Source organism: Crinia signifera, chromosome 1, assembly GCF_055691185.1.
Source record: "Crinia signifera chromosome 1, ASM5569118v1, whole genome shotgun sequence".
Classification (NCBI taxonomy): domain Eukaryota; kingdom Metazoa; phylum Chordata; class Amphibia; order Anura; family Myobatrachidae; genus Crinia; species Crinia signifera.
The window spans coordinates 188,759,600-188,897,169 of NC_139217.1; the positions used below are offsets into that span (position 1 = coordinate 188,759,600).

The 137,570-nt window shown below is 43.7% G+C and overlaps 2 protein-coding genes and 1 long non-coding RNA gene across 4 annotated transcripts; 2 read left to right on the top strand and 1 right to left on the bottom strand.

The window, feature by feature from the left end:
- The first annotated feature begins 10,788 nt into the window (after nucleotides 1–10,788).
- On the top strand, nucleotides 10,789–20,419 carry LOC146065599 (alcohol dehydrogenase class-3). The gene is made up of 9 exons (XM_083179055.1): nucleotides 10,789–11,021; nucleotides 11,733–11,834; nucleotides 12,263–12,404; nucleotides 15,202–15,289; nucleotides 15,520–15,739; nucleotides 17,189–17,449; nucleotides 18,684–18,819; nucleotides 19,762–19,900; nucleotides 20,211–20,419. Exons 1-9 carry the CDS (start codon nucleotides 11,004–11,006, stop codon nucleotides 20,233–20,235), a joined length of 1,131 nt encoding a protein of 376 aa, XP_083035181.1. The 5' UTR covers nucleotides 10,789–11,003; the 3' UTR covers nucleotides 20,236–20,419.
- Nucleotides 20,420–28,195: 7,776 nt separating this feature from the next.
- METAP1 (methionyl aminopeptidase 1) lies at nucleotides 28,196–65,192 on the bottom strand. Of its 2 annotated transcripts, none has more exons than XM_083179058.1 (11): nucleotides 64,881–65,192; nucleotides 48,138–48,189; nucleotides 44,657–44,766; nucleotides 44,094–44,154; nucleotides 43,865–43,956; nucleotides 42,348–42,431; nucleotides 41,128–41,266; nucleotides 39,714–39,845; nucleotides 36,963–37,106; nucleotides 35,571–35,636; nucleotides 28,196–32,665 (listed from the first exon to the last, which is right to left on the bottom strand). In XM_083179058.1, the coding sequence occupies exons 1-11, from the start codon at nucleotides 64,992–64,994 to the stop codon at nucleotides 32,505–32,507; spliced, it is 1,155 nt and encodes a 384-aa protein (XP_083035184.1). In that variant the 5' UTR covers nucleotides 64,995–65,192; the 3' UTR covers nucleotides 28,196–32,504. The 2 variants fall into 2 exon arrangements, with proteins under 2 accessions (XP_083035184.1, XP_083035182.1); XM_083179056.1 differs by having other exon boundaries at nucleotides 44,657–44,769; nucleotides 64,881–65,190.
- Nucleotides 65,193–65,334: 142 nt separating this feature from the next.
- LOC146065641 (uncharacterized) lies at nucleotides 65,335–85,674 on the top strand. The gene is made up of 3 exons (XR_014472474.1): nucleotides 65,335–65,477; nucleotides 82,631–82,714; nucleotides 85,550–85,674. It is a non-coding gene; the product is annotated as an uncharacterized LOC146065641 (long non-coding RNA).
- The last annotated feature ends 51,896 nt before the right edge of the window (nucleotides 85,675–137,570 follow it).

Here is a 137,570-nt window from a genome sequence, read left to right on the forward strand (position 1 = left end):
TCCAACCAGAATAAGGCCCCATATGAGCCAGATGTAGTGATACAATGGAGAGTGATAAACATCCAGCCAATCAGCTACTACCTGTCAATTTTCAAACCCAGCCTGTAACTTGACAATTAGGAGCTGATTGGCTGGTTGTTTATCACTCTCCATTTTATAACTTTTGAAGCTTGATACATCTGGCCCATCGGCTCAAGATGCCCTGCATGACTGATCCACACCTCCCAACATGATCCTCTCCAGGACAGACACAATGCTCTGTTTGTGGACTTCCCTCTTCCTTTATGACTGCTATCACCTGTGTTGAAACACCTTTCTTATGCTGGCCACACATCAGACCAACTTTTATCCAAACATCCAACTAGTTGGTTGGATGGAATAAAAATATGGTACTGTAAATGGCAAAGAGCAATTTGCTCACAAACCCAGGAAAATGGACAAAAACATTCAGTGAAATTATGTAAATCAAAAAGATACAACTACATTACTTTGAGCGACAGGTTTTGTCTGTTTCCAGATTTTCAGAGCAAATTACTGAGCATTGCTAACCGGCTCCCATTCAAGTCAATGCATAGCGCAACAACACATAATGACACATCTATATTTTCTGGGTGCATATAAATGTCAGGACAGGTTAGTGTTAGTGTTCCAGCAACTAAACTGGGAGGAATAATTGCTAGGCTGGTGTCATTAATTCCTTAAATGTCAGTAAAATTATCTGAATACATACAAATCTCAAGATATGGATCAAGAATTCCAGTCAAACTTCCCTACATTGTACGCTTCCTCTCCAGGAGAAGCTCAGAGGGGAGACATTGCTGGGCACTTCAGGGGGTGGGGCCAAATGGGCTCATGATTAGGCCCTGTCCCCAACATAGGGAAAGCCTCATGATTTGTGGGGCCACAGAGGGGCTTGGAGCTAAATGATACAATCCAGTACCTGTGATTGACTGTGATTAACATACAATCCTGTCAGACTACTATTCTGGATCTGCGGAAGACTATGCCAATAATCGTGAGCCTCCTCCAGCTTCTGGTAGGGTAAGCAAGTATAAGTCCAGTTAACTCAACCATATTTATTTCTCTTAGAGGAATTGTGTAACAACTTGTAGATGGAATTGAGGGCTATTCTAAGGTGTATATAAAGATCTCTCTACTGGATCTCTTGATCCAAAGATAGTGCTGGTACAAATTAGTGCTTTTGATAATGAGTTTACCAGAAGATGGATGGGAGCAGATAAGGACCACTTGGCCCATCTAGTCTGCCCCTTTTTTTAAACATGTTACCTCAAACCATATTTGATCCTTATTTCTTTGTAAGGATATCAATATGCCTTTCCCAAGCATGTTTAAATTGCTCTTCTGTATTTGCCTCTACCACCTCTGATGGGAGGCTATTCCACTTATCTACTACTCTTTCTGTGAAGTAATTATTATATCATGCCCCCCCTTTCCCTTCTCTGCTCTAAACTATACATATTAATATCTTTTAGTCTTTCCAGGTAAGTTTTGTGATGTAGGCCATGCACCATTTTAGTTGCCCTTCTTTGTACAGTCTCTAATGTATTTATATCCTTCGGGAGATATGGCCTCCAGAACTGAACACAGTACTCTAGATGAGGTCGTACCAATGACCTATACAGTGGCATTATTACTTCTTTCTTTCTACTGCTGATACCTCTCCCTATGCAACCAAGCATCTGACTTGCCTTCTTCATTGCTTTTGTTACATTGCCCACCTGCCTTAAAGTCACCTGAAATATAGTTACATAGTTACATAGTAGGTAAGGCTGAAAAAAGACTTGCGTCCATCTAGTTCAACCTAGTTTAGTGACACCTAGATCCCTCTCTTCCTCAGTAGTTTCCATTATCGTGCCATTTTCCATTATTGTGCCATTTATACTATATTTAGCGTTTGTGAGACCCAAGTGCATGATTTTGCATTTTTTGGCATTAAACTGTAGTGGCCATGCTCTTGACTATTCCTCTAATCTCATAAAATTTAGGGGCATTGCTTCATAGGTAAGGGGCATGACCACATATTAGTTCACAATTCACATAACACCACACAGTAGTGTCCGTTATTCAAGTCAAAGTTGAAGTCAAGTTTTTTTGAAAGGGGCAATCACTTACAAGGCAAAACTATGCTTTTTTGCCCCTTTAAAACAAATGTCAGAATTCCTCCAATATCCACACGGCCACCGAAATCAGGCAGCATTACATTCGGGCCCAGTGTCTCTCTCCCTTTTACTCCTTGATACTCTCTCTCTCTCACTCCTTTTCTCTCCCTGTTTCTCCCTGACATTGTCTCTCACTCCATGCCTCTCACTCACACCCTTTGTTTCTCGTGACAATGCTGGGGGTGGGGGCTTTCAAAATTTTGCTATGGGGCCCACAAAGTTCTTGTTACGCCCCTAGCATTAGGGAGGAGATAGAGAGACACAGGGCATTAGGGAGGGGATAGAGCAACACAGGGCATTAGGGAGGGGATAGAGAGACACAGGGCATTAGGGAGGGGATAGTTAGACGCAGGGCATTAGAAAGGGGATAGAGCAGGCATGTCCAAACTACATACCCTCCAACAATTCCAAATACAAAATCGGTACAGGCCAGGGGGTGTGGCCATTTGTAAAGGGGGTGTGGTCCATGAGCCCCGGCTTTTGTGTCCTCCCACCCCCTGGTCCCCGCTCACCTGAATTCCCTTCACTCGGCTCCCAGGTCATGTTAAGCCGGTGCGCGGGGTAAGGGCTCCAATCTGACCGTCCAGCCTGGAGAGGGCATGTAGGTCCTGGCTGCAAGAGGGGAGAGGGCGCTTGGAGGGGGGAGCAGCTCGCACACGCCACCCCTCACAGTGGGGTTTTCCGGCGGTGTCATGGTGGCGCCCGGGTCCTGTGGAGGTGAAATCCTGGGGTGAGTGCGGCAGCCTCTCCCGGACATGGGGAAGGTGCACTCCCGGGTGTCTGTCAACCTGGGTCTCTCCTTAAGCAGGGGGAGGCGGGCCTGCCCGTGTCCCACCGCTGTGCACCCTGGGAGATGTAGTCCTGGCCAGCCACTCCCCCACACTCCCTGGGGAGCAGTGAACTACATCTCCCAGAGTCCTTCAGCGAGGGATTTAAAAAAAATGGTACAATCGGTACAGTTAGATTTAGCCGGTACAGACTGTTAAAAAACGGTACTGTAACGGCTAAATCGGTACAGTTGGAGGGTATGCAAACTATGGCACTCCAGCTGTTGTGAAACTACAAGTCCTATCATGCCTTGCCACAGTTTTGCTATTAGGGAATGCTAAAACTATGGCAAGGCATGCTGGGATGTGTAGTTTCACAATAGCTGGAGGGCCATAGTTTGGACATGTCCGGGATAGAGAGATACAAGGCATTAGGGAAAGGATAGAAAGACGGACGGCATTAGGGAGGGGACAGAGATATGCTGGGCATTAGGGAGGGGATAGAGAAATGCAGAGCAGTAGGGTAGGGAGGTAACAGTGATACACAGGGCAGAAAATAAGGGATAGAGTGACAAAGGGCGGTAGAGAGGGGAAAGAGAGACACAGGGTGGGAACGAGGGGAGAGAGAGAGACGCTAGGTCAGAGCTGGGCAATTGCGGCCCTCCAGATGTTGATGAACTACACATACCATGATGCTTTGCATTAGTTTGCAATGTGGCCATGCTGAAACTGATGCAAGGCATGCTGGGATGTGTAGTTCATCAACATCTGGAGGGCCGCAATTGCCCAGCCCTGCGCTAGGTGGTATGGAGGAGATAGAGAGATGTTACTTGGGACAGGATATAGAGACGCTACATGGTTGGGAAAAGAGACACCAACAATCACCAAATACATATATAAATATGATAAATTATATTAAATTATACATACAAGCAGGGTAAACAGCCATAAATAAAAAAAAAATCCTCACCTCAGAGTGTCTGCAGCTGCTCCTCTGAAACCTTCTGGCTGTCAGGCTGCCACTAAACAGAGAGAGACTCTCTCTGGTCTTGGTGGCTGACCAGGAGGGAGTTACCACCTCAGCCCACCATTGCAGTCACTGCATGTCCTGGGTGGGCCATGGTCATCTTTCCTAAGTGCCCCTTAAGTAGAACTGGCCCTTACTGTAGAAGCTGGTCATCCTGACAACACCCCCACCCCCCGCGCGTCTGCTTTCACACGGACCCCCCACCGGCCAGTGCCCGACCTCTGCGCCGCAGTGACCCAGAAGTTGGGCCAGAGCCTGGAACCCCCCACATCAGTGGCCATGTGGATTCCCGCCGGCCGCTACCCGACATCAGATCAGCGCCGCTGTCGTCCCGGAAACCCCTATTCACAGGCAACTGTCAGTCATGAGCAGACAGCCAGACCCCACTGCTTGTCTACTGACCTGTAACCTGGACCCCTGCCGGCAGCTGCCCCATCCCCCCTGCTAGATATTACTGGTGGGCTGGCACTTCTCTCCCACCGGCCAGGATATAATTATATAAAAAAAAAACAATAAAACATATGAATGGTGCAGGAGGCTAGCTTGCTGGGCCCGTGCCCCCCCCCCCCTGTACCCTTCATAGTTACTGCTGCTGGCCCCATTGCAAGTGCACCCCCTGTACCCTTCATAGTTACGCCACTGACTAACGTCCTGCGTCTCTCTATCCCCTCTGTAACGACCTGCGTCGCTCTATCCCCTCCCTAAAGGTCCCCATACACGCTGCGATAGCAGCGTTCAATGCGACGCGATGTGGGCTCCTGCAGGCATTGCATCACAAGTACAAAAAGTATGTCCTGAACATACTTTTTGAAAGATCCTCGGATCGCATCACATGCAAATCGCATGCAAAACTCTTTTGTGGAGAGATAACGAATCGCATTGCACACTGCTTATCGAAGCGTGTATGGGGACCTTAACACCCTGCGTCTCTATCCCCTCCCTAATGTCCTGCGTCTCTCTATCCCCTCCCTAACGCCCTGCATCTCTCTATCCCCTCCCTAACGCCCTGCATCTCTCTATCCCCTCCCTAACGCCCTGCGTCTCTATCCCCTCCCTAATGCCCTGCATATCACTGTCACCTCCCTACCACCTAGCTTCTCTCTGCCACCTATCAGCATATCTATCTGTAATATCCATACGGTGCATAAGGAACATATACTGTTTTACTGTATATTTCTCTCAGAGAATACTGGATTTTTGTGTTTTTATATATATACTGTTTGATCCCCACAGGGGACATTGTTGGTGTGATTGACATATATTTATTGATATTTAAAGGAGCCTTCACGGAAGGTACCAGAAACTTTCATAGAAAGCTGCAGGGTTGTTAATTAATGTATACCCTGTATTCCTGGAGGGGGATTCTACTGGGCTAACCAGAGACTGCCCGATGGACTAGAAAGGGGCATTTGATGGAAGCTACTGAGCCCGCTGAGCCCACTCAAACATGGGGCTTAATAATTTTTTTCTGCTCAAGAGCAGAGCGGGCTAGGAGAGGGAGGCGTGCTGCTGAAGATAAAAAGGGACAGACGTTTTTCTAAGTGCGCAGTTCCCTTGAGAGAAAACCGGTTCCCGTGACGAGTCCCCCTCGGGCGGCATCGACAAGCAGCAGCTCCGGTGTCCGGCAGTGCGCAGAGTCCGGCAGTCAGTGAAGGAGACGGACGGGCGCCATCGAGGTGACGGAAGGATAAAAGAATAGTGCCTGCGCTGGCTGTTCCAAATAATTGTATCAGACGTTTCTCAAAAAATTAAACAACAATTTATTAAAAACACTCAAATATAAGTAAAAAATCACACTAGGCATACAAATGAATTAAAGTCCATATTAGGGGGTATATTAATCACTGGGATAGCGATTGCGCATAGAATAGCTGAGAATAATAAGGTGCTGTGAGATTATATTACAAACCTGGTCGGTCTGGAAGATGTTCGTTTACCCAGATGTGGGATCACAGTCCTGAATGTGCCCTATTGTGGGCAGGGGCTTGAACACTCCCCTCAGATGATTATGTCCTTTGGAGACTGGGATTTAGGGATCATGCAGATATCCCAATAGCTGGAACTCCAGTTTTTTTCCAGGAAGGACGTCTGTGGATGGTGAGTAGCTGTGTCCCTTGTTTTACGGAGACGGAAGGAGCAGTGTGAGGAAGGAGGCGGGCCGCAGCAGTGGAGAGGTGGCATACGGAGGCGGGAGTCCGTGACGTGCAGCCTGTGACTGACGGGCACGGCCGGGCTTGAGGAGAAAGAGACCTAGGCAGACGGCGACGAGTCATCCAAGAGGGCGGAGAGGAGGCGGAGAGGAGGCGTCTTCAGCCGGGCCCTGCAGCATCGAAGGGGACGGCGAGAGGTGTGGTGAGTGGTGACTCAGCCCTTATTGCAGTACACTCCTCCCATTCCAGTCTTCAAGCCTAGCCCTATACTAGCCCACACACTTGTGTTGAATACAGACTGCATACGGAACAGTCTCACCAGCAGTCGATACTGTGCATGAACTATTAATGAAAATCCCATCTGGGAAGGCAGCCCTATATAATCAGTTACCTTTCAGCAGTACTAGGCAGACAAGTAAAGGCAGAAAAACATTGACAGGGACTGATTAATGCCTAACCTTACCAGGATTACAGTGCGGGATCCCGCACTATTTTCCCATATAACCACACTGTAAGAACTGCTCCGTTATTTCAATAAGTCTCACAACTGAGGATATTAGTTATTTAAGCATTCCGCCGGGCAGGCTCATCAAGAGAGTTTCTGGGCGAGATGTACTAAAGGGAAAATGCGGTAAAACCCCCGTTTTACCGCATTTTCCTATGTATCAATACCCGTCCGCCCCGTTTTCGCAAGGCAGGGTATAGCCACCTTCTGGGTGGCGATACCCTATAGAAGCCTATGGGCTTCTTTCGCCGCCCGCCGTACGCCGTCCGCACGCCCACCCCCTCCCGTCCTCCTTTGATCTCCTCCTCCCCCTGGTGTCACAGCCGGCAGAACATCCAGCTTCAGGGGGAAGGAGGAGATGCAGGGGGACGCTGGCAGCCGCCGGGAGGTGGCCTACATCACAAAACGTACCAGGAAAGACTAAAAGATCTTAATATGTATACTTTAGAGCAGAGAAGGGAAAGGGGGGACATAATAGAAATATATCAAGGGTTTTAACAAGGTACAGGTGGGAGACATTCTTCACAGGAAGAGAAGCAACAGAACATGAGGACATGCACTGAAACTAGAGGGAGGAAGATTCAGGGGAAATGTGAGGAAGAATTTTTTCACAGAAAGAGTAGTAGATAAGTGGAATAGCCTCCCATCAGAGGTGGTAGACGCAAATACAGTAGTACAATTTAAACATGCTTGGGATAAGCATATTGATATCCTTACAAAAAAATAAGGATCAAATTTGGTTTGAGGTAACATGTTTAAAAAAAGGGGCAGACTAGATAGGCCAAATATCTGCCGTCAAATTCTATGTTTCTATGTTGCAGTTGTGCTTGAGAAGTCTTAGCATAGAGACATCAGGGAGCCAGCAGCTAAGAGCCGTATCTATGGCGACAGAAAGAGATTCAGTAGAGTATGGCGAATAGCTTCACAGATCCCAGGGCTTTATCCTCATAGACAGAGTGCACTACTATTAGTCTGAGAACAGTGGAAAAGGATAGCTACACGGACAGCTGTGCCGTAAGGGAACCAGTTATTCAGCATGCTGTAACTATCTGGAAGTACACCACTGGGCTAAACCAGGCTTAGTGGCCAGGGGACGCCCCGCAGGATTTACATAGCCATGCTAGGGTTACTGAAGGAAGATCATCTGGGATTCCTGTGCCAGTGTACCTAGGGTACTCCAAGTTCTACACCACACAGTCAAAGGTAGTCGGTTCATCGAGCCAGAGCACTAAGAAGGGTTGCGTGGAAGCATTACTCATATACTTACCCGAGGCAAAAGACAGAAGGATTCTCTTCTATTGCATGCAGACTATTGCATGCAGACTTGTGGTACTAAGGTTATTGGGTGATCACCTAAAAAGGGTAACAAAAGCGCTTGTTCACTTTAAAGTATAAAGTTTGGTTAAGTAAAGTCATAGATTATTGTGCAATAATAGCAATATATGTTTAAGGGCGAGATGTACTAAAGGGAAAATGCGGTAAAACCCCCGTTTTACCGCATTTTCCTATGTACTATTACCCGACCGCACCGTCACCGCAGTGTAGGGTATCGCCACCTTTGGGTGGCGATACCCTATAGAAGCCTATGGGCTTCTTTTCGCCGCCCGACGCCTCCGCCGAAAAACCCGCCGACCCCCCTCTCCCCCTCCCTCTCTTACCTGGTCCAGGTCCTCCTGGACCCGGAAGGTAACACCTTCCTCCCCCTAGTGACGCAGCCGGACGTCCTTCCGGCTGCAGGGGGAGGAAGAGGCGCCGGGGACAGCTTGCATAGCTGTCACCGGCGTGAGGGATGCAGAAGGGGGCAGAGAGGTGACAGAGACCCCCCGCACACCACATTCCAGGTATCGCGGGGGGCCTCCGTCACCGCATCGCGATGCCAGCCGCATATGTTAGTACATATGCGGCGGCATCGCGGCGGGGGGGCCGCGATGGGCGGTGATGTATTTTAATACATCCCGCCCTAAATAAGAAATAGAGCGACTACTTTAACGCTTAGTAAGGTGATGGTTGCGGATAGTACCTCTGCTGAGTGTCAGTTTGTAAGTAGTCAAATGAATGTAGATTAATCCATTTTACAGTTTGTAGCAGATACGGTAAGGTTATAGTTCTGTGTAACGGAGGAGGCCTTGCGTGAAGGAAGTCTCTGGAGAACAAGTACATGTTCCGGTACAATAAAGAAACCTTTGTTCTTGTATGTCTGTATCTCTAGATCGCATTGTTAGCGTTACCTTTGTATTGGATGACATTGCCTTGAACTTATGTTATAAGAATAATAAAATTGTGTTCAACACACCTGGAGCAACCCGTGATTTCCTGTATCAGTATAAAGAAGAAGAATAAAAAAGGAATACTTACCTAACCTAAAAGAGGAGCTTTACATATCTCCTCCCTATTGCCCTGCATCTTTCTGTCCCTCAAGCAGATGAAAACTTGTGCTGTGGAGGCCGATGTGTTTTTGCAAGATTTTGCTACGGGGATCACAAAACCTTAGGAGGTTATTCTGGTTGGTGCGTAATTTTCCGAATTCTTTCTCAGCGGTCCGCACGCCACGCTGTGCGGACATGGTACGAAGAAACGCCCACCGGTCCTCCGCATTCGGACGGACTCACACTTTAAGAAGAGGGCATGTTTACGGACGACATCCAAACCTTGCGTGTGTGGTGGACACACACATATTCTGCACGGTCTTACAGCGTCTGCACGGTCTTACCGCGTCAGAACGGACGGGAACCTGCCCGTACGCACCGATGTTATTGGTGAATGTAAAAGTGACATGTATATTTATATTAGTGATAGCAAGTTCTGTCCATTGCTTGCAGTGTAAATGTGTGTAACAAATGCAGCCGTGCTTTCAGCATAGATTTGTGTGTTTAGTAATGGTCCATTTAAGCTGCAATGTTTCCAATTGAAGCAATGAAAAGAGTGTAATTAATGAGTAATGAGTAGAGGAGTGGATTGTATTGTGTTCAGGTGACATTGATTCAGGTGCGGGAGTACTAATTGGGCGATCCGAATGCCTAGCGCATGACCGAGTGGTGTCCTCAAAGAAATACTTGCTTATGGACACCGCATATTTCTTGCCTTTTGGTTCGTTTGCAGTCGGTGTTCAGTCCGAATGCACGCCTACCAGAATTAGTGCACTCCCTCGTGTACGCCCATGTTTACGCCCAGTTTAGCCCACTTTGAAACTACGCCCCTGTGTACTTCCGAATGACGCCCATAATACGCCCATATCTCCTGAGTGAATGCGGTGCACATTTCTGTACGGTATTAGGGCCAGATTCTCTAAGCTTCAAAAGTGATACAATGGATAAACAGCCAGCCAATCAGCTTCTGTTTGACATTTAACACATCAAACACATTCTGTGACATGACAGGTAGGAGCTGATTGGCTGGCTGTTTATCACTCTCCATTTTATCACTTTTGAAGCTTAGAGAATCTGGCCCTTAGTGAGAACAAGTACGGAGACCTTGCGTGGCACATGCGCATAGCGTTGCCTACGCATGCGCAGACGGCTAAAAAACGCCATCAGAAAGAATTCGGAAATTTACGCATAGAATAAGGCCCTTAGTTACGCCCCTGCCTGTATTTTATTATATTATTTCAAAATGTTGTAACGCTCTCTGATATCATTTAAATAAACATTTTATATATATATATATATATATCAGGGTTGCCGACTTTGAGATTCTCCTCTCCGGGAGAAGCCCGGAGAGGAGAGATTCAGCAGACACTCAGGGGGCGGGGCTTGCGAGTGACATCACTAAGCCCCGCCCCCATGCTGGTAAAGCAGCTAATTCACTGATCTCCGTGGAGGGGGCGGGGCTAAATGACGCGATTTTGCCGTTTTAGCTCCGCCCCCTCCTCTGAGACCCGAGGATTGCGGCATTTTAATGCCGCGATCCGAGGGTCAGCGGGGGTCCCCCCTGAATCCGGGAGGGTTGCCCACCCTTCCGGGGGGCCGGGAGGGGGACCCGATTTTCGGGAGACTCCCGGAAATTCCGGGAGGGTCGGCAACCCTGATATATATATATATATATATATATATATATATATACACACACACATGACACACAAAAAAAACTTAAATACATATGTAAACTGCACTGCTGCATAGACACATAGACATAGGAGTGACCTATATACAATATTAGTATAATGATTCCTTCCTTCCAAGGAATTGGCAGCGCGGGCTGAGGTCCGTCCGTGCTGCAGGCGGCGCCCATAAATGATAACAGTACACAGTGGCAGCGCTGGGGGTGTGTAGGCGCCTTTAACTACCGGCAGTGGGCGGCGGCGGCAGGCGTGTGCTGTCACTGCTGTGTGCGCGGTGCGTGGCGGACCCTGAACGACTGCATACAGCTGCGAGAAGCATGGACACGGCGGGGAAGGTAAGCTGGCTGCAGTAGGAAAAAGATGTGTTCCAGTGCCGGCCCCGGGTGTTTTATTGTCAGCGGCAGCAGCTGTGTGTGCACCGGCAACTCCTGCACCCATCTGCTCTGCAGGGCAGAGAGCAGACCGTTCAATCAACTTTATATTGCTACTATCTCATGGCAGCCGGGCGAGATTCATCTTAAAACAGCGATATAGTGGAGAGAGATAAAGTTGTACCAGCCAAAGCCAGTTAATGCATTGTAACATAACAGGAGCTGATTGGCTGCTGTTTTATCTTTCCACTTTATCACTATGTGAAGTTTAGTACATCTGGCCCAGATCCTGATTTGTCTACAGCTGTTAATCTAATCTAATATGCAGTTTCTATTTATGCTGCATTATATTTATATCCCCTACCTATGCTTATACTGTACCCCAGCAGACACCTATTGTATATATCACATACCATTACTATAGGAGGAGGAGGAGGAGTTGTCAAAGTGCTTCATAGCACAAAGAAATTTGTTTATAGTAGTCTGCATTGCTAACAATGACCTAATATTGTATATTATTGTATGGTTCATTGGTATTAAAAGTTACTTGACTTACAGTAGATCTGATAGTGAAAGTTGCTAATGTATCCCTATCACTTTTCTGTATATAAATGCTACTTATATTTGGTGTGTGTGTGTGTGTGATCTATGTATCTCATTTCTGTTTTCTTATAGGTCATCAAATGCAAAGCTGCAGTTGCCTGGGATGCAGGGAAGCCTTTGTCAATTGAAGAAGTTGAGGTGTCGCCACCTAAAGCACATGAAGTCCGAATTAAGGTAACTTATCTATTACGTTAATCAAGGTGCCCATACACGTTACCATTATTGTATACAATATTGCATCTCGGTTTTGCGAAGAGATCTAGTACAAAAAGTATGTGCAGCACGATATGATATTGTATACAATAATTGTAACGTGTATGGGCACCTTTACTGTATTTATTGCTGCTGCATTGCAAGCTATGGGTTTCGGATCTTTGTACATAGGGTCAGATCGTAGTCTCCATTAAAAGTAATGGGGACTGCACAGCTATTTAGCCCTTTGTAGGCTATAATTTGAAGTATTTGCCATAAAACATATTGCGGTCCTTATGAACTTGGAGTTAAAGTAAATGGTGTCTGTTGTAACTTTCTTTGATATCATGGTATACTGTATGTCTACAAATGTGAATTTGGTTTTTATTGCTCTTATGCAATCATTGCAGATCCGCTCCACTGCTGTGTGCCATACTGACGCCTACACTTTAAGTGGTGCTGACCCTGAAGGATGTTTCCCAGTGATACTTGGCCATGAAGGAGCTGGTATTGTAGAAAGTGTAGGAGAAGGCGTTACAAGAGTTAAAGCTGGTGAGTATACTTAAAGTACGCCCCCTTCGATGGATGGCGGGGGCTGGCGATTCAATCATAATGGAGCCATCTCTAGGCCATTTTTTTTTTTTTTGCTAATTTCCGTGGATGCAGATTTGTCTCGTCTATATCAGCAGGAAAGGCCATCTGCAAACAGCCGCATTGAAAAGAAATGTCTGGATTTTTCCTCTGCCCGATATGTCCGGATTTTTCTGCTGGCCGAAAAATCCAGACAAGAATGAATACCCCCTCGTATAGACTTTCATATTCACACATTATGCACTGTGCAACTTGACTCTTGCAGTTACTTGGCCAACAAAAATGCACCTTCTAATGAGTATTCCTAATTCTCCTGAAGAAATGCTAAGCTTTGCACATGGCTCTCCATATGAACACAATGATGGGCCATGGACATGAATAAGTTGAAGGTTCCGTGGTTGACCTTGCATTTGTCATGATTTGTTTGTACTGGCAGGAAGTGAGTAATTGGAAGAGGCTATAAAGATGCATTCACATTGTGGTGAACGTTGAAAACGTTTGATGACTGCCCATAATTCCTTTATAAATGTGTTTTGATGTATGTAAGCTCGGTAGGTCTGCTGTGAATTTTAGCACCCTTGACACACAGATATAAAATGATCTTGCATGCCTGTATCATGGTCATGATTTTATAGTTTAAGTATAGTATTGTATCTTAAAGTGTTTACTCAAGGGTGATTATACCTGTTCAGCTTCAATCCCATTACACAAAAACTAAACTTATTTATGTCTGATATTTCCTAAGCTCTGTGGCGTTTTCTTTGTGTATGACCCAGCAACAGATTTGTCCTGTAATCCATGGATTACTGTAATACCAATGTGTATTTGCTAAAGTAAATTATACTGCTATACTATCCGATTATGTATTTATCCCCAATGATACCTAATGAGACATAATAAATATATTTATTTAGGGTGGCCCTTATTTTTCAACTTTCTAAAGGTTTATTAGGGCGGGATGTATTAAAATACATCGGCGCCCTTCGCGGCTCCCCCGACGCGATGCCGCCGCATATGTACTAACATATGCGGCTGGCATTGCGATGCGGTGACGGAGGCCCCCCGCGATACCTGGAATGTGGTGTGCGGGGGGTCACCTCCCAGCCGGCTCCTGCATCCCTCACGCCGGGGACAGCTAAGCAAGCTGTCCCTGGCGCCTCCTCCTCCCCCCTAAAGCCGGAAGGACGTCCGGCTGTGTCACTAGGGGGAGGAGGGTTTTACCTTCCAGGGTCCAGGAGGACCCTTCAGGAAGGTAAGCAAGAGGGGGGTAGGCGGGCGGCGAAATGAAGCCCATAGGCTTCTATAGGGTATCGCCACCCAAAGGTGGCGATACCCTACACTGTGGTATCATTTTTGATACATTGGAAAATGCGGTAAAACCGGGGTTTTACCGCATTTTCCATTTGATACATCTCGCCCTTAGTTGCCCCCCTATCTTGTACCAATTAACAAAAAAACAATATGCAAAATTTTAGTGCATTTGAACAACTGCAAGGCGACCCTCATGGACCTTGAAATATATAGTCTAAAATAATGACATAAAAGTTGCCTTTTAGGGCAAAGAAAATCGCATACACTTCACAATATGGCAATCACTTTGGTGGATTGTCGCCAATCCACCAAAGTGATTGCCATATTGTAATACTATGCATATGTGAAGTGTATGTGATTTTTCGGTACTTGTTTCCTAGCACGGCGCCCATCGCATCGCATACCATAACGCATACGATGGTTTGCGATGTTAGCCGATGTTATACAATTTTAATGGGTGTTTTCAATGTTAAATGTGCCCCCTATAAGATAAATAATTGTATAAGCACCGTAATAGCTGCTTACAATGTTAAAAGCACCCGTACTATCAGCAGCAACCCGAAGCATGGCGAGCCCGCGAGGGGTGGCGGTACGTGTCCTCCGACCTTTTCATACCCCCACTATCCACATGGGGGTGTGGGGGTGCATTTAACATTGTAAGCACCTATTAAGGTGCTTATACAATTAAAAATCGTATAGGTGGCACATTTAACATTGAAAAAACCCATTTGGGTGCTTGTACGATTTAAAATCGCATTGCATTGTATGCCATATACAATGGTATACAATTTTTAATTTAATACAATGCCATACGGCTGAATATCGTGGGCGCCGTGCTAGGAAACAAGTACCGATTTTTCTTTGCCCTAAAAGGCAACTTTTATGTAATTTATTTTAGACTTTATGTATTAAATTTCTTTTGAATACAGTGGTTCAACAATTCCTTAGCGACAGGGCCTCCCCCTCACCTATGTCCGGCCAGCCTCCTGTTATGGTGCCCGGACCAGTGACCACCTCCTCCCTAGCCCTGTACATCCCCTTCTGGGTGCAGGGAGGAGGAGGCGGAGCCCCGCAGCAGCAGATGGGGACAGACGGAGCAGGAAGAGCAGCTGGGGACCCACTCACCCCTGTTGGCTGCTTCGCAAAGGGCAGCTCTTATCGCAAGAGCTGACCTTTGCGATACTAATCGCATATGCAATTTATTATCGGAGGGGGGCGGTCGATGGTAGTGCATCCTGCCCTATATATTTACTTTTTTGAACTACTACTGTGCTGAGGAATTTGCTTTACTATTCAGTTATTAGAAGGCATACAAAGCAGAGCTTTTTGAATATCGCCAGTCTGTCGCCCATTACTTAAATGCGCCAAAAATTCCAACCGTTGAGTATATCACTGAAGCTGTTGAAAATGTAAGCCTCAAATTGTTAAGTGATTTTGTATTTTTCAGGGGACACCGTTATTCCTTTGTATATTCCGCAATGTGGGGAATGTAAATTTTGCTTGAATCCCAAAACCAACCTATGTCAAAAGATCAGGTAGTGTATATATCTTTATAACTAAACTGTTTTTGTTGGCACATTTTCCTTTTTTGCTATATTTGAGTGATCATTTATTTATAGATCTCTAATACAGCAAAGTTTACATTGGTTTCTGTGACAACAAGCTGTGGAGTTAATGTTACAGACTATGCTTTATATACCTGGTGAAGGTTTTCTGTCTTCTATGCAACTATAGAATCACGTTTAATTGCTGTATTATGTAACAGGATTACTCAAGGTCAGGGATTCATGCCTGATGGGACGAGTCGATTTACCTGCAAAGGAAAGCAACTTTTCCACTTCATGGGCACCAGCACCTTCTCTGAATACACAGTTGTTGCTGACATCTCTGTTGCTAAAATAGAGAACACAGCTCCTCTGAATAAAGTCTGCTTGCTAGGCTGTGGTGTTTCAACTGGCTATGGAGCTGCTCTGAACACTGCCAAGGTGAGACGATTTATGCTTTTGTATGTTATTCTTTATATTCCTAACTTGTCTGCCTTTCTCAGATTAAGGTAACAATAATCTAATACATGGGTCTTCAAACTGTGGCCCTCCAGATGTTGTGAAACTACATGTTCCAACATGCATTGCCACATTTTTTCCTATAAGAGCATGCCAAAACTGTCAGGGCATGCTGGGACATGTAGTTCCACAACATCTGGAGGGCCACAGTTTGAAGACCCATGATCTAATACATCGGTGCCTAGAACAGGGTGTGCTTTCCATTTGTGTTTGTGCTTCTTTATCATCTAGCTTTCTTTCTTATCTCTACAAAATCCTCTGCTCTGCATTGAAATGTTTGGGGTGTAGACCAGGACAGGCCAACCTGTGGCTCTCTAGATGTTGTGAAACTACAAATCCCAGCATGCCTTGCCACAGTTCTAACACTCCCTTATAGCAAAACTGTGGTAAGTCATGATGAGATTTGTAGTTTGACAACATCTGGAGAGCCACAGGTTGGCCAGGCCTGGTGTAGACATTTCAAATAGACTAATGCACAGATGTGGTAGGCACTTTGTAAATTAAATCATACTCCACCTACTATTTCACACGCATGACCTGTCACTAAATTATATGCTGTAATCTCATGTTTCAATTTACTCAATGAACACCGGGCTTAGGCTTCTGTTACATTTATACTTAATAATTTGTTAAAGTGTAACAAAGTATTAAGGAGAAATATTTTTGTATTCTAGAAGTTTTGTTCTATTAATGTTCGTTCAAGCACCCTACACCTTTCAAAACCTGTGCATTGCTCTGTTTCCTGCCTGGAGTGTCACTTACTGCTGTGGTGCTTATAGTGTAGTCTTATCTGTATTTCAGCAAAGATTAACAGACCAAACTGTGCTAGAAGCACAAAATCAGAGAGTGGCACTCAAGCAGGAATGAGGAACTGCATGAATTTTAAAAGATGCAGGGTGGTCAAATGAACCATATGCTTTTCTGTGCGTGCTCCCGTTTTCAGCCCCATTGTAATTGCCAGCTGATTACCTCTGCGGCTCCCCCGACAGAGGTTCCCTTTCATCTGCGACCATCTCTGGTCGCTGATGAAAAGGGGAGAATGAGCAATCTCCCCCCGTGTATACGCACCTTTAGTATTCTGACTTGTCAACCATATGTATGCAGAAATGTGGCATGAATTTTTCACAAAATGCTATGTATAGGTAAACAGAATGCAGTGTTCTGGGATCTAAAACAAACCTCTTAAGGATGTAGCTCTACTTTCTACTGAAGACAGAAATAACAAACCATGAATTTTCCTCCAACCATTATTAATCAGAATGCATTATTTGCTAACCAGTTTCTCTTATGCAGGCTTTTTTTTTTCTTTTTTTTTATTAAATCTTCCAGTTTTATAAAGTCTAAAAACTGCATGTGTTCTGTCAATGCCAGGTGGAGCCAGGCTCAACATGTGCAGTGTTCGGCTTGGGAGGGGTTGGTCTGGCGGTTATCATGGGATGTAAAGTGGCTGGAGCTACCCGCATTATTGGAGTTGACCTCAACAAGGAAAAATTTGCAAAGGCCACAGAGTTTGGTGCTACCGAGTGCATCAGCCCTGCAGATTACCAGAAGTCTATTCAGGAAGTTCTGGTTGAATTGACTGATGGAGGAGTGGACTATTCCTTTGAGTGTATCGGAAATGTCGGCGTTATGGTAATAATCACGTGGAAAAATCATCTCCTGCTATTTTATGTGTAACATTTTGTCACTTAACATAAGTAGCTCAGACATTCTATATACTACAAGTTTTATGTATGTATTTGTGTATGTAGAAATATATAAAATTTGTTAAATGGACCAGTGATCCCTTAGAATTTTCCTATTGTTTCCACCTGCAACTGTTTCATGCTAAATTGATTTGTGGCTATTTAGTACATATTCGTGCGCCACCCACTGCTTCTGCTGCCCCACTTTTGGATTAGAAAGGAGGGAAGATGAGCAGTTTAGAACATGTTAAGCGTCAGGTAGCAATGAGACCTCCATCTGTTGGTTACATGGGATGGGAACATTTGGGTAGATTTGGATGTCAAGTAGTGATTGTACTAGAGGTAAATGAGCAAATTACTGAAGATAAGTTATAGTGGGATACCCAACATCATTGGAGTGGAGGAGGATTTGGCAGTATCATTAGCATTTTTGGAGTAAATGCCTGACTGCACAAATACAGGAGGGAGAGAGAAGAGAAAAACTGATGTAGGCAGTGGTAAGAAAGTCACTGAAGTAGGTTAGAGGCCAATTGGAGGAACAAAATATAGCATTAATTAGAAAGATTGGCCGGAATGTTTTTCTCTGGGGTTGCATTTGTTTAGAGTTGCATTTGTTTAGAGTAAGATGGGAATGTGCCAGTAAATGGACAGCTTCGCAGGTGAGCATGCAGTTTATAAGATGAGATTAGTGTGTACATTTTGTTACTGGGGAGAATTGTGTTCTGACTTTGAGAGTATGACATGGGAATTTTGACTTGCTCTCCCTCTGTACATGGCTTGGTCTATCCTCTACATCCGTTATGGGGCACCTTCGGCCCTCCAGCTGTTGTTTAACTACACATCCCAGCATGCCTTACTACAGTTTTGTTTTTTTGGCCTTCTAAAACTGTTGCAGGGCTTGCTGGGATGTATAGTTCAACAGCTGGAGAGCCGAAGGTTCCCCATCCCTGTTCTACATTATGTAGAAGCTGTATCTATGGTTAAAACTGCAACCTTTGGATGCAGTGAGAATTCAGTAGACATTATTCAACAAAGGATTCTATTTGGTTTATTAATGATTTATTTTACATTTTACTGCTTGTAGGTAATTTGTAATTCATGCTAGTTTTATATATGACCCTTTTACAATTAATTGCAAGGTCTGAATTTGTATCATTTTGGCAAAATATTATTGTTTTTAGAGAGCAGCATTGGAAGCCTGCCATAAAGGCTGGGGTGTAAGCGTAATTGTGGGCGTTGCAGCATCTGGACAGGAAATCTCAACTCGACCCTTTCAGCTGGTCACTGGGCGGACTTGGAAAGGAACTGCTTTTGGAGGTAAGATTGGTAGATTTGAAGTACTTACTGATGAAAAGGTTTGTTACCTTAGAATGAAAAAAAATGTGTTTTTATATTCTGTTTATTATGCAAGTTGCAAACTAAAGATACAGTATAGCTTTTTGCAATGTAGATGTTTACAACAGTGCTTTTGTGTCTTCCTTATGCAATATTCCTTTGAGTACTCACACCTGGGTCTCAGGTGTTTGTAAACAAACTACTTCTTTCTTGATTGCTGTTAACTAATTCATAGCCAACCCAGTTTTAGGTTTTGGATGGGATTGTTTTGTCACTTATTTTTTTATTTTTTTTACCGTGTGGATAGATCTGTAAATGCTTATATATATTAAGATGTCTCTATTTATATGGATCCGAAAGCACTAGCCTAGTTATGTATTTGTGACATGACCGATTATGGAGCACTTTGTGTGCCATTTGCAGTGATATGGGTGCCAGAAACAGAATAGTGGAGTTCAAAGACCATTATTAATGTGTAACTACACTATTCGATTTGGTCCCAGCAATGTGTCAGAACTACAAAAGCATTTTGTAAATACATTTTTTTCCAATGTTCCTGACTAGTCTAATCTAGAAAGATTTCAGATTCCTAAGGGTGGTGGTAATGTAGCTTTTATCATCTTCAGAATTGCTAATGGCTAACACGTATAGCATGTTTTTGTCAGTAAACACAGGTCTGACAATTGTGTTCAATCCACATGCACTTACAGTGACTAAATGCATTGCAGTAACTCCAAGTGTCTTGTAAAAGCTGTTAGTGACAAACGCATGTAAAATTTAAAACTTTACATGTGTTTGCTACTACTGTATTTAAAAAAAAACGATGCCAATTAATTGCAATAGTCACTATGCAAAACCTTTTATAAAAATTCATAAAGGTGGCAACAAAACAAACCAAACTTTATTAACTTCCTCATACTGCAGGTTGGAAGAGTGTAGAGAGTGTTCCCAAGTTGGTTTCGGAATACATGGCTAAGAAAATAAAAGTTGATGAATTTGTGACTCACGATTTGCCCTTCGATTCTATTAATGAAGCCTTTGAACTGATGCATGCTGGGAAGAGGTAAGCTCACTTTGAATATGCAGCAATGCATACATTTACAATACTTTAGTAGCAATGCAAAAAAAATCCATGCCTGGCCTGTACCACTCATTACAGCCAATACACAACATGCCAACAGATAAGCAAGCCATTTACATTCAATAACACAATGTATTAAACCACCTTAAAATGTAGCCTTCTGCTTTCCTTTTAGCTTTTTTTTTTTTTTTTTTCTAGAAATTAATTTTATTTTATTTGCACCATAAAATCCTACATATGTCCAAGTTCTTGTTAAACGTAACTTTTTTCCACTGTTATATTTTTTTCACAGCATTCGCAGTGTTCTAAACTTCTAGACGTTTTGGAAGAAAGCCGTGCTCAATTGGTAGTTGGGACGATAGCAGTCTATAGTATGCAAAACAATGTGTTGTTCAGCAGTGGTATCTGGTTTCAATCGTTATCTGATGACTGTTACCTTTTTCCTGACACCAGCTAATTTTGTAATCTAGCTCATTTCTAATAAATGTTTTCTTCTCTTAATTGATTTTTACTTTTTATTTTGTTCAGGTTGTTACTGGGTTACATACGTGTGTGTGTATGTGTGTGTATATATGTATATATATATATATATATATATATATATATATATATATATATATATATATATATATATATATATATATATATATATATAAATATATATATATAAATAGATACGTTTTAGGGGTGCATTTACCTAATGAATTAGAATATAATATTTAATCTATCTAGTGTCTGTTTATGTCACCAAAACACTGCCATTTCTTGGCAGTGAGTGAAGCTACATCTTTCTCTCACACATGCACAAACACAGAGGCTATAACAATGTAGCAGACTAGCTTTCGAAGCATTTGCTTCAAGCGGGCTTACTAGTATGGTTTATATGCTTCACCGATTCTTGAAAGAACAATCTCCGGAAAATGCATAAGATTGTTTCACCCTGAAAAGGAGACATTTTCTGGTCCGGAAAACTGATTTATCTAAATACTGAGAAATGTATAAATGATTAGATATAAGTAGGAGCACAAGGATGGTGCATCACCTGGAAGTGGGACAAATATTAATGTAGGTAACCCACCTGTAAATGTAGCAATACAAAGTGGCATTCAGGTTTCTTTGTACAGCTTTCTGGGCAGAGCACTGGCCTTATTGAATTGTCAACTACTTTCCAGAAGACATGTGCTGCAATGTGTCTTTATGCTGTTGCACCACCATAACCCTTGCCATTAAGTTCCTTATTCGGTTAGTTTATCCTTATGAAACCATTTATTAAACCTTTTAAATCATTACTTTCAAACTGTGGGCAGAAGTATTAAGCCTGGTGAAGAGATAAAGTAGAGGGTGATAACGCACCAGCCAAGCAACTCATGTAATTTTTCAAACAAAGCTGATTGGCTTCTGCATTATCACCTTCGACTTTATCTCTTCACCAGGCTTAATACATCTGCCCCAATGTTCCTACAGATTCAATATGATACGGTTATTTGACATCCATCATTTTTTAAATGTCCTTTTATGGTTCATGGTTGAACAGCCCAAGAGTTTTTCAGCAATTAGTAGAATGATCTAATTTATAATTATTTCACCTCCCTCTTGTTAGCTTTAGTAAAGAATATAGGTCTCTTCCCTGGCTAGTAGGTACAAAATTAAAGTGGAGGTGTAATTATTGCAACAAATCAGGTTCTACTGTAGCTATCCTTTTTTCTATTGCATTATATGATAGATGCACTTTTACTATTGACAAAACAAAACCTGTTATACAATTTTAATGTACAATGCCATTACTAAAAGTTTATTCGGAAATTTACATCCAAAAATAAAAATCTTAACTTTTTTACAGTCTCTACTCAAATTATCAAATCGTATATTCATTTTTCGCACGGAAACTAAAAATGTTTCTTTAGGTCGTAAAAGCTCCCATACACTACTCCTAAGGTATTGCATGCAGTAATGTGGAGGAGGTTCCTTACAACAACAATTTACTATATTTTGTATTTTCTTAAGAGCATAAAGCAGATCCTGGTAAAATGAATGTGCACTTAAATCCTATTTTATGATCAGCTCTGAACACAACGTTGAATAAGCTTGATGGTAGTAGCGGCAGCAAGTGTTCATATATTTCTAGACCCTCTGAGAGCAGGGCTGGGCAATTGTGGCCCTCCAGATGTTGAATAACTACACATCCCAGGATGCTTTGCATTAGTTTTGCAATGTGGCCATGCTGAAACTGATGCGAGGCATGCTGGGATATGTAGTTCCTCAACATCTGGAGGGCCGCAATTGCCCAGCCCTGCTCTGAGGGAGACCGCTTGTTTGCGGTGTCTAAATCTAACCCTACTTTGTGATGATCAGTGCTGTGTATCTTTCACTTTAATACTACTTTTCACCTTTGAGCATCTATGGCAGTGGTTCCCAAACTGTGTGCCGTGGCACCCTGGGGTGCCTTGTGGGACTTGCAGGGGTGCCCTGGGTTGATGGTCCAGGACCAATTCAAATTATTTATGTCCATTATAATAGTCAAATTGGGGATAGACAGTACCAAATCCTGTCCATTACCACATAACTGATCCTAAGGATGAGATATAAGCACAATTTATTGAACTTATATTTGTTTCTGACTTTCTCAATGAGAAAAATTCAGCCTAGGGGTGCCGCGAAAACATTTCTGGCGCTTTGGGGTGCCTTGATTCAAAAACTTTGGGAACCCCTGATCTATGGGAAGACTTGTACTTTTTTCCCTACACTGTGTACATCTTGCTTTGCAAGTTCTTACCAGATTGCCTCTCATACTACACCTGGGGAATAACATGCTGCAGAATGCAGCATGGGTCCTTGTCCTTCACCAAGCCCCATGTCCGTGTTTGTAAAGCATAAGGGCCCTTACTCTAGTTCACTCGCAGAGGCAAATTCCTTCTCAAATGGACAAAACCACCTGAACTGCAGGGGGGGGGCAGATGTAACTTGTGCATAGAGAGTTAGATTTGGGTGAGTTATTTTGTTTCTTTACAGGGAAAATACTGGCTGCTTTATTTTTACACTGCAATATAGATCTCACTTTGTAGTAAAACCCCACCCAAATCTAATTCTCTCTGCACATGTAACATCTGCCCCACCTGCAGTGCACATGGTTTTGTCCATTTGCAAAGGAATTTACCTTTGCGAGTGAACTAGAATAAGGGCAAATGTGCTGTGGCAGGGGTTATTCAGTAAGTTGGTGGGTGATGTGATCAGCCTGCTCTGCCACAGTTTTGCGATTTATGTACATAATGCATTTTTTATTTACTACAAAGCAATGCAATAAAAAAAGTGCTTTCTATCCAGAACTTGATTGACACAAATACATTTATTACAGTGACAAACTTTAAATATATAGCACTTGGCTGATAATTATTTAAAATTAAGGCCTTATAAAATTCTTACAGCTAGCAGACACCGTGGAACTTAATACTCAGAAAAAAATATATAAAATAGCTGATATAGCCATAGCAATCTTTCATTTAGCAATATAAAGCAAAAGCTGTTTTTAATGTAGTTGAGTTCATTCAACAGTGGTTAGCAAATGTACTACAGTAATTAGAACCTTTCATATCTACTAATCTGCAATGAAAACAATATACTAAACATCCACTGGTATTAGTGAAGTGTGTCCACACTTTGGGCCTTATTCTAGTTCTGACAAAAGCCTTCTTAGATGGACAAAACCATGTGCACTGTAGGGGGGCAGATGTAAAATGTGCAGAGAGAATTAGATTTGGGCAAGTTATTTTGTTTCTGTGCAGGGTAAATAGACTGCTTTATTTTTACACTGCAATATAGATCTTTGAAGTAAAACCCCACCTGCAGTGCACATGGTTTTGTCCATCTAAGAAGGATTTTGTCAGAGTGAACTAGAATAAGGCCCTATATACAGCTTAGTGTTCATGGATGTATTGTCCAATACCTGCTTTTTGGGGATTCCACGCTGCTAGTGATGCTTAACAATATGTTACTATGCAGAACTGCTTCCTCAGCAGGATAAAATTACCTTATAAGTCCTCCTATGAAGATCCAGTGCACCCCACTTCTACACGTGTTTTCTCCACAACGTATATTACTCATGTTACTGTACATCCAGATGTGTAGTTTTGAGTATGTTGTATGAATAAATTGTGAAAATGATTATATGTAGGCAGGACCTCCATGGAACCTACAGTATAATTTGGCACACAAGTGTATAGGTAAGTGTTATTCCATTGCAAAAGCTCACCAATGCAATGTGGATAGTTGGAAGTTCTCTTAATTCTGCTGTGTACTTGAATTCTGCTGTGTACTTGTTCAAAAGAAATGGTTTAGGGAGATATGGATGGATTTAATCTTGAGTCCCGGGTAGGAGATCACAGAAATTAAGCACACATCACTCCATGTGTACAGGTCACAGCAACGGTGATGTGCGGTCCTGCGCATCGCGATGGCCTGACTAGGTCTTGACTGCATGCAATCAAAATATAGCACTGGCATACGTACTATGTCCTGAAGGGTGATAAAGTACAGAGAGGAAGCACCAACTTCTGTCCTTAAAGGGTGTTAAAATGTACTGTAGATGTAATCCCATTCATGCATCCACATCGCGGCATGTATGGTGCAACTAGCGTGCCCACTAGTGATCATTCTTGGGCACACCATTTATTCTTATGGGGGGTTGTGAGTAGGCACAGCCTGGCTAATGCTACAGTGTGTGTGTGTGTGTGTGTGTGTGTATAAAAGCATCGTGACAATATCTGCATGACAGGTATATATTGGTTGGTACTTTATCTCTCTCCATGACTCTGTGTGTGTGTACATACATACACATTCACCTTTCCTTTTTTTGGGGTGCCCTATGGCTTGTGACCATTTTGTTTAAACAGAAATTGTAGGGGCTCTGCACTCACTAAATCAACTGATATTAATAAAAAAGTGGAGTATTTAAGCCTGCAGCCCCCTTCACTGGACCCCACTTTTCTGCAGGTCCTAACGCTATTGTTTAAAATTATTACAATACACATACTGTAGCTATGACATTAATGTTTAATTCCAGGCATGCTATCTGGTCTAAAGCTCACAGCAGACTGTGCTTTTAAAGGTGAGCAGTTACCAACATACCTGTCACTAATCATCTAGGGAAGTGGCTAACCTAAGCTATGAAATATAGGTTAAAACAGGGTGCATAAGAGAATGTGACCACAATAAGATTAATTAAAACATTAATCAAAAAAAGTCTTATTGTGGTCACGCAAAATTTCATTTTTGTAATCCTGAAGGTTTTGGACCACGATTGTTCCACCTTTATCTGCCGGTCTTATGATGATATGATGGTATCCGATTAAGTCATCAAGGGCTTTACGTTCCTCCTTGGAAAGATTGTAATGGGTGAATTGGGACTGCAGCATCATATTTGTGAACTGATTAATTTACAAGGCGTGAAAAGGTGGGCAACGATGTGTTCGATGAAGCTGGATCAAATGAGGATTTCATCCGGGTACGAATGAATTGCTGTATGGAATCTGGCTTTTGTATGGTTTCTTTAGTCTGAAAATACTCTTTTAATCGAAGATTTGTCAAATCTATGGCGATCGATTTGCCACTGAAGGTCACTGTGGGGATTAGTAGGAATAAATGAAACCTTTTTGGAGGACTGAGATTTCAGCTGGCTTCAGTTGGTAGGAGAATGGGTTGTAGATCAATTCCTCATTAGTGCCCTTAGTTCTCGCTGTCCTTTTGTTTTGGCCCCCCCTACGGGGGGACGTCCTCGGCCACGTTTTTGTGTAGCAGCCGCTGCGGTTTCTAAAGGGCCATCTGGTCTAGACATAGGATCATCGGAGTCGTGCACAATAAAATCGCTGTCAGAGTTTGAAGTGGGAGCATCTTTGGCACGGTTTTCCCGTCTACGGCAATAACTGTACGGTCCCTGCCTCGGGTGCCCAGGTGGTCCAGGTTCGCCACCCATGAGCCACTTGTACACCTTGTTCTCCTCGTAGTCACTGTACTGAATTTATTTGCCTTAAACTTCAACAACTCCTTACGGTATGTTTCCACCTTGGCTGATAAATTGCACTGCCAATCGGGGTTTGCCGTCTGGATTACAGGGATGTTATGTAGTGATTTCAGTGATGATATTTTGTTTTTCACAAGTTATAGTTCCCTTTTGGACTCCTCGATCACGAGGAGCATCAAGTCCAGACTGCATTTATTTAAAATGCCTACCCACTTGGCGCAGAACTCCGGGTTGAACCGGCCTATAGTGGGAATGTTTCTGATCCTAAATCCTCGGTCTTCATCTTGCAGGAAAAGATTCCAGGCAATTGTTCTACCATGAAAAAAGTAGCAAATCTCCATTGATTGGTAAGTTTGTGCTTATGAGGAAGTCCTAATTGTCAGACATGCAGCAACTTTTCAGCTATTTCTCTCTTTCAGAAGAGCACTCTAACCATACATCTGATTGTTATCACGAAAAGCCTTTAAGCCTTTTGGGCAAAACCAATCACATCCCTACCTTTCCATTTATATTTTTTATTATCATTCTTTAAAAATAATACAATTTTCATGAGAAAATAGACTTGGCTGCGCTCTTAGGGGTCAATTTACTAAGATGGACATTATATTGAAAATGCGATATTGCCCAAAGCAACCACTCAGATTCTTATTTAGCACATTCTAGAAGATAATAAAAACACTAATTGGTTGCTATGGGCAACATCTCATCTTCAATTAAACTCCTATTCTAGTAAATTTACCCCTTATGTATCATGTTGTGGTCTCCTAAAACAGCATTCCATACCAGCAGATCTATAGATATCTCTTTCAACATACATCTACTGTTACAGAATTTTTGTGGGTTCTTCATCTTTATTTGCAACAACCAGAACAGAGAAAGGGGAATATTTTTCTGCACTACACATTTAATAGATTTTAGTTTTCTCAAAATGAAAACACTTTTTCTTACAAACATGAACAATGCCATTAGACCAGGCATGTCCAAAGTCCAGCCCGGGGGTCAGTTGCGGCCCATGCTGTAATTTAAGCGGCACACAGCCTCTAGCCAGAAGCGGATGGAGCATCAGATGCGCAACACACAGCACTAAAGGTGGGGCCCTGGCGAGCGTGCGTTTACCTTGCTGTCTGCAGCAAAACTGGCCCTCATTGCAAAAAGTTTGGACACCCCTGCATTAGACCCTGTTCATCTTTGGGAGAGTATTCAGTCCAAGTCTAATTTACCAGATAAAAATCCACAATTTCAATCATTTGTAGGGCATACTCTACTTCTTATTTAATCCCCAAGCCAATTTTGCGCCTGGATAAAAAAAAAAAAAAATCAAGCCTTATCAAAAAATGTTTGGATAGGTGAATTTGCTGTGAATTCACGTGGTTTTGGCAAATTCACAACTGTTTCCAAACCATTTATTTAAAACTTTTTTTTTTCATCAATTCAGTCACCCAAAAAACTAAAGAGAAATGCTTTGGGTAAAATTGTAATAAAAAATGAGTGACAACGCTCATGGTTGAATACAGATAGGCAAATCATTGTTTTTTTTTCACCTGGCGAAAAATATGGCTGGGATTGCATACCCTTCTTTATTTGTCACAAATATATATTCTTTGTAACCGTAGCATATGTATATTTTTCACATTTAGGATGTACTAGCTTAAACTTTTTTGTATTCTGTTCCACAAGGCTAAATAAACAGCATTTTAGCAAATCGAAATTTTTAATTTTTTGCAATTTATGAGACAGAACAACTTAATCTTACACAGGGATAAAACTCCCGGAGGCAATGGAGTAATTCGCCACCAGGCTTCAGACCGGAAGGGGGCACTTCCTCCTTTGCTTCTCACATCTGCATTGCTGACCCTCCTCCTCTCGCCAGACTATTTGCCGGCGATTAACCCGCTCCCAAGACCATGTGTCAGCACCTTTTTGCCCATGCCTGAATACAGTAAAAATTGATTGGGCAAAAATTGTGCTACATTATGCTTGACCCACGTGTAATCTTTCATTGTCCCAAACTGTTGGGTACAGCAACACACACTTTCAGTACAAGAGAGCAGCAGACTTAGATTGTCAAAGACAAGAACACAAAATGCTGTTCTAAAATGATGATATTTTGCCACTAAGAAACCAAAGGAAAGCTTAATATTATTCATAGAACATTGAAAGCGTATGCTCATCAATAGGTACACCTAACTAGATGGATGAAGGTTGACCAGATTACATAAATTACCAGTGGAAATAATCTAAAGAGAAGAAGCAGTAGGACAGCATGAGAACCAATGCTAATTTAATACATTAAGAGCAGACAAGTTAAATGCATTCAGATACAGGTCAGTCACTGCTCTAATCATCCTTACATTTCCTAATTGGTAGAAATTTAACTTTTTCTGCAGTATGACAGCTATCACTAAGAGCACCTGACAGTGACTAGTATACATTAACTCATGCTTACACACTTCCAGACAAGAAAGTTTATTGGTGAACTCTGTTCAAATATTAATCTCCTTACATGGACACATTTTAATCCGATTTGAAATCAGTTTATTTTATACCATCTCCATTAAATAATAAATTCTACACAACTTTTTTCTTTACTCATAAGTACCTACATTTCCTTAAGGAACCAAAAAAACAAATTCTGTAAATTAAAGAATAGCATATTTGTGAACTTGAAAGTCTGCACAGACTGCTAAAATGACCAGTCTCCCATTGACCTTACTGTGTCTGGCTCATAAGTGGGTGTAACCTGCATACCTGTAATCTAACATTAGACCAGCAGCAATACAAGCGCCTATCTATAGATTGTAAGTTTATAAACAGGGCCCTCTTACCTTTTGGTCTTTATGTTATCAATAAATAAAAATGTAGGGGGTATATTCAATCCCCGCTGCTGTTTTTGACGTAGGAAATAGTAGCGGGTGCCTATACAATGCAGTCTTTCCCGACAGCATTGAAGAGGCATCTTGGCAGAACAGACCCAACTTTAAAAGCGGTCTGGCCAGTTTTTTTAGTTGAGATCACGGCTATATCTCCACAATCCACGGCCATTTACACAGCCATGCCTCCTTTTCACCAATCAGCAGAAGAGACATAGAATCCCGCCTGCCGATAAACAGGTGAGCAGGTCATGACTATCAGGACGTACTGACAGTTGTGACCTGGGATTAAATACCCCCCCTAGTGTCTGGACTGAAAGAGCCATTTTGGATGGCAGGTTTAAAGAATTTAAAAATTAAATGTTAAATTCCTCTTCATTGACACAGAACATTAAAATACATGAGATACTGTTTAAGCATATACCATTTCATATGGGTTACACATTATGGTAATATCAATTGTTTCAGATTAAATCCTGCAATAATTTCTGATTCCCTCATTTGCCTCCTGGAATAAGATAACCGAGCAGACTCATATTTTTCATATCGTTTCAATTGAAGTTATAGTTAAACTAGTGCTACCTAGTGGTTACAATTTGTATTGCAAGATTAACAAATATTTTTTTTAAATTACTGTAGAAGTGTGGGAGTGTTTGCAGTCAAAGCATGCACTTACTGTAAGGTTGGAGCCCATAACACCGGTTTGTGTCGTTATGAATGTCAGACCATTTCACACACAAATATGAGCAAAGCAGAATTAGCAGTGAACATTTACTTTAAGAACACCATTCAACTAACATGTTCAATCTGTAGGCACATCTGACTTCCAAAGTACATGGTTTAGTACATAATTAGGCAAGATTTTAATCAGGTATTAATCATACTGTATGATCACAGTCTAAATACAATACAACCCTTCACATCACACACTAATGGTGAATACTTCCTCAAAAACAAAAGAGCCTGCAGAAAAGGTCAGTTGGACAGATATGGACTGTCAGATACTTTGGTAAGCTTGAACAAACATGATGTCAAGAATAGAATGCCACACATTACTCTGATCTGCAAGAGGCAAAGCTACTCTAAAGCTGACAAAAATACATCTTCATTAGTAAGATGGCAAAGACTTTCTACATCATGTGTATGGATTATTACATGAAAGTACACTTCTAAAGCCCAATGTCCACAAGAAAAGTTTTCACCCATTTTGGTTAGCTCCTTAATAGTCTTCTCCTTCTGCCAACATTGCACATATCTGCGAGCTAGCTTTCTACGTTTGCTAAAACCATATGCACATACATACAGAGTCCTTAAAGATCCATGGACGCATTGTGCATAGCTTGTATTGCACAAGCACACACTGAAGCGTTTACTCTCTCCGTCCTCAGAAGAGACAGCGTCTTGGAAACCATTTCCTATATGTAATTGGCATAATTAAGGCACAGTTGTTCAAAAGTAGACAACACACCTTGAAAATGAGATTTACAAAAGTAAACCGAATTTGCTCCAATCAGCACATTTATCAAGACGTTTTAATTTAACAAATATATTTGGTTGAAAAGCATATCAAAACTTTGGGCAGAGAGAGCGTTCTTGGTGTGTGTGATATGAGCTTCTTTTAACAAGTGATAAGAATTCCAGCATATACTAGGACTGGTCCTAACATACAGAGACAATTTACTCCATGATTATCATGTTCTCTGCAAGCTTAGTGATATAATAGGAAACCTCTATAGGCAAGATTTAGATTGACAGAGTGGAGATGTCAGAGGGAAATACTGATTTAGGCAATGTTTTCCCTTACAATTTACAGTATTTAACCCTTTGAGTGCCAAGTGTATTTTTTAAAATATAATGACCTGTACTGTGTACCTATTATAGGCATTTTTAGCGGATATTTCAAATATCTCACAGATGTTGGCATTCAAAAGGTTAAACAAAATCATGTGCGTAAAACTGTATACTGACCTAAATATTTATCTGTCCAATCTATCTGGTGGGAACCAAAATCTGGTAAAGTCTGGGAGCAAATGACAATCATTTGCTCTCAAATGCTTAAAAACAGACAAAAATGATTGTGTGGAGTACGTTTCAAATGGATTTATTATTTTTTTCTGATTTAACATTTTCCAGTGTTTTGGAGCAAATGGTTGACTGTCAATTGCTCCTATACATTACAAGATTTTTGTTCTCACCAGATAGATTGGACATATAAATCTTTAGGTGTGTACCCAGCATTGGACTAAAGTACTCTAGGTTCATTATCGGACAGCAGATTTGGCAAACATTCATCAGGTGTTTCTAAATAAATTAAAGAAAAAACAACTGACTCTAAACCATATTTGGACTAGTTAGTCACTGTGTGGCAAAAGCATGCATTTACTGTGCACATGGTGCTGAGACTTGTGGTTTTCATAATTCTTACACATGCTTTGCTTGTACCTGCCCTAGATGAATACAGTGAACACATCAGTGCTTTTTGTGGGTGCCGGATGACTGACCGGTAATGACTGTCGGAATCCTGACTGCTAAAAGCCCGACCGATGGGCAGCGGCTATTCTCCCTCGTGGGGGTCCTCAACCCCCATAGAGGGAGAATAAAAAAAAAAAAGTGGCAATCCACTGTGCCCACATTGTGGTGAGCGCAGCATGCCCACAAGGAGCTTCGGTGTGCCCCCTCCCCGCTGTCCGAGTCCCTGCAGTCGGGATTCCGACGTCTGGCTAATGAATGTCGGAATCCCGACTGTCGGGGTGTTATACCACACCCGTTTTTTGTTGCTTCATACTCCATTTACTACAGCTCATTGGGCTTTAAATAAATAAAGCATATTAATCTTATTGTGGTGGAGGAAACAGAAGGCCAATATATGTATTTCTTAATTACAATTTACTAAAGTCAATTTAGGACCACATTTTGAATAGTCTCACACTGGCGGCAAGTAGAATGTGTTTTTGGAGCAACAGTCATTTCAGACACTCATTTTGCAGATTCCTACTACAAATAACTAGTTATAAACACTTCAGCTTTTAATGAGAAAAGGCACCAACAAAAGGGATGAGAAAAATCAGCCCAAATACTGCAGGACATAGTAACAGTTTTTGCTACCATGGGCTTGGATGCCAAAAGAACTAACCCCACATAAGTAAAGCACCATGAAGTATGAAGCAGTTATCACTACTAGATAAAACCAGACAACTACACATCAGACTCCATGGCCAGACAGGCATTTGCCATGACATGTCTGCAGCAGCATAAAGATAGCCAGGATTAAGAAGCAGGCCATCGCCTCAATCTTCAACACAAATGCATACGTAACATATACCGAAGGAAAATATATCAGCACCCCAAACTGTAAAATACAACCACATTCAGTAAAAAGAGTTACTGTGGAGGCAACATGTGTTTCTGTCTGAGTAAGGAAAAGAAGGCAAGAAACAGAAATTCAAAATATAGGAGGGCAGGAAATAATAATAAAAAAATAATAATAATAATAATATTGGCTTCCTTCTATTTTTAGGTCATTACATTTTTTTTTTTTTTTTTAAGCATACTAATTCTGCATTGTGTTTTTCTCTACCTTCCCTTGCAGATATGCATTTGTGATAAAATCCAATGTATCCTTCAGGTAATCTTATGTAAAAATTCATGGTGCCAAGTAGCTGACCACCCATTCATTTGAATTAGTTAAGACAATAGGTTTTTGCTAAAACATAAAATGAGGGCGTCCATTGTCTTCTAATCTCCGTGTAAGTATGTCACATCCGGTCTCCGTGACTAAAAGGGTGTGCTCAAATTGTGCTGAACGTCTTCCATCCCTGGTCACTGCAGTCCAACCGTCCGGCCAGGTCTCATCTTGCCATCCACCTATAAAGTGCAAGAGAAATATGCATTTCATGAAGTCGGGAATGTCATGCTAAAAAAAAAAAAATCCACCATAAAAATTAGCCCCTTAATTTTTACTAAACATTCAAAGTACACTCATAGATACACACACTATGATTGATGTGTGTGTGCTTTTGTTTTCCTTCTAAAAAAGGGATACAGGTTTAATATCCCTTATCCAAAAAGCTCCGGACCAGAAGCATTTTGGATATTCCGTATTTCGGAACATTTTTATATTTCATTGAGGTATCTTGAGGATGGGACTAATGTGTGAATACAACATGCATTTAAAATTAGAAACATAGAATTTATGTTGTATAAACACCTCAAACATGAAATACACATATTTTTTATTTAGCATAGAACAAGGTTTCAAAACATGAATCAAAGTTTGTGTACTCTAATGGTGTGTACACACGGTCAGATGTGCCTTAAGATACTATCCACAATCCGATCCGATCGGATCGTGGATAGTATCTTAAGGCACATCCGATTTGCATACAAGTCTGACTATATAGTGCAGATCTGCACTATATAGTCATGGCAGACAAGACTTTCTGCCTTGCGATACGTGAACGTGCATTGGAATCGGATCGGGTTTTAACCCTTGCGATCTGCATCCGATTCCGATCCGATGTTGACTATATCGTCAACATAGGAAGGCAAAAAGTACCGTGTGTACACACCATCAGTGTTGAGTCTATCTGCGATTACATATGAAGGATCTGAGCAAGCCTACATCCACAGTAGATCTGTGGTTAGTTCTCCAAGATGTTTGGAATAACCTCCCTGCCAAGTTCCTTCAAAAACTGTGTGCAAGTGTACCTAGAAGAGTTGATGTGGTTTTGAATGCAAGGGATGTCATACCAAATACTCATTCACTTTGCAATTTATTTATTGATAAAAATAAACTATTACACTTTAAAATTTTAAAGCATTCTAACTTTGCAGCTTTTCTACTGTATTGTATAGGTGATAAAAAAAAATATCTATCTATCTATCTATCTATCTCACACACTTACTTGGATTCTGATATTTGGGTCTCTTGGCCTGAGGTTCCGGGGACCTCTCACTTTATGAAGTTGAGGTCCTACTCCACTGTTTTTTGGTCCTATCACATATGCTTTTGAGTAACCCCCCACCCACACACTACAGTCACTATAATGCCTCTTCGGAAGGCAGAAGAAAGAGCAAGTGGTGTGATAGACAAAGAGGTGTCGGGGAGAGGTCCTGGTCTCCGCTGCTCTCCAGTTATCCAGCACTGGACATACAACAGCTACACAGGATTGGCTGCAGTAGAGCACTTGCCTGGGGACCTGCTCAGTTTGTAATACGAGTCACGGGTCCACAATTTATGGTAAAATATGCTCTATAGAATATATTTGCGATCACTGCACTTGTATTCTGTTATTTACTATACATAACAGATCATGGCTGAGTCGCAGATTCCATTGCATTGCAAATTTAGTCTCATATGGCTTAAATAGTGAAGAGTATGTAGATGCCCTGTTAAATGGCACTACAACATTTAAATATATACAGTAGGATCTTAAGGCAGAATTCATAAAACAAGAGATTTAAAGTAATGCCCCGTACACATGGGATGATGTGGGCCTTAATTTTTGTGCCGAGAGATCTAATTAGCACAGATTGCCCTATACATAGCTAACCAGTGCTCTCTTTAGCATGTGCAGACGATCTATCTAGATCTTGACGCCAAAACCTGAACGGGCGATAGCGATGCACACGTCGCCATTGCTATAGGACACACATGAGGCGATGTGTGCTTAATGTCTAAGCAATCTAAACAGATCGCTTCGAAAATAAGGAAAAATTGCCCCATGTGTATGCCTCATTATTCCATTCAAAAGTTATTCCTAAAAATGACCTTTTTTTCTTAAGATATGCTACCTTATACAATTTATTTTGCAGCAATAAAATAAATAAAAAAATTTGGTAATCCATCCATCGCTACTCATGGTAGAGTGTCTTAGCCATGCTAAGCAAATCATGCCATACTGTATGAAGCAAAAAAGGGAAAGGCGTATGAGGACACATCTGAACATAGCTGGAAAGATGGCCTTGTTAAGTGGTGTGCAGCACCATCTTTACCACATACACACACAGCTGCAAAGATGGCTTTGCTAGGTGGTGCACCGAGCCATCTTTCAAAATATACAACTGAAAAGATAGTCACACACGCCATTGTGCACCAAATAGGATGTGCTGCTAATATAATTAACAATATAAACCGCGGGACCCGATATTATGCATACACACTGAACGATATCCGTTAACAATATCGTTCAGTGACGTCACCGGGACTCTGTCTGTATAGCCAAATGACCCGCATGTTCAGCAGATATCAAACATCGTTAACAAATGGCACCGCACATCATTAACAATATTGAGTGTACCAACTATATATTGTGAAAGATATCGCTCAGATGCCACTTTAGTGCTATATATCACAATACCCTCTAATTTGGGGCTGGAGCTACTAATGCTTATACTAGACATTTTCTGTACTCTGTTAATCATTTAAATTTATGATAATGTACTTTTCAAACTGTAAAGTAACATCCCTTACATGATTAAGTCCAGTGTTTTAATCATATAAGGGGAAAAAAAATTGTACTCCAAAGTAATAGCAAATAATGTGTCAAAATTACATTTCAGTTTAGAAAAAGTGTTCACAAAACTATTTTAGTTAAGAAGAATTAAAGAAGGATAATTCAACTAGCTTCTCCTTGCCTATGATGCATTCTGTTCCTCTATATTGTTCTAAAAGGAGTATATTTTTAGTTAGTCTTATTAAAAAAAAAATTGGTAAAATAATCAAGGTATACAGTTTGTGAATCTAAATAATTGTGACAAGCCATCTCACCTTCACAGATCATTGGTTCAATTGTAAACACATGTCCTGGTTTCATCACTCCCACAGCCTTGTTTTCTTAAAAAGAAAAAATGAAACTGTCAGCAGTTTTGAACACTTAGCAAAAAAAAAAAGATCAACTGAAGATTCAGGTTTTGATTGAAGGAAATAAATAATTGAAATCAGATAGCCTTATGCACATGAATTGCTCACAACAAACCATTTGACAATTTTCAAAGTAAGACACTAACATTTGATGCGTTTAAAATTGCAATTTAAAAAGTTTATAGACATGCAGCTGGTAATGGTAATCAGGTGGCCATTAAAAGAACATGCCAAAAAGTTATTTGAGCACCAAGTGAATTTGTCAAAATAGGTGTGAAAATTGGCAAGCTAACATTTTTTTTTCATCATAATGACCTGTAATATTTACCTTATATAGTATATATAGAAATATAATCTTTTTTGTCCTCCACAACATTTTTTTATTTGAATTTATATAACAAATGTGAGCGCCGATGGCATTTTTAGCAGATATTCTGAACATTTCTCTCAGATGTTGGCACTCAAAGAGTTAACTTGCGTTAAGCAAATTAAATAAGCAGTTAGAAATGGCTTTATATACCAATTTGTAATTTTACTTGTGTTTAGGTGCATTGACATATAAATCTAAGGCTTTCGTTATTACATCTTTTTAGATCCATTATACAATTTTGAAAACTGCTCATAAACCAGTGTCTTAATACCAATGGGAATGAGGCCCAAAAAACTGCAAAGACCCAGTGTAGGAACAAACACTTTAAATTATATATTAAAAAAAAAAAAAAAAAGGTATCCCAAATTCGTTTACACATACATCACATGCTGTAATTATACTGCGTATGTATCAGCTGAATAAATACAGGGTGTTTAGTTACGGTGATGCATAACATACCTCCCAACATGACCCTCTCCAGGAGGGACACATTGCTCTGCTCCTGGGTTTTCCACTTAATTTTTTATTGCCATCACCTGTGGTGACACCTTTCTTATTAGTTAACCTGTTCAAAAAACAAGTGACGGTAATCATACATTAAGAGGAAAGTCCAGCAGGAGAATAGGTTTCCCTCCTGGCATTGGTTATGTTGAGTGGTATGGCATAATATACAGCATAGATCAAAAACAAAACCAAACATATTGGTCTGCCCCAATTCGCATTAAGACAGGTTTAGCTGTTCTAGACCAGTCTGTTTGAGCGACACATTTTTTATACAAAAATGGATAGAAAAAAAGGAAAATGGATCATTTCAATATCATCCCGCTATCTTCAGTCACTTAAGACTGAAATCACGCACACAAAAATAATGAAAGTATGCTTCCCAAACGGAAGTGTCTGGACACTCTGGGCCCTTCTGGAACACTTACTGGCATAGTGTGGCACATTGGGAGCAGTATGGAATAACTTGTGAATGCCATGACCACAGTAGCTTCGAACAACTGAGAATCCATTTGCTTGAGCATGTTTCTGAATAATATTTCCGAGTTCCCTGTACCGGACTCCAGGCTTCACTGTTGAGGAAGAAGAGGTGATTCAACACTCCAATATGAAGCATAGATAACCCATGACAGTGCTGCCCTGTGTACTGTAGAACATAAGAGATCCGTCTTGTCTATATAGCTTAAGACCCCCTCCCAAACCATGGTAACGATCAGCATTCACTCTCCCCCTTCTCAGTAGGATAATAGTTGTAACTGATTTAGCACTAATATCTATACAATAATCTCCTGGGGTCTGCCCTTTTCAAACATGCATATGCCCCACAATTCACACTCTTATTGCTAGGGCGAAAGGACAGATCTTAGCTACAGGCAATCTAATACTTGTCTCCAGGAGCTGAAGAGGTGGTGCACCTTCAAAAGTCCTTGCTATCCTTAATTCAAATATGTGGTGGGGGAGCGCACTCTTTCTGGCACAGGCAAACAAAATGTCTAGTTATGGATATGGTATGGCTAACTGAGGCCCCGTCTCCTCAGCCATAAAGTTAGTGTGATGCATGCTGGAGTCCTACCTTAGAGGCTACCAAAGATCCCACTGCAGAATTGAATATACGTTTGTGCAATCTGGTGGCTGTCATTACTCTTGGGAGGCTGCTTAAGCTGGATTTCTAAAATATTCCATTGCAATGGAATTTTTCTGAGTCTGTATGGGCTCCTCTGTACTTTCCTTGGGAGGCTCAAAGTTGTCACATGCGCTGGAGCATGTGACCAAAAAAAAGCACTGGTTCTACAATTCTGCTGGCTGAGATGTTCATATGCAGGAGCTTCCCGGATGGACTATAGGGGGTACATGCAACTCAGGAGTGACTGCAGCCACCAGGCACTGCTCACACATTAAATACTGCAAGGAAAAAGTAGCCTCTAAGGTAGGACTGCTGCATTCTGGATTGGAGTATTATGTATATGAAAAACTTCTAAATATGCATCTTCTCTCCAACACCTGGAGATACTGTAGCAGCGCACAGACTGTGGGGTTATCCCTATGCACATTAGAAAAGATATTACTAGAACCAATGGGGGACCTTTAAGGGGTATGGGTTATAGGGTCGACAGTAATTAGATAGACGGTCAAAAGGTCGACACATGAAAAAGGTCCAAATGTGTCAACGTGGACAACGTATACGTATAAGTATGAAAAACCACCTTTTTCTGAGGGGAAAAAAAAAACGAGAAAAACTCATGTCTACCTATTGCTTGTGTCAACCTTTTGACCATGCTGACCTAATGCATGTCTACTGTTTTCATGGGTTGACCTTTTAACCGTCGTACAATAGTGGTTGCCCTATTGATTGTCAACCCATCGCCCGCATCCCCTTTTAACGCAGTAATACAGTATGGTAATGGACCAGTTGTGTATGTGTGTGTATATGTACATACATATATACATACATAACACAAATTCTTCATAAACTAATGTGAATGGTTTTGCTTTCTGAATATTCCATATATCCTCTGTATTTATGTCTTTTAAGCAGTGTCACTCTTTCTGGAAAGTGCTTTATCATTCAACTCAGAGTGCAAGAAGATAATGTGCCAGGTATACCACATATTGATCAAGTTGGAGAGGACCCTTGAAAAAAGGCTCAAAAGCCGAAACATGCACCCAGAGGACCCCACATATGCAGTGCTTCCCGTCCGATGAATTTGGTGACAGCGGAGTCGAAACCAGAAGTATCGCGGGAACGCGTCACCCGTTGCCCGATACCCGGAAGCACCCGTCCGACTTGAGACACCAATACTGCCCGCAGTCCCAGCGAACTGACAGTGCCTCGCGAGCAGGCCGGAAGCTGGTTTGGAGTGAACCAAATACCGCGACACCACCAATGACTGAGGTAAAACCCTCCCACCCCTTATCCCATGGTGGTATGGTGGGAACACCAACAAACGGGGCAGCACATCTTCCTTCCAGGTTAGGGACCTATGGGAAAAAGGGATCCCTAAAAGATCCTTAGACCTGCTGCAGGTCCACCCAGACACTGCGCTGACCCTTCTGTTGAGACACAGACCCAGCATACCAACTGGATCTTATGCTGACATTGATATATGCTTTTACCATTTATTTTTATCTTAAATTCATTAGCTTAAATAAATACATTTGTAAACCACCACAAATCCAATCGCTCTTCTCTCCTTTTCTCAAACACACCATACACACACGATCAATCCCCAACCCAGACAGTGCGCTGCTCCCCTATTGCTTTAACATATGTGCCACACATTGAGCAAGTTGGAGAGGTCCCATGGAGAACAAGGTAAGTATAGGTTCATATGTTCATAAGGTGAAAACTGAAGGCAAAGACCATTGTAAGGACGTACTGTATAAACGCCAATAAAAGGCTCCCAAACTCACCCGCTTATTGGCCAGATATTGCGCTGGTTTCATGGATTTTTGTATATAATCCTATGGTGCTACAAACAAAACTCAGTGAGTCTGGTGATACCAAGCAAAGGGTTCTTGTGAGAACATTGGCCCTTACTGAATGAACCCCAAAATATCAGTATTTATAAACTTGCAAAGTGACAGCACTGGGCTTCATGTTTATAAAAAGTGGACATGCCAATTTCAATAGTTTTGCTAATAGTGCAAGAGGTTATAGTTAAAAAAAAAACATTACTCACCTTCATCGATAGCTTGCATTAGGCACTCAAAGGTTGTCTGAACAAGCCTTTTTGCTCCTTCATCAACTTCTCCAATGTAAAACGTCTCATTGAGATCTCCATGGTAACCATTGTGAAAAACAGTGATGTCCACTGAAACGTTGTAGAAATTGAAGTAAAATATTTAAAACGTTTTCCATTTTCTATTGGGGGGGGGGGGGGGGGGGAGAATCCCTTATTTGGGGTACTTTTTTAAGTTTGAAAGGTACAAGGTGGGACACCCTCTACTTTTTTTTCCCCTTTTACTGTACTGAGAGCCTACGCAAAATATGAAGTTAAATCGGACAACTCTACCCCATGCTCCAAGACACCGGAAAAAAAGAAAAATTACGTCCTTCACAATCAACAAGTCTTGGAAAAAGACTCGAGAATGTTTAAAGGCTGCAGTCTCATCCCGCTTGCTTGGATCGCTGTCCAGAAAGTACAGTGGTAAATCGGACCTTTTGAAAATTTCTACTGAACTATAATCTGAGCACAGACCTCACCCTGCAGCAGCGGTCACTCACACAGCAAATGCCACAGACACACGGAGCTCAGGAGGATTCAGAGGAGGAGACAGAGTGACCTCACTGAATTTTATACCTGATCATGCCAGCAATAAGTACACAATACAAATAGCAACAACACTCATTAATAAGCTGCATTAGTATTACCAACCCACTCAGTCCTTGCTTGAGTATATTTTTGGTCTGTCGGAAGAACCAAGAGGAAACACACAAACCATGGGCACAACCTCCACAATAATCAGAACTGGTCCCATCCGAGACAGCAAAGCAAAGTGTGCACTGAGCTAATTGCCGTCCACATTATTGTGAATGGGTACTGAATCTGAACCTTATGTACCAAGCTCCAAAAAAGGGAAGCTTTTTGGAGCTTGGTCCCAAAGGTTACCGACATCTGGCTCTGTTGGCGTTAGTCACTTTCTGCCTATGGAGGCATTGTCAGAGGTGAAGGCTATTATGATTCCTCTCCTGCAGTCTTTGTCCAGCACTGAGGAGATGCACATGGTGCAGTGTCAGCCACTGCGCAGGACTCTTGCTAAAACATTACATACTTTGCTGTCGTCAGCTGACACCACCCCACCCCCCCCACTTGCATCATCAGTTAATTACCATGAAACGATAGGCGTGCATCCCCGCACTGTCGTGTGCAAGTGCCCGGCGAATAATCTATTCACCGCGGCCGCTCACAAGAAAAGTCACCTAAAACATAAAAAAACTTTGTTCACTTCATATTTTGCATGGGCTCTCAGAATGGCAGAAGGAAAAAAAATAGAGGGTGTACCATTGATTTTCGGACATTCGATTTTAAGGGGGGGGGGGGGGTCTTGCAAGTAAAAAGCATAGTTATTTAACAATATAACACTAGTGCCCACCATTCACAATATCTCCATCTTGCAAAGGCCTCCTGTCTGGAATTCCGTGGCAGATCACTTCATTCACAGATGTGCAGCACGACTTTGGGAAATTGTAATAATTCAATGGAGAAGGATAGCAATTTCTTGAAATACATGCCTGGAATGAACAAACAAGAATCATATCACTAAATTGAACAAAAGTATAATTCAATATTAGAGTTGAAAAACCTGTTTGACACTTTCACTTCTGGTGTACCGACTTAAAACATGTTATTAGGTTTCTTCTATTGCAGAACGGATGGTGTAATGGTTAGCATTACTACCTCACAGCACTGAGGTCATGGGTTCAATACCCACCATGGCCCTAACAGAGTTTGTATATTCTCCCTGTACTTGCGTGGGTTTCCTCCGGGTACTCTGGTTTCCTCCAACAATCCAAAAATATACTGGTAGGCTAATTGGCTCCCAACAAATTAACCCTAGGATGTCTGTGTGCGTGAACATGTGGTAGGGAATATAGATTGTAAGCTCCACTGGGGCAGGGACTGATGTGAATTTTCAAATATTCTCTGCAAAGCGCTGCGGAATATGTGTGTGCTATATAAGAAACTGGTAATAAATAAAATAAATATTGCAACTAAATAGATGTAGGCTCAAACTATTACCCTTCAGTACAATATCGAGGAAACAGATGAGCTTTATTATTGAAGGCTGGAAAAGTTGCTGCAAAAACACAAGCTTCCCAAAAATAGTTTTTATGATACTGAATGTAATATTCCCCACCGTTCTACGATGGACATTTATTTAGGCCGTTAGTGACCACTGTATATAGTTCGTAATTGTGCGTATCATGATCCCTTCAATGTGCAGTGTTGTGTACTGTAGAACTATGTCCATAACCCTGAATCAGGGGCAGAATGAACAAATAGACAAAGATAAGACCCTAAATGAAATTCCTATATACAAAGTTCTTGTAAAGGTCCATACACACTGGACGACTTTGCTTAGAGTGTATGCAGACCGATGATGGGGGAAAATTGCTGAGCTGAAAACGCTTATACCCAATAATTCCTTCTTCTGTATTTGTTAAACTGTGTTAACATACCTTAAAGATAATAATACATTTCACTTTTCTTGTTTAAGTAATGAAGTCTACGATCCCACATTACATGGAACACAAACTACATATAAGCATTTAGAATACTACATTGCATATTAAACAACTTCTGAATTCTCACCAAATGTACTGCGTGGTCTATTTCCTCCGTAGTGACTCCAGCTCTCACCATCATAGCAGCAACTTCTAATACTTCCCTAGCTAACTACAAAGTAAAAAAAAAAAGGAAATTAAAGGATTTCAGTTCAGAACCATTTCTGCTCAGTTAAAAAGCAATAGCACATAGAAAGAAAAAGTGCATTAGGCAAACAATTACTCTGCCCTTAACAGAATGAAATCAAATATGTATTAAGCCTTGAAGAGTGATGAGGTAGCGAGAGCGATAAAGTACCAACCAAATTATGTCATTTTTCAAACAAAGCCTATTACATGGCAGATTGGAAAGTGATTAAAGTACAAGTTAATCTGCTCCTATCTGCCATGTTATAGGCTTTGTTAAAAAAAAAGGACAGGCCTTGCTTGATACTTTATCACTTTCCAAGGCTTAGGGGGATATTCAATCGCCGTCGAGCATCTCCCGTGGGGGAGATTCTCGACGGGCCCTATTCAATGCTGTCTTCCCCGACAGCATTGAACAGGGTTTCCTGGCAGAACGAGCCCGACATCTCTAGCTGTCGGGCTCGTTCTGCCGAGAACAGCCGGGAAGTGACGAGCTGCCGGCTGCATCTCGTCACTTCCCGGCCGCAACTCGCGGCCACGCCCCCTTCTCGTCCCGCTGCAGGCGGGACATTGAATCCCGCCTGCATGTTCTCGGTCGAGCTGACCGGGACTGGGTCACGGCGGGCGAGCAAGCTCGTCGGCCGTGACCCGAAGATTGAATACCCCCCTTAGGGGGGGTATTCAATGTTGAATTCCGACTGCCAGAACGTCCTGTTAATCTGAATCCCAGGCAGTTTTGGGCCAGTTCGCCTGCACTCAACAGGAGGAATTCAATGTTCCGCCTCTCGAGTGTCGAAAAGGGGGCGTGTCCGTGGATTTTAGAGAATCAGCCGTGAATTTGACAATCCACAGCCGTTTCCGACAACACAGATCTGACTGGTTAAAAATTCAGATCTGTTTTGTCGAAATAGGCCTTCAATGCGGTCGAAAACGGCAGCATTAAATAGGCGGCGGGCGATATTTCCCCCGGCGGAAATAGTGCCCAAAATTGAATACACCCCTTAGTACATTTGCATCAGATAGTGGGGGGAAAATCAGATCTTTATTTATTTTATTTTCCTTTGTTTGTATATAAACACTGAAAATCAATTATGGCAAATCCATCCCTTCAGAAAAATAAATTTTCCCCAGTAAGCTTCCATCACCCTAAATTCACATAAGGTAAAATGGAACCAAGAAGTTCACTGCTGTCCATACAGGCATACGCTTACGATGTGTGAAAACAGTTGACATTTTTCTGTGAAAACCTGTCATGTGTCCGTAAGGCAGGTGAAACAAAACCAATAAGTGCCAACAATCGGGGCTAATAGGATTATCCCGGCCTTTATATTCAAAAGAGATTAAATAAAAAAACTTTCCAGAAATATAGAACTCCAATGTTTTATTAGGACAGGAAAAACTACCAATTCGATGTCCTACCTTACATACTATACGCATCTCTTCTATTTCCTCTGGAGAAATCACTTTAATTTGTGAAGTTCCTTTCAAGGATTGCTCAGAATCGGACATTCCTGAAAGTTAAAAAAAAAAAAAAAAAAACACAGGCCACCATTATAGAGAGAAGCAATTTTAAATAGGTTAAGGTACATACTTTTGTCATGTTAAATAGAATTGCAACAAAAATAATTCCGAACTAATATTAAAATACCTAAAGGGTGATCCGCATAGTCTGGCCTTTGTATATAGTGTGGTACTGGTCTCATTGGCATCTGTAGAAGAAATTAGGAGATTAAGTCAACATTCATAGGTATTCACGTAGATGCAGTACTAACTTTTTTGATGGTTAAGCAAACATCTAAAAAGCCATGAGCACCTTAAAAACTTAACAAAACATGTAACTGCAGTAAGCCAGTTACTGGAACACAAGTCTGTATAGCTGTAAAATGACCTTGGACTGGGTATTGGCAATTAGGGGGGGGGGGGTTAATACGTCACCACTATACAGTCACTTGATAAAAAGTATTTAAATATTATATTGCCTGCTGGTAATTGCCTGTAGTTGCAGTTGCGTGCAGGGGAATCAGACCTGTGTGTGAGGGGACAGTTCCCACAATGGGCGGTGAATAGGAATATCACACATTATTGAAAATAGTTTGCATGCTGACGCAATTCTAAAAAAGAGCCTACTAAAGAGTAGAGGATATAGGTCAACTGTGAAAGATATAATTGAATTATTCACTTGGCAGCAGAAAAAACTACATACAAACCTACCAATGGATAGTGTGGCCTGAGCTTCCCAGTATACCGATAACCTGGCCAAGGATCTGTGTTAATATCTCCCTCCATAGTCCATGGGGAAACTTCAGGTTTACCTTTGTCATCTTCTAGATTAAAGAGAAAGCTCAAAATTAAGAATTTAATAGTGCAACAAACAATTACAGAAGGAAAATTATTTTATTGTAGAGAAGAGAGTGACTGCTGAATTTTGTCAGATCTTAATTGTTCATTCTACACAACCCATGTGTACCTATAATGAATCCAATTCTTACTTCAACTTCTGTATATTTCCACTTGGGGTAAGTAAAAAAGCAACCTCACAGCAAAATGGAAACCTTGTTGTCAATGGTGGAATTTATTTACAATAAAAAGCACATTAGTTGTTCTGGTTCGTACAGCATGACTGAGCAATTACTTTCCTTCTCAAACTCCATGATAGCCATAACAAATGGGTTTGCTGCCTAGATCCCGAGAAAAAGGTGTATTGTGTGACTATTCCTTCTGACTTTCGGCTGAGGGAGGTAGAAGAAAATGCAAGTAGTTATACCAGGCATTCCCAATCACGGTCCTCAAGGCACACCAACAGTGCAGGTTTTGTAGATATCCAGGCTTGAGCACAGGTGACTTAATTAGTATCTGAGGGATTCTGATTAAACCATCTATGCTGAAGCCTGGATATCATTAAAACCTGCACTGTTGGTGTGCCTTGAGGACCGTGGTTGGGAATGCCTGAGTTAAACTGTTGCAGCAGCTTATGTTTTTCCAGTGGATCATTGTGTGCCAACAACGCACCATCAAGAGTATGAGCAGACATAGATGTTTCCCAGCAGACCTTAATTGAAACACTCAGTACCAAACTTGAGGTCTGGACGCTAGGCCCTTCTCTTTAATGGGAGAAGCCGGGTGTACATGCAGTGTACAGGGTATGATGTCACTTCTGTAGCACACTATGCAGACCAACAGGAAACTGGTAACAGGGTGGAAAAGCTGATGTTAGTTTATTCAGGAGCATAAAAAGGATTACTTTTTGCATTTCCTATCTTCATGCAGCCTGAACGTATCTGCAGAAAAGCCGAAGATCGCTGTTCTAGTTAAGGCACTGCTCAAGGACAGGAATTAGTCTGCAAGTTAGTGAAATTTCCTTTTCAGTACCTTTTAGGGGCAGTCCAAGGAAAGCCAAGCAGCAAGTTGAACAATCATGTTGTGGGACTGATGCATGACTACTGTCATAAAGAGAATTTATATGCTATGCAGGGGCTAAAGTGACCCAATATTAATGAGGATCTACAGGATGTACAACATGGTATATAAAAAATCAGTGAAGACCATACAGTAGGTCAATTAACCCTGATGTTGTTAATGCTCTCAATCATTAACAAACCCATGAGCATAGATAATAGTCCTGCCCTTGTCTCTGCCCTCCGAGGACCATCAGCAAACAGAGTGTTTCCAGTATACAGGTAAGAGATCTCTTAAATAATGAATTGGATGCAGATGATTAGGAGAGAAGCAGTAGAAAAAGCAGGACTTCAATTTGGGACCAGATGTCCATGGTTTGTAGTGGTAGGTTTTTGGAACAACCTAAGCAAAATCTTCTGCAAGAGACAGATGTTCTGTTTGCGTGCATAAGATTAAACCGCTGCTGCTAAAATCCTACTTAATTTATCTTTTCATCCCAATCAGGAAATTACACTGCCTACAACCGTCTGACTAGGAAAAATCATTCTCTAACCAGGGTCAAGGAAATTTTCTTTAAACTTTCAAGAACAGAAGAATTTAGAAACACGGATCAACTTTTCATTCTCCATTGAAACAAACTATAGCGAATTGGAACAGGATGTCATGAATAGGCACACAAGATGAAAAGAGGTTACCGGTACATACCAGAAAACAAAAACAAGCATCTTACGAGTGCAGAGGAAAATTCTTTGGCAAACTGGAATTAAGATTCTGAAGACAATTTCTAGAAGTCAACAGTATAGTTATCTCATTGTGGGCGGGATGTTGTAACATCCGCGGCCCCCTTCGCCGGCTACCGCATTATTAATAACGGCATATGCTATAACATATGCCGTTATTCATGCAAGGGACAGCTCTTGCGGTAAGCGCTGTCCCTTGCGATGCGGTGCCGGCGCTGGACTTCCGGGTCTGTGACCCGGGAGTCCATCTGCGCATGCGCAGACCCCGGCGCCGGCCGCAGGGCACGCTGGGAGGGATCCGTGACGGATCCCTCAAACAGCGCTGCGGTAAGAAGCCCATAGGCTTCTGCAGGGATTCGCCAGCTTTAGCTGGCGATTCCCTCCGCAGCGCTGACACTGCGGAGGGGGCATATAGCATATAGAAATGCGGTAGAAACCCCGAAAACGGGGTTTTTACCGCATTTCTGCTATATAGCATCCCGCCCTGTACCTTTACCAGGCTATGGGCAGGATGTACTAGAGATGAAATGTAGTAAAAACCCTGTCACTTTTCCCTCCCAGCGTGCACCACAGCCATTGGCTTTACTCTGTGCATGCACCAAGGGTTTCCAAGAAGTCCAGAAACCAGTGGTCCTAGCAAAGGGAAGATCTTATCAGGAGAGCTGCCCTTTGAACTGCGAATTGCATAGGTTAGTACATATGAGATTAGCATCATCGCAATGAGTAGCAGAAAGTACCGTAAGTTGTACCCCATTTTGTATAAGACATCTGCTGATGCTACATTTGGTAAGAAAATAATTTAATGTGTTATTCAAATATAAGAGAAATAAGTAAATGTTTCTGCTTAACCCACTCGTTTGGTTAGATATTGGTTTAGTACGTCCCACTCATATATGCTGCAATGTAATTTAAGACCAATCTTGCAACCCGTGTTGTCCATTTATGTTTTAGGAACAGCTTGAGACGTTTCTAAGTCAAAGATTTATCAAAGTTTAGAAAGAGATAAAGTACTAAACAATCAGCTTCTAACTCATTTGACAGGCTGTCTTTGGAAGAAAAAAAATGTGGGAGCCGATTGGTTAGTACTTTCTCTCCAAAGTTAGATATATTTTCCCCTCAGACAACAAGGGAACATGAACAGCTGCTGTGTTTTTTTCTGACCATTACAGAAAGCAGATTCAACACATCCACAGGCTGAGGGTAAAACCTGCCGACAGTTAAATAAGGAAACCAACTTTAATAATTCTAAAATGTGGGTTGTCCAATAAATCAGTGCACGTGACTGACAGTGGGCAGGGATAATTTTGAAACGATTTAGACTTCCCTCGGCATGCATCTTGTTTCAGCTGACAGCGCAGATCAGGTCACTCACCCTTTACACACATACTATTACTTTGCACAGCTCAGCAGCTGTAGGTTGTGACTGAACAGGTGAAGAAAAAGCACCCAAGCAGCTTTAAAAATACATTACATGCTATTTATTTTATGATGTGCTGCCTGCACCATGTACCAACATGTCCAATATAAATAGTAAAGAAAATGCTTGTAATGCTTACTTGCTTTTTTGTGAAGTAACTTATGTGTCGCCCAGCTTCCCCTGAAACATTCCTGCGGGTAAAGAAGAAAACAAATCACCATAATGATAACTGTAGCCAATATAGACAATTGTATGGAGGACACCTTAAATCGTGTATCAACCAATTACCAGTGGTCAGTGGCGTAGCTACAGGGGTCGCAGCGGTCGCAGATGCGACCGGGCCCCTGAGCCAGGGGGCCCAACCCCCGCCACTGTCCCGTGTAACTGTCTTCCTCCTGGCTCCCGAGACCAAGCTACTGTAGCAATCCCCTGCACCCTGTCAATTCTTTAAAATAGTGCTGTTGTCCCGTGCCCCCAGTTACCGTCCTATCCACATAGAAATTGAATATGAAGGGGCCATCAGCGTAACAGATGCAGCGTAGCGCTGGGGAGGCGGTCCTGCCTCTCTCTTGTGGCTCAACGTCACTCTTTAGTGACAAGCCAGACAGCGCGAAATACAAGTGTGCTGTCTGACCTGTCCTGCTTCCGGGGCTGATGACAGGAGACCCGGCGCGACAGTGTGCGTGCAGTGAAAACCCAGCGCAGCAATGTGAAAAACCAGCAGCGCTCTGGAGACCTGAGGTGCGGGGACCCGGCCATGCGGTCCAGAGACCCAGTGGTAGCCTGGCACTGGTGAGTGGAACCCGGTGCTGCCGAGGTATACAGTGCCACCTTTCCTCTTGGAGGGGGAGGGAAGGGGGGGATTTGGGGAGGTTCACAGAAGCACACTGCACCATCTATAGGGGGGGGGGGGGGGCTGGGGGCTCTCCTGCTCTCTCTCCCCTGCTCTCTTTCCCCCTGCCACTGCTCCTTCTCTCAACCCTCTGTCTCACCTCTTTATCTCTCTCTGCCCATAGACTTTATCCTCTCTTCTCCCCACTTCTTTCCCCATGCTCCCCCTCTCTCTCCCTCTCTCTAACATACTCCATCCCCTCTCTTTACCTGTGCTCCCAAACCCCCACCCCCTCTCTATAGCCCTAACTCTCCCCGATACTCTCTCCGATGGTCTCCCCCCAACCCCACCCCTCTACCTAGCACAGTCTCACACAGTGGGACGTGTAGTTCCACAACAGCACTGACTCCAGTCCTGTCAGGCTTGTCAGCTTTTATTTTCTTGGACCGAGACCGAGATTTTAATTTTGTTGTATGTAGGGGGGCCCCAAGCTGACCTTTCGCACCAGGGCCCATGAACCCTTAGCTACGCCCCTGCCAGTGGTAAAAGCATCAACGCTGGCCACAAACGCATACAATGCCTGGTTTCATTGCATTATATGTGACCCCAAAACAATTGTGATCTGACACTACCAGCATTTAATATTCAGTACACAGTTTCATTTACAAAGAACCATAAATCCACGGACTACTGATAAATACAGTGTAGGAACTTATAGCATGATAAAAACCAGTTACTTTCTGGGCAGGAAGATTTATAGCTGTAAAAAAGGAAGACTAAACAATTGCTCTGATGATTCAGACTAGGAACAGGTACTAAAAATGGTTACAAATAAATATGCTTTAATCTGTAATGTACGTAAATAGAACTATATACCTTCTGAAAATAAAGAAATATGCATGTAATAGGACATTTTACAATGCATCAAAGCTGAAACATGCTGTGAGAAACTTATGTTAGCATGAGACTTATTAACAGAAAATAAAATCTCTGGGGAGTGATGGCTCATTCCTGTATATGGAACAAATTCCATATACAGAAGCAAAAAGGAGAATGCGCAAACAAAATAAAACAACCATTTATGCATGGAATCAACTTAAAACTATAACCTGCCAATATAAGATAGAAAGTGGGCATGCTACTAGTCAGTGGAAACATGCAACTAGCAGGAGCAGCTTTAAAAACGGAATGGGATCATTCGTCAGACTGCATTTAGGTCTACAGTCATTAGGTCGACCCCACTAGGTCAACTGGCAGGCAGGTCGACCTGACTTAAGGTCGACATGGGCCAAGGTCGACATGACATAAGGTCGAATTTGCATAAAGGTCGACATGAGGAAGGTCGACTGGTCATAAGGTCGACATGGGTTTTTCACTGTTTTTTGATCCGAATGTCGACACAGTCGACATGGACACAGTTGGCAATGAGAATCGGACCCTCGCATCGCTCGCAATGCTTCGGGCACGGTGCCTCGCTGCGCTCGGCACACTATTTTATTCTCCCACCACGCCCTAGTGGATGGTAGGGCATGAAATACCGCCTGTCGGCACATGTCGGCTCAAAAAACAGTGAAAAACCCATGTCGACCTTATGACCAGTCGACCTTCCTCATGTCGACCTTTATGCAAATTCGACCTTAAGTCATGTCGACCTTGGCCCATGTTGACCTTAAGTCAGGTCGACCTTCCTGCCAGTCGACCTAGTGGGGTCGACCTAATGACTGTAGACCTAAGTTCATTCTAATAGATGACCGCATCCCTTAAAAACGGAGATCTATATGCAGGGTTGTATTTTTAAAATGATCAAAGCTATTTTTAGCTGCATGGTGATCTCTGGTCCTCTGGTGTTTGTGCTCATCTCCTACAACGTATTTAGGAAGCATGGTTGAAAAGGTATGTGGAGGTCAACAGTTAATAGGTTGACATCAGATGGTATAGGTGGACAAAAGTAAACACACACACAAAAGGACAACATGGTAATGATCGACATGAGGGGTTTTCTTGACTTTTTCATACTTTGCCATCCACATAAACTCAAGCAGTGTGCTGAGCAAAGCACCTAGACCAAGGTATAGTAATTGGAGAGGGCCATGTGGTTGTACGCAGTACACTAATTTGGGGTCCACTTAATAAAATGTACTAACCGACAAAAACCCTACTACCATTTCCATGTTGACCTTTTGTCTATGTGGACTTTGTTCAAGTAGAACAATTGACCGTCTTCCAAAGACAGTGTCTACCATTTAGACCGTAACCAGTGAAAGGGTATGGAATAAAAAAAAAAAAAAAAAAAAAAAAATCACAAGCCAATACAGTAGGAATAAACACTATCACCTTGCTTAGCCTGAGGGGTTATGCCAGTATTACTAAAGCTGGGTACACATATGTACAATTTCATTTTTCTTGCGACCGTTCGATCGACCGAATACACGTTCGGCCGTCCAAAACATACGACCGTTCTGCGCGTACACATATGTACAATTTTACTTGCGACGTCCGATGTACTCCCGTCCAAACAATCGTAAGAAGAAGTATATGAGAGACCCTGTAACCCTTTGCCTGCTGTTTTAACTAATGTGTGTTTAATGCCTCACTGCCCAACACTTTAGAGGCATCACTTTAAGACATTAATCAATGTTGAAGTTTTAATAGTGTGTTATGGTGCCCTGCAAAGAGCTTCCAGCACACTCTATTAAAACTTCAACATTGATTAATGTCTTAAAGTGATGCCTCTAAAGTGTTGGGCAGCGAGGCATTAAACACACATTAGTTAAAACAGCAGGCAAAGGGTTACAGGGTCTCTCATAATGCAGCATACCACCGTGCTTTGTCAAACTGTCAAGCATATCGATCGAACATGCGTACACACTTCACTTTTGTTCCGATATGGAGCCGTCCTGTCGGATGAAATATTAAGCAGCAAAGAACCTTCGACCGACCGACCGTGGACGGCCAAGAGCGTTTTTGGCCGTTTATCGATCGCACAGCAGCAATTGGGACAGCGTACACACCTATACAATCGAACGGCCGTTTGCCCCCAGATTGGAAGAACGGCCCGACGATTGTATATATGTGTACCTAGCTTTATGCATACAGTGTTGAATTTCAATGGAACAGTGCTAAATCCACACAATGTTATGCAAACAATTTAGATTTTCACAATTAAAGATCAGTTTTATTTGTAGCAATTACACATTGTACAAAAGTACATAAAACACTTTGTGAATAAATCATAGCCCCTTTGTCAGATTATATGTAACCTTCTGATATCACAAAAAGGCAATTTGCAGATTGAGATTATTTCCCCACAAATCTGATCTTCTAAACCAGTGGTTCCCAACCCTGGTCCTCAAGTACCCCCAATAGTGCACGCTTTCCAGGTCTCCACACAGAATCACAAGTGACATAATTAAATCCACCTGTGGATCTTTTAAAATGTGTCTAAATAATGAATGCACCTGATGGGTGACCTGGAAAACGTGCACTGTTGGGAGTACTTGAGGACCAGAATTGGGAACCACTGTTCTAAACCAACAATTTAGGGTTTTTTTGTATCCAAAAATAGCAATCATATGATCACCTCAGTGGATAAAATGCATAAAGTGTTGTACTACAATACATAATGGGCAGAGAAACATTGCACAGTGTGATCTGTGCAGGTTACAAGAAGGTGTAACGTTATTTTTAAAATGAATGGCATACACACTTGCCGATGCTGGAGGGAAAAGGGAGCGACGGTTGACCGTTGGTAACAAGGACTTTCTCATCCGAATATGTTAAGATGAGGGAGGGGGTTATTAACGCATGGGAGCTAGCACCATTAATGATATTGGGGTGTATTCATTACCTATGGTGAGCTGTGACGTCGAGCAGTGCCGATAGCTCATGGTCAGTATTCAACTGACCCCCTGCACTCACAGTTTACACCTTGTGAGGATGTCAAAATGGCAATGGTCGCCAATATATGCCGCGGGCTCGCTGCGTTAACGGCGGACCTTGCTGTCCTCTGATGGACGGAACATATAATAGGGTGAGCGGCTGGCAAAGAGGTAAGATGGCTTGATTTTGGCGAAAACAAGCCACCCTTGCTGCAGAAACCCCCTTGCCGGCAGCATGGGATACCACCCACAGAGTGTACACACTAGGCGATATTGTGAACAATGTCACTCAAAGTCCTTTCACTGATATTGTGAACAATATCGCCTAGTACAGATGTTCCCAAAACTGTCTTGGTGATCCAGTACCAACTAAAAATATTTTGGTCAATGTAATAGGCCCAACCCAAAAGTGTATTATGTCCAATAGTGTGTTATGTATCACATACCTAAACCTAAGAATAACATATAAGCACAATTGATGTAATATCTTTTTTTTCTGGATTTCTGAATAAGAAACGAATGGCCGTTAAAAAAATTATATTAGGGAGCCATGATTCAAGCACCTTTGGGAACCACTGGCCTAGTGTGTTTGGGGCTAAATACCTTGGAACCATAAAATTATTATTTTAGAGATAAAAACAATATTATGAACATATTACAGCCTTAATGTTATCACATTAACATCATATTTTTTTGCATTATTTCTTTTTAAAGTTATATTCAGTATGTATTTATTATTTATTTACAGTTTCTTCTATAGCGCAGCAGATTCCGTTGCACTTAATTGATAAAACAAATGGGGTAACGGACAGAATTGGGGGATAGAGGGCCCTGCTGCAAGCTTACAATCTATAGGGATATAGGAGGGAAACACAAGGACAGGCACCAGTAATAGCATAGCAGTCCCCCCAAGTTGCAAGTCCAGAAGAAAAGCTTTATAATACATACATACATACATACATATATAATAGGATAGGCTTGCCTGAAGAGGTGAGTTTTCAGGGAACACTTGAAAGTTTGGAGGCTAGTGGAGAATCTTATTGGGTTTGGAAGGGCATTCCATAGGGTGGGAGCAACCCAATGAAAGTCCTGAAATAGTGAATAGGAGCTAGTGATTTAAACAGAACAAAGACGCAGATCTTGTGCACAGCGGAGTAGTCGAAATGGGAGATATTTTGTGATAAGTAAAGAGATATACTGTATGCTGGTGCAGTATGGTTGATAGAAGTATTTTATATTGAATATAGTAAAATACAGGCAACCAATGGAAAGACTGCCAGAACGGATCAGCAGACAATGAGCATCTTGCTAGGAAGATCACCTAGCAACAGTATTTAAAATGGGTTACAGTGGCGAGTCTGTTCTTGGGAAGACCAGTTAGGAGACTATTGCAATAATCAATGTGGGATATAATGAGTGCATGGATAAGAGATTTAGTAGTGTCTTGTGTTAGATAGGGTTGTTGGTACTTATGTATTTGCCGGGCGCCCACTAAGCAAATAGCTTAATAGCCGATTCTGCGTAATAAAATTGCATCGCATGCGATTTTTGCATGCGATGCGATCACATGGGATGCAATTTTCCTATGTAATTTATTCACTGCTCTCTGGCCTTGGGCGGTGCGATGAGATTGCATGCGATCACATAGGGTGCATGCGATCACATAGGGTGCAATGCCATTTAATGTAGTATACACTTGTATGACATCCAATGGGATTTAGGCACCCCGCAACCCCCCCTTCCCCCCCCATCCACACCACCCCGAAGCGAGGCGAGCGGGCGACGGAACGTGTCCTCCAGACCTTTTCATACCCCCACTATCCACGTCGGTGTGGACTTGATTTTATATAGTGTGGTGAGGGCAGCGAGCCACCTAGCCCGAAGCGTGGCGAGAGCAGCGAGCCCCACGAGGGGACGCAAATTACGTTACATGTATTCTGCGTCTGCTCGCCATGATTCAGGCTCGGTAACTCGTCATACAAGTGTATAGTACATTAAATGGTATCGCACCCTATAAAAAAAAATCGCATGCGCCCAAGCCCAGAGAGCAGTGAATAAATCATAGGAAAATCGCATTTCATGCGATGGGATTTCCCTACGGTGCCGTACGTATTTAAATTGGGCACCCGCCTAATACATAAGTACCGGGTCGTATTTTGAATATGTTTTTTAGATGCATGTAACATGATTTAGAGACCGATTGAACGTGTGGAACAAAGCACAGTTTAGAGTCAAGGATGACCCCTAGGCAACAAGCTTGTAGGGTAGATTGTCGAGTTCTCAACAGTTATGGAGAGATCAGGATGCTAACCGTTCTTGGATGGTGGGAATATAAGTAATTCCATTTTGGAAATATTGAGTTTGAAGTGTCGAGAATCCATCCAGAATGAGATGGCAGAGACTCTGCCCAATACCACTGGTGACAACGCTGGGGTTGATAAGACAGATTTGAGTATTGTCCACATAGAAGTGATACTCAAATCCGAAGGAGCCGATTAGTTTGCCGGGAGAGGAGGTACAGATTGAGAAGAGCAGAGGACCGAAGACTGACAGAGTCAGTGAAGAGGAGGTAGAGTTAGAGAAGCGAACACTGAAAAAGCAATCAGATAGGTAAGAGGAGAACCAGGATAGGACTATCATTTAGACCTAGGGAGTGCAGTATTTGTATGAGAAGAGTGTGATCAACAGTGTCAAATGCAGCAGAAAGATCTAGAAGAATGAGATTCAACTCTGAGCATGCCATGACATGTGATCGCAGTTAATGTCACACTACAGACAAATAATAAATGGTCTAGCAGCCCAAACCTGGGTAAACACTAGACTATGGGGCATATTCAATGCTCTTTGCGAGTGGGGGGTTTGTACGGCAAGGATGGCTTTTTTAGCGAGGAAGACCCATCCTCGCCCTATTATGTGTTCCGTGGAATATGGATTCCCCTAAATGGCGATATTCTCCACAATTGCAGCCTCGCCATTTTGACAGCCACACTTGCTGTTTCCAAGTGCGAGGTGGGTTGGGGGCTACTTGACTAGGATGGCGAGCAATCGGCACTACTCACCATCCAAGCTCGCCTTTTGGCATTAAATTTATCCCTATGTTTGTACCCAATGAGATCAGCAACGTCGGGACCGTACCGATGAAAACGACAGAGCAACAATGGCGGCTATGTTGGCTGTGCTATGTTTTATTCAGGCCATCTCTGTCTTACCTAATGTATCATCTGCTGCGGTCTTGCTTTGTTCCTTATACGGCCCTGGCATTTTTTGTCAGGTTTTCCTGATGCTGAGGTCTCCAGCCATCTAATGCTACGCACGGCTTGCTGGTCTTCGGTGTCTTCAAATTAAAACAGCACATGCATTGGGTATACAGTGTCGCCCATTTCTCAGAATCCTAGACAAATGTTACCAGGCGCAAGCCTTGTTTTAATATGAAGGCGCCAAAGACCATCACGCGGCACAGAGCTTTAGATGGCTGTAGAAGCAGTTGACATCCGATATGGGAGGATACATATCCTGTCGGGGGTAGGATAACACTCCCATAATGGATGCCGCTGTAATGATTCCACAAGCTGATGTCCGGGCCCAATTCACGACAATAACATGGTGAAGCAGGCCTGGGCTTTTAAGGAAAGAAAAAAAAGGATATTAATACATCTATACCTCAATTCTGTATACATTATGCAGGATATTTATTAAGAAACAATCAAGACTCTTCTCAGTAGTCTATTTAAAGCAAAAAGTTTTCAAATATCCTTGTTACACATCTATAATCTTTATTTAATGCCATTTTACAACAGAATTTTTTTTTCTATTACTAGGCACAGGAGGGGACAGCTTGGCAACTTATCTTCCCATCTTATTCCTGAAGTAGGACATTAGGTTGTACACTTCAACCTTCGTCACTTAGATGTTGGCAGCAAGAACCACAAAAAAATATATATTATTTATAATTGTACCTGTTTGGAGTCCTATTGGAGAAAGGGCACTTAGTTACTAAAAAAAAAAAAAAAAAAATACAGAAACTACAGATATAATAAAGAAGTTTAGCTCTGCAAGAAACATATAAACCATGGAGATGAGATATTACAAAGGGCACGGCAGCAATTTTGGATTATCAGTAGCAAAGATTATTTGTGAGATCTCTCTGTTGCCACATACATCAAGCCTTTGCTTAGCGCAGAACACAGCAGTGCTCTTAAAAGAACAGATGCCCTCACTTATGCAAGGCATGCTTCCACAAGAGTCAGGTGTTAGGGTATTGGTTTTTGTCAAACCCTATTGTAATGCTAAAGTTAACTAGATAATTGACATTTTTTGGAGATCTGAAGGGTAAATTTACTAAAAGCTCTAATGCCGCACATACGCTGCACGTATCGCATGGGCTGCACCTACTGTTTGAACTAGATTGTATCGCCTCCATTTCAAAACGCATGATGCTTTAGCCCATCCCATGCATTTTGAACTAGACGTAATGAAATCTATTTCACAATGCATATCGCATAAAAATGAAAGGTGTTGTTCCTTGCTTGATGTCACTAAAATGGCTTTAAAGGGAGAAGTCATAATCATGGGAGACTAATCTACCTGATGTGAATTGGGAGGAGTCTTTTGCAAGATCATCGACAAGTGGCAAATTTCTAAATTCCCTACAGGGAGCATCTCTCAAGCAATTGGTGAGGGAGCCTACTCGCAAAGACTCAATATTAGATTTAATACTCACAAATGCTGACAGGATATCAGACATATGTGTGGGTGAGAACCTGGGACAATATGGTTTAGTATCAAGGCAGGGTCCAACTCCAGTCACACAAAAACTAAGGTGTTGGATTTTAGGAAGGCTGACTTTGCAAAAATGGGGAGATGTTTAAGCGACTCATTAGCGGATTGGATGAACTTGAAAGGAGTGCAGGAGAGGTGGAGAAAATTAAAAAGTGCAATACTAAAGGCAACGGACCTTTGTATCAAAAGGGTTAAGAAAAGTACCAGGAAAAGGAAGCCAGTGTGGTTTACAAAAGAGGTATCAACGAGTGTAAAAGCAAAAAAGATGGCCTTTAGGACATACAAGCAGACTCAAAATAATAATGACAAAGAAGTGTATCTTGCCAGACGCAAAGAGGCTAAGAAAGTGATCAGGCGTGCCAAGGCACAAGCTGAGGAGAAAATGGCTCAGTCGGTAGATAAAGGAAACAAAACTTTTTTTAAGTATATAAGTGAAAGGAGAAAATCAAATGGAGGAATAATAAGACTGCGGACAGACACTTAGAATTTGGTGGAGGGAGACAAAGCAATTGCAGATCATCTAAATAATTACTTTTGCTCTGTATACACTATAGAAGGAGAAAGGAAGGGACCACAGTTAAGTTGCAAGGACATTCATAAAAATAAGGTAGATGGAGGTTTATTCACTAGGGAGAAAGTCCTAACAGAACTTTCAAGACTGAAAGTGGATAAATCAATGGGGCCAGACGGAGTGCATCCAAGGATACTAAAAGAACTAAAAGATGTGTTGGTAGCGCCATTAACAGATTTATTCAACCAGTCACTAGATACAGGTGCAGTTCCAGAGGACTGGAGAAAAGCAAATGTAGTTCCACTGCACAAAAGCGGAAGCAAAGAAGAAGCAAGTAACTACAGACCAGTGAGCCTTACATCAGTAGTAGGGAAAATAATAGAAACACTATTAAAAGAAAGAATAGTGGAATATCTTAAATTAAACAACTTACAGGATCCAAAACAGCATGGTTTTACTGCAGGGAGATCATGCCAAACAAGTCTCATTGACTTTTTTGACTCCGTGACCAAAATACTAGATGAAGGGGGGCTGTAGATGTGGCATATCTAGACTTTGGTAAGGCATTTGACACTGTCCCACATCGCAGGCTGCTAAATAAACTTGAAAGTGTGGGATTGGATTATAAAACAATTAAATGGATAAGAACCTGGTTGCAGGATAGGAAACAGACAGTTGTCGTAAATGGAGTGCATTCTATGGAGGGACATGTTACCAGTGGAGTACCCCAGGGATCTGTACTTGGACCAGTGCTCTTTAATATCTTTGTTAGTGACATTGCAAATGGTTTTGAAGGGAAAGTATGCCTTTTTGCAGATGATACAAAGATATGCAACAGAGTAGACACACCAAGAGGGGTAAATCAAATGACTGATGATCTAAGTAAACTTGAGAATTGGTCAAGAGAATGGCAGCTACAGTTTAATGCTAAAAAATGCAAAATTATGCACTTGGGACTCAAAAACCCAAAGGCTCAATCTAGTATCAAGGGTACTATAATGGAAACTACTGAGGAGGAAAGAGATCTAGGAGTCACTATTTCAAGTGACTTAAAGGCAGGGAGGCAATGTAACAAAGCAATGAGGAAGGCTAGTCAGATGCTTGGTTGCATAGGGAGAGGAATCAGTAGCAGAAAAAAAGACGTAATAATGCCACTTCATTGGTACGACCTCATCTGGAATACTGTGTCCAGTTCTGGAGACCATATCTTCAGAAGGATATAAATACATTGGAGAGTGTACAAAGAAGGGCAACTAAAATGGTTCATGGCCTACATCACAAAACTTACCTGGATAGACTAAAAGATCTTAACATGTATAGTTTGGAGCAGAGAAGGGAAAGGGGGGACATGATAGAAATCTTCAAATATATCAAGGGTTTTAACATAGTACAGGTGGGAAATTTTCTTCAAAGGAAAACAAGTAATAAAACACAAGGACATGCACTGAAACTGGAGGGAGGTAGGTTCAGGGGAAATGTTAGAAAGAATTACTTCACAGAAAGGGTAGTGGATAAGTGGAATAGCCTCCCATCAGAGGTGGTAGAGGCTAAGACAGTAGAACAATTTAAACATGCTTGGGATAGGCATATGAATATCCTTACAAAGAAATAAGGATTAAAAAGGGTTGAGTTTACCTGAAGGGTAAAAAAAGGGGCAGACTAGATGGGCCAAATGGTTCTTATCTGCCGTCAAATTCTATGTTTCTATGTTCCGATAACAATTAGATTCTGGCTATCATTTCGCTTTTACATCCTAGAAAATTACTTTACCTCTTCATTTTTAGAACCTTTAGTAATTCATCCCCGACTCCTCAATAAATGGATAGGATACAATAATATGTAAGAGTGGTTGGTATTAACTACAGTTGGAATAGTCAAAGAAAGCATAGTAGAAAACTTTTCATTAACAATCTAAAATTAAATAGCTCACATTTAAGGTGCATACACACTGGGCGATTATGCCCAGAATGTATGGACAGTGATGATCGCTATCATCGCTGGGGGAAAGCTGCACAGTGCATATACACACTAAGCGGCTTTCTCCCTGCCCGGCGCCGTCAGCAGGAGAGGACGGCTTTCCACAGGGCAGCGCTATAGAAAGCCATCCTCAAAGCCACTCATTTGCTGGTAATACCAGCAGATGAACGGATTTCCCGGCGATGATGTGGGAGCGCGCATCACAGCTTATTGCCGGGCCGTACACACTGGTCGAAAACTGAGCGGCTTTCACGTAAAAGTCGGCCAGCGTATATGGGCCTTTAAGATGGGTACACACTACCCAATTTTAATGAATGATAATGTAGTTAGGACAATGATATTGTGCAAATACTACTATATAGTTTGTTGGATCCGATACGTAATTCCGGCGGTCGGAATCCCGACACTGGAATCCCGACCGCCGAAATCCCGACATGGGGGGGGGGGGGGACGTGGATCGCCCCCCCTTGCGGGCTCGCTGCGCTCGCCACGCAGCGGGCCCGATGCCTCGCTACGCTCGGCGCGCTATTTTATTCTCCCTCTATGGGTGTCGTGGACACCCACGGAGGGAGAAAGTTTTGGGATTTCGGCGGTCGGGATTCCAGTGTCGGGATTCTGAACGCCGGGATCCCGACCGCCGGCAAATTGACCGCATCCCAGTTTGTTAAATGATCAACCTGATCGTCTGAACACGCAGTCCAATCCGACGATATCGTCAGTAACAGCATGTTCAGCTGGGGCCTTGGCAACATCACTGAATGATATTGTCTAATGTTTACCCGCAGGTCGTTAGTTTTCATACTTTTGGTGGCCCCCTCCCGTATTCTATGTTCTGAGGAAATCCTCGCCATCAGAGGGTGGCAAGGACTCCCTGGAATGGCGTGGTTTTCTGCAGATGCAGGGAGCCCACTGCATAGAGCCGCACTCAACATTTCCACCTCGCCTCAGGGAGTGGGCGAGGTGGAAGCAGTGAGTGAGGGGGAGCGTTGTATACTGAGCGCGGGCTAAAGGAGCCACTCACCCCCACACTGAATATACCATAATGTGTACAGACAGTTAAATATGTTGGGTGTTACACAAATTGTAGCATAATTATGCACTGAAATAAATACTGTCAAATCAAAACATGGTTCATTTTATGAGTTTAAACAGTAGCTTCAGCTCTCTTCCAGAAAATAGATTAGCATTTTGGGATAACCTTGGAAGAATTTGCCTATTTATTTGCCTCTATGAAATGCATCATAAGTAAAGAAAGAAAGAAAAATGGTACTTATGTAGTAGATGGGCGCCCACTAAGCAATTTGTTTAGTGGGCTATTCTGCATAGGAAAATGGCATCACACCGCATGGGCCATTTTAAGGGCCGTGCGATGCGATTTTCCTATGTAATATATTCACTGTTCTCATAGCCCCGGGTGATAGCATCGCACCTCCCGCAAATTTGCATGCGATTTTATAGGGTGTACGATGCCATTACATTAGCTATAAAATAATATGATTGTATGGCATACAATTAGGTTTTAGGCACCCCACCCCCCACCCCGAAGCATGGCGAGCGGCGTCGGAATGCATCCTCCAACCTTTTCATACTCCCACTATCCACGTCGGCGTGGAGTTGATTTTATATAGTGTGGTGAGCGCAGCGAGCCCTGCGGAATACATGTAAAGTAATCCGCGTCCGTTCGCCACACTATATAACATCAACTCCACGCCGACGTGGATAGTGGGGGTATGAAAAGGTCGGAGGACGCGTTCCGACGCCGCTCGCCACGCTTCGGGGTGGTGTGGATAGTGGGGGGGGGGATGCCTAAAACCTCATTGTATGTCATACAATCATATTATTGTATAGCTAATGTAATGGCATCGTACATCCTATAAAATTGCATGCGATCGCATCCGAATTTGCGGGAGGTGCAATGCGATTTTCCTAAGTTACCGTACGTATGCAAATTGGGCGCCCGTCTACTACAGAAGTACCAGAAAAATAAATAAATAACCTGTGTACACACCACAAAGGGAAGAAAAGCTGATGGGGGTCCACCCCACATAATGGTAGTTTATAATGCACTGCAGAAAACATTTGCAGTATAGGTAACACATGCATATTTATTAAGCTCAATCACAAGACATAATTATTTTAATGCAAAACTTAAATGTTTTTTTGGGGGGAAGAAAAAAAAAAAAGCTTGTCACACCTTGCTTAAAAAAAAGCAAAAAACAAAAAACAAAAAAAACAACAACAACCTTTAAACCCAGCAAATACTACAATAGGTGCACCAAATAATGTGTACAATTTACCACACACTTACTAACCTGAAATAACAGAGATTGTTTCTGTTAATGGGCGATTGTAAGGGTGGCCCTTTTTAGTGTAACATTGCTAGTTTATACTTTAATTGGGATATGGCCATTAGGTCGACATGCATTGGATCAACCACTGAAGGTCGACGGCTAAAGTCAACAGGGTTGGAAGGTCGACACACGCATTAGGTCCACAATAAGAACATTTTTTCACAATTTTTTTTTGCAACATGTGCCAACAGGCAGTATTTCACACCCTACATCAGGCATGGCCAAACTATGGCCCTCCAGCCGTTGTGAAACTAGAAGTCTCAGCATGACTTACCATAGTTTTAGAATTCCCTAATAGCACAATTATGGCAATGCATGACTGGACTTTTCACAACAGCTGAAGTGCCATAGTTTGGACATGCTTGCCCTACATCCAATAGAGCAGGGGTGGAGAACCTTCAGCCCTCCAGCTGTTGAGCTCTGCATCCCAGCATGCCCTGCAGCAGTTGTAGCATGGCCACATAACAAAACTGTAACAAGGCATGCTGGGATGTGTAGTTTCACAACAGTTGAGAGAGAGACCAGAGAGACATGATACACTTTGAAAGTGTCCATGTGGACTGTCAACATTAAGGGTTGATCCCATTAACCCTGAAGGGTGTGGATGATTTGCCGAGTGAGAATCATCACAACACCTGGCACACTTCACGGCAGGCCGAATTTGCTGAAAAATGCTTGCACCTCCATAGGGGTGCGAGCAAATTTCAGTGAGTGCGGCCCTGTGAAGGGTGAGTTAGGGTTAATTCGGGTGCCGTTTTCAGTGTGAAAATGGCAACTGAACGGCAACTCGCACCCTTTGGGGCTAATAGGATCGACACCATAGTGACAAAAAAAAAAAGTGAAAAACTGATGTTGACCATTTAACTGTGGACCCTCCCATTGTCAACCTAATGTGTGTGTGTGTCAACCTATTTCATATGTCGACCTAAGCCAGTGATGTCTAACCTTGACACTCCAGCTGTTGTTGAACTACACATCCCAGCATGCTCTGCTCAGGTTTTGCTTTTTGGTCATGCTAAAACTGATGTATGGCATGTGAGATGTATAGTTCAAAAACAGCTGGAGTGTCAAGGTTAGCCATCACTGACCTAAGCCATATAGACCCAAAATGGGTAGATCCAATGCGACTTCAATTGTGAATGAGTTTACAATAAGGATACTATGAAAATAGATACTCTTGTATGTCCACCCTCCCACCTCCAAAGTAACCATGGAGAAGAGCAGTGGCTCATAACCTGTCCACTACCACCACACCGTCCTGCATCAATGCTTCACAGATCATCAGCCCAGTGCTTTCATACATTTGGTGGAACATCAATATGTGATCTTAAAGATATCAGTGTAGATCAGGGATAGCCAACTCCAGTCCCCGAGAGCTACCAACAGTTAACGTTTTTTAAGTCTCCTCAGGGTTAGGTATTCAATGGGGATTCTCGCGGGTGGCAGCGAATCCCGTGAAGAATACTGACCGTCTGAGCACCATACCACACCCGGCACAACTAGGGTCTGGTGGATGGTATAATGGTTAACATTACTGCCTCAAAGCACTGAGGTCATGGGTTTGATTCCCACCATGGCTCTAACTGTGCAGAGTTTGTATATTCTCCCTGTACTTGCGTGGGTTTCCTCTGGGTACTCTGATTTCCTCCCACATTCCAAAAATATACTGATAAGCTAATTGGCTTCCACCAAATTTAACCCTAGAATGTCTGTGTGTGCGCATGTATAGGTGTGCACTATATAAGAAACTGTTAATAAATAACATTTTAACTTGTACATTTAAGAGTTTTTATCCCTTTATTTTAAAGTCAATGGAAGCATACCTTCTCTGCCTCATTATGGCATTATTTTGTCCATCCATCCCTGAACTACAAAGCTTCTGGTGGTGTGGTGTCTGGTGCCTATTCATACTTCTGTAGTGTAGCCCAAGTGAATAGAGGACGGGGGTGTCAAATTATCAGCACAACTGGTTATATAAGTTAACAAGTGTGGAAAAGAGAAAGCCCACCACCACACTATAACTATATATCAGAAAGGGTTGAGATTACCTGAAGGATAAAAAAAAAGGGGCAGACTACATGGGCCAAATGGTTCTTATCTGCCGTCAAATATATATATATATATATATATATATATATATATATATATATATATATATATATATATATATATATATATATATATATACACATATACATATACACATACACACACACACACACACACACACACATATACATACATACATACATACATACATACTAAGAAGGGCACATGTGATTAATTGAATCACAACCTATACTGGTACACAGATGTGCCCCTGCAGAAGCAGGAGAACATGTATGGGAAGGATCAATGCATGATAACAAGCCGGGGGTTCACCATACACTGTGCATTAATACAGGGGCATGGCGAGCAGCACACACAGTAGGCGGCACTCAGGACAGTCATGCAGTACTCAGCATGAGAGGGGGCGGGGGCCGGCTCCATGGGAGCAGCATGGGCAACCAGTGATGGTTGGGGAGAAGTAAGGGGTGCACAGTATGCCAGGTACCTGTGAGCAGAAGTACGAGCCCTGGATGCCCAGCTTGATGCAGGTAGGGCACTGCAGTTTGGCTGCGCTGGTGCAGTCCTCTGTCTCACACACTCTGCTCTCCACCGCCGCCATGCTTCACCCGGCTGCTGCACCCACAGGACGGCGGAGAGGAGGGGACGTGAGGGCGGTGGGCGTGTGCTGGAGACAGCTGGGTGGCGCTGCGACCAGCCTGTCTGCGGGGAGAGCTGGCAGTGACGTACGGTGACAACAGGAAGGAGAACAGCCACTCCGGCAGTGCCGTCGCTCATCATGTGCGCTCAGAGGAGGAAGTCTCTCCTCATAGGTGCCGGCTGCTGTGGGCGGGGCTTTGCGAGATGCAGGCGGCAGGGCGGGGTATATATACATGCACAGTTTGCGGGGCTATGCGTCGGGACATGGTCCTCGGTCTCTCTGCTTCAGGAGGAGTATAGACTGTATATGGGCGGGGTGACCATTATGGGCGTGACCATGACGTAGAGATTAGTGATGCTGTAACAACAAAAACGGCATCAGGGATTCGTATCGTTCGTGAGTGTGAGCTGTTCTGTGTAGACTAGTATCGATTCTGGAAGTCTGGTCAGTATAGGCTGTAGTAGTAGCGCCCGGCCTGGGGCACTGGCAGTCTATAAATATCAGTGCGGTGTACGCCGATGGTTAGGTCCATGTAGTGTTTAGTTATGTCACTGACGGGGGATTATGTAACAGAGCTGTGCTGCAGTGCAGGCGGTACTGTATGTGGGTAAAGCTAGATTACTAGCATAGGTAAGAGTGTTACACAGTAAAAGTACTAAACTATCTCTGGAACAGTTTGTATTTCTGTGCATATTTACTGTGACTGGCTATTATTCCCGTTTGTATGCTGTACCTTCTTGGTTCTGTGTCAGCATTGGCATAATTTAATATATTAGCTTCGATTCAGTATCGGTTATAGTTTTGCGACAATGAGCAAAATATAACACTCACAGGTCAAGGCCAAGATTCAAACACAAATTTTGCATTTGCTGCATCTGCATAGGCGAGCGCAGCCCATTTTCTTAGGGGGTGCACCATTGGAGGGGCGTGTCTATCACTGCCTACTGGACGTGTCTATCAATGCCTATTTGGCATCAATGCAAAGTAAATAGGTGACTTATTTATGTATATGCAATTCAGAATAAATTGTTGCCCCACACATTTACTAGAAGCAGGCGCAGTGGGCGCCATAGGCGCGCTTCAAAAATTTACACTGTAATGCCGGTACTTGTTTCCTAGCACGGCGCCCATCGTAGGTCATCGCATACCTTAAGTTAAGGTATGCGATGGACGTGACCGATGCGATTTCAGGGCTATTTTTAGCCTTTTTCCCCACAATTAAAAAATCGCATGCCTTAAGTTAAGGCATTCAATGCGACCGATGCGATGGACGCGATTTTACATAGGGAACAATGTTAAATGGGCCAATGCACCCGATTTTTCATTGTATACCCTCCCTTATGGGTATTTTACATGAGAAATGCCCCCCCCCCCCCCCCCCCATTGTTAACGCCACCCCACAATGAACGTCAACCCGAAGCATGGCGAGCGCAGCGGTGCGCGTCCTCCGACCTTTTCATACCCTCACTATCCACGTCGGCGTGGAGTTGATTTTATATAGTGTGGCGAGCCCGAAGCGTGGGAAGGGGCGCGTAATACCTGTGAAGTAATGCGCGGCCGCTCGCCATGCTTCGGGCTTGGTGGCTCGCTGCACTCGCCACACTATATTCTATAAATTGGGGTCTGGGGGCCATTTAACATTGGGGCCAATGTAAAATCGGGTCTCAGGGACCCTTTTACATTGATTCCAATGTAAAAATCGCGTCTATCGCATGCAATGCGATCGATTTCGGGGGTCCCGATGGACACAATTCTTATCGCTGGCGCCATGCTAGGAAACAAGTACCGTAATTCCTATTACACATAATGCCACACACTGTGATCCCATTACACGTTGCGCCTTATACCGTGAGGCCCATTACACATTGCGCCTCACACTGTGATGCCCCTTACATGTTACGCAACAGACCATAATGCCCATTACGCCTCAGACCGTGACGACAATTACACATTACGCTTCACATCATGATGCCCATTACACATTATGTCACACACTGTGATGCCTATTACATATTATGCCACATAAATGCTGCTTTCCTAGATGCTCGTTGCTAGGAGTTACATGCTTGATACCAGGGGATTCATGCTTGTTGCCATGAGGGATTACATGCTCATTGCCCAAGGGGATTACATGCTCATTGCCCAGTGGGGAATTACATGCTCATTGCCCAGGGTGGGGTTATATGCTCATTGCCCAGGGGACACTCAGTGCCCCCGGAGACACAGTCCCAGACACAATCACGGCCGCTGAACTATGTATCAGAGTGTTATCATTTAAGCTGGACCTGACAAGACATTGGTTAAACAACTCCCTGGTGGCCAACTGCCCCCCAACACCAACAAAGCAGTATGAAAATTGCCACCGAATTATATATGAAACAAACAAACAGGAAGCACTTCACTGTAGATTTAAAATACAGCCACATATATAACATGCCTCTGTCATCCATCCATACACACACACAGTACATACATACATACATACATACATACACATATATATATATATATATCAGGGAAGTGGGGGGTGATTGGGGTGCGCTACCTAGTATAGAAACTGTACCTCCCAATAAAACATTACAATTTCAAAACAGAATACACATTTCTGAAATAGTGTTCTTGTATTTGAGGATGTTCCCAATGAATAAGCTCAGTCCATCTCTGGGTAAATAGTTCTTTTATTGGTGAAGAAACCCTTCAGGCTGCTGGTGCCTGATGGATGCGGGCTACTTCTCCCCTTCCGCCCTCCCTACCTCGCGATAATTTTTTTTTTAGAAGGTGCTGGGAGAAGGAGGCTGCTGTACATGGGTGGGCAGGCTGCAGCGGGGACTAGAATACGCGGTCGCGGCTGCAGCATTGGTTAGCAGCCAGCCCGGCCGAGTCGCATCATAACTACTGCTGCCAGTCAAAAGGAGGTGCTCCAACCTTGCTGCATCTGTATTGTGTGAATGCTTATCTCTGCCATGGGGCAGGCATTTTTTTGGGGTGGCAGCTGGCGCACCCCCCCCGCCCAGTCGGTTTAGACACTCCCCTTTGCACGTACTTGTCACTTCCACCATGGCGTTTGCCCAAAACCCCTGTGTAGTGCTCAGCCCTGGACCCTCTGGGTACACTAAAACCATGGCGCTCACCTCTGCTCATGTCTCTGGCTTCACAGGGGTACATTTGGTCGCGCTGTCACCGCGTGGTGACACCAGCGTGTTGTGCTCCATTGTCATGCAGGATATGGGTAGCATGCCGCCATATGTGTTTGCGCCTTGTCAGCGTCTGTGTAAAGGCCGGTGCTTGCGCAGCTGCGTATCATCAGGGCTGGCTAGTATCTGTCGCCCTCTCTGGCGGGCACCATCTTCTTGGTTTCCCCAGTCACTCCTGCACGGCTCCGCCTCACTCCCTGATTGCCTGACCAATCCCGGCACAACTCACCTGGTAAGTACTGACTGCTCAGGCTAGTCCGGCAGTCAGTACAATGATGTCCACCCCGCAACATATTTGCTCCCATCTGGTTCTGTAGTTCTCGCTACGCTCCTGAGCTTACTCGCTTCTACCTGGCTCTGTAGTCCTTACTACAATCCGAGCTTCATCCTGAAGGGATCCTACTGGCTGTTCACTGCTTCACGTTCCATCAGACTCTGCTTACCGCCAATTTGGACCATGTGAGGTCAGGCTCTCTAAGGGGTCTCATCTTGCTACAACTCCCGACGGTTATTTCCACGGTTACCTCTGGCAGCAGCCACGGTCATACAGCAAAGGATAACTCCTCTTCATTAAACACCATTCTTCAAACAACCATCCAATCCTCCAATCATCAAATCCTCCATTCTTCAAAAAACCATCCAATCCTCTAAATCCTCAACCAATCATCCAATCTCTCAATCCTCAACCAATCATCCATTCTTTCAATCCTCAACCAATCATCCAACCTCTCAATCTTCAACCTATCTTCCAAATCTTCCAGCAATCATCCAATCTTCAATTATTCATCCAATTTTCCAATTTGCAATACAATCTTCATTCGTTCTTCAACCCGTCCAATCTTCAAGTTCTGCTACTTCAGTTTATATTCAAGTTCCACTCTTCAATTATATTGCAATATTCTTTAAGGACTAAGCTTCATCATTTATTACAATAACTTACTGGACAATTGACTTTTTATATTTGCATATCTGCCATATACCATTTATCTCATCATTTTCACTGTTTGCAATATCTTTATTAAACCCATTATATTTTACTCTCATTGTTTCCTCTAATCTGTCGTGGATGCAACCCCCATATGTCAAGGCACCCAGCCTACGATATTCTCCAGCTGGTGTTACTCCAGACGTGACAGTTTGTACTGACTCCATGGATCCAGCATCAGGTCCGAAGAGAGGTGCGGCTTCTGTACAACAACTTGCAGCTCGCCTGGATCAACAGGAGGCTGCTCAGGAGCAGGTTATTCATGCCCTTCAAGGCCTGACTCAAAGACTGGACACTATTCAGACTACGTTGCAAAAAGGTCAAGGACCTGCAGTTACATCTGCGCTACCATCTAGACCTATTTCTACCACGACAGGAGTTATGGCTTACCTTCAAATTCCCACTCCAGCTAAATTTGATGGGAACCCAAAAAATTGTAGGGGTTTCATCAACCAATGTGAAATTAACTTTGAATTGCAGTCTTCATATTTTCCCACAGAGAGGTCCAAAGTGGCCTATGTGATATCACTTCTTACTGGCTCTGCCCTTAATTGGGCATCTCCCTTATGGGAAAAATCAGATGCTCTACTAGCAGACTATGCCCGGTTTATTTCAACTTTCAAGATCATCTTTGATGAACCTGGGCATGTCAGTTCTGCCGCCACAGAAATTCTAAGACTACGTCAAGGATCCAGGACAGTGGGTCAATATTTAATTCACTTTAAAATCTTAGCTACAGAATTAGCGTGGAATGAGGAGGCCTTTCTAGCAGCATTCATGAACGGACTCTCAGATAAAATCAAAGATGAAGTTGCTGCTAGGGATTTACCTCCTAAACTAGAGGATCTTATCTCTTTATGCACAAAAATAGATTTAAGGCTTCGAGAGAGAAACCATGAGAAAAGCCGATCTGACCCCAAATCCATTTTTCTTGCTAACAAGCCACCTTCTTTATCTACGGAAGAACCTATGCAGGTTAACCGTTCTAAACTGACTCCAGCTGAGCGTAAACGTAGCCAAGTTGAACACCTCTGTTTATATTGTGCTGATCCCCAGCATTTCTTTGATTCCTGCCCTAAGAAGCCGGGAAACGCCAGAACCTAACCTGTGCTAGAGAGGGCAGGTTAGGGGTTGCTTGTACCTCTCTAAAATCCAAAGATTGTATTTTTCAAGTTGCCTTGCAGGTTAAACATCAACTCAGATATCTATCAGCTCTCCTTGATTCAGAGCTTCATCACCGCTGATGTTGTCAAACGCTGGCATTTGCCCACTACATCGCTTCATCGCCCTGGTTATCTTACAGCAGTGGATGGAAAACCCAACCTTTAACCCTGCAGATTGGTCTACATACAGAAAAAATACAATTCTTTGTGATTCCCAAATCTTCATACCCATTGGTCCTGGGCCTTCCCTGGTTAAGGACTCATAATCCCAGTATCAATTGGGCTACTTCTCAAATTCAAGCATGGAGCACTCATTGCACGAATACATGTCTCAACTCCTTAATACCCATTCGACAAATTTCTTTTCAAATCCCAGAAGAATTGTATAATCAGAATCAAGGCTTATCTGTTGCCTTGTCTAAGGCCATTAAAGAACCGCCTTCTCATCATTTATGGGACAATAATATCAACTCAGTTCCAGTTAAAGTGGAAGCCATTCAGACCTGGTCTCGTCCTCATACTCTTCGAGGGATTCAAAGATTCCTGGGTTTTGTAAACTACTACAGGAGATTTATTAAAGACTTTTCCATCATTGTTGCCCCAATAACTGCTCTCATTTGCAAAGGTGCAAAAAATCCCAAATGGGATACTAAAGCCTCTAATGCCTTTTCTTTACTCAAGAAGAGACTCATCTCAGCACCGGTGTTGATTCAACCAGATGTCTCTTTGCCCTTTACGCTTGAGGTTGATACCTCTGCCATTGGTGTTGGTGCAGTTCTGTCCCAGGTGAGAGCTGATGGACAGTTGCATCCATGTGGTTTCTTCTCTAAAAAATTCTCCCCAAGCGAACAGAATTATACTGGAGGGGATCAAGAATTGTTAGCGATTAAAATGGGCTTAGAGGAATGGCAGTACCTGTTAAAAGGGGCAGTTCATGTGGTTGAAATTATTGTCGATTGTAAAAAATTGTCATACTTAAAGAGTGCTCAATGTCTTAATCCCCGTCGAAATAGATGGGCGGTGTTCTTTTCAAAGTTTAATTTTAGATTCTCTGGAGCAAAAAATCGAAAGATGAATGCCTTGTCTAGATCGTGGGAGACTGAAGTGGATACAAAGTTTTGTGGCGAAGGTCCAATTGTCGATCCAATGGTTCTTGCGGCAACCAAGGTGCGAGTTTCAGTTCCACCAGGTAAAATGTTTGTCAAGGCCAAATCAAGACACCGGATTCTTCGTTGGGTCCATGACTCTAAGTTTGCTGGCCCTCCAGGGGTACAGAAAACCTATGAATTCCTGTCACGTCTGTATTGGTGGCCAGATCTGAGGAAGGATATTCAAGACTATGTGGCTTCCTGTCTTCTTTGCGTTCCACCCAAGGTTTCCAGTCATGCTCCAGTAGATCCATTAAGATCATTATCTATTCCTAAAAACCCCTGGTCTCATCTATCGATCGACTTTATACCTCTGCGAGGTTTAAATTCATCTCCCAAATCTGTTGAATTACTCAGTAAAAAATAAATTTTTTAGGATCCATGGGTTATCTGAGGAGATTATATCCGATCAAGGTCTACTATTTGTAACAAAATTTTTGCAAGCTCTATGTAAGTTTCTCAAAGTACATTGTAAATTCAGTACAGCATACTACTCTCAGTCCAATGGTCAAGCAAGATGTGGAGACTTTCCTTTGTTTGCATGTCTCTTCCTTCCAGGATGATTGGGTGGGAGAATTGCCATATGCCGACCAATACTATTTGTCTTCTCCTTCAAATCCTTTCTTTGTTAATTGTGGCTCCCATCCTAGGGTTCCTGAATTCCAGCAAGTACTTGTCACATCTGTACCGGCGTTAACTTTATCTCTTCAGCAGTTTAGACAGCATTGGAGGAGAAACAGGAACTCACTGATAAAAGCCTCACAAAGGTATAAAAGGGTTGCTGATTGGAGAGGAAGACCTGCATCTACTGTGAAAGTAGGTAACAAAGTATGGCTGTCCACCAGAAGTTCTCGTCTACGTGTTCTTTTAGTGAAGTTTGCATCTTGTTTCATTTGGTTATTCCTGATAACTCAAATTCTCAACTCAGTTACCTGCAAAGTAAAATCATCAAGCTATCTATGGATTCCTAATTCTTTTCATATGTCATTATTAAAATCATGTATACTAAACAAATCCTCTCATGCCATACCTGAATCTCCTGAAGTTTCTATCCATAGGGGCATTAAGTACGAAGTGGATTACATCCTGGACTCTCGCATCCGGTACAAAAACTTACAGTATTTCGTCTACTGGAAAAGCTATGGACCGGAAAAAAGATCCTGGACTTATGCCTTTGAGGTACATGCTCCCAATGTGGTGAAAAACCTTCACAGGAAATTCCCAAGTAAGCTTAGAGACTGTCCTGGGGCCACTCGTAAAATGGGGGGTACTGTCACATCCACCATGGCGTTTGCCCAAAACCCCTGTGTAGTGCTCAGCCCTGGACCCACTGGGTACACTAAAACCATGGCGCTCACCTCTGCTCATGTCTCTGGCTTCACAGGGGTACATTTGGTCGCGCTGTCACCGCGTGGCGACACCGGCGTGTTGTGCTCCAGTGTCATGCAGGATATGGGTAGCATGCCGGCATGTGTGTTTGTGCCTGGTCAGCGTCTGTGTAAAGGCTGGTGCTTGCGTAGCTGCGTATCATCAGGGCCGGCTAGTATCTGTCGCCCTCTCTGGTGGGCGCCATCTTCTTGGTTTTCCCAGTCACTCCTGCACGGCTCTGCCTCATTCCCTGATTGCCTGACCAATCCCGGCACAGCTCACCTGGTAAGTACTGACTGCTCAGGCTAGTCCGGCAGTCAGAACAATGATGTCCACCCCGCAACATCATTGCTCCCATCTGGCTCTGTAGCTCTCGCTACGCTCCTGAGCTTACTCGCTCCTACCTGGCTCTGTAGTCCTCACTACAATCCGAGCTTCATCCTGAAGAGATCCTGCTGGCCGGTCACTGCTTCACGTACCATCGGACTCTGCTTACCGCCAATGTGGATCATGCGAGGTCAGGCTCTCTAAGGGGTCTCATCTTGCTACAACTCCCGACGGTTTTTTCCACGATTACCTCTGGCAGCAGCCACGGTCATACAGCAAAGGATAACTCCTCTTCATTAATCACCATTCTTCAAACAGCCATCCAATCCTCCAATCATTCAATCCTCCATTCTTCAAACAACCATCCAATCCTCCAATCATCCAATCCTCTAAATCCTCAACCAATCATCCAATCTCTCAATCCTCAACCAATCATCCAATCTTTCAATCTTCAACCAATCTTCCAACCTCTCAATCTTCAACCTATCATCCAATCTTCCAAATCTTCCAGCAATCATCCAATCTTCAATTATTCATCCAATTTGCAATACAATCTTCATTCGTTCTTCAACCCGTCCAATCTTCAAGTTCTGCTACTTCAGTTTATATTCAAGTTCCACTCTTCAATTATATTGCAATATTCTTTAAGGACTAAGCTTCATCATTTATTACAATAACTTACTGGACAATTGACTTTTTATATTTGCATATCTGCCATATACCATTTATCTCATCATTTTCACTGTTTGCAATATCTTTATTAAACCCATTATATTTTACTCTCATTGTTTCCTCTAATCTGTCGTGGATGCAACCCCCATACGTCAAGGCACCCAGCCTACGATATTCTCCAGCTGGTGTTACTCCAGATGTGACAGTACTGAATCGACGCCCCTGCAACAGTCAGTCATCTTCCTGTCACGACCGCACAATTGGCTAGATGCAGCAAAATAAAAAATGGCATAAACATAGTTACATAGTAGTGAAGGCTGAAAATAGACTTGCGTCCATCTAGTTCAACCTATGTTGTTATAATAGATTATCCATTGCTGTATAGTAGGTTCTTATTTGTACCCATGGATGTTTTTATCCAGTAAGTGTTAGTCCAACTTTATTTTGAACGTATTTATTGAGCCAGCTGACACCACCTCTCCAGGAAGAGCGTTCCAGAGTTTGACTGCTCTGACCGTAAAGAAATTTTTTCTTCTAGCTCAACAAAATCTTTTTTCTTCTAATATATACTCATGCCCTCGCGTCCTAGATTCCTTTGTAGTAAAAAAAAAAAAGGGTGTGTGACAGTTCCTTATATATAATTTGGCAGCAGCCTCCATATACACAAAGCCCGGAATGCTGTACATTCTGGGGCTTGGATGAGGTGGGCAACACAATTTTAAAATCAGCACATGGGCTTCTTTCACACTTCCCCAGCTGTGAGGGTTCAAACCGGATCCCTCCCAGCCAGTGGTGCAAGTAGGAAAAACGACTCAGTGGTACTGTGCCGCGCGCCGCAGGCGCGCGTCGGAAAATGGGTGTGGTTAGGGGCGTGGTTAGGGGCGTGGCCATATGACACTAGGGGAGTGGCTAGAATATTGCACGCCAAAGGCACACGGCCATAATTTACACAGTAATGCCTGTTACGCGTCACACACCCAATACATATGACCCATGCCATAATGCCCTTTACACATTATGCCCCACACCATAATGCTCATTGCACCGCACAACTGATGCCCATTACTAATATACCCCCATAGTGCCAGATATGCCCCCACAGTGCCAGATATGCCCCCACAGTGCCACACATATCATATGCCCCCACAGTGCCAGATATCATATGCCCCCACAGTGCCAGATATCATATGCCCCCTGTGCCAGATATCATATGCCACACAGTGCAACACATACAGTATGACCCCAGTGCCAGATATCATATGCCCCACAGTGCAACACATATGCCCCCAGTGCCAGATATCATATGCCACACAGTGCAACACATACAGTATGCCCCCAGTGCCAGATATCATATGCCCCACAGTGCAACACATATGCCCCCAGTGCCATATATCATATGCCCCACAGTGCAACACATATGCCCCCAGTGCCAGATATCATATGCCACACAGTGCAACACATACAGTATGCCCCCAGTGCCAGATATCATATGCCCCACAGTGCAACACATATGCCCCCAGTGCCATATATCATATGCCCCACAGTGCAACACATATGCCCCCAGTGCCAGATATCATATGCCCCACAGTGCAACACATATGCCCCCTGTGCCAGATATCATATACCCCACAGTGCCACACATATGCCCCCAGTGCCACACATATGCCCCCAGTGCCAGATATGCCCCCACAGTGCCAAACATATGCCCCCACAGTGCCACAAATAAATGCCCCCACAGTATTCAGCAGCAACTCACTGTTAGGTCAGGTACTCTCGTCCCCCGCCGCCGCTGCCTGCTTCTTCCCAGGGGAGGGGAGCGGAGCGCATCTTCTGTCTCCCCTGCCCCGCCGTCTATCTCGCGGGCTGGCTCCTGACTGGCTGCCACCCAGCGAGCTCTGATTGGTGAGCAGGCGTCTGTGTCACAGTGACACAGGGAGGGGAAGGAGAGACGCGCGATGCGCTCCCCTCCCCTCTGAATGCTTTCAGCAGTGGCGGGGCGGCGGATACCACGGCCCCCGCCACTTACATATGCGCACATGTGCATTGACTACTTTTGGGGGCATTTGTTATGGCCGCCATACTTGCACCACTGTATATGACCCCCACAGTGCCACACATATGCCCACCACAGTGCCACAGATATGCCCACCACAGTGCCACACATATGCCCACACAGTGCCACACATATGCCCCCAGTGCCAGCCATATGCCCCCACAGTGCCAGCCAGTACCAGATATGCCCCCACAGTGTCAGATATGCCCCCAGTGCCAGACATGCCCCCACATTGCTATGTATGCCCCCACAGTGCCAGATTTGCATCTCACAGTGCCAGATATGCCCCCCACAGTGCAACACATATGCGCCAGATATGCCCCATGCCAGATATGCCCCCCACAGTGCCAGATATGCCCCCAGTGTCAGATATGCCCACACAGTGCCACACATATGCCCCCAGTGCCAGCCATATGCCCCCACAGTGCCAGACAGAACCATATATGCCCCCACAGTGCCAAATATGCCCCCCCACAGTGCCAGGTATGCCCCCCACAGTGCCACATATGCCCACCACAGTGCCAGATATGCCCACCACAGTGCCAGATATGCCCACCACAGTGCCAAATATGCCCCCACAGTGCTAGGTATGCCCCCCACAGTGCCAGATATGCCCCCCACATTGTCAGCTGCAGAACAGCACAACTCACCGTTGGTGGGTTGCTGGCTTGCTGCAGCCTGGTCTCTCCCGCTCCAGCCGCTGCCTCCCCCTGCCGCCACCTCCGCGCCGCTGCCTCCGCACCGCTGCTGCTGCTAAGGGAGGGGAGGAAGTGAAGGAGAGACACACGATGCGCTCCCCGCCCCTCCCCTCCATAGGGAATCTGCTGTGGCGGGGGGCAGTGGACCTGTACAGGCCACGCCCCCCGCCACTTACATATGCGCGCATGCGCACAATGTTCCGGGGGGGTAATTTCTTATGGCGGTACGGGGTACCGGCACCCTATGTTTTAGTGGTACGCCGTACCACCCCGTACCGCCTCTCTTGCAGCACTGCTCCCAGCATCTGTAATACCCTGGTACTACAATAGTTAATAACTATTTAATTGTATTATGCATAGTAAGGGCTATATCCTGTGTACTGATTGGGAGAAGTTTGGAGTCCAGGCAGTGTTCACATGCAAGCCTCCTGCAGAGAGGGGAAAGACAGGAAGTGTAATACCCCTTTTACACCAAGGCATAACCCAGGTTGGACCCAGGTCAGCGTTGGTGTAAAAGGAGCCAACCCAGGTCCAGTAACACTGGTCTCCTACCCAGGTCTTGACCAGGTTTGAACACTGGTTGGACCTGGGTTGTGGGCAGTGTAAATGGTCCCAACCCAGGATGGGACATCCGGGTAGTGCTGAAAGGATACCAGAAGTGCTGGACGCCTTTCCACAGTGCGCCGCAGTGTCAAAAGACAGCAGCCAGGAAGGAAATGGGCAGTGCACACAGAAATCATAATTGGATGCAGTATCATTTATAGCACAGGTCTTCAACCTGTGGCCCTCCAGATGTTGTGAAACTACATTTCCCAGCATGCCCTGACAGTTTTGGTATGCTCTTATAGGAAAAAATGTGGCAATGCATGTTGGAACATGTAGTTTCACAACATCTGGAGGGCCATAGGTTGAAGACCCATGATATAGGAAGGGGGCTGGGGGGAGCACATGGGTGATGCTGCACTTTTATCCCGCTATATGTGCTTGAGCACTGAAAAAAATTTTTTTTTAAATATTTTACAAATTAAACAAACCAAAATTTTTCAATACTAACTAGTCATGTCTTTTCATTTTAATTTTAAATCATTGAGGGGAGGTTGGCTGGCAGTTTATTAGTCCTAACATGGACATTTTTAATGTCATCCATTCGAAAAAGCAGGCTGACCCAGGTTCAATGTAAACGGTGCAGACCTGGGTCACAGTGCTGTATAAATGGGGTATGAAGCTGGGTCCAACCCTGGAAACTCCTGTGTTCAAAGACCAGGGTCCAACCAAGGATTTTGGTGTAAAAGGGGTATTAGAAAGCAGCACAGGTCAGGAGGAAAATCTAGGAGAAGGATGCATGTTTGCTGGGACCATGGGACAGCCAGCCATTGTTCCCATGGTCCCCAACTTTGGAAACAGCAGCCATAAGTTGCACCCCTTCTATGGAGAGAGCAGCAGTACCTGTGGGTTGCTGTGAAGAGAGTCCATTTCTGCAGAGAAATATGAGAAGAATGCAGCCTCAGTTAGAGCCCTTCACAGCACATGTGGGGAGTGCTGCCACAGTCCCCGCAAGGCATCTGATAGAGAGAGAGAGACCGCAGTGTGAGAGCAGCAGTACTCAGAGTCCAGTGAGAGGGTGATGCCCACCGGTAAGGGTGCCCTAGAAGAGTGCCAGGTGTGAGTCTCAGGAGAGGATGTATCTGGGTGAGTGGTCGAAAGCCACGCGGCATGCTGAGTAGCCCCCCATTGACAAGAGTCCTTGTTATGGATGAGAGAGACTGTAACCTCTTATGTGTAGCACTACTGGTCCCAGGATGCCCTGGTATGTACTGTTGTTCACCATATTTATGCCGCTGCAATTAAATGATGTGCTGGAGGAGGTGCCTTGATGTAACCGATATGATTAATGTGCTTGAGGAGTTGGCGTGATACATGATCTAATGTAACCATTATGCTGTGTTCTGGAGGAGAGTGTTCAAGAAGTTATCCCTGCAATATCCTTGCTATTTGTTAAATAAACTGTTTATGCTGTTTTATGAGATGCCTGGCGCCCAATTATTTCCTGCGCTGCACTGACAGCTGTATTCCACTCCCACAATGTAACTGTAATTAATCCTGATTATTCAGGGGACTCCCTGGTACCTGTGCCTTACCCATGACCAGTCGAGGAAAGTAAGTGTGATTCACCATACACAGTGAATGCAGTTACCTATTGCCATTGGGGTTTTACACATCCCTGGTGGCATGCGTGTCACTCGACGCATGCGCATATAGGACTCTGGGTGCAGAGTGGAAGTTCTATCATCACAAAGAATGGGGCAGATGTATTAAGCCTTAACAAGAGATAAATGCAAGGGTGATAAGGAGAGATAAACCTCCAGCCAATCAGCTGCTTACTGATTTTTTTTTTTCAAACACAGGCTGCAACATGGCAGTTAGCAGGTGATTGGCTGGACGTTTATCTCTCCTTATCACCCTTGGATTTATCTCTTGTTAAAGCTTAATACATCTGCCCCATTGACTCTTACTGCAAAAGCTGTCCTTTGCAGATTCTTCATGCATACGGCATTAGTAAATGCCGGTATGCATTCGCAGGGTGGCATCTCACCCAATGTCACAATGCGACCTCAGTTTCAGGCTATTGCACCACTATGCATTTTTTGCAGATCTGAGGGGTTTATTGAATTAGCCCCATAGGGCGGTATTCATTTAGTAGCTGGGTTTACCTTGCAGCCAATTGGCAGCAAAAGTATCTGCGGCATGGAGAAAGGCTATTCAATTAAATAGCCTTTTTCCCCATAGCGAGAAATCAGGATTCCAAGTAAACTGAGGAATTAAGTTTTTTTTCCCATATACGAAACCAATTATATATAAAAAAAAAAAAAACAGAGCTGTGAGGTTCACTCTGACTTTGGGGATTTGTGCACTGGGTGATCCCTGCTAATTAACTATCTCTGGCGCTGCAATTAGCCGCATGATTTATACTAATTGAATACCAACAGCCTCTTATCAAAACGAAAGCATGTGTTCATTTGCGAGCAGGGTAGAAATCATTTGACGGTCAGTGACCATCAAATGATTTCAGCCACGTACACTACCCTGCGAATGGATGTTTATGCAAAATAACCATTCACAAAGCGGTGGGCACATTTCCATAGCAGCGGGGTCGAGTGAATTACCGCTGTTTAGCGAGCCAACCAGAATAACCCCAACAGACTAGTCTGGAAGTAATCTGCTTGGTGTTTGGTTCTCTGAAGACCTGGAAGTGTGGGATCTGCTGACTAGGCAATTATACATATGCAGCCTTTCCCATCATTTCTGGTGCATCACCAGCTGTCCGTATCTGGCATGCACGTTGACACGTGGGTGCCAGGAGCCGCTCCGATGAGAGTCGCTCCATCTGTAGATCATTCTCCATACCATTTGAGCTTCAGTTTTTAGCTACCAATAATGACCAGGCATTCCTTAACCCCTTGGGTGGTATGGGCAGAAATTTCATGGCATACCACTAATGTGGAATAGGTGCGCGCCAGTGGTGTCCAGGTGTGCACCACCTCTAGAGCCGCCCCCGTCAATCCTCTCAACCCCCCTAACACCTTTGCTCCGGCGAACGTACGCTGGAGCTCCCCTGACCCCCTCTTCCCCAGCCACCATGCAGTTTACAGCAATGACATAGGCTGCAGGCTCGGGGGTGTTCGGGGCGGCTCGGGAGAGTTCAGATGCCCGAGTCCTCCCGAGCCACCGCAAACATCCCCGAGCCTGTCATCTGAGGTCAATTCAGTGACTGGCGACTGGGGCAGTGGCGGCAGGGGATCACGGCCTCCGGCGCACAAACGCCGGAGGTAAGGTGGGGCTGGCTCATGCGATCTGTGGTGGGTTTTGCTGAGGCAGGACAACCCTGCCCTGGTAGGTTTGTCCTGCCCTAGCAAAACCCACCACTCAAGGGGTTAAAGACAACATTGGCTATTCCTCCGACACCTGTCATTATCAAGCACAGCCTATAACACAACAGTAAGGAGCTGATCTGCTCGTAATTTGGCCCTTATTCAGATCTGATCTCAGTACAAATGTATTCTCAAAATGGGCAAAACCATGTGCACTGCAGGTGGGGCAGATGTAACATGTATAGATCTAGTTAGATTTGTGTGAGTTATTTTGTTTATGTGCAGGGTAAATACAGTTTCAACACACCCCACCCAAATCTAACTCTCTCTGCACATGACATCTGCCCCACCTGCATTGCACATGGATTTTTCCCATTTTGAAAACAAAGTTGTACTGCGATCAGATCTGAATAAGGGCTCTTATCTCCCACTATTAAGGTGTGTATTAACCCCTTCACTGGTACCCCCGATAATTTTCCGGGTTATGCTCCAGTGTGCAGACAGACAAACCCAGAAAATCCTTGGGAGTGCCACTGCCTGCGCCGCTGAGATCAGTGCTGCACTCAGCTTCCGCCTCTGCCTGGCCCTGCCTCCTTCCCCCAGCTGTGTACAGCATGACCTTGCTAACGTCATGCCGGGTATGTCCACACGGGTAGACCCGTTCACACTGCAAAAAAACTGTATTAAAAGGCAAATTACCTTTTTTGCCTTAACAATGAGAATGGGCTGCAGTCCCCGGGACACATAAATGTCAGGTAAAACCTGTGTTCATCACATTGGCAGTGTAAACACAGTGTAAGTCATATTATGACGGGTGTGGATCAGTTGGTCACCAACAATCAGTTAGACAGTCATTAGGTTGACACCATTAGGTCGACATGAGTCTAGGTCGACATTGGTAAGGTCGACCGGGTCATTAGGTCGACATGGGTAAGGACGACAGTAAAAAAGTCACCATGGTTTTCTTTTTAATAATTTTTTGGATTATTATTATATTTTTTTTACGCAATATTGTACAATAAAATACCGTATCACATCGTATGCCATACAATGCGATGGTAAACGATTTTTTACTGTACAATCACCCTGATGGGTCCTTACAATGTTAAATGCCCCCCCCCCCCCATTGTCAATGCCACCCCCAGGATCAACGCCAACCCGAAGCGTGGTGAGCGCAGCGAGCCCGCGAGGGGCGGCGGTACGTGTCCTCCGACCTTTTCATACCCCCACTATCCACGTCGGCGTGGAGTTTATTTTAGATAATGTGATGAGTGCAGCGAGCCACCGAGCCCTAAGCATGGTGAGCAGACGCGCAATACATGTAAAGTAATACGTGCCCCCTCGCGGGGCTCGCTGCGCTCGCCACACTTCGGGCTCGGTGGCTCACTGCACTCGCCACACTAAAATCAACTCCACTCGCCACGCTTCAGGTTGGCGTTGATCCTGGGGGTGGCATTGACAATGGGGGGGGCATTTAACATGGTAAGGACCCATCAGGGTGGTTGTACAATAAAAAATCGTATACCATCGCATCGTATGCGGCTATATGGCATGCGATGCGATCTCATAAGATGCCATAAGATGAAAATCTTGGGCGCCATGCTAGTAAACAAGTACCGAACAATCACTTCACTGAAAGCTATGTATGATTTTAATTTAGATATGTCTCTGTAAACATGCTTTTTGAAAAGTAGGCAAGTATGGGTATATAAAATTCATTGCATAAGCATCACATTTATTATCACATATATTATGTTGCATTAGAAGAAAATAACTATGACAGCACAAGTTGCAAACAAATCTAATATTGCAGGCAGAAATGTTATTGTTAATAACAATAATATTATCTAGCAATATCTCACAACAAGCATTTAAACACATATACACCCTTATATGGAGCTAGACATGCCTTTTGGGTGGAGCATGACACACCCATTCATCAGCATGCCATGTCAAATTCTACTACCAACTATAATCTCCCTGAGATTTTTAAAATTAAGCAAGTACAGTATGGGCTTAATAAAAAGATCTCTCTTCTCTTTATCATAAATCAGTAATGGAGTCGCATAAGCAAGTATGGGCTTAATAAAAATATCTCTCTTCTCTTTATCATAAATCAGTTATGGAGTCGCAGGTTTCGTCACTTGGCTGGTGGGATGGTCAGAGGTGTACCCATCTTAAGGGTACAGGGGCTACAGTACATTGTGAGTTTCCTTTATAAATCAGCAAAGCAGTGAAAGACTCCATGGGCAAAATGTAATAGGGGTCGACTTTTTAGACATGTGCGATTTTTGATAAAAAAACGGCCGAAATCGCACTTTTTCCAAAAATCGCACATGTAATAGGGTGCGATTCGCTGTAAAAAATCGCACTCACATTTTGAAGTGGCAATTTTTTGTCAGAGTTCAATTCACATCCAGATGTTTTCCCATTATAAAGTATACAAATCGCACATGTAATAGGGTGCGATTTTTGGTAAACGTTACCAAAAATCGCCAAAAAATTAGGCCAGGTTCTGACTGGCGAATTTTACAGAACCATGCACAGTGGCAAACGCAGGATTTTCAGAAGGGGGTTTCCAGAGGGGCGGAGCAAAGCACGGAGATGGACACTTAGGTGACCCAGTATATGCCGAGTCAGTTAAAGTATTATAGATAGACCAAATGTATATAAATAATAATAATAATAATAATAATATACACACACACACACATATATATATATATATATATATATATATATATATACACACATACATAACAGCAGTGTAGACCCCTGGGCATAGCAATGTGTTGGGGCCCCTACCGATCCTCCAGTGGTAGGGGTGGGGGAAGCTTTGATGTCCCACGGGTGGTAGGGGGTAGTATATCAACCGCTCAGCATGTAGGGCCTGGATCAGTAATTTCCACTAATTACCCCTTTACTGCACAGATGGAGGGAGATGTGGTGGGAGAAGGGGGCATTGGGCTGAATGAAGGGGCCCTGATACATAACTTCCTGGGTGGTAGAGGATGTTTAATATGCAGAGGAGGGTGTATAGTGGATTGGGTTTATTATTCATAATTTTCTGGTGGGAGGACAGCTTGCTTGACTGCAGATATCTCCAGTTCCCAGAAATAGATTTCTTAGATTTTAATGGAATTTAAAACTAGATAATCCCACCTACCAAATGGTATTGGGGACTAGGGGAACAGAGTTCAGGAGGCAGAGCAATCCACCAACGAGTATATAAAACTACATACTAGTTGTGTGGAGCTGGAGCAGTAACCAGCTGCTGGAAGGCTGATATCTCTGGTTCTGGGAAAAGTAGAGACAAGCTTCTAGTGTCCATCAAAGGGGGAGAGTCCCAGCTTTTGGAATATACCCTCAGAAAAACTCTAAGTCAGGCAGAACCTGAAATATCTGACTGGGAAGAGCAATTAACAGGCTTGGATGGGGGCCACTGTTTTGAAGTCAGATATCTCCGGTTCCCAAGGGCCGATTTTTAAAATTCTTGTACCTATGAAAAGAGGGGACCCTCAGCTTTCAGCCTAGGTCCCTTAGACTCCTAGGGGGGTTTCTGGGTACTCAGAAACCCCCCCTGCGTGCGCTACTGATGCACAGATCATTGTGATTTGTGCATGGTTTTGTGGAAAAAAAAAGGGTTAAATCCCCCAAAAACGGGAAAAAAATGGCGTGGGGTTCCCCCTTCTGAGCATAACCAGCCCTGGGTTCAAAGAGCCGGTCCTGGTTTCATAAAATCACAGGGACAAACATATTGGGGTTCCCTTGATTTTACAAAACCAGCACCAGGCTCAAAGGCCGGTCCTGGTTCCCAAAATATGGGAGACAAAATGACTAGGGGTCCCCCGTATTTCAAGAACCAGCACCGGGCCCAACCAGCCAGCCTTTTGGGTGGAGCATGACACACCCATTCATTCCCGCCAGCCAATCATGGTTTTCCCAGACTATGATTGGCTGGCAGGCAGGGCTAAGTCCTGATCTGGGGGCGGAGCTCCCGATGTAAACAAACCTGCCCCCAGATACCGGAGAGCATTGCAAAGGGTGCGGAGAAGCCCTGAAGATCAGCGTGGCGAGTATAATTTGCTTCTACAGGTTCCCCACTATGGATTCTACTGGAGAAGGGGACCAATCTTCTATCAAGTCAGGTGAGTTGGAATGTATGGGCTCCGTGTGTAATAAAGTTATACTGTAAGTGTGTCTGTGTGGTTTTTTTTTTTTACTATTTGTACTGCTGGGGCATTACTAGTCCCAGCGGGCCCTTTATTGCCCCGCATGCTGGGACTTGTGGTTCTCCAAGTCCCTGCATGCGGTGCTGGCTTGCTGGAACTTGTAGTGCCACAGCAATACACAATGGTTTATACTTTTTTTTACACTATAAAATGATGACCACCGCCCAGGGGCATCGAAGACAGCCCCGGGCTTCAGCGTGGGGAGGTAAGTTTACACTTCCCCGGGACCCCTGCCCATGTTAACCGGTCAGAGGGATAAATGGTTTGGTTGGGGGGACTTGTATAAAAAGTCTCCCCCCTGCTGCGGCCTTACCCTGCTGGCTGGTTGGGCCCAGTGCTGGTTCTTGAAATACTGGGGTCCTTTTGTCTCCTGTATTTTGGGATCCAGGACCGGCCTTTGAGCCTGGTGCTGGTTTTGTAAATTCAAGGGAACCCCTTGAATTTGTTTGTCCCTGTGATTTTATGAAACTGGTTATGCCAACATGCAATTTTGTACACCAAATTGCATGTTGGAAAATGTGCACATTTTCACGACTGAAAATGCGTACATTTTTAAGTCTAAAAATCGCACTAAATCGCACCATATCGCACTTTGTTGCCGCGAATTCGCATCTCATTACATATGTGAATTTGCAGCAAAAAAAAAAATCGATTTTCAAAGGTGCGATTTGGGTGATTTTTAAACGTGACCAAAAATCGCCACCTACTACATTTCGCCCCATTTGTGATCTGCTTCTGTGCACAATGCCCTATTTTGCATAGACTTGCATAGTAATTGACAATTTTTGCATTTTGTTGTTTCTTTAGTTGCTGAATGGATTTCTGCCTGAACAGATCTTACAGATGAAGCTTTGTGATCACTGATTATATGTAGAGCTTATTAAAATTCTGTAAAATGGAAGGTGTTATTGTAAAATTTTTATGGGTGTTACAGAACATGCCCTTACACATTATGCCACACAATGTAATGCTTATTACAGATTATACCACATACACAATTCCCCTGGAGTTTATTTTAGATAATGTGATGAGTGCAGCGAGCCACCGAGCCCTAAGCATGGTGAGCAGACGCGCAATACATGTAAAGTAATACGTGCCCCCTCGCGGGGCTCGCTGCGCTCGCCACACTTCGGGCTCGGTGGCTCACTGCACTCGCCACACTAAAATCAACTCCACTCGCCACGCTTCAGGTTGGCGTTGATCCTGGGGGTGGCATTGACAATGGGGGGGCATTTAACATGGAAAGGACCCATCAGGGTGGTTGTACAATAAAAAATCGTATACCATCGCATCGTATGCGGCTATATGGCATGCGATGCGATCTCATAAGATGCCATAAGATGAAAATCTTGGGCGCCATGCTAGTAAACAAGTACCGAACAATCACTTCACTGAAAGCTATGTATGATTTTAATTTAGATATGTCTCTGTAAACATGCTTTTTGAAAAGTAGGCAAGTATGGGTATATAAAATTCATTGCATAAGCCTTACATTTATTATCACATATATTATGTTGCATTAGAAGAAAATAACTATGACAGCACAAGTTGCAAACAAATCTAATATTGCAGGCAGAAATGTTATTGTTAATAACAATAATATTATCTAGCAATATCTCACAACAAGCATTTAAACACATATACACCCTTATATGGAGCTAGACATGCCTTTTGGGTGGAGCATGACACACCCATTCATCAGCATGCCATGTCAAATTCTACTACCAACTATAATCTCCCTGAGATTTTTAAAATTAAGCAAGTACAGTATGGGCTTAATAAAAAGATCTCTCTTCTCTTTATCATAAATCAGTAATGGAGTCGCATAAGCAAGTATGGGCTTAATAAAAATATCTCTCTTCTCTTTATCATAAATCAGTTATGGAGTCGCAGGTTTCGTCACTTGGCTGGTGGGATGGTCAGAGGTGTACCCATCTTAAGGGTACAGGGGCTACAGTACATTGTGAGTTTCCTTTATAAATCAGCAAAGCAGTGAAAGACTCCATGGGCAAAATGTAATAGGGGTCGACTTTTTAGACATGTGCGATTTTTGATAAAAAAACGGCCGAAATCGCACTTTTTCCAAAAATCGCACATGTAATAGGGTGCGATTCGCTGTAAAAAATCGCACTCACATTTTGAAGTGGCAATTTTTTGTCAGAGTTCAATTCACATCCAGATGTTTTCCCATTATAAAGTATACAAATCGCACATGTAATAGGGTGCGATTTTTGGTAAACGTTACCAAAAATCGCCAAAAAATTAAGCCAGGTTCTGACTGGCGAATTTTACAGAACCATGCACAGTGGCAAACGCAGGATTTTCAGAAGGGGGTTTCCAGAGGGGCGGAGCAAAGCACGGAGATGGACACTTAGGTGACCCAGTATATGCCGAGTCAGTTAAAGTATTATAGATAGACCAAATGTATATAAATAATAATAATAATAATAATAATATACACACACACACACATATATATATATATATATATATATATATATATATATACACACATACATAACAGCAGTGTAGACCCCTGGGCATAGCAATGTGTTGGGGCCCCTACCGATCCTCCAGTGGTAGGGGTGGGGGAAGCTTTGATGTCCCACGGGTGGTAGGGGGTAGTATATCAACCGCTCAGCATGTAGGGCCTGGATCAGTAATTTCCACTAATTACCCCTTTACTGCACAGATGGAGGGAGATGTGGTGGGAGAAGGGGGCATTGGGCTGAATGAAGGGGCCCTGATACATAACTTCCTGGGTGGTAGAGGATGTTTAATATGCAGAGGAGGGTGTATAGTGGATTGGGTTTATTATTCATAATTTTCTGGTGGGAGGACAGCTTGCTTGACTGCAGATATCTCCAGTTCCCAGAAATAGATTTCTTAGATTTTAATGGAATTTAAAACTAGATAATCCCACCTACCAAATGGTATTGGGGACTAGGGGAACAGAGTTCAGGAGGCAGAGCAATCCACCAACGAGTATATAAAACTACATACTAGTTGTGTGGAGCTGGAGCAGTAACCAGCTGCTGGAAGGCTGATATCTCTGGTTCTGGGAAAAGTAGAGACAAGCTTCTAGTGTCCATCAAAGGGGGAGAGTCCCAGCTTTTGGAATATACCCTCAGAAAAACTCTAAGTCAGGCAGAACCTGAAATATCTGCCTGAACAGATCTTACAGATGAAGCTTTGTGATCACTGATTATATGTAGAGCTTATTAAAATTCTGTAAAATGGAAGGTGTTAATGCCCTTACACATTATGCCACACAATGTAATGCTTATTACAGATTATACCACATACACAATTCCCCTGATACAGTATGCCGCACACAGCAATGCCCCAGACACATTATGCCCCACATTATGCACATACACTAGGGCAATCGCATCTGTGCGATAAATTGAAGGATTATATGCACATCAACTTGGGCCTCTGACGCAATGCACGGGTCTGCCGGTCGCATATCACGTCGATAGATATTATGTGCTGCACATAATATTTATTGCATTTCATAAGCGATCGCATGTGGTTTTAACCACATGCAATCACTCAAATGCAATCGATGGGCGGTGGGAGTGCTTTTGGCGGTGTCAGTTTGAAGTATAGAGCTGTGAAGGAGTGCTAGCGGGCGGCAGGAGTCAGCGGCAGAGGAAGAATTTGAAAAAAAAGTTTAAAACACTGGACGGCCCTCTGTATATCTTTGTGACTGTTAAAATAGCGTCAGTGCCCGCTACTGCAACTGTCTTTTATTTACCATGTACTTGTTTTAATTTGTATTTGTATCTGTCAATCACTGTTTTCTTGTAATTTTGCTCATCTATGTATTGTCAGGTGCCGCAGCACCCTTGTGGCTACATATAAATAATAATTGATTATATACTGCAGTACTCAGGCCCACCTCCCCACAGATTCCATCCCTCTATTTAAATTTCAAGGTTTCACACCAGCCCATTATTTAAATGTACAGTCACTGAAGTGTCTCAGAAGATTGGTGCCAATATATTTTGTCTTTTATTTCTTTCGTAAAATCTTTCTGTGTGTATGCACAATATATTTCATGCTCAGCTCAAGGGAAATTGTTCACCAATATCTTTCGTCTTTCATATCTTCTAGTGCTTATTACGGCCCATACACACTAGAAGATTTTCATTTCAAAAGACTTTGCCAAAATCCCTGAAAGATATATGTCACTAAAATAGTGCGTACACACTGAGCTATTTTCCCAAAAGAGCAAGAGATGTTCAGTGCAGCTCTGGATGAAAGATGCAAAGGTCTTTCAGGAGACCAGAAACTCACTGACCTTTTATATACACACACACTGATTACAAGCAAACAGATCATAGGTGAGGATGGTTACCTTTAGTAGCCATTCAAACCGGTTTCTGTCAACTTGTGTGCATGTTATCAGGCCAAAATCTTCAGGGTATGTAAAATTTTGATCAGGGTAATTTGGGTAGCCTCATTATGATTTAAAAAGAGTAAACACAGTTGTTTGACAATAAATGGCTTCACCCAACCACTAACCATGAGTGAAAGAAAAGTTTTTGAGTTATCATTCATATTCTCTGATAAATGGCCAGAAAATCACAAGTTCTGCTAGGGTATGTTAACTTATAAGCACAACTGTAGGTACCGTATGCATATCGAGTAGGTTAGTGCACCATTATTTTGCAGAACTCCAACCAGAGTGTACCTGTTAACACTACAAAAAGGGTCTTCACCTGGGCTTGTAATGGTAACAATTGGACCCTGGAGGGCTGGCAATATCTGGCCTGGTCCAATTAATCACTGCTTTGGATTTTGGCTGATGCTAGGGATTGGGTGTGGTGCAGATCTCAGTTGTCAACAAGGCACATCACAGTCTGGTGGTGGTTCCATAATGGTGTGTTGTGTGTTCATATGGCATGCCTTGGGTCTGCTGGTCAGTGTATGGTGACCATTTGCAGCACTTTATGTATGCCCATAATGATGGAATATTCCAGCAGGATAATTCACTGTTTCAAGTGTACATAATAAGTTTGAGGAGCATGAGCGAAAGTAATGATGAATGGTGTGGACATCACGTTTGAACCCAACATGAGCCCAATTTGAGCATTTACGGTACATGGTGGAGAGGTCAATTCGGAACCAAGATTTGTTTCAGGTACAAAGGGGGTGATTCATGTTGGCTCGGTATGCAGCATACATTCGCTGCTTACCGAGCGGTTAGACCGGGTCCACCGGGCAAGTGAACTCACACCCCCTTCCCAGAGCAAACAGCCACGTTTACGTGCAATTGGATATGTATCTATGTATAATATGTATTTGCATGCAAGTGAGCGGGGAAAAAATCATTCCATGGTCAGCACCATTGAATTATTGTTCAACCTGTTTGCAAATAAAAAGTCAGTCTAGGCTAACTTTTATTTACAAGCGCCTGCACGAAGACAGGGCGGACATCTGATGTCCTGTGATGTCAGCCGCTCACCCTCAGCAGGGTTAATGCCTGCATTAACACGGGGATGCCCAGCGTTTTTCTTGGTGCATCCACCATTTTTTTTGTGGGAATGACAAGAAATTCTGGGTGTCCCCATGCTCCAGCCCGCCTCCTGTCTGCACCACTGTGTACGAACACTTCAGCGAATGTGATACATGCCTATTTTTACTGGACGCATGCGCAGATCCACAACATTGGTCCCCTGACCGAATTCAGCTATTTGTGAGCCAACCTGAATCACTCCCAAAGTTACTTGCTCTTTTCTGTGTTCCCAACTAAGTTTCAGCCCATAGGAACTAAGGGGGTTATTCAGAAATTATCACATGGCTGCGAATTTGCACACCGGACGATAATCGAACAAGTGTACAGCTCATAGTACGCATGCACGAGGCTATCAGGCCATAAAGTCCTGCTAGCTTTTTTATTGCTGGCTATCCGCAAGTTGATTTGCAGCAAGCTGGCATTTGTAACCGACCATTTTCTGGGAGTGTCAGGAAAAATGCAGGCGTGCCAAGGGAAATTGTTTCGATGTCAGCCTGTTTCTATCGCAGTCTCGGCATAAGTTCTCGGCTTTGCACAGACTGCACCCACTGGAAAATCAATCTATGGTGAGTGGCTGCAAATGGATTTTCTGCTAATCATGGGTCTACTATACTTTCAAAAGCTTTTCATAAGCCTTGCTGTTCTGACTCAATAACAATGGGAGAAAAATGGGTTTATAGTGTTGAGAGTTTGGGGCGCACTGCTGCCTCCTGATCTATTCACCCGGATGAGATATCACCATATCTGCACAAGTGTAAAGCAAAAAAATGGGGTGGGAGATTAGTGATCTGGTGGCGCAAACAATGATGCTGTAAATCAATATACAAAAGTGTACAATGCAAAAATTACAATAAAAGTATGATAAGTCCCTTTTGACAATGGTGGTGGGTCCGTCAGTGAAATAAAGTTCTTTTTGTGGAAAAGTTCTGTGATTGGTGTGTTGATCTTGTAGTTGATATTCCAATTTGAGGCGTTATTCCTTGTGTTCCAATGTGGTGATGTTCACTCGATATACGTGAAAAAGCATAAATAAAAGACAGATTTAACATATAACCATTCTGGATTAAGTGAATCAAGAAAAGAAAATATGTTCTCTGTGGGTTTATCTCCCCTCTAAATGAGGGGCATAGAAACACATAGAGGTAACTTTATAATGGTGGTTTTATAGGAGGAGTAACCCACACACAGTATATGTGGTTTTGACTCTGCACATAAAGGTTTCTTTTCCAGGCATACCTATATACCTCCACGTGAGAGGTAGCTAAGTGTAAAGGGGTTATTCTGATATATCGGATGTATGGTTTTCAATTCTGCATACCATTACTCACACAGTGTATAATGGTGAACACAGAGATAGAGACAGGAAGAAGGGAAGGCTAATGACATCAGATCCTAGTTACAGGGAATCAGGAGGTATTGTATCATGACAGTAAATTAACCACATATGAAACACATATATCATGGGACATGACATCACGTCTAAAATCTTTCGATTTTACAATAAATCAAACATTATAATAACATCCTTAAATGATGTCCAGAAACGATCATTGGTCCTGTGAGAAAATAGAGAGAACCTTCAACAACAAACAATGGGGTAGATGTATTAAGCCAAACAAGAGATAAATGCAAAGGTGATAAAGAGAGAGATAAACGTCCAGCCAATCAGCTCCTCACTGAGTTTTTTCAAACACAGCCTGTAACATGGCAGTTAGGATGTGATTGGCTGTGATAAGGCTTACTACATCCGACCCATTGATAAAAAATTAGTTTAGTCTAAAGGTGCCCATACACGTTACAATTATTGTATACAATATTGTATACATTATTGCATCTCATCGCATCTCAGGTTTTGCAATGAGATAAAATGAGTTCTAGTACAAAAAGTATGTGCAGCACATACTCTTTGTACTAGATCTCATCTCATTGCAAAACGCGATGAGATGCGATATTGTATACAATAACTGTAATGTGTATGGGCACCTTTATTCTTCTGGTTGAAGGTCTTGAGGCTTGTAATCTATGAGTGGGTAAATGTTCTATTAAATTCCAAGTAATAAACCCATTTTTGTATAAAGGAAGTCACAATTTGCAAACACTTCCACCAACCCACAGGATAATCCAAATAATAAAGTGTTCATGGTATATCATTGCTGCAAGTTTGTAGTAAAATACTTCGGGTGAGATTTAGGCCCTTATTCAGATCTGATCGCAGTACAAATTTGTTCTCAAAATGAGCAAAACCATGTGCACTGCAGGTGGGGCAGATGTAACATGTATAGAGAAAGTTAAATTTAGGTGGGGTGTGTTGAAACTGAAATCTAAATTGCAGTGTAAAAATAAAGCAGCCAGTATTTGCCCTGCACAGAAACAAAATAACTCACACAAATCTAATTCTCTCTGCACATGTCACATCTGCCCCACCTGCAGTGTAGATGGTTTTGCCCATTTTGAGAACAAATTTGTACTGCGATCAGATCTGAATAAAGGCCTTAATGGGATGAGAGATTCAGAAAGTGAGAGATTTGGTGAGAAATCTCCAGTTTTTTTAAAGCGGCAATCATTTACACTTCAAAATCAAATTGGTTTTGCAGTGTAAAGGATTGCCGCTTTAAAAAACCTGGAGATTTCTCACCAAATCTCTCACTTTTTGAATCTCTCATCCCATTAAATCTCACCGTTCACATCACAAGTTGAATCTAGTATGTCTTTATGTGATATCTTCTTTTAGAAGAATAAGCACTAGTTCAGTGATTGGATGAAGGAAAACTTGGGCAGTGCCTTATTTATTACTTTGGCCTCCATCTTAAAAGTCAAGTTTTTTATAAATAAATATTTAAAATGTACATTGTGAAAAAAACAAATGACTCTCAGTGAGACAGCAGAGATTTATATCCTGGTTTGCACAAGGGTACCTTATAAAATGCAAAGAACCACCATGGATTACATTTTATTTTGCTACTAGTATTTTCCTGAATAAAATAAAAATCTAAATATACAAGTAAAGTTGAGTCAACTCTTAAAATGAAGTATTATAGTTCAACAGTTTGTCTTCATTGTTCTAGAAGCACAGCAATTAAACTGTCATTCACTGTGAATTTTCTCCTTTATGTCCGATAATTTATACCTTTTGCATGAAATCCCTGGATTTCACGCTGTCAGCTATTGAAAATTACATGCACATAATCATTTAGAGCAGTTATGTGTAGAATTGGACTTTAAATGTAACTACTTTGCTGTAACTTTGACATGGTCATGTGGAGATTTTTTGTTATTACTAGTAAATGGCTTAAGATGTTTATGTTATTTGACACCTACATAGCTTAATGTGATTTTTAACTATTTCATGAAGTTAAACTGAGTTGTTGGGGTTTTTTGTACTTAGAAGCATAGACAAACGCACGGGGGGGGGGGGGGGGGGGTTCTGGTTGCACAGCACTCTTGTCAAGTGCCTAATAATAGTCCTCTAAGTTAGAAATCTACTAAGTGAGAAATTACAAAGTGATATTACTTTTAAAGAACAGTTAAAAAAAAAACAGTTGAAAAACATTGATTAACATCAAGCAAGGTAAATACAATATACATTATGCTCACCAAACTGCTACTTCTCATCTCATTACATGGAATTTTCACCAAACTTCACTCATCCTATAATCTCCCTGACACTCACCACTCTGTGCACATTGCCTCTTCTATTATTCACTCCCCTCTTCTAAACACTCATGAGCTCTGTATTTACTTCTCTACTTGTACTTTCACATCCACATCCCACCACCAATACAAAAAAACACAAACATCCACCATTATCTATCTCTCCTTTCTAATCTTATTAGCTGGTGACATATCACCAAACCCAGGCCCAAACCACCTGTCCCACTCAGAGTTTACTGGTTGTATGCCTAGAAATTCGGCTAACCTCATAAATATCACATGCCTCCCACCACACTCCAAACAACTTAAATGTGCCCTATTGAATGCACGCTCTGTTTGCAATAAATTAACATCCATCCATGACCTCTTTATCTCTCACAAATTCAACCTGCTGGCAGTTACAGAAACCTGGCTCACACAATCAGACACGGCCTCGCCTGCAGCACTGTCACATGGTGGTTTCCACTTCACTCACACCCCCAGGCCTGGTAACTGTAAAGGAGGTGGGGTTGGTATATTACTGTCACAAGACTTCACATACTCAGTTCTACCATCTGCTCCTTCACTCACATTTACATAATTTGAAGTTCACTCTGTTCACCCACCTGGGCTTCCCAAAACTCAATTTCTAGAAGATTTCTCTGCCTGGCTCCCCCATTTCTTATCCTCTGACATCTCCACTGTCATCCTGGGTGACTTCAATATTGCTATTGACAGTCCACCATCTTTGCATGCTTCCAAACTCCTCTCTCTAACCTCCTCTCTCAGCCTCTCCCAGTGGTCTGACTCCTCTACTCACGAGGAAGGCCACTGCCTTGACCTTGTTTTCACCAGGCTGTGCTCAGTCTCTGATTTTACTAACACTCCCTTCCCTCTCTCTGATCACAATCTCATTACCCTCTCGCTCTCTTCCATTACCCCAAGCTCACTGACACTGAAATCATGCAAGCCTACTCTAACCCGCAGAAATACTAATGCAATTAATTTTCCACAACTTACCACCTCCCTGCAACAACAGCTCTCACTAATTTCTACATTTACCTCTCCTGACTCTGCTCTTTCCCACCTCTACCAGACTCTTGAAACAGCCCTTGATGACGTGGCTTCAGCTACCCATTACACCCCGCGTAGGCTTAGATGCCAACCGTGGCACACCAAGACTACAAGACAACTACGAAATCATTCACGTAAAGTAGAACGCCAATGGCGCAAATCTCGTAGTACGACTGACTTCCTCGCATAGAAAACTAGCTACTACTCCTACAGCAATGCTGGACACTGCCAAAAAAACATACTACCAATCTCTCATCTCTTCTCATGCCACCAACCCTAAGCGACTTTTTAACACCTTTAAGTCTCTTCTGTACCCTCCCCCTCCTCCCCCACCGGCTACCATCAGTGCACAAGAACTTGCCTCCTACTTTAAGGACAAGATTGATAACATCCAAGATGAAATGGTATGCTCTTCCACTACCTCTAACCCTCTTTCTTTCCCACCTGAACCCTCTGGCACTTTCTCTTCATTTGAGCCCACAAATGAAAAGGAAGTATCCGCACTCTTCTTATCCTCTTACTCTACTACCTCTCCTCTCGATCCTATACCTGCGCAAGTCATTAAAAATCTATCTCCTGTGATTATTCCAACCTTAACTAAAATCTGCCATCTCTCTCTTACTACTGGTACTTTTCCTTCTCTGCTCAAACATGCAGTGATAACTCCTATTCTAAAAAAACAGAATTCTGACCCTAACTCTCTCTCTAACTATCATCCTATATCTCAGCTCCCATGCCTCTCCAAGCTACTGGAGAGACTTGTCTACTCTCGCCTCACAAACTTTCTTAACTCTAACACCCTATTAGACCCACTTCAGTCAGGTTTTCGCTCTCAACACTCCACTGAGACAGCACTGACTAAAGTGGTGAATGATCTGGTAACAGCTAAGTCTAAAGGCCATTACTCACTACTTATTCTTCTTGATCTTTCTGCTGCATTTGACACCGTTGATCACTCTCTTCTCTTACAAACACTACACTCCCTAGGTCTTAATGATACAGCCCTTTCCTGGTTCACATCTTACCTATCTGATCGCTCTTTCAGTGTTCGCTTCTCTAACTCTACTTCCTCTTCATTACCTCTGTCAGTCGGAGTTCCGCAAGGTTCAGTCTTAGGTCCTCTGCTCTTCTCAATCTATACCTCCTCTCTTGGCAAACTAATCAGCTCTTTCGGATTTCAGTATCACTTGTATGCTGATGATACTCAAATCTATCTATCAACCCCAGAGTTGTCACCAGAGGTTTTGGGTCGAGTTTCTGATTGTCTCTCTGCCATCTCATCTTGGATGTCTTGTCGCCAACTCAAACTCAATATTTCCAAAACAGAATTACTTATATTCCTGCCAACTAAGAACAGTTACCATCCTGACATCTCCATCGCTGTTGACAACTCGATAATCTACCCTACCCCACAAGCTCGTTGCTTAGGGGTCATCCTCGACTCTGAACTGTCCTTTCTTCCCCACATTCAATCTGTCTCCAAATCATGTTACATGCATCTAAAAAACATATCCAAAATACGACCCTATCTCACACAAGACACTACCAAATCTCTTATCCATGCACTTATTATATCCCGCATTGATTATTGCAATAGTCTCCTAACTGGTCTTCCCAAGAACAGACTCTCACCACTGCAATCAATTTTAAATGCTGCTGCTAGGCTGATCTTCCTTGCAAGACGCTCATCGTCTGCTGATCCGCTCTGCCAGTCCCTCCATTGGTTGCCTGTATATTACCGTATTCAATATAAAACACTTCTACTTGCTTATAAAGCTATTAACCATACTGCACCAGCATATATCTCTGCACTTATCACAAAATATCTCCCATCTCGACCACTACGCTCTACACAAGATCTGCGTCTCTCTTCTGCACGGATCACTAGCTCCCATTCATCAGGGCCGTTTATAGACAGTTTAGCTCCCAGGGCAAACAAATAAAAATGCGCCCCCCCCCCCAATACATAACCCGAAATAGAAGAAATTGCACGGGCCGAAGGCTTGCGCGCCGAAATAGGGGGAATGGTTTATTTTAAAAGGATGTGTGGCTTAAAATAAGGGCGTGGTCTAGCAGGAAAAACAAATACCTTACATCTCACTTTTGCAACCTGCATGTCCCAACATTGGTTACCGCAGGAATTGTCATTGTCCTCCCGCCCTTAAGTTGGCTGGCTGAAGGCCACACAGTGACATAAAAAAATAAAGGCCCACACAGTGACCTAGTACGCCTTACAGATAAAGGCCAAACAATGACAGGCTACTTAAATCATTATACACTATTTATCCATGAGGCCAATTACACATAACGCCGCACACTGTGATGACAATTACACATTATGTCGCACACCGTGATGACAATTACACATAACGCCGCACACCGTGATTACAATTACACATTATGTCGCACACCGTGATGACAATTACACATTATGTCGCACACCGTGATGACAATTACACATTACACTGCACACCATGATGCCCATTAGACCCCACACTGTGATGACAATTACACATTACGCAGCACACTGTGATGAAAATTACATATTACGCCGCAAACTGTGATGACAATTACATATTACGCCGCACACCATGATGGCAATTACACAATATTCCCCACAACATAATGCCTATTACACATTATGCCCAACGCGCCGCTGTCGCACAACTGATGCCGTTTACTTATATGCCCCCACAGTGCCAGATATGCCCCCACAGTGCCATACATATATGCCCCCACAGTGCCACACATATGCCCCCACAGTGCCACACATATGCCCCCACAGTGCCACACATATATGCCCCCACAGTGACAGCTATGCCCCCACAGTGCCAAACATATTTGCCACCACAGTGCCAAACATATATGCCCCCACAGTGCTACAGATATGCCCCCACAGTGCCACAGATATGCCCCTACAGTGCCACACATATGCCCCCACAGTGCCACACATATGCCCCCACAGTGCCACATATATGCCCCCACAGTGCCACACATATATGCCCCCACAGTGACAGCTATGCCCCACAGTGCCACACATATATGCCCCCACAGTGCCAAATATGCCCCCACAGTGCCACTGATATGCCCCCACAGTTCCAGATATGCACCTACAGTGCCAGATATGCACCCACAGTGCCACACCTATATGCCCCCACAGTGCCAGAATATAATATCCCAGCAGCAGCACAACTCACCATTGCTGCTGCTGGGGAGAGCAGGGTCCGGGTCTCTGAGTCCCCCTCCAGTCCTCCGGCGGCCACTGTTGCTGCTTCAGTTCCCAGGGGAGGGGAGGGGAGCGCATAGCGCGTCGCTCCTTCCCCTTCACTATGTCCCAGACTGTGACTGGGCTGTCAGCCAATCATACCTCGCGGGCTGTGATTGGCTAACAGCCCAGTGACACAGCGAGGGGAACGAGAGACGTGCTATGCGCTCCTCTCCCCTCCAAACGTAATCATCTGTTCTGGCTGGGGCGGCGGACAGGAAGAGGCAGCGGAAGGGGGGGCAGCGACGTGGAGGGAGCTGGCGGGCACCCCGGCTGTTCAACAGAGGCGGACAAGCCGTGCGGCGCCCTGGGCGACTGCACGGCTTGTCCGCCTCTAGAAACGGCCCTGCCATTCATTATTACAGGACTTTTATCGGGCTGCTCCCATCCTATGGAATGCCCTTCCACGCACATTAAGACTCTCCACCAGTCTCCAAACTTTCAAGCGTTCCCTGAAAACTCACCTCTTCAGGCAAGCCTATCATATTTAAGTTCTACATGCATAACCCTCCGAGGCACTTATGTATTATATAGCTTCCTTTCTGGACTTGTAACTGCTATGCTATTACTGGTGCCTGTCCTTATGTTTCCCCCCTATATCCCTATAGATTGTAAGCTTGCAGCAGGGCCCTCCTACCTCCAAGTCTGTCTGTTGTTACCCAGTTTGTCTTATCACTGTGTACTATTGTAAAGCGCAACGGAATCTGCTGCGCTATATAAGAAACTGTAAATAAATAAATAAAAAATAAATAGAGCTGCCACCATATCAGTGTAAGAGCTACTGCACATGCCCTGTGGTAGCATCTTCTTCTACCAAGTTTGCTGTGTGTGTGTGTGTGTGTGTATCTGAGCCATCAAACATTGCAATAGACCAGAGAGTAGCTGCCAGGGGAGAGAGACAGGAGCCTAAACATGAGGTGGGAGAATGCGAGCTTAGAAAATGCAGTACTTTTTCTATTATATCTGTGTATTTATTTATTAAGGCATGTTTAGCCTTTTCCTGACCACTTATCTTATTTTAAAATCTTTGAAACCTATAATAGACCAACGGTTCTCAAACTATGGGTCCTGACCCGAAAGTGGGTCCTGACCCTCTCTGCTTGGGGTCTCAACTGTTGCCAACCATCAGGCTGATGACTTTTCTAATCATAGTCAGTGAGACAAGGGGCGAGATTTATTGTGTTTACCTTTTTTCCGAAAATGCGATTTAAACTCAAATTGCCATATATCGCCGTTTTTTAAAATCGCGTTTTTTTCCAGAATTCGCATTTTTAATGAGGTGTGTATTCCGGCATGAAAAGTGCGAGAAAGTGCGATGTAGGGCGATTTTCGGGATGAAAAGTGCGATTTTTTTAGTCATGAAAAGGTGCGATTTTTTTAAAATGTGTGATTTTGTGATGAAAAAAAAAATAAAAAAATTGGCGTGAGGTCCCCCCTCTTGGACATAACCAGCCCCGGGCTCATTGAGCCGGACCTGGTTCCAAAAATACGGGGGACAAAAAGCGTAGGGGTCCCCCGTATTTCTGAAACCAGCCCCAGACTCTTGGACCGGTCCTGGTGTCAAAAATACAGGGGACAAAAAATCTGGGGTCCCCCGTATTTTGAAACCAGCACCGGGCTCCAACAGCCCCCAGTGTCATGCCACAGCCGGGGGACACTTTTTACACAAGGTCCCCCGGCCGCACCATGAGCACCGTGGCTGGTCAGCCTTGGACGGGGTACAGTGAAGACCCCCCCAATAAAGGGGTCCCCCCCCCAGGCTTCACCCGTCCAGGGCTGAAGCCCGGGGCTGTCACCGGCGTCCCTGGCCATTGGACGCGGACCTGATATGGTTAAATTCTCATTCCTAACATTGCTTAATACAGGAGAACTGCAAGTGCCAGCAGACCTCCCCCGCATGCTGGGACTTGGAGAACCACAAGTCCCAGCATGCGGGGCATTAATGGGCCCGCTGGGACTAGTAGTCCACCTGTAAAAAGAATGTTAAAAGAAAACACACACACAGAAAAGTACAACTTTATTACACACACACACACACAAACACCTCACTTTTACACCGCTATACATACCGATCCAGGATCCAGCGCTGGTCTCTCTGCAGCAGAGCCGGACAGCCCGCACTGACAGCGGGCTGAATCGGCTTCCTCCGATGCAGCTAACAGCTTCTGACGCGCTGTCCCAGCGCAACAGAGGCTGAGAGCGTCTCCGGCTTATGTGTCTCCATGGAGACGCATAGCTCAGCCAATCAGGGCTGAGCTATGCGTCTCCATGGAGACGCATCGCCCAATCACGCTCTCAGCCTGTGTCGCGCTGGGACAGCGCGACAGAAGCTGTTAGCTGCATCAGAGGAAGCCGGTTCAGCCCGCTGTCAGTGCGGGCTGTCCGGCTCTGCTGCAGAGAGACCAGCGCTGGATCCTGGATTGTTATGTATAGCGGTGTAAAAGTGAGGTGTTTGTGTGTGTGTGTGTGTGTGTAATAAAGTTGTACTTTTCTGTGTATGTGTTTTCTTTTAACATTCTTTTTACAGGTGGACTACTAGTCCCAGCGGGCCCATTAATGCCCCGCATGCTGGGACTTGTGGTTCTCCAAGTCCCAGCATGCGGGGGAGGTCTGCTGGCACTTGCAGTTCTCCTGTATTAAGCAATGTTAGGAATGAGAATTTAACCATATCAGGCCGGCGTCCAATGGCCAGGGACGCCGGTGACAGCCCCGGGCTTCAGCCCTGGATGGGTGAAGCCTGGGGGGGGGGGGGCTTTATTGGGGGGGTCCCCACTCCTCCAGGTACCCCGTCCAAGGCTGACCTGCCACGGTGCTCATGGTGCGGCCGGGGGACCTTGTGTAAAAAGTGTCCCCCGGCTGTGGCAAGACACTGGGGGCTGTTGGGGCCCGGTGCTGGTTTAAAAATACGGGGGACCCCCAGATTTTTTGTCCCCCGTATTTTTGGAACCAGTACCGGTCCAAGAGCCCGGGGCTGGTTTCAGAAATACGGGGGACCCCTAAGCTTTTTGCCCCCCGTATTTTTGGAACCAGGTCCGGCTCAATGAGCCCGGGGCTGATTATGTACAGGAGGGGGGACCTCACGCCATTTTTTTTTAATACTTTTACACATATTTAACCAAAGAACCATACACAGATCACAATGATCTGTGCATGGTTCTGACAAAATCGCCATGTTTCTGACCAAATCGCCAGTCAGGATCAGGTCTATTTTTTTTTTGGAACTTTAGACCCTTTTTTTTGGCGATTTCCAAATTCGCATCTCATTAAAAATGCGAATTGTATCTTTTTTCAATGGGGAAAACATCTGGATGCGAATTCCGGAGTTAAAAAAAATCGCACTTTCAGAAAGTGCGATTTCGCTGCAAAAAGCTCGATTTCGCGGCAAAAAGTGCGATTTATGCCGCAAATCGGCACCCATTAAGTAGTCGATTTGGGGGGAAAAAAAACGGCCGTTTTTGCGATATAAATCGCCAAACACCCAACATCGATCTCTAATAAATGTCACCCAAGGAGTCTAAAATAAAAGACAATTTAACAGATTTTTCAGACTCCTCACTTAATTTTTTGCCTCCACAATGCTGCCATGCATGTGCTATCTGCTGATTACACATGTGATGAGATTACCTTCTGCAGTAACTTGCTGGGGTCCTGTAATTATTTTTATTGTCTGATGTGGTCCCAGAGTAAAATAGTTTGAGGACTCCTGCTATAGACCACCCGTACTTTTAAATATTAAGGGTGTTATTCTGGTGCACTTGCAAAGGCAAATTCACTCTCTAAAGTACAAAACGATGTGCACTGCAGGTGGGGATGATGTAACGTGCAGAGAGAGTTAGATTTGGGTGTTTTTTTTTGTTTCTGTGCAGGGTAAATACTGGCTGTTTTATTTTTACACTGCAATATAAATATTTGTTTGAAGTACACCCCCCATCCAAATCTAACTATCTCTACACATGTTATATGCACCTGCAGTGCACATGGTTTTGTCCATTAGAGAGAGAATTTGCCTTTGCGAGTGAATCAGAATAACCCCCTAATAGTGTATTCCGAACTGTATCCAGTGTATAAAAAGTCTAATTTTCAGGGCTGTTACCACTCCCCCAGACTGGGGGAATCCTTGCTGAACGTTAAATAGGGTTTGAGGCCGGGGTGAGGATGGCTTGTTTTTGATGATCCTCACCTTTTAACCCCCTCGCCGGCCGCATTGAATACCGCCCTAAAGGCCCCCATACACTACGCGATTTGGGCCCGATTTCACCCGATTCTGGAGGATCGGGCTGAGAAATCGGGTGAAATTGCCCAAATCGCGTAGGGTTTGGCATCCAATCTGGTCCGATGCGCGGTACCGTGCGCATCGGATCAGATCTAGATGTCGGACGGTCTGCATATAAGATAAATCTTATATGCAGCCAGTATTGAGCTGGTCTGGGGGAGTGGGGACCGGAGAGCAGGTCCGGTCGGTGGATGATGCAGAGGGGGTAGTCAGCTAGCGGCAGGAGAGGTGGCGGGGAGCGGGGTCCGGTCCAGCTACAGGAGCAGTAGTGAGCTAGCGGGAGGACTGGAGAGGTAGCGGCAAGCGGGGAGCAGGGAGCGCACGACGCATAACAGTCCGGGTAGCGGCGAGCGGCAGAATAGGAAACATAGGAAATATTCAAATATTGAAATATTCAAAACACTGGGCGGGCAGGGCGGGCGCTGATTGGCTGAGCTCTCGGCCAATCAGCGGCCGCCCAGTCTTTTGAATAGGATGTTTTCTATTCTCCTGGTCGCCGCTACCCGGACTCTGTTATGCGCCGTGCGCTCCCTGCTCCCCGATACCTCTCCAGTCCACCCGCTAGCCCACTACCCCTCCTGCAGCTGGACCGGACCCCGCTCCCCGCCACCTCTCCTGCCGCTAGCTGACTACCCCCACTGCATCACCTACGGACCGGACCGGACCGGATCCTGCTCTCCGGTCTCTGGTCCCCACTCCCCCAGACGGACCCTGACGCCCCCCCATCTGCAAGCTCCCCCCAGACCCTGGTCTCCTGCAGTTCCCCCGGATTTACATGTGATAAATCGATCCGATTTATCACATGTAAAAAATGGCACATCAAGTGCCAAATCATATCAGGAGCTGCCGGGGGAGCTCAGTGGATGTCGGGGCCGATATTAGGCCGACTTGTCCTTAGGACAAGTCGGCGTAGTGTATGGGGGCCTTAAGACTGTACTGAGAAGTTGTGACAGACAAGCCAAGTCAGGCCAGAGCCTAGAGATATACCTGCAATTTGAAAGCAAGACTTTAAGACTTGTGCAGCAGTTATTACTGGTTGATCCTAAAAAAGTCTGACATGAAAAGTGATATGGTAGAAATGCACAGTGACTTTCATCATGTAAAATTTATGTGCTCCAGAAGGAGAATAGCTGTCAACAGTAGTAAAATCATGGAGAAGGGACCAAAGAATGAAAACACACAAAATACTGTTGCAAAAGTGGATGATATACTGTACCTTGCAGTGACATTCAGCTTCCCAATATGCCTGAAGAAGTGCAGCCATGACAAGATCCAAGGAGGGGCAACAGAGGCAATTGTCCGAGGGACCCAACAAATGAGGGGCCCCCACACTCTCCCCCTGAATGGTGCACACCACTGGTACTAATATCCGAGCACAGCATGATTCAGATGTGCCCCCGATTTCTCCACTACACACACATCCACTACCAGCACCACCCGCCGAGGGGTTGGGATCATTTGGTCTATTGCATTATGGTAGAAAGTCATTAGGTCGAATCCATTAGGTCGACATGCTAAAAGGTCGACATGATTCTAGGTCGACATGGGAAAAGGTCGACATGATTCTAGGTCGAAAGGTCATTAGTTCGACAGGTCATTAGTTCGACAAGGTCATTAGTTCGACATTGTCTATGTCGACATTCACAAGGTCGACATGGGGTTTTTCACTGTTTTTTTACCTGAATGTCAACACAGTCGACATGGACACAGTTTAAAGTGCACTGCATCCCCTCGCATCGCTCGCTGCGCTCGCTATGCGTCGGGCACGGTGCCTCGCTACGCTCGGCACACTATTTTATTCTCCCACCACGCCCTAGTGGATGGTAGGGCATGAAATACCGCCTGTCGGCACATGTTGGCTCAAAAAACAGTGAAAAACTCCATGTTGACCTTGTGAATGTCGACATAGACAATGTCGAACTAATGACCTTGTCGAACTAATGACCTGTCGAACTAATGACCTTTCGAACTAGAATCATGTCGACCTTTTCCCATGTCGACCTAGAGTCATGTCGACCTTTTAGCATGTCGACCTAATGGATTCGACCTAATGACTGTCGACCATAATGCAGTAGACCAAATGACCGCATCCCCCGCCGAGGCAGTGTCAAACGCAGGATTTTCAGAAGGGGGTTTCCAGAGGGGCGGAGCAAAGCACGGAGATGGACACTAAGGTGACCCAGTATATGCCGGGTCAGTTCAAGTATTATAGATAGACCAAATGTATATAAATAATAATAATAATATTATATAACGAATTATATATGTGTGTGTGTGTGTGTGTGTGTGTGTGTGTATAATATATACATACAGGGGCGTCAACAGCAGTGTAGACCCCTGGGCATAGCAATGCAATGGGGCACCTACCGACCCTCCAGCGGTAGGGGTGGGGGAAGCTTTGATGTCCCCCGGGTGGTAGGGGGTATTATATAAACCGCTCAGCATGTAGGGCCTGGATCAGTAATTTCCACTAATTACCCCTTTACTGCACAGATGGTGGGAGATGGGGTGGGAGAAGGGGGCATTGGGCTGAATGAAGGGGCCCTGATACATAACTTCCAGGGTGGTAGAGAATGTTTAATATGCAGAGGAGGGGTGTAAAGTGGAGTGGGCTTATTATTCATAATTTTCTGGTGGGAGGACAGCTTGCTTGACTGCAGATATATCCAGTTCCCAGAAATAGATTTCTTAGATTTTAATGGAATTAAAAACTAGAGAATCCCACCTACCAAATGGTATTGGGGACTAGGGGATGAGAGTTCAGGAGGCAGAGCAATCTGCCAACGAGTATATAAAACTACATACCAGGTGTGTGGAGCTGGAGCAGTAACCAGCTGCTATAAGGCTGATTACTCTGGTTCTGGGAAGAATAGAGACAAACTTCTAGTGTCCATCAAAGAAGGAGAGTCCCAGCTTTTGGAATATACCTTCAGAAAAACTGTAAGTCAGACAGAACCTGAAATATCTGACTGGGAAGAGTAATTAACAGGCTTGGATGGGGACCACTGCTTTGAAGTCAGATATCTCCGGTTCCCAAGGGCCGATTTTTTAAATTCTTGTACCCATGGAAAGAGGGGACCCTCAGCTTTAAGAAATAGACTCCTGGGGGGTTTCTGGGTACTCAGAAACCCCCCCTGCGTGCGCTACTGCGAGGTGATGCTGAAGTCACTGTCAGCCTCTCGTGGGATTTCACAGTCACCGCCATGGCGGCTGAGATTTCTGTGACGTCCAGAAGCTGAGAGTAAGGTGGCGCCATTTCACTCAGTCTCAGCTTCTTTCTCAGTGGCAATGTGTGAATGGCCAAAATATATTGTGTTATTCTATTAAGCAAGATATTTGGAACATTCCTATTGTAACTCACAATGGAATTTGATGTGCTATGTAAGAAACTGTAATAAATTAGGGGTACTTGTGTATTAGCACGGCGCCCAACGCATCGCATACCACTAATTAAGGTATGCGATGGGACCTGATTTGAGCCTTTCCCTGGGCTTGAGTATACAATTTTAATATTGCGTCGCATCGCATGCCATTATAATGGCATGTGATGCAATGCGATCATGCCCAATTTGGGCTTATTCCCATGTTAAATGCCCCCCAGACCCGATTTTTAATTGTATACCCACCCTGATGGGTAATCCCCCCCCCCCCATTGTTAATGCCACCCCAATATTAACGCCAACCCAAAGCGTGGCGAGCGCAGCGAGCCCGCGAGGGGCGGCGGTACGCGTCCTCCGACCTTTTCATACCCCCACTATCGACGTCGGCATGGAGTTGATTTTTTATAGTGTGGCGAGCGCAGCGAGCCACCGTGCCCGAAGCGTGGCGAGCGGACGCGGAATATATGTGAAGTCATCCGCGTGCGATCACCACACTTCGGGCTCGGTGGCTCGCTGCGCTTGCAACACTATATGAAATCAACTCCACGCCGACATGGATAGTGGGGGTATGAAAAGGTCGGAGGACGCATACCGCTGCGCTCGCCACGCTTCGGGTTGGCGTTGATAGTGGGGTGGCATTAACAATGGGAGGCATTTAACATAGTCATTACCCATCAAAAATCGCGTCTGGGGGGCATTTAACATAGGAATCAGGCATCTGGGTGCCTGTACAATAAAAAATCGGGTCCAATCGTGTAGCATCGCATCGCATGCGATCACATCGCATGCGATGCAACGCGATTTTTTGGTTGTACAATGCCCTACGATGGAAAATGTGGGCGCTGTGATAATACACAAGTACCAAATTAGGTTTCATTTTGTAAAGTGTGATTTGCATTTTGGTTTAAAAAAAAATACTATGGGGTAAATTTACTAAGCGAAATACGTCTAAAATAGGTGTATTCATATAAGTAAATACGCCTAATTTAGCACTATTGGCAGCCTAGTGGCCAATCAGGAGTCACTAGGTGGCCAATAGCGCTATTCGGGAGAGGAGCCGCAGGATGTAAAAAGACATTCTGTGGCTTCTTTCCAGGCCGTGCAGGGCATCAGGTACTCATTTTTATATTTTGCTGTCCATGGGATGCCTACATGGAATGAAGAGGGCGTGATCTACGCCACTGGACCCTGGTGAGTATGGATTCCTTCCACAGGTACCCAAATTGGATTACTACAGGACCAGTGGATGGATACCTACCTACGTATCAAGGTAGGTAAGTATATGTATGTATGGGCTCAGTATGCAATAAAGTTTTACTGATGTGTGTTTATTTCACTATTTGTACTGTTGTGGATCTAAAAGTTTCAGCTGGCCCTTTAACCCCTTCAGTGGAAATCCCGAGAATTTTCTGGGCTGTGCCTCAGTGCCCAGTCTGGAAAGCCCAGAAAATTCTCGGGACAAGCCGACTGCTGAGGACAGGGACGCGGTGCTTGGGCGCAGGTCCGGGCAGCCGCTGATTGACAGTGCAGCGGCGCTGCCCGGACCCAGGGAGGCAGTGGTGTTTTTTTTTTAAGGGAGCACTCCCCATAAAAAACTCGCCCAGTGGGGGGTGCTACCAAAAACTACCACTGAAGTGGTTAATGGTCCGCATGCTGGGAGTTGCAGTTCTCCAAGTACCTGCATGCAGTGCAAGCTTGCTGGGACTCATAGTTCCACAGCAATACACAATAGTTTAATCTATTTTTTACAACACCATCAGCCCATCACCCAGGGGCACTAGGGACAGCTCCAGGCTTCAGCCTGGGCAGGTAAATTTTGGAGGTGGGGACCCCTTCATTGGGGGGGTCCCCACTTCCCCAGGGTCCCTGCCCAGGCTGACTAGTAAATGCTTTGGCCGGGGGACTGGTATAAAAATTCTCCCCCCTGGCTGTGGTATTACCCTGCTTGCTGGTTGGGTGTCAGGAGCCATGATCGCGGCTCTCCTCCTCCTGCTGCTGGTCCCGGAGCGCTGGTCCCGGTTGTTGCTAGGCGGCTGAGGCATCATGGCGCTTCCGGGTCCTCACTTACAGCAGGGGACGGAGTCGCTGCGGCAGTGGCCGGGCAACCTGGATGCCTCCCTCCAACTGCAGACCCGCTTCCACAGTGGATGCCTAGGCAACGGGCATGCCAGGCAGCCGCTGCCTCCACAGATTAGGCGGCTTCTGATGCAGCGCTCAGCTGCACTCATTATTTACCTCCAGCAGGGCACTTTCTGTTATTGGTCAGGGAAGCCTTTTTAAGACACTCTATGGGGGCAGTCCAATGCCATTTATAGAGTTTGGTGTGGAGAACTCTCTGGGTGAGATTTAATAGGATGAGATATTCAGAAAGTGAGAGATTTGGGAAGAAATCTCTAGTTTTTTTAAAGTGGCAATCATTTACACTGCAAACCCAGTTTGATTTTGCAGTGTAAATGATTGCCACTTTAAAAAAACTGGAGATTTCTTCCCAAATCTCTCACTTTCTGAATATCTCATCCTATTAAATCTCACCCAATGTCTGCCTTGCATGTGTACCCGGTCCCTGTTGCAGTTTACTCCTGGTTCACTCTGTCCAGAGTTATTCCCTGCCTGATTTCCAGCCATGCTAAAACGCAAGTAGCAGTGTCTATTTATGCAGTCCATTTATATCTTGCTAAATAGAGTGTCCAGCGTTTCTCTGTAACTTAGCTAGTGTCCTTAGCTGTTATAACTTTCTCCCATTAGGGAGTTCTTGCAGAGGCCTTAATTAAAGGGCCATCACCCTCTTAACAGGCTTTTGAGCTTGTAAGTTGTGTGCTCTCCTAGTTCACTTGTATGTCCTCTGTGTTTGTGTGGTTCACCAATCTAGCACTCGTTATTCTCTTTAGTGAGATTTCAGCCTGCACTGATCCTTTAGCCCATTCCTCTTTCCCTTGTCATTTCTTTAGTTCTGTAGGGTACGGTAGTTACCTCAATACCTACCGGTAGCTCACTCTGGTTCCCCCGGTTCAGTCTACACTGCCATCTGTCGACGTAAATCCTTGCGGCATACTAGTACCGGTAGACGTGGTCAGTCTTAAGGGAACAGGGCTGTTATAGGCAAGAAGGCTTGCTGGTGTGCTCTGTGGGCTGAGCTGGAGGGGGTCATGGGTGACTACCCAGAAGACTCCAGGAAGATCGCAAGCTCTCATCCACAAGTTCCCACGGGGCCCTGGGAGGGTAATCCTCATGTCCGCTGGCTCACCTCGGTCCTCCAATCCCCGTCGGTGATATCCGGTTCCTGTTTCCCTTACGGTGAGCGTAACATTGGGCCTGGTGCTGGTTCACAAATTATTTTGGGTACCAGGACTGGCCCTTGACCCCTATTTGATTTGTTCCCCGATTTTTTGGAAACCAGGACCAGCTCTTTGAGCCTGGGGCTGGTTATGGCCATGGGGCAGGGACCCCATGCCGTTTTTTACAATTATTTATATTTTTCCCTTTTTTTCACACTGCAGCATGCACGGATCTGACTGATCCATGCAGGCTGTCAACTCATATTTGTATTTAGCAGCTGTATATTCGGACGCTAAATACAAATATAGCAGAATACGACTGGCTGCACCATTGGCAAAATATGAATCTGTAAATAGGGCAGACTAGTAAATCTGCCCTATTTATGATTCGTATTTTAGACAAAATACGACCAATGCCAGTTGTATTGCTAAGATTGCTAAATGATATACAAGATACACAGTAGCCAACAGAGATATTGATGGATTCCCATGATGAGATTATGCTGTTGCCATGTGATCAGATAAATAGGAATGTGACTAGGTCACACCCTTATGCAGTGGAAAGCAGAACCTTACAGAAAGTTAATATAGACAATCTTATAAAGAGAAATATTTATAATGTAAAAAGTGCCTTTAGGCAACCAGGATGGAACTTGCGATGCAGTTGAATTTGCCTGTGAGGAAGTAAATGTCTCAAAATACAAAGTCAACCAGCCAAATTAAATCTGAAATGAAAGAGCTCTGTTTAGAGTGAATCTCAATCTGTGCTGGTGGAACATGTTGACGATTTTTTTTTCATATTTTCAATGCCAACAAGTGAATGCCCAAACAAGTAATTACTGAAGTGGCCGATAGACATTAAAGCCTTAAGATGAAGTTTGTTGAACACTGGAATAAACGTTTGATTATGTTATGCTAAAGAAAGTCCAAAAACGGAGGGTGGCATTGCCAGTACATCATCTGCCAGAAAGCCATGGTCAGAAGATTATGATGCTGGTGGCATTTAGGATGATAGTGTCCCTTTGTTAGATGAGATGACAGTGAAGTTAGCCTGTAGGTGAAAGCACAAGAGGCTTTTTCTGGAATGTATTAAAGTAGAATAAATTGTTGAAACAGTTGAAAACCTCATCAAGTAACTGCTTGGCAATTCACAGAAATCCATAAAGTACCATAATCTCAGAAAAATGAAATGATGAGACCGCCAGATGACGGACAACTATAAATGATGTTTTGGAATGTTGTAAAAAGACATGGCAAGAATAGTAAAGAGGGACTTATTCATGATAATGCCTCATCCCATGTTAATTAGCTCTGAGGGTGTAATCTAGAGAAGGGGGATGTTTGGCATTATCAGAACTGCTGGAAACAATATAAAATTATAAACTATTTAATATATATTAATTTACCCAGATTGCCACAATAGAATCGAGTGGTATATATCAACCTACTGTTGATTGTTTTCATTGAAGCTTATTCATTGACTGTATTGTAAGACTTTATTACTAAATCTTCTAAACCTTACTCAACTTCTCCTCCGTTTATCCTGTACTCTGGTACCTGAGAAAGCACTACATCCATCCACCAAGCTTCCCCATCCAACTCCCATCTACTCCAAGGTTACTCCCCATTTGCCAGTCCCTACAAATCCCCAGAGTGTGACACATGGCCTGAAGGTGAGATGTATCGGCACCAGATAAGTGGTCAAGCTATATATGCACAGCAGCAGGCACCACCATCCACTGACCCCCTCACATTTACTTATCAAATCATGTCTTTATAGTCCTTGCTTTGTGCTCTGTGGCTCAGTCCTGTTGGTATAGAAAAGTACCTTTCTCGGCAGGCAAACTGAGGAGTGGCCGGAAGAGGAAGCCGCACGGACGCACATCGGCGTGTCCTGTGCATGATCCTCGGTCCGGAGTCTAGAGCCTGAGTGCCGGAGGGTTTTGAGGACAATAGCCCCAGAAACTAAAACCTTACCGCTGGGTAGGGGTGCCAGAGTGTGCGAGAGTAACAGCCCCGGAAACGAAGCCCCACCGCTGGGCAGGTTCTTCCCTCGGAGCCGGGCTCAGGACGGAGCTGCGGGTTGAGAGGGAGTCTGCAGGAGGCGAGTGACGTCAGGGCTAAGGGAGAGCCAGGGGACAGCGAAGCAGTGCAGAGGGCGCCGCAGAAGGACCCGATCCAAAGCCCAGCCGGGAACGCACATAGACCAGAAGCCGGTGGGAAGCAGCGGACACTGAGCCAGAGGTTAAGACTGGACGTATGAAGCCACAGAGGCTCTGATAACACGGGTGATCTGCAGGAGGCCCAGTGAATTGCAGGACGCAGTACAAGGAGGCTTTGTCAAACACCTAACTGCAGAGTGCACACTGTCTCCCTCGGAGCCGAGCACTGAGTCAGAGCAGGTGCTGCAGGCTGAGGCAGGACAGTGCTGTGATAAGACACTGCACTAAGCCCAAGGAAGGATCCAGCAGGACCTGGCAGTGGCCCCAGAGAGTCTCTGAGCAAGAGAGGGTGAGTGTAATACTTAAAAATGTATACACACTAAAGATCAAGGCATAGCCACCCGCAAGAATACAGCCGGCATTACAGACAGCTAAAACTGTACTGAAATTGCTGAATAAAAAAAAAAAACACAGATACATTTCTCGACTGGGTAATATACACCCGCATATAGCTTATAGTATCTCCCACCATTGAACTCGGAACCTCGGAGCCGGGAGCTCGGGTGAGTCCGGGCACTGCAGGTTGAGGCGGAGGTTTTAAGGGGAAACAGAGGACGCCAAGAAGCAGTGTGCTTATACCACTGGGACAACTAGTCTGTAAGGAGTCTGTAAAGAGAGTGAAGGGTAAAAGCAGAAGCCCCCCAGATAGAAAGGAAAAGAGTGGTACCCTTTATGCTAACGAGAGGTGCTCTCACGGAGAGTGGTAGCAGTAAACTTAAAGGAAAAAGAGAGAAAAAGCTCCTCAAACTCACTGGAGGATATACTAAAAAACAGTGGGCCCTAAAAAATGGCCTCGGCCATAAGAGTAAAAACTCAGGACTAAAGACAAAGAGAATAGATAACATGGAAGGCAGAAGAGGGGATTAAATGAAAATACAATTCTACCCCCAACAGAATAAATAAGAGGAAAGGAGGAGAAGGAGGAAAAAACTAGTGGAAGGAAGAGAAGAATAGGGTAAAAGGGAAAGGGGCTAAGTCAAAGTGGTAAAAATGTCTGGAAGAAATCGAAAAAATGTGGTACAAGAACAATCAACCTTTTTTTGGGGAAAAAAAAAAACAAACAAGCACCTAAACTAATGTCCTCACCGCCCCCCCAAGCCCGATAAGCTCAATATCACGGTCCGACACATCACAAATGGTAGATCCTGATCACTATGACTCGCTTATACAGAGAATTACAACCTCATTTAAAAAAGAGCTGAAAGCGGCAGTCGCAGAGCTGAAAAGTGACCTGGGAACACTAGGAGGCCGGATCGATATACTGGAACAAAAGTCAGACGAAATATGTAAACTCCAGGAAGGCTTGGGTCAAGAGGTTAAAAACATGAAAGCTGAAATTAACATACTTAAAGACCAAATAGAAGACCAGGAAAATCGCTCAAGAAGGCAAAATCTGCGAATAAGAAATGTACCGGAATTAATTGACAACCAAAACCTATCTTAAAGGTCTCCTGCAATACATGCTATCTGACTGTAAAGAAGAACATTTATTATTAGACAGAGCCCATAGAGCACTACGAGCCCCCCCATTACCGGATCAGCAACCCAGAGATATAATAATTTGTATACACTACGACCATATTAAAGCTAGAATCCTGGAGTTTAGTAGGGGATCTCCATCAATCAAATATAAAGAATCCACTATCCAAATTTTTCAAGACCTGGCACCAGTTACCTTGAGAAAGAGAAGAGAGATGGGACATATAACAAGATCTTTACGGGAGCAAAAAAATCTATTATAGATGGGGTTCCCCTTCACCTTATATTTTTTTCATAATGGCAGGAAATATACCCTACGAGAGCCAGAATCGGGAGCAGAGATTATAAAAGAGACAAGGATTCAGCATCCAGCCCCAAGAACCAGAGACTAAGTCAAAAGACCCCACAGTAATGATGGAGCTAAATAGACCACCCAGCCAGGAATGGTCGAAGAAATGATAAGGAGAAACTCTCTATGAAATTTTTTCCAAGGACCTCTTCCTTTTTTTTAAAATACATTTGAGAGCTAAGCCTATATCGGCAATGTAGCGGGGCATAGATCGATTGTATATAAACTTAAGTATTCATTTAAATATTATATGGGCACTTTCTAATATTTTCTCACTTTTTAAAGAACGGTTGAGATATGGTAAAGAAAACGTACACATAAATAGTATGCACTGCGGACTCTCGACGAGAGCAACGTTGTAACACAGAGTGTTGTAAGGCACAGAACGAATGTATATATTATATTTGTATTTTTTTTTCTCTTTTTCCTTTTCCTTCCGTTCTTTAGGCCCAAAAGGGCAAACACTAAATAAATATTATGAGCACTTCTAGATCACAGAAGGCACAGAACGAATGTATATATTATATTTGTATTTTTCAATATTTTACACTTTTTTTTTTCTCTCTCTTCGCTCTTTAGGCCCAAAAGGGCAAACACTAAGTAAATATTATGAGCACCATTAGATCCTTCGGATCCTGATAAACACAAGAAAAGAGCTATTATACAATTGAATATGAATGTTGTCTTTGAAGCAAAAAAGGATAGAATAAGAGCAGGACGAACTGTATATTAAGAAAAAAAAAAATGTACTTGCATAATTTTTTTTTGTTTCATCCTTCTTTTTTTTCTTTTTTTTTTCTCCTCTCTTCCTTTCTTCTGTCTCCCTCGTTTTTGGGAAGGGAGGGGGGAGGGATGAGGGAGGAAAAGAAATGGGTAGGGTATGGACGGTGTTCGTTTGATATGAAACTAAGAAAATAAATAATGATATATAAATAGTCGTTAATAAGAAGCCCTAGGAGCTTAAAGGTGTTAATGTTAGGGGAACACTGAGTCCATATCTGACCAATTGGACTCAAATAGGTATGAGTCAAAGGGAACAGAAAGGAAGAATGAAAATCGGTGTCTATATCCCTTTGCCTCAAATAAACATTTGAGGCATAAGATTAAAATTCCTTTTTTTTTTGTTTTTTTCCTCCTCCCCTCCCTCTTTTCTCTTCTAGTATAAAGTGGTTTAATAAAAGAATATAATTTGAAAGCAAAAGTTGGGATTAGTAGAATGGGATTCATATACTCAATTTTCTGCCCGATCCCTCCCCCTCTCCCCTCCTTATGACCCCCCAAACTGTAAGGCAAAAACCTGCCTGGGAGAAGAGATCTCCACAAGTACAGTTTGGGTATCCGTTTAAGAGAAAATTAACAGACAAGAGGATGCGCCGAGACGTATCATATGTTGTATGTTTTGTGGTGTGTTGTGTTGTTATGTCGACTGGTCTAATTGTATGTCCCCCCAAACCCGCCCTTAAAAATCCTCTTTTCCCCCCAGGGTGCTTTCAGGCTAAATATGATCGTAAAGGCTATCAAAATCAGAAAAGAAAACCTTTTTTGGACCCGCCATGACTCTAAATGTAATGTCATTAAATGTTAATGGTCTTAATTCCCCTCGTAAAAGAGCAATGGCAATACATGTTTTTAGGAAACAGAAAATAAAGATTCTCCTTTTACAGGAAAAAAAGAGAACACCCACAATTGAAATCACAACTATTTCCAGTCGGCTACTACGCTACTTGTGATAAAAAAAAATAAAAGGCACAGCCATACTGATCCATAAATCCCTCCACTATAAAGTAGAAAAAAATTATGAAGACCCCAAAGGACGATTTAACATCCTAGTCCTCACTATCGGGAATAATCTGATGACAGTGGCGTCGGTGTATGTCTCAAACATGGAACAAAAGATGTTTTATGCCGACTTTTTTAAACAGTTTAATAAAATAGCAAGGGGTAAAACAATTATTGGGGGGGATTATAATGCAATTATGGATTTAAAATGGGATAGGAAAGCCGACCACCCGCCAAGTTACTCAGTAATTCAAGAATCTAAAAGATTGAAGGAAAAAGTAACCGCCAATGGCCTGTATGACGCTTGGAGAGTTTTATACCCTAACGAGGGCACCTATACCCATTATTCTATCCCTCACAAGGTATATTCTAGACTAGATCTTTTTCTAGACTAGATCTTTTTCTGGTCGACATAAAGCTGGCAGAGAACCTGGTCAAAGCATGGGTCTCCCCAGTGGTATGGTCAGACCACATGGCGGTCTCATTAGCATCCAAATAGGTAGTGTGGAGGTAGCGGATTTCAAATGGAGACTTAATGTGTCAATACTCTCAAAAAAAGAACATGGTAAAGAGATAGAAAAGTCCCTAGCAGAATTCTTTGAAATGAATAACACAATAGGTATGCCACCCACAATAATTTGGGAAGCACATAAAGCGACGATAAGAGGCCAGATAATGAAACTAACTAAAATGCAAAAAATAAAAGATGAAAAATTAACTACGGATCTAGAACAACAAATCAAGGAATTGACAGTTAGACATCAAAAAAATCCTAAACAGAGCCTACTCAGTAATTTGTTAACATTAAAAAACCAACTATTTCAATTATACTCAGAAAAAACAGCAAAAACAATGAAATGGCTGCAATATAAGTTCTATTCGAAAGGGGATAAAGCGGACTCGCTTCTGGCTCATCGAATTCAGAAGCGTAGACAGGGAGATCGAGTGTTTGCAATTAGCGACGCTAAGCATAATTTAATCCAAGATCCTCGAGCTATGGCCCAGTGCTTTAGGGATTTTTACTCCAAACTTTATAATATTCCGAACATAATAAACAAAGAGGAACTTGAAAATCGGTTTGACAGGTTTATATCGTTAAGTAAGCTACCAACTTTGACCGATTCTCAGGGAGCCATATTAGAAATCCCTATTACACAGGAAGAAATTGAACTAACTATTAAAACATAAAAAAATGCCTCAGCACCTGGTCCGGATGGTTTTTCGGCCATATATTATAAAAAGTTTAGCAGAATTCTCGCCCCCCAACTAAAAACACTATTTAACTCGATCTTAGATGGGCAACTATGGGACTCTGCAATGACTACTGCAGAGATAATAGTTATACCTAAACCTGACCGAGATCCCACTCTATGCAGTAACTATCGGCCAATTTCTTTACTGAATTCAGACCTTAAGTTATTTGCGAAGATCTTGGCTAACCGATTAGCTAGAGTAATCACTACATTAATACATCCAGATCAAGTGGGTTTCATCCCTAATAGACAGGCTTTTGAGAATACTAGGAGAGCAATCAATATGATTGCGTTTATTAATAACACAAAAAACCCGTCCCTCATCATGAGCTTGGACGTGGAAAAAGCCTTTGATAGGGTTTCTTGGCCATATATGAATAGCCTCCTCCCGAGATTTGGTATTAGGGGTAGGTTCCTGGTAGGAATTCAGGCTTTATACGTGAACCCGATGGCAAAGGTGTCTATTAATGGCCTTAAATCGCCAATATTTGCAATAGGGAATGGAACGAGACAGGGGTGCCCCCTCTCCCCTATGATATTCGCCCTAATGATTGAGCCTTTAGCAGCCATAATAAGAAATGATAAGGAAATAAAAGGTATAAAAATCGGAGCGGAAGAATATAAAACGGCATTGTATGCCGACGACATACTTTTGACGATAGCTGACCCTTTAGAGTCCCTAAACAAATTATTTGAGATAACGCAGGAGTTTAGTACAATATCAAACTTTAAGATAAACAGGGAAAAAACTGAAGTATTAGAGCTCCACCTCCCCCCGGAGGAGAAAGGGAGGATTGAAGCATTATATACATTTAACTGGAAAAAACAACAAATTAAATATTTAGGAATAAATTTAACAAAAAATTACCATCAAATATATAATGCAAACTTCCACAGACTAATAACAGAAATCACAGAAAACCTTAAGGGGTGGTCTAAGATACAACTATCATGGACAGGTAGAGCAAATGTGCTAAAAATGAATATACTGCCACGAATGCTCTACATGTTCCAATCTCTAGCCATAAGGATCCCGGCATCGACCTTTAAAAGCTGGCATAACTTGATGTCGCGGTTCTTGTGGCTGGGTTAGAGACCACGTGTACGCCTGAAAACCCCAGAAAAGTACATTTCTCAAACTTTTGCCACAAAGTTGGAAGCATAGCATTGTTCAAAATTTTCTTGGTATGCTGAAGCATTTAAATTGCCCTTCACTAGAGATAAGAGGCATAGCCCAAACCCTGAAAAACAGCCCCATGCCTTTATCCCTTCTCCACCAAATTTTAAAGTTGGCATAATGTAGTCTTTCAGATAACGTTCTCTTGGCATATCCCAAACCCAGACTTTCCTATCTGACTGCCAAACAGAGAAGCATGATTCGTCACTCCACATAACACATTTCTACTTGTCCACAGTCCAGTGTTGGTGTGCTTTACATCACTCCATCCGACGCTTGGCATTGGACTTGGTGAAAATATCATCATGCTTGAAGTAATTGAGCTCTTTAGAAGGAATACATACCTGATCGGGTACTCAGGATGCAAGAAGTCAAAAGATAACCCCAGCATTCCAAAACAGAGAATCCTGACAAGGGGCCTTATTCGAGTTCACTCTTTCAGACAAAATCCTTCTTAGATGGACAAAACCATGTGCACTGCAGGGGGGCAGATGTAACTTGTGCAGATCTAATTAGATTTGGGTGGGGTTTTACTTCAAAGTGAGATCTATATTGCAGTGTTAAAATAAAGTAGCCAGTATTTACCCTGCAAATAATCACCAACAAATCACCAAATCTATTTCTATCTGCACATGTTACATCTGCCCCCCTGCAGTGCACATGGTTTTGGCCATCTAAGAAGGATTTTGTCAGAAAGAGTGAACTCGAATAAGGCCCAAGGGCTCCATAATGGGTCTAACCTTCTTCCCCATCCCTATCCCCCTAACCCTTCTTGCAACAGACTCATCCTAACCCACAGCCTGACCCTAACATTCCCCAGTTGTGCCTAAACCTAAAACCCCTACCCTGCAATCTAAACTTAACCCCCTTCTAAGTGCTGAATCCTAACCCATAGCCAAGCCCTAACCTTCCCCCTTCATGCAGCCTAACACTAAGTCGTCCCCCCATTAGTGGCTTAACATAACGCCCCCTTCCCCAGCCTGACCCTAATCGGCCTGCATCATTTATTGATTGGAATGTCGGCTGCCGGTATTCTGACGTGCATGTCACACTAAAATGCAAAGGGGAAACTATGTTACAATCTGGAAGAAGAACCCCAGGCCAAGTCATTTAAAGAAAGGCAGCCTCAGTGGTAGAGGACTCCATACATTGGGGGTTATTCTGGTTCACTCAAAAAGGCACAATCACTCTCTAATGGAAAAAAACATATGCAGGTGGGGCTGATGTAACATGTGCAGAGAGAGTTAGATTTGGGTGTTTTATTGTTTCTGTGCAGGGTAAATACTGGCTGCTTCATTTTTTACAGTGCAATATAGATATTAGTTTTAATTGGGGTTTGTACTTCAAAATTATATCTATATTGCAGTGTAAAAATGAAGCAGCCAGTATTTAGCCTGCACAGAAACAATAAAACACCCAAATCTAACTCTGCACGCTCCACCTGCAGTGCATATGGTTTTGTCCATTAGAGAGTGATTATGCCTTTGCTAGTGAACCAGAATAACCCCCACTATCAGGTGGAAATGTATCCACAGTAACCTGTGTGTTACACTTAAAGGGATATTTTTCAAAAAAATATTCAGGAATTCTGGCGCTATCTGGAGATTGTGCAGCTAAGGAAACAATGCAGTAGGTGTTTGTCAATCACCAATAAAGGAAACAGTATAGGGAAAAAAAAAATTCACACGGTACCCTTTAGCGCTATCTCTAGTCACATATATAGGAGGAGACCATACAATTATGATGGAATATAATATATAACTTAATGAGAATAAGGTCACTGTAGCTTCATAAATCCCAGATGAAGTAACACTTTTCCCAAATCTGAAAAAGATCATCTCCAAATCTCCCACAATTGGATTTTTTGGAGAAAAAACAACAAATTGGTGTATTAAGTTTTAACACATGGAGCAATATTTATTTTATATGATACACTCACAAGTGTGTGGAAGATAAAAAGCACATCAATAAATCCTCAAGGCATAAATCAGCTGGGCTATTCCTTAACCCCTTCACGACATTTGACGTATATATACGTCATGGTCGGGAAGTACTTCCCGACACATGACGTATATATACGTCATGGCTTCTAACTGTCACTGCGTCTAGAGACGCAGTGACAGTTAGGTGATGTCTGCTGTCCCTGACAGCAGACATCCCCCCTCGCCGCCCAGGGGGGGCAGGGGTGCCCCCCCCGGTCGGCGATCGCTGTGATTGGCTGTTCAAATCTGAACAGCCATTCACAGTGTTTCCTGTGTTACCGGCGGCTAAGCCGCTCGGTAACACAGGGATCGGTGGTGATCGGTGCTGTCAAGTACAGCACCGATCACCACCGATGTGCAGCCCCCCCCCTCGCACCCGCCGGGCACTCACCCGGCAGCAGCAGCAGCTCCCCCGGAGCGTCTGGAGCGCACGCAGCGCTGCCCTCCTCCCCCCTCCCCCCCGCAGCAGCAGCAGCAGCATCAAGCTGCAGAAAAAGTTAAAAAATATATGCACTGAAAAAAAAATAATATATATATATATATATATATATACACACACACACATATATATATATATATATATGTGTGTGTGTGTATATATATATGTATATATATATATATATATACACACATATATATATATATATATATATATATATATATGTGTGTGTGTGTGTGTATATACCGCACCGATTAGCACCGATCGCCAGCCCCCCCCCCCTCCCACCCGGCAGCCCCCCTCCCTCCCACCCACCCGGCTGCCGCAGCGCCAGCACCCCTCCCACCCCCCGCCAGCCGCAGCGCCAGCCCCCCTCCCAAAGCTGGTGACTAAAATGGGGTCACTTGTGGGGGGGTTCCACTGTATTGGTGCTTCGGGGGTCTTGCTAATGCGACATAGCACCCACCATTCATTCCACCACCAAAAATCACTCCTTCCCTTCTGAGTCCTGCCATGCACCCAACTGGTATTTTTTGGTCACACGTGAGGCATTGCCGTACTCGGGAGAAATTGGGGCACAGATTTTGGGGTGCTTTGTCTCCTTCATTCCTTGTGAAAATAAAAATTTTTGAGCCAGAACTGCATTTTTCTGTAAAAAATTACATTTTTTTTACACAAAAATGCAGATCTGGCTCAAAATTTTTCATTTTCACAAGGAATGAAGGAGACAAAGCACCCCAAAATCTGTGCCCCAATTTCTCCCGAGTACGGCAATGCCTCACGTGTGACCAAAAAATACCAGTTGGGTGCATGGCAGGACTCAGAAGGGAAGGAGTGATTTTTGGATTTTGCAGCACAGATTCTGGTTGAATGACCCCCGAAACACCCATACAGTGGAACCCCCCCACAAGTGACCCCATTTTGCAAACTACACCCTTCAGGGAATTCATCAAGGGGTATAGTGTACATTTCAAACCCCCCGGGGTTTCACCAATTTTGATACAACTGAGCTGTGAAAATGAAAAATTAATTTTTTTTTCATTTTCACTGCCCAGTTGTACCACAATTGGTGAAACCCCTGGGGGTTTGAAATGTACACTATACCCCTAGATGAATTCCCTGAAGGGTGTAGTTTGCAAAATGGGGTCACTTGTGGGGGGGTACCTAACTTTTAGCATCTTATGGTGCCTAGAAACCTACATTGTGCCTAAAAAATAATCTCATAAAAAGGAGGCTCCAAAATCAAGTAGGTGCTCCTTCTATTATGAAGCCTGTGGTTTGGTCACCGTGCACACTAGGGCCACATATAGGATATTTATGAAAACCAAAGAATTGGGGGAATCAATTTTTAGTCACATTTCTCTAGTAAAATCTACTGTGTTCCTTAGAAAAATGTATTAAAATTGCAAATCTGCAAAAAAAATGAAATTTTGAAATTTCACCTACACTTTGTTTTAATTCCTGTGAAACACCTAAAGGGTTAACAAACTTCCAAAATGCTGTTTTGAATACTGTGAGGGGTGCAGTTTTTGAAATGGCATCATTTATGGGGGTGTCTCACATACAAGTCACTCAAAGTCACGTCATAACTGACCTGGTCCCTAAAAAAATCAGAGTTTGAAATTTTCTTGAAAATTTGAGAATTTGCTATTCATATTTGAAGCCTCCTAGTGTCCAAAAAAATTAAAAGGAGGTTGAAATAATGATGGCAACATAAAGTAGACATATGGTCTTTGTTAGTTATTAACTATTTTGAGTGGAATGTTTATTTGTCTCACAAGCAGAAAATGTGACATTTTGCAAATCGCAAAATTTTCCATTTTTTCACGACATTTTGGTATTTTTCACAAAAAAACACAGACTGTATCGACGAAAATTTACCACTAACTTGAAGTACAATGTGTCACGAGAAAACAATCTCAAAATCACTGGGATAAGTAAAAGCAAAAAAAAGTTATCCCCACTTAAGTGATACATGCCAGATTTGAAAAAAAGGGCTCTGTCAGGAAGGCAAAAACTGGCTCTGTCATGAAGGGGTTAATGATTCAGCATCCACAAATTGATAACGAATCTGAAATCATAACTCTCCACACCATCCAAATGTTACCATTGGATGTGCCAGAGCAAAGACAAAATGACACAATTTGTGCAGTATGTCATACAAGTTACAATGTATTTTATTTAAAAAAATGCACTCACAAAGGAATACCAAATATAAAAGCAAATTGAACCAATCCACCAGGCAAACTGCTGGGCTACCTCCTACACACAGTCTCTCACCCCAAGATGTCAAAGAGGTTACTGGAGTCCAAGGATCCCAAAGCACAGTGAATGGGGTCGCAGAGCAGTAAAGGTGGACAGTCCTCACAAACTTAACGCGTTTCGGACTGGTGTCCTTCGTCAGAAGTGTGTGTGTAATCGGAATTAAGGCACATTTATACCCCCAATAGCTAAGCACACCTGTAAACAATCAACACTATAGCGGTTTCCGGCTAGCAGTTCAGATGAGCGTTCATGGAGACACCATTCTCTGGAGGGCGGAAGTAGACCTAACGCCACTTCCGGAAGTTCCATCTTGCATGCCATATGAGTTCCATGACAGCCGCATATGACAGCAATTGAAGGTATCAACCAGGAAGTCTTTATCGTAGATACTCGTTATTCATTTTCAGAACTTCATTCGTCGGGGATATTTTTCTATACAAATGTGCAAAAAAGGCAATCAAATGTAAACAGTACAATATCAAACCATGCAGCATAAAAAATAAAGTATAAAACATACAAATACATGCTAATTAACGGTGAAGAGTAAAATTGGGCAAATTAATAAATTAAGTTAAAAAGCATTTAAGCTCAAAATCATTATTCAGGCAGTTAGGAATTAGGGTTTTGAGTCCATAAACTTAATATCTCAAAAACAGAATTAATTATATTTCCGCCAATAAATAGTAGTTACCTGTTGAGAAGATGACAATCACTCCTACCTCTCAAGCTCGCTGCCTAGGTGTTATCCTTGACTCAGAACTTACCTTTGTACCCCACATTCAATCTGTCTCAAAATCATGCCACATGCACCTCTAAAACATATTTAAAATTCGCCCTTACCTTACACAAGACACTGCAAAAACTCTAATACATGCTCTCATCATCTCACGCATTGATTATTGCAATAGTCTCCTTATTGGCCTTCCCCAATACAGACTCTCACCACTACAGTCCATTATGAATGCAGGTGCAAGGCTAATCTTCCTAGCCAGATGTTCATCGTCTGCTAAGCTACTCTGTCAGTCACTTCATTGGTTACCTGTATTCTACCGTATTCAATACAAAATTCTTTTATGCCCCTTTCAGACCGCACTTTGTAAACGGTATATTGCAGTTTTTTTACCGTTTTAAAACGGTAATCTGTGCGGTCTGAAAGGTGCAGTTCCAATTAACCGGTTTGAAAATACAGTTTTTTCAAACCGGTTAAAATGCAGGGTCCTACCCGTTTCAGACCCGGTATTTTGGGATCAAAATCGGGTCTGAAACGGTATTTAGGACCCAGCCAATGAGCTGGGTCCTAAATTCAGAGCAGCGAATATTTAATGAGCACTCATTAAATATTCGCAGCACTGGAGCCGCCCCCGCCACCCCCCCGCGCGTGTCACCCCCCCCGCACATGTGTCGACACCCCCCACGCGGCGCGTGTGTTGACACCCGCCGTGCAGCCGGTACCTTCGTTGTGGATCCCGGCAGTGAAGTATGGTCGGAGAAGCACTTATGAAAAAAAAGTGACTTTCGGAAAATGGCTGCCCCCATACGAAAGACAGTTTTTTAAAACTGGTTTTCCTATGGGGCAGCCATTTTCTGAAAGACGCTTTTTTTCATAAGTGCTTCCCCGACCAACGGAGGTACCGGCTGCACAGGGGGGGGGGGGGTTTGTTAGCCCTGGGGGGGGGATTTGGGGGTGTTAACCCCTGGGGGAGGGGGGGCGGCGCGCGCTGAAGACTGGCTTTGACCCTGTTTTTGGAAAGTTTCCAAAAATGGGTCTGCCAGTGTCAAAAAACCGCACTTAAACGGTAATATACCGTTTAAGAGATGCGGTGTGAAAGGGGTTTTACCTGGCAGACCCGTTTTTGGAAACGTTTCCAAATACAGGGTCAAAGCCAGTTTTGCGGTCTGAAAGCAGCATTACTTACACACAAAGCCATAAACCAAACTACACCAACATACATATCTTCTCTTATCTCAAAATATCATCCAACACGACCTCTACGCTCCTCCCAAGATCTGCGTCTCTCATCCACACTCATTACCCGCTCCCATTCCCGACTGCAGGACTTTCTTCGGGCTGCACCCACTCTGTGGAATGCCCTCCCAAGCACAATAAGACTCTCCTCTAGTCTCCAAACCTATAAGCGTTCCCTAAAAACTCATCTCTTCAGGCAGGCTTATCAAATTCCAGAACCAGTCATAGAACCTTGCATTGTGGTGGAATCGATGCATTAAATAATACAGTATCTATCCTTATGTTTCAATGCCTATTTCCCTATAGATTGTAAGCTTGCGAGCAGGGCCCTCCTACATTTTGACTGTCTGTAAATACCATGTTTTGTTGTATCACTGTCCCCTTTGTAAAGCGCAATGGAATATGCTGCGCTATATAAGAAACTGTTAATAAATAAATAAATACATCCATCTCATCTCTGCTAGGGATAAACGTTTTTCCAAGTCTCGGCTTCTAACTTTTGGCAATATCTGTTGAATACCTGCAAAATTGATGATTAATTCACAATGCGGTATTTCTAGCAGGGTGGCGGCTTTTACTGAACGATGGGCACTGGAAATTCGAAGCCGTACGATCAGTTCTGAATTGGCCCCTTAATATTTTGTTTCATTAAGCAAGTTTACATATAAAGTCCTTTCAGTCTTGCTGCTTTTCAAGTATCTACAGGTTTCCGGACCTAGGCATATAAATCCCTATTATAAGATATACCTACCACTCCCTCAATTACTGTATGCATGCAATAACTTTATTAATAGGTCATGAATGTGAAACTATGTGTCACAAATATACAAAGTAACCTATCTACATTCCCCACATTCAACCTGGCATGTTGTATTGAGTGTACTAATATTACAGCATAGACTATAATAATAAAATGATATATACAGTTTCTTCATCGCTATGCGTGAGCTACACCAATTTCAAACAATCACTGGCCTATTTAAGGGGTCATTCGTTTATTTATGAATTCACACCGTTCCAATGTTTTGGGGAATGAGCATGTGCGTTTATGTGCATACGCAGCCCCCCTTTGCGAATGCCTTCGGCAACTTTCACAGTCGCTGTGGTGTTCGTACACATTGTAGCAGGCAGGGTGCGTACAGAGGGCTGGCACATAGGGACTTCCAGCATTTACTGGGCATACCCCCAAAAATGGTGGGCATTCCCGATGCCAACGCGGCAAAGCCTGCACAGGACATCACAAAACATCAACGCCCGCCCCGTTCTTTGACATTTCCTAGCCAAATAAAAGTTAGTATACACTGACTTTTATTTGTGAGGGGGGGGGGGGGGGGGGAATTTGATGCTCGGTGAGCATCAAATGATTTTGCTGAATGTGTACTCAAATACATCCATTCGCATGTAAGCAGGGGGCAGGAGTTCTTTTGCCGGCATGCAGTGTTAGCCCGTTCACTAAGCAGCGAAAGACCGCTGCTTAACGAATTTACCTGAATAAGGCCCTAAGTTCCTACCTAGTGCCATGTTATTAGACTCACCTCAGTATCCCTTGATTTTGGGTCATTGGGTCCAAATTAAAGTAGACATACATTGGGTCGACCACTGAAGGTTAACAGGCCTTAGATCAACAGGGTCAACACAAGCATTGGGTCGACATTGGGAAGGTTGACACAGGTTTTTCACTTTTTTTGTCCTGAATGTCGACATATATGTCGAATAGTTGACATGGACACCGTATCAGTGCACTGATGCGCTCGCCATGCTTCGGGCATGGCGCCTTGCTACGCTCGGTACACAGTTTTGCTAATTGGCCATGCTGAAACTGATGCAAGGCATTCTGGGATGTGTAGTTCACCAACAACTGGATGGCCGCTTATTGCCCACCCACTGCTCTATACCCTAGTGGATGGTAGGGCATGAAATACCGCCTGTCGGCACGTAACGGCTTAAACATTTTTTAAAAACCCATGTCAACCTTTTGATTGTCGACCTTCCCAATGTCAACCTAATGCTTGTGTCAACCTTTTGACCCTGTCGACCTAAGGTTTGTGTGATAACAAAATGCATTTAATTTGTATAAACACATAAAATACACAAATGTTATATTTGTGCATGAAACAAGTTTTCAAAACATGAGAAAAAGTTTGTGTACAATCTCTGAATTTGAATGCTAAGCAAATCATTTTCTTGCACATAATGCTCCAGCATTATGATGCCCTGTGTTTACTTCTGTATACCAGACTTTGGCTTCTGTTTTCCCAACATAATCATGTGCTTATACACCTGACCTATGTCAGATTACCATTTTGGAAGCTGTGGGCCTGATTCAGACCTGTTTGCAAGGCTTACTATCCTCACAGCCTAACAAACAGGTCAGCCCCGCCTGCAGCGCACATACTTTATTAGCATGTGAGGGGATGCGTACAAGAACACACCCCTCCCATGCGGTCGAATTGGAGACAATTCATTCAAAAAACTGAGCGTTCCCCTGCTCCAGCTCCCTGTCTTCCCCCATCCTCACTTAAGGTTGCTCTGAGCAACCTTAGATATGAGTGTGCCTTCCACATCATTCGATGGTTGTCGACCATTGAATGATGTGGGTGTTCCCCCACAGACTGCGAATGGATGATTATGTAAAACATCCATTCACAGCCAGTGCGTGCGAACACATGGTGAAAATGGGAGGCGGCCAGGCCACCATTCACAAGGCAGGGTTTGGTGGTCTTGCAAGACTGCGAATTCGTAGCCTTGCAAATTAACCAGAATAACCCCTGAAAAGTAATGAGACAAACTAAACAATCCTAAAGCAAACTTTCACTTTTTAATACTTTGTTGCAAATCCTTTTCAGTCAATTACAGCCTGAGATCTGGAACACATAGAGATCACCAGATGCTGGGTTTCATCCCTGGCGATGCTCTGCCAGGCCTCTGCTGCAAATGTCTTCAGTTCCTGCTTGTTCTTGGGGCATTTTCCCTTCAGTTTTGTTTTCAGTGAAATGCATGCTCAAATCGGATTGAGATCAGGTGATTGACTTGGCCATTGCATAACATTCCACTATTTGCCTTAAAAAACACCTCCATGGCTCCAGCGTACTATACATGTACTGGGTGACTTTTAGATGGAAATGCCTTGCTCACATTTCCTCAGCTTCAGGAACACTTTGCCATCCCATCCAGTTAACTATTTCATTATATCCAGATCCGCCACTGGTTCCAGAGTGTCACGATCGGGGGTATTAAAAAATACTTTCATTTCATTCAGCATTCAATGTTCCAGCCATCGTTCAGTATTCCTCAGTGGCGGAACTCCCGGAGGCAATGGAGTCATTTGCCGCCGGGCGCCAGCCTCAAAGGGGGCACTGGCTCCATTGCCTTCTGGGAGTCCAGCCGGAGAGTCCCCAGCCCCTGTGAAAAAGTGCCCCAGCACAAAGGACCTGCTAGCATTACTCGCTAGTGCTACTACCAATAGTAGCAGACAGTGCCCGTCCATCCGTCCCACTCCCCTCATCAGTTTTATTGGCATTCGGCTCTGAGCCTCTGACGCACTCCCTGCCGCCGCCCCTCCCACATCTCGAGTCTCCCGGTGGCTTTCCACTCCCCCAGCCCAGCGCCTCTCGTCATGACACCGAGACTAGGTCCAGGACCTGTCAGCCCACCCCCAGCCATGATGATACCCAGCGGGGGATCAGGAACTGGCTGCTCCTCACTCCTTCCAACTCCACCGGCCGTGATGATTACCAGCACAGGCTCAGGAGGACCTGGCAGCTCCCCCGTCTCTCCCAAAGCGCGGATAATGATGAGCCCCAGCCAGCGGTGGGAACAGGAGTGGCAGCTCCCCTCTCTGTCCCTCCCCAGCGCCGGCTCCAGCGCAGATGGTGATGTTAAAGCAGCAGCACTGCAGCAGCCAAAGCTGAGATGCTGCAACGTGCGTGACCCTGACAAGTAATCCAAAGGTTGGTACTGCCATCCCCCATCCCTAGCCCAGTGCCCCCCCCCCCATCTAGCAAGCCCAGTGCCCCTCCCCCATCTAGCCATCCCAGTGCCCCTCCCCCTGTAACTTAACCCTCTGCGTAAGCTTAGCTAGTGGTCTTGCTTTCTACTGTGTCATGATGGCTCCACACCATATATATATATATATATATATATATACACACCACCCCCCCATAAAATTCCTGCTATGAAAGGTCAACAAAGAGGTGCAAGGAGTGAGAGGTGTAGGGTGAGAGGTCAAAGGAGATGGGGGGTGACGGAAGGAGAGGTGCAGGGGAGGTGGGAATGAGAGGTGACAGAAAGGTGCAGGGAAGGAAGGAGTAACAGGGAGATGGAGAGGTGAACAGAGTGAGAGATGCAGTGGCGACAGGGCTTGGAGGTGGTGGAGTGAGAGGTGTAGGGTTGAACCGTCGATGGTGAGGTGGAGGGGTAACAGACGGAGGTAGACGAGCAAGGAAGGAGGGAGTAAGAGTAAGTTAAACTGTGAATATATGCTGAAGTCAGTGGCAAAGTAGCATATTGCATTATCTATAATAAAGTGTGTGTGTGTGTGTGTGTGTGTGTGTGTGGGGGGGGGGGGGGGGGGGGGCACCAACATTCATCTTGCCTCCGGGCACCTGGGACGAACTTACGCCACTGGTATTCCTCAAAGTTCTAACCATCATTCCGCATTTGATGTTCCAGCCATAGTTCAGCATTCCTCAATGTCCTAACCATCGTTCAGCATTCGATGTTCCAGCCATCTTTCCACATCTCGGCATTCCAAGTCATCACAGTTCAAGGCAACTCCAAGTAACGTATTGATCCTGCATGTTTGTTGGTTGCCATTTAAAGGACTTCATCAGTTCTCTGCACTGCATCTATAATAACTGTTGCATAACCATTGCATATCATTCTGCATACATTACTTTCTGCTCGTTGCCAAGTACAACCTTCCTGTTACTTCAATAAATATGGTTGTAATTTTACCTGGTCTCCTTCCTGCCTCTGGGTGCACTAAGGTACCAGTAAATGCACAAAGGTCTTCTTAAGCCTCCCCGATTTGTGTATCGGTCCGAGCCCACACCAGAGGTCTTTGTCACAGTGACTCAGACCCCTGGCTTGACACAGAACCTGCCTCGCCCTAGTCACCCCCCTAGTGCTGTAGCTAACTCTGTCCTGTCCCGTTTACCATCTGCTCAGACAGGTAAGGAAATCTCTTTCTGGTATGATGTCATTGTTAATTTGGCCAAATCTCTAAAATCCAATGCTTATCTTAGCTGGGAGAAAGATCTTGATATTACATTATCAAGAGTGGATGATATTACTGATCATCCACTCATTAGTCACGGCTTGACTACTGTAATGCTCTTCTCACTGGCCTCGCTCAATCCCAACTAGCTCCTCTCCAATCTGTCCTCAATGCTGCAGCCAGGCTTATCTTCCTCTCCAGCCGCTCTAACTCTGCTACTCCCCTTCAACAAAATCTGCACTGGCTTCCATTCCCCTACAGAATCCTCTTCAAACACCTCACACTCACATACAGGGCCATCTCTAATTCCATTGCTCCATATATCTCTAACCTCATCTCCATTCATACACCCTCCCGCCCTCTACGGTCAGCTGACAACTGTCGTCTCTCCTCCACCCTGATCACTGCTTCCCATGCTAGAGTACAGGACTTTGCCCGTGCTGCACCCCTTCAGTGGAACGCACTCCCTCGCTCCATTAGACTCTCCCCGACCTTGCAAAGCTTCAAACGGGCACTGAAAACTCACCTATTCATCAAAGCGTACCCTTCCACTGCATAAACCAGCTGGTTCTCCGACCCCTTGCCTGTTTCCTGTTTACATCCTGCTATCTAACCACCACCCCCTCGCTTGCACCTCTTGTAATCTGTCTGTCTCCCCTTCCTACTAGATTGTAAGCTCCTCCGAGTAGGGCCCTCTTCCCTCCTGTTGTCAAAGCCCACTTCTCTTCACAATTCACTCACAGCTCTCCTTTACTCCAACACTCAGTGACCATCTTCATACTCATCTCCATCATTGGCCTCAAGCCTCTAGTTGTATGTTGATTGGGTCCTCACTACTTACATTTAAGCTGTAATGTGTATTGAACTGTGGTGCTCTTTATTTGTACTGTATTTTTGTTATTTATTCAATGTTATGCCAAGTTTTTGTCTCCCTGTATTGTTCCTTTGTACGGCGCTGCGAAACACTTGTGGCGCCTTATAAATAAAATTATAATAATAATAATAATAATAATTATCAGACTCCCAATGGGAATGAATATATATAAGTCGCCCTTTCAAATGTCCAGATGCTTGAACCATGCAGAAACGCATGTCAAACTGCTTAACAGATTGCACCTCACGCCTGATAGGTTACATACCTACTAGCCATCCTGCTACAAGCACAGCGAGGTAGGCCACCTCTATCATGTCTTTTGGTCTTGCCCCTTATTGCGGAATTATTGGATGGATGTCTTTCAGCTGATCAATAAAGTCATGTCAGCTGATCAATAAAGTCATGGGCCTTGCCCTCAACCCAGCCCCAACGATAGCACTATCTCTACCCTCCTGAAGTCCCATCCCATTGTAGATATTTGTGTATCGTGGCAAGGGTCACACTAGCCCAAGCATAGAAACAACCATTACCTCCTCTGGTGATAAAAGTTTTTTCATAAAATCCAATTCCACGTTACAATGGAAACCAAATTTCTCCCATATTCCTCTAAACCCTCTTCCCCGATTGTGAAATGGATGGCCTGGCATAAATACGTTACCAATGATGAGGGAGCAGCTCTGGTATCCCAACCCTCCAAGTTGTCCCCTTCGGTAAAACTGGATACCCTATAATCCAGTACACTGGAGGATACCCGCCATCTGTCCTCGGTCGAGTCCATCACCGCATTGAAGCCCCTCAAGCATAACACAGGAGTGTTTGGTGATCTGGTAATAAAAGTAGCTGCATGTCTAAGAACATCAAATGTGGTATGAATATTTACGCTTTCGCCAATGTATTACTAGCGCACCTAATTTGTGCTAGTGACAGCCCGCCGAGTTATGCTCGGCAGGGCTGTCCCCTGCAATCCCCCCCCCCCCAGTGATTAGCGGCCGGAGCGATGGATTACCAGCTGCCCAGGCGTTAAATTGGCCACTTTCACCAGCTTAGAGCTAGCGTTGTCCTATCCCCTACTACAAGGACGCTAGCCCTGTTGTGGCTCCAGTCTGTGCTGGAGATCTCACGATAATAGCGAGATCTCGAGCATGCCCATTAGAGCCGACCGGGGAAAAGCCGTGAGTGCGCATGGGTGCCGATAAGGAGAGCTGCTAACGCTGGGCATAACGGCTCTCCTTATCGGCTTGGGGGGCTGCTTATGTTGGAGAAGCGGGACCCATTATTTTAAAAACGAAAATGTCCTTTTAATACATCTCCCCCATTGTATCTACAGTATACTGAGTAAGTATGCTTATTAAGAGTTATGGACTCTAGCACCTGGACTTTATTTTTTTATTATTATAACCAATTTCTATTTTGAGTCAATGTACAAATTTTATCCATCAATGCTAATTCAGCAAGTTCCACTATTGTGTAAAAATCAATAATTGGTGACAAGATGTCGCCCACAATCCCCCACCCCCGAACCTCCTGGGCAGCAGGACCATATACAATATTTCGCATGTGGTCCTTTTGCATAAGATATTACTCTTTCGTCCATTTTGGTGACACAGCTTGACATTGGGATGTAGGAGGGTCCGCAGGAGCCAAGGCACTTATGCTGACTTCTTTGAGAGCAGGCTCCTCCCTTCTGCATCCCATGATGCTTCAGTTCATTTTAGATGCCCACAGGATTGGCTGCTGTGCTGAACTGTCTGCAGCCATTTTCTGAGAGTATCTAGGGTTTTTTTGTTTTATTAATTCACTAGTTAGTACAGGCACTAGTTAGTAGAAAGCGCAGCAGAGGCTGACAGAAGCCTCAATGCTCTGTGTGAAGAGACGCAGCTGCGTTACCTTTACAGTGCTTCAACCTCCGTTGCAGAGAGGTTGTCCTGGGCCCTGGGGGCATCCTGAACCGGCTCCTTGCATAGAAGGGGATCGTGGGGGATGGACCCCCCGCGTCCATCTTGAAAGGGCTTATAGACTGAAATCCCACTAGGGAGGTGACGTCTATTACAGGAGTCCAGCGTTTCAGGACAACTCTGAGTGTTCCCGGTCTGAGGGTAGTCACTGGAGGTGAGGCGAGACACTTAATAGGAGCGGATGATGGAGGAAGGGGGCCAACAGGTTTCCCTCCTTGCTGAAGCAGAGACTGGGTCTCTTCCTACACTCTGTTTGGCACCATTTTCTCTCCACACTGAGGAGCTGAAGTTTGGATTACACGGCTGAACTGAGTGAAAATCTCTCCTGGGCAGCGTCTTCCCTGGTGATCGTTGAGGATCTAATGCAGCAGAACAGTCAGATAAGTACACTGTACTTTATTCTTAGCAATGCCTGCTATTGTGAACTGTCTTTTTATGACATAAAAGTGTTATACTGCTGCTCCTAGGGAAAAGATGCCCTGCTGATTATGTGGTGTAAATTAACATTTGTACAGATGGATCAGGGGGTTTGTGCCCCTCATGTGAGTCTGTGCATAGTAGGGCTCAAGCCCAGAGGTCTGAGCAGACTGTACCTATGTAGACAGCTGCCCTAAGGAAGGATCGGATTGCCACAGCAACCCAGTAGACAAACAGCCTGGAATAGGCAGAGAGATAACTTAGAAAAATCTCCTCTGCCTTTTTTCCTCACAATCCTTCGGTGACCTCTACTAAAACTCCATTTCATGGAGTTCCTGCTTATTGCAGGATATACAGAACACTACTCGGTGTGTCCATAAAATGGCTGCATTCAAGGGGCAGTATGCAAGGCTCCTGAGGTAATTTACCCTAGGCACCCCTTATTTACACCTCCCCTGTGGAATTTAAATTCTGATGAGGTGTGTGTCCTGGGACACCTTAAGGGAAGTGATCTTTTCTCTGATATTGAGATATTTGATTCTAGCAGCCAAGCAGGCTTTGAATCTCTAGGCGGAGAAAAATAAGTGCCAGCGCAGAGTAATTTAGAGACTGCGCAGGGATATACAGTTACCTTTACCCTCACATGAGGGTATGGTAGTGTCACTTTGGAAAGCATAAAAGACACCTGATATCAGGTTTCTCATGTCCAAAATGTGGCAATCATATACCATAGTGCTACAGGAGCACAAAACTTGGGAGAAAAGTCCCCTCTGGTGGAGGAGCCTGTGGCCCGGATGTTTATTCAGCTGCGTCATCTGTACAAGGGGGTGCTGTTTTTAAGGACCCCATAGAGAAAAAAGCTTGGAGGCTGTCGTACTTCTGGGAAAAGGGGTAGTTTTTTACCTTACGCCCTATCAAGACATCTGCTTGGATGTTCTTAAGCCATGATACATTGGGCTTATGCCTGGTGTACTCAACTTCAGCCTCACATAGTAGCTTTTGTGTTGACTAAACTGTTAAAGTGAGCTGCGAAAGAAACGCCAATATGGCGTAAGGGCTGCCAGCTCTTTGCTAGATGCTTGGAAAGCTGACAGTGAAGCCAAAAAGTCTCTGGAGGTTTTGGCCTTTCAGGGAGCAATTCTGTTTGGAGTGGAACTCTAGTCCACCTTTAAACAGGCCACAGGGGAAAGAGCTCTTGCCTTCCCACCATGTCTAAGCATTCAGTGTTTAGGGGTGCATCCAATAAGGACACACAGGTAAAGGAAAAATGCCTACTAATATAGGAAAGGCTCCCAGATCACGTTTTGGGACCTGGACAATGGACCACCCGTCCATTGGGATGTTAATTCCTCAGCAGTATGGGGTGGAGACTCCCTGTTTTGGAATCAGGGGTGGAGAGGTCACCTCCTGCAGTACCAGAGTTATGGAATCTATCTCAGGGGTACCTTTCCAAAGAGATGTCTCCAAACTCCCCTGCCGTGAGAAGCTTGCTTGCGAAAAGCCCTCTAGGGGGTGGCATCGTCGATTTTCAAGTGGGGATGATGATCCCGGTGCATCAAGGAGGAAGAAAGAAAGGAAGGATTTTATTCTGTTCTCTTTCTTTAATCCCCAATCCGGACAGTTCCGTCACACCCATTCTAAGCCTGAAGTCTTTAAACTCACTTCTGTGGATGACTCTTCAGGATGGAATCTCTGAGGTTGGTGCTTGTAAGCACAAAGCCTCGAGGGCTTCTAGAATCAGTGGACGCCCAGGACGCTTATTTACTTGGGCATGTAGACAGTGGTCATCAATTTTTTTCTGAGTTTCTCAATAGGAGAAACTCATCTGCAGTGTGGGGCCTTACCTTTGGGGTCAGCCACAATTACGAGAGTTCTCATAAAAGTGATGGCTTTCATGACAGCAGCTCACAGGCAAAAGAAATTGTGATTATTCCTTTATGGGATGACCTCTGGGTCATAGCCAAATCTGCAGAAATTGTTGCAGGATCATCTGACAATGGTGGCACAGTTTCTCAGAGATAAGGGGTGGATGTTGATTCTTCATCTCGCTCCCCTCCTGGCTGCAGGGTGCAGATTCTCGTTTAACACCCTCTCAGAAATTTCTGTTTGGTGTGATCTTGGACACACATATTCATTGTGTGTACCTTACAGTGTCCAAGACAATAAAAACTTCACTGGTTGGTGCGGTCGATTCTCCATTTGCCGAATCTAAAAATTTGGCAGGGTTTAAAACTGTTAGGAGGTAACGTCCTTGGAAACTTGCCTATAGGTGAGTTTTTCGCTCAAGCCCTTTCCCACGTTTTTTCTATTATTACTCAGATTCTTAAGTGACGTGAGGACACAGGCGGTGCAAGTCATACTGTTTTGCTCCGGACTGGCCTTAGAGGTCGGGGTATTTTATACTGAGGTTGAAGATGACCTAAGGGTGTCATCTTCTTCTTCGCCTAGACTTATTCAGTCAAGGATTTTTTCTACTCATGGTCCTAGCTCATAAAATTTTTTTTTTTTCAGGAAGAAGGGTTTCTCAGTTGCTGTTATCCAACTCATACTTTGGGTTCGAAAGCCGTATTGGTAGTTTATTCACCTTTGTGTTTGAATGATTTCTGTCAGGTGGTGTGTACATCAAAAGTACACATTTCCAGGTTCTAGGTCGCTTGACCTTTGGAGTTTTTCTCCAGTATGGGTTGCAGCAGAGTTTAGTCTGCAGTCCTTAGAGGTACAGCTACCTGCATTATCCATATGCTTTCAGAATGGAGTGGCTCCTGGCCAGAAGTACAGACCTTTTTATAGGGAGTTATAAGAACTCCAGACCCCATATAGGCAGCCGGGGGCACCTTGGGACATGTTCTGGTATGGTCGGTTTTTCTAAATCCACAGTGGGAGCCTTTAAGGTCGGCTGTTCGTAATATTTTTTCGCGGAAAATTACCTTTTTGATAGCCAGGGCTTCGCCTAGGCGAGTTTCAGAATTAGGGGCCTTGCCTTGCAAGTCTTAATTTCTGTTTTTTCATACTGATAAGATGGTTCTGTTCTTCTTAAGCAGTATCAAATGTTCTATTTACACCAGGAGTTTTGTTTCTGGTGTTTGCTCCTCTTGAGGAGGTAAAAAATAAATAAATATATTAAAATGGGACATACTTCGCGCATTTAAGTGGACAGGGTAAAGGATGTTTGCAAAAAAATGACTGTTTTACTAGTTTTATATGACGTACATAAGAGCAGGTGGTCTGTTTCCAAGCAGACTTTTCCTAGACGGTTAAGGTCGGTGTTTACCTTTGCTTACACTATGGTGGGCAGACCTTTTTCCATAAGTTTAAGGTCTATGCCACTTGGATAGTGGCCTATTTCTTGGGCTGTGCATCATGAAACCACAGTGGGGCAGTTATGCAGGGCTGCTCCCTGGTCATATGGTTTTTCTTGCCTTTACCAAAAAGTCTATAGGTTCATGAGTTCGCATCGGAGGACGCTTAATGGGCAAGGCAGTGATGAGAACTGTAAGCCTGAGCGTACCCTTCCAAAGAACCGGCTTGTGAACGTCCCAATGTCAAGCTGTGTCACCAGGATGGACGAAAGAGAAAAGGGGATTTTTAAAAGAACTTACTGTGCGAATGCCTTTCTCTGAGTCCACCCTGGTGACACAGCGGTACCACCCTTACGCTCAGTAATACCGTTCATGCGTTGTCATGTTATTGGTTATGTGCATTGTGCATAATAAAAATGTTCAGGCGTTGTACTGAGTTATGTATCCTAGTGTGCTTTCAAAGTTGAACTGAAGCATCATGGGATGCAGAAGGGAGGAGCCTGCTCTCAATGAAATCAGCATGCGCCTTTACTCCTGCGGACCCTCCTACATCCCAATGTCAAGCTGTGTCACCAGGATGGACTCAGAGAAAGGGATTTGAACAGTAAAGTTCTTACAAAAATCCCCTAACCTGCCTGGCTTGGCGGCGATCTGAGATCTCTCCCTGCTGGTGGTGCGACCCGTAGGCTCCAATGTGATGCGCACAGGACCTCACATCACATCTGCTGTCAAATACACGCGATTTGGACTCAATTTGTTTGCCGTAATAGCATAAAGAGTTTTCACAATAAACACATTGTTTTATTGCATCTATACTGAATAAGTAATTCTCATTAAAAATTATGGACTCTTAACACCTGACTTTCTTATTTATTATTATAACCAATTTATTTATATATTCAGTCACTGATTGGACACATTTTATCTATCAATGCTAATTCAGCAAGCCCCACTCCTTTGTTTGTCCCACCGCAGTGACTAAATTGCATAGATATCACCCTACTGTATTAGTAACTTAACATAAGTGTGGCATATAGATTGTACGCTTGCTATTTATTTGCTATTTTAAAGCGCAACAGAATTTGCTGCAATACATAAGAAACTGTAAATAAATAATATAGCTGTTCATAGGGGCATATTTATCACAATCCACATTTTTACTGCAAATGTTATATTAGTCACAAAAAGTTAAAATAAATATTTTCATTCAAATTTACTAAAAAGCTCTTGCCAGGAGATGGGCTCTGATAGCTGTCCTGGCAAATACCTGAAAACAGTGTGAAAGCATAATACTATTATATGGTTGGGTGCTGGATGAGTGACCGACAGTCGGTATTCCAACAGTCATTTCTCAGACATCGTAATCATGACTGTCAGCGGGCCGACATCCAGAATCCCAATTTACTCATGCTATTTTGCCTGGGGGGTCCACAACCCCCAAAGAGGGAGCACACTCGCCACCAAGCCTGCAGCGTGGCAAGCGCAGCAAGGGGCCTTTAATGCGCTCGCCCTCCCGTTAAGCTCCAGACAGTCGGGATTCCGATGCTATCCCGGCTGTGGGGGACTTATACCATACCCATATGGTTTCCTCATTTAGATCCCAATTAGTCAGGAGCTGATACTGTGTATCCACTATCCATCCACTTTATCTCTCTCCAGCTCCCCTTAATTGTGATACCGGTGTTCGTGAAGAGTCACATAATAATAAAAAATATCATGATGCAGCCGTAGCA

Coding starts and splice junctions, on each gene's coding strand:
- LOC146065599 (XM_083179055.1), top strand. Junction 15,740..17,188: donor CTGCTCTGAACACTGCCAAG/GTGAGACGATTT, acceptor TGTCAATGCCAG/GTGGAGCCAGGCTCAACATG. Junction 19,901..20,210: donor CTGATGCATGCTGGGAAGAG/GTAAGCTCACTT, acceptor TTTTTTTCACAG/CATTCGCAGTGTTCTAAACT.
- METAP1 (XM_083179056.1), bottom strand. CDS start 64,994: ATGGCGGCGGTGGAGAGCAGAGTGTGTGAGACAGAGGACTGCACCAGC. Junction 43,957..44,093: donor CTATGCGGATCACCCTTTAG/GTATTTTAATAT, acceptor TTTAACTTTCAG/GAATGTCCGATTCTGAGCAA. Junction 37,107..39,713: donor AATGCAAGCTATCGATGAAG/GTGAGTAATGTT, acceptor CTTCCTCAACAG/TGAAGCCTGGAGTCCGGTAC.